Source organism: Macaca nemestrina, chromosome 16 (assembly GCF_043159975.1).
Source record: "Macaca nemestrina isolate mMacNem1 chromosome 16, mMacNem.hap1, whole genome shotgun sequence".
Taxonomy (NCBI): Eukaryota; Metazoa; Chordata; class Mammalia; order Primates; family Cercopithecidae; genus Macaca; species Macaca nemestrina.
In genome coordinates this window covers 80051820-80158619 of record NC_092140.1, presented here as the reverse complement: position 1 = coordinate 80158619, position 106800 = coordinate 80051820, and the positions used below count along the sequence as shown (strand labels likewise).

General features: G+C 39.4%; 1 protein-coding gene across 2 annotated transcripts; it reads right to left on the bottom strand.

Annotated features, from left to right (window-relative positions):
* Positions 1-10190: 10190 nt before the first annotated feature.
* LOC105490677 (5-hydroxytryptamine receptor 2A) lies at positions 10191-74693 on the bottom strand. Of its 2 annotated transcripts, none has more exons than XM_011756552.3 (3): positions 73867-74693; positions 69592-69792; positions 10191-13674 (listed from the first exon to the last, which is right to left on the bottom strand). In XM_011756552.3, exons 1-3 carry the CDS (start codon positions 74024-74026, stop codon positions 12872-12874), a joined length of 1164 nt encoding a protein of 387 aa, XP_011754854.2. In that variant the 5' UTR covers positions 74027-74693; the 3' UTR covers positions 10191-12871. The 2 variants fall into 2 exon arrangements, with proteins under 2 accessions (XP_011754854.2, XP_011754853.1); XM_011756551.3 differs by lacking the exon at positions 73867-74693 and adding an exon at positions 72685-73430.
* Between the last annotated feature and the right edge of the window lie 32107 nt (positions 74694-106800).

Below are 106800 nucleotides of genomic sequence, written 5' to 3'. Positions count from 1 at the left end.
CTCCATATCCTTTTGATATGCCACAACCCCAGCAAGACTGAAAGACCTGTTTACCTGGCCCCTTGTGGGAAGGAGCCCGTAGACCTTTAGAAATAGGTGCAGGCAGGGAAAGGAGACACCTCCCATTTTACACCCATACTTGCAAAAGGGCCCAAAACAGTGATTGATTTTTTTTTTAAGTTAAACTTGCTTCTTTATTGCAGGAATTCCCAGGAGTTTTGTCTTAAAATATATTGTGAATCTTCTAGAAAAATTATAAAGTACATTTCCTATTTTTTCCTAGTTTTATTGAGATATAATTGACAAATAAAAATTGTATGTATTCAAGATGAATGATGAGATGATTTGCTTTACATATGTATTGTGTAATGATCACCACAATCAAATTAGTTAACACACCAGTCACCACACATAATTACTGTGTATGTGTGTGGGGGGGATGGTGAGAACACTTAAGATCTACTCTCTAAGCAGTAGTGAGATCTGCATATAAGTGAGATCATACAGCATTTGTCTTTGTTGATTGTGTTTTCCTTTGATAACCCACCTTATTATAAGAACACTAAGGGAGAAACAAGATGGGGATAGATTCATTTGAGAACCTTGCCAGACCTCACATTGTAGTTTTGCTTCAGGCGCGTTAGCTCTAGAGGTCTCTTTGTCCTCATTTTGGCCCTCCTTTCTGTTGGTTATAGTCAGGAAGGCCCCACTGAGAAGCAGTTACTTCTTTTTCCTCTAGCTAGTCATGTTAATAACCATTACATATTAAGTTCTATTATAGGTCAGACTGTTCGAGAAGCTCTTCATAAACTACCTCTAATTTTTGCAACTCCACAAGGCATTATTACCCCATTTAGCAGATGTACCTCATAGAGTTTAAGTAATTTTCTTACATAGCCAGTAAATTAAATAGAGAATTTGAAGAAATGTCTATGTAACTCCTAAGGCTGTGCTCTTTCAAATATCCTTCTAAATCTTTTAGAATTAGATTGAAAATACAACCTCATGTAATATCCTTTCTGTGAACTTCGTCTTTGTAATATTCTCTAAAAGTACCTAAGCTCTATTGCATAATTTTTTCTTATTGTTTTGAACCTAAAGGATATGAAATAACTAATTATCATTGTACTACAAGGGAAAATATTTCATTCCTTTATTTTTATTAACGTCCAATTCCCTAATTTATTCTTAGAGTTTTGGTTTGTAGGGAATTAAATCCATGGTCTTCTCAGGCATAATCTGGCCACCCTCCACGGGGCGGCAGATACAGGGGTCATCCTATGTTTTTGTTCTCATGGTTATGAATTATAACCCTTGGTGGATCCAAGGGTTGTAGGACTCTGTTGCCCCAATGACATAAATGTTTCAGCTACTAAATGATTTTCTCCTCCACTGGGGCTTGGCAGATTTTTCTAGAGTGTTCAATTTTCATTACATTATAATGGCTGTTTTGATCATGGTGCACTGTGATTGCTTGTTGAGGTCATCAAATCACAATTCCCAGGGCAAGCCCTGAAAAAGCATCATTGAGATTGGTTCACCTCCCATTGTTTTCCCAGGATTTCAGATTCAAGCTTGTGTGTGTGTGTGTGTGTGTGTGTGTGTCTGTGTGTGTGTCTGTGTGTGTGGGTGTGTTTTGCAACAACTATTTTGCAGATAACCCCATAAAAGAAAATTGGCTGACTCACTTCTTGGTTATATTCTTTAAAGTGTCAACCTGTGGATAGGACATTGGAAATAACTATATTAGAAGGAAAAAATGTAAAGTAGGTAAAGGGAGTGCTAGTTGAAAGAGGTGGCTACCCTTGCCAGAAGAGTAAGTCAGTAGATTTTCTCTCTTTTCAGATGAAGTATTGATTAGCATTCAGACCCAGTGATGGATATAACCTAGCCCTCTGCGTGAAAACTCTTCTTCTGTCAAGAGATTCAGCTGGGGGAATATTCTGCATAGCCCACCACAGCTGATTGGATTGGGAAAGGCAACTGGCCATATCTGGTCAGTAGACTATAAGGGGAGCTTGGAACAAAGTCTCTGCCCATGTAGGGAGAACACGGACTGACCTAACCAGCTCTCTCTTAGAAATCTACACAAGTCAGTATAGAGAAGTTCATGTAATTAGTGGCAGCTGTAGAAGATGAAAGTCCATGAGGTAGAGAGGTCATGGTGGACCGTAAGTGAGCACAGGCTATATGTAAGAAGAAACCAAGTGGAAACCAGCTGGTAGAGGCAAGATGAGTGTATCGGGGGGAACCCCACCCCCAATGTTTATCGTGGGTTCTTTTCTGTTTCCTAGGCGTCTCGGCTGGCTTGAGAAATAAAGGGAAAGAATATAAGAGAAATTTTAAAGCTGGGTGTCCGGGGGAGACATCACATGTCGGCAGTTTCTGTGATGCACCCCAAGCCATAAAACCAGCAAGTTTTTATTAGCAATTTTCAAAAGGGGAGGGAGTGCACGAATAGGGTGTGGGTCACAGAGATCACATACTTCACAAGGTAATAAAATATTACAAAGCAAGTGGAGGCAGGGCGAGATCACAGGACCACAGGATGGGGCGGAATTAAAATTGCTAATGAAGTTTCGGGCACTCATTTTCACTGATAACGTCTTATCAGGAGACAGGGTTTGAGGGCAGACAACCTGTCTGACCAAAATTTATTAGGCGGGAATTTTCTCGTCCTAATAAGCCTGGGAGCGCTACAGGAGGCCGGGGCTTATTTCATCCGTTTGGCTTCGACCATAGAAAATGGACGCCTCCAAGGGGTCCGTTTATAGACCTACCCTCAGGGCGCATTCTCTTTCTCAGGGATGTTCCTTGCTGAGAAAAAGAATTCAGCGCTATTTCTCCTATTTGCTTTTGAAAGAAGAGAAATATGGCTGTGTTCCGCCTGGCTCACCAGAGCAGTCAGGCTCCAAGTCTTATCTCCCTTGTTCTCTGAAGATTGCTGTTATCCTGTTCTTTTTTCAAGGTGCCCAGATTTCATATTGTTCAAACACACATGCTCTACAAACAATTTGTGCAGTTAACGCAATCATCACAGAGTCCTGAGGCGACATTCATCCTCCTCAGCTTACGAAGAAGATGACAGGATTTAGAGATTAAAGACAGGCATAGGAAATCACAAGAGTATTGACTGGGGAAGTGATAAGTGTCCATGGAATCTTCACAATTTATGTTCAGAGATTACAGTAAAGACAGACTAAAGAAATTATAAAAGTATTAATTTGGGGAACTAATAAATATCCATGAAATCTTCACAATTTATGTTCTTCTGCCACAGCTTCAGCCGGTCCCTCCATTTGGGGTCCCTGACTTCCTGCAACATAAGTGAAAGAGACCGAGTGAAACAGGTTGAGAGAGAGTAGCTGAGTCCTGTGGATGATCGAGGCCTTTGATGAAAATGGAGGGACTTGTGCCTGCATCCCTCTGGTAGCCTTTGATTTAGTCTGTACTGGGTTATGTGTCTCTGAGCTTCTGTGAGGCCTATTTGACATTGATTCAAAACAATGATTCCTATTTTGTCATTTCCATGTGTGTTCTGACAAAAAGATCCATGTTCTCGGCCGGGCGCGGTGGCTCAAGCCTGTAATCCCAGCACTTTGGGAGGCCGAGACGGGTGGATCACGAGGTCAGGAGAATGAGACCATCCTGGCTAACACGGTGAAACCCCATCTCTACTAAAAAATACAAAAAACCAGCCGGGCGAGGTGGCGGGCGCCTGTAGTCCCAGCTGCTCAGGAGGCTGAGGCAGGAGAATGGCGTAAACCCGGGAGGTGGAGCTTGCAGTGAGCTGAGATCCGACCACTGCACCCCAGCCTGGGCGACAGAGCAAGACTCCGTCTCAAAAAAAAAAAAAAAGATCCATGTTCTCCCAAGGAACTTGGAGATTTTTCAATCTCCCTGATTTGTATTAATATCTATAACATTTATTTTAAATAGTATTTTTTCCAGTCAAAATTTATTATTTTATTGATTAGCATAGGAAGTAGAAAGGGCATGTAAGAAATTTATTTTTGAGCATTCTTCTACAAATATAAAGGACATAGAGTTTATACATTCTTCCTTTCATTTAGGAGGAAGTTAATATTAGATGCATTCTCTGTGCAAGGTGAGCTAAGAGAAAAGACAGCAATCTATATATTATGATTCTATCTTACCAAATCAAGAATTTCCTTTAGAGAATTAACCATGTTGCTGATCACCACTTCTCAACACTTATGGGTTGAAATTATGTTTATTCAGCAAAGTCTAATTTACCCTGCATTTTGTAAGTTGGAGGCTTTAGAAGGAACTATATCCTTCCCAAAGTTAAAGCTCTGCTAAGCTTCACTCTTTAGTCTAAGGCCAGGCAGTCACAGGCATAATGCAGCTACGAGAGAGATGTGCTTTCATTCTTTTGGGGTAGGGAGGAAATAGAGCAAGTGGCTGAGAATACAGATGTTGATTCAGAACCCAGCTCTGTTACTTACTATGTGTGAGCTTGGGTAGGTTAATCTCTAGTTTCCTTATGTAGAAAATGGAGGTGATGATAATATCCACTGTGTAGTGTTGGCATTGTAAGGATATACTAAAATATCTAACATAATACTTGACATTTACTAAGGGCTCAAATAAATAGATGTGATGGTAGTAGCAGTGTAGTAGTATGTGTTGTTGTGGTTGTTGTAGTTTGGTAATTATTGTTGCTGTTGTTGGATGGTAGTGTCCAGAGATTAGCTAACTATATAGTCCAGGCTCAAATCTGACCGAGAGTCTGTTTTTGTAAATAAAGTTTTATTGGAACATAGTTACATTCACTCATTTGCTTATTGTCTATGGCTGTTTTCATACTACACCAGAACCTAAAACATGTACTATTTGACTCCTTATAGAAAATATTTTCTGATCTTTAGCACAGTGGAAATAAGAAACAGTAAAAGTTTATCATTCACATAGTCATGCTTGAATTCTGACTCTTCTCCTTAGCTTCGTGGAATTGGTCAAATTTACCTTTGAGACTCAGTTTCCTCTGTGGTTACAATGATACATAAATAGACATGTTTTAGTGATTAAATGTGTGAAATTAGCACAAAATTGTTGCTCAATATGTATCAACTTCAGTATCTTCCTTTGACATTCCTTCTGGTTTCCTTGTTGTAGTAAAATAAATAAGTTGGATATTTCTGGATTTAATCTCGCTGTTTCAAAAAATATGAAAACATTGCTGGTTTATGCTTTATGTATACATAATTGCCCACTACAAGTGGCTAGCTGTACTTTGCTCAAATTCTTAGAACCAAGTAGGACCACTTAAAGCTATTAGCAAAAGAAGCTGGTATTTAAGTCAAATAAAAAAAATTCTCATCTAAGTCAGAAATAGTTATTTTGTCTTTCAAAGTTATTAAAGCAAATTTCTCAAACCTGAATGTTATATAAATGCACTAGTAGTTTCAATATTGTATTTATTATGCTTCATATAAATTGAAGTAATTTGAACATCATGACAGTGATAATAATTCTAAGTTTGACAAGAGTTTTTTCTTTTTGAGTGGTTCCAATATGTTTTCAGACTTAGTCAGGTCTATCTGGTGGAGAGGAGCCGGACCAAAAATGAGTCATAGCTTCCACATTCTATTTTAGAGAAGTGTAGGAATAATTAATCATAGTCAAGTCCTCTGGTGATTATATTAGAAGAATAAATGTAGTGTTACATTTCCATGCAAATCACTCTTCTTGTTCTTCAGTCTTGGAAATGTCTAGTTGCCTCAATTTTGTCATAATTGTAATCACTTGTGAATAACTAACATTTCCTATTTTTCTGCTAATTTGGAAAAAAAACCCCACCATCTTGTCTCTAGAAATTAAAGGCTAATAAATATATCCCCTTTTTAGAGTATCAGAGAGACACATCATTACATGTATACATGCTGAACACATTTGTTTTGATATTTACCATCGTTTATTTTTTCATTTCCTTTTTTCTTCTTTTTAAAAATTCTTCTTGGATTGCTTGTGTATGTTGACTAATTCCCATCTTTTAGATATTCTTCTTTATATACCCCATTGTGATCCTAGGTCTTAGAATGCAGAACTTTAACAATGGAGCCTGGAGATAGTGATATTGAACATTCTATCTAATTTTCATTTTTTCCTCATAAAACTAATTTTAAAATTCTATATTCTTAACACTTTTGCCGTTGACTCACACAATTTTGCTTTCACCAGCATCCAAAGTGGCTGAAACATCAGCATCAGGTGGTGGCAATGCTTTAAGGGACATCTTATCATATGCAGCGTGGCATCTCTGCGTAGGCGTGTTAAGTTATCCTACATTACTTAGGCTAATTTGTGACAAAGTTGGTAGACTCAATGAAATAAACATTTTGCAAAGAGGTAGAAAGATCTCCCCACCCAGTATCTTATTCAAGTTTTTTAAAAGAGTAATTCCATCCCCAGACTTCCCACACTTAATGGTCTTCCATATAACATACACATAGCAGACTCTCACTAGCAAACCTGTTAAGAGAATAAATAAGTTTGCAGCACTACTTGCTCAACCCAATTTGAGTATAGTGTTTGCTTATGTGACACACTGAACACACAGTTAAATGAACTTTTACTTCTTCCCTCTCTAATGCTGTTGGCTCCTTCAGGTCATCTCCTGCATAAATAACCTGCACCTGAGTCTCAACTCTGCTCTTAGGGTCACCCCGACTAAGACAAGATTATCTGAATAATGGCATATTACTTTTCAATATCTGAAATAAGTGTAAGACAGGAAGTACAAATTGTGTGCTGTTTTCTAGAAGACAGAATAAGTACTTTTTTTAAGATCTCATAATCTCAATTATAAATGAAAACTTAAGTGACCTTGGCATACTGTCAACATAAATCTAGCTTTTAAAAAGGAGATCTTCTCTGCACCATGACTTCTAAATATATTTGGGCTTTTAAATTTTAACCCTTCAGGGAAATTGAACTCAAATAGTAGAAACACTTGTTCTTCAGGAAGCCTGAGGGTTATTAAACAGGCCAATCCGAAATATTGCAGTCGTTATGAAACTGTGTGTGGAAGAGTGAGGAAAATGCCAATGTACAAACATTTATGTTGGTACTTGCCTCCTGGTCTCTTATCTTAGAAACTTAGACATTTCGAAATTTATCTCATAAGATTCCCATATAAAAGATAAAGTTGTCATTTATTTGAAATTCATCTAGAGAATTTAAGAAAATGTGAGGATTGTGCATTCCAGATTATCCTTCGCACCTGAAGCTGTGCCTTGGTTCAACAAGGCCTTGTCTGGACTCTCTAGTGTTCAGATAAGCATAGACATAGAAGAGACTCCTCACTGAGATCATTGACCCTAAGTCCTTTATTATATGCTTCAAGGAGGAAAAGCTCAGATTTGTCCAAGGTCAGACAACAGCAGCAGGCTGGAACTCGGTTTTCTGTCTGTCTTCTGCTGTGATTGGGCCACGTGAAAAAAGGTTCCAATTGGGTATGAAGACTTCCCATAAAACATTGGCTGAGATGGACATACTGGTGTTAATATCAAAAAAGAAGGTCAGAGTTGGGCCGGGCATGGTGGCTCATGCCTGTAATCCCAGCACTTTGGGAAGCTGAGGTGAGTGGATCACGAGGTCAGGAGTTCAAGACCAGCCTGACCAACACAATGAAACCCCATGTCTACTAAAAATATAAAAATTAGCCGGGCATGGTTGTGCGTGCCTGTAATCCCAGCTACTAACGAGGCTGAGGCAGGAGAATTGCTTGAACCCAGGAGGCGGAGGTTACAGTGAGGTGAGATCACGCCATTGCATCTAGCCTGGGTGACAGAGTGAGACTCCACCTCAAAAATAAATAAATAAATAAATAAATAAATAAATAAATAAATAAATAAAAATAAGGTCAGAGTTAAGATTGGTGTGTAAACTATTAAGGAAGAATTTTTTAAAAAAGTGAAACATTTGTTTTAGCAAGCCACATGCCAAAATAATCAGAAATTCACAAAGAAGTCTTGTCTCATTGCATATTTGCTGGAACAAATACATCATTAATGTTCTCAGTTTAGAATGAAATCTTCAAAGTCTTGAATGTTTCTTTCAAAATCATCATTACTATTGTGGATTAAATTCAATATTAAGTTATAACACTTTATATAAGTTATGAAGTGTTTGAAGGTACTTTGTTGTTGTTGTTGTTGGTCATTTGAGGGATACCAAGAAAATATTTCTCATCCCCAAATTTTCTTCTCACTTGTCTCCTTCATGCTTAACAGTTTTCCTTTGATTTCTGCCTTTTGGGTTTTCATCATGGTGGGCTGCTGAAGAGATGTCAATGACACACAGTAGCATATCAACTTCAGTTACTTAGTAGTAGTCTTCCAGAGAGTTGACACTCAAGGGAATGGCACATGGGATGGAAAAGTTTTTATGTCAGTCATAAGAAAGAGCACCAAAGAAGGGAGAGCTGCATTAAGGTGAGGACAAAGCAGCAGTAAACTTTTTGAAAAAGAGAAAGACCAAGAGAGTAGCAGAAGCTGCAGAATTATAATATTGCCTATCCCACAGTTTTGGCTAGAATTTGCTCTGGTGGCTAATGATTTACAGAGGCTTTGGAGTTTTTCCTTTCTAATAACACACTGATTACATTTACATGGTGTTTTACAAGTTACTGAGCACAGCCATAGGCATGATCTTGTCTAAGCTACTCTGTCAGTTAGCCAGGATGAGTACCAGCAGCTCCATTTTACAGACAGTGAAATGAAGGCCCAGAGTTGTTAAGAGACTGGTTCCAACTCACATAAGCAGCGAATGGAGAAGCCAACATGGGAACTCTCCTATTGTGGTTTTGACAGGTGATGTTTCCCCTGCACTGTGTGAGGTTGGGAAAATATTTTATGCTTTGGAGTCAGATGACCCAGGCTTAAACTTGCCAATTTTCTTGCCAGCAGTGTGACTTTGAATATGTTACTAACTGCTCTGAATCTCAGTTTCCTTCATTTGTAAAAAAAGAAAAATAATTCTACCTTGTGAGACTGTTGTGAAAATTCCATTTGGTAACGAAGCAAAGCAACCAGCTTAACGCCTGGCACACAATAGGCACTCAATATACTTTCCCTGCAGTTAAAGATGAAATGATGAATGAGGGTAACTGTTAAATGACACCATGCCTCCTTGGTTTACTTTAATTCCCAAAATGATCTCCTGTGAAAGAGAGAGAGTGTGTGTGTATGTCAATGCATCTGTGCATATGCACACCTGTGTGCATGTCTTGGTGTACACCACGAGCACCTGTGCACATCTCTTAGGGCACTGAAGTTGTTCTCTATGTTCCTAGGCTTTGTGGAACCAGACATAGTGATCAAACATGGAGCATATTTCTACTGCAGATAACTAGAAACTGGATAATGGCGATAAAGGTAATCCAACCGGATGGGTCCTAGCTCTGTGACATGGCTGACTTCCAGAAGCACAGGGTTTTTTTGTTCTCAAATATCAGGATGATACCTGGAGTTCTGAGTCTGATGACCTGGAAGATTTGGGGTAATTCCCTTTAGAAGACACAGCTATGGACTCACACCAAATTGCATTCATTTTTGAATATAGTTTATTTACAGTTATTTATTCTTTCTTGAAAAACTTTTAGCATCGCCTTGATTAAAATAGGTTCATAAAATAATCTTCACTGTATTTGTTACATATGGCACGGAATAATTTAGCACTTTGCAAATATGTCTCATTGATGTGTCTCATTGATGCACAAATGGGAGAAGCACCCTTTTCTAAAAGCAGTACAGTGACTTAGTTCAATTTGGCTATGGGAGCACTTTAAAAAATTACCATGAGATGGCGCTGTAGCCAAGTAGATGAAGTATGCTTTAAACTGAGTTTTCCCTAATTATGGCAGTTAATTGCTTTTTTTTTTTGAATATAGAGGAATCTATCATTCAACTTAAAGTGGAGCAAGGTTTGTTACTCCGTTTTGATAGTATTGATTAAAAGTGAGTCCTTTAATCACAGATCCATAAATCATTTGACAACTGTGTTTCACTTAGGTGTGAGTCTGTTTAAAAAGCCATAGTAGTCAGAAAATCGCCAAACTAAACAAAGGGCCCAAAGGTGCCATTTTATTTAGGATCAAGAAAATATATATGTGGACCATTGTGTTCACCATCCTCATAGACTTGTCTTAAAGTTCTTCCACAAAATTAGATTAACTTCCAGTTTATTTAAAGAGCTGATATTTTTGTTACACTTTAATCTGCTTTGCAGCAATGGAAGGTCATAGAAATATTAGAACATGAATTCACATTTAAATAAACATGATACAAACATGCACACGTGTGTATATACTGAGTGTTTTCACTGACTTGCTTTTCCTCCATATAAATATATAAATATTGAATAAAGTGCATGAGAACATGTCTGTACATATATACAGCTACACATTTGCCTATACAGTATACACTTGAATAGATACTTATGGAATAAAAAACACATATACATTTGTAATATATAGGTAGTCAAAAGACATCTATCAGGCAACATTAATGTTCATTCTGATCAAGATTGAGTATATGGGGGTAGAATCTGTAATATTTTCCCTAATATAAAATGAAATGTGCAGTGTTATAAGTGAAGGCAAAAATACATTAGAGCACAGACATTTTAACATTTATATTTTTATCAGTTAGTATGGTATAATCATGGAGTAGTTCAGTTCAAATGCAGCCTTGGTACTAGCAGCATCGTACACATTCTATCTTCGAAATAGTGAACTATCTTTCAACATATCTATGAGGACATAATTAGAATTTATGCATTTCCAAATCACACAGTGACACTTCCCACATTCTTTAGTTTTCAAATCTGTAGCTTTTTCCAAAGGTTTAGGGCAAAAACTATTTCTCATTCAATAGAAATGCTTCGGCATTGTAATCACGTATCTAACACTGATTCCAATAACAACATGTAATTTAACCTTGAGTGTTACAATATCAAAGTGGATTAACTGTTGTTAATCTCTTTTTCTCTTCAGTGACAACTTCAACGAAATATTATAATATCTGCTTTTCAATTAGGGAGCCCAGTGCCAATGAGTAATACTGAAATGAGTGAGTTTTTGGAGAAATAAAAGAAAAATTTTGCTCAAAACTATGGTAGTTATAAATTGGTTTGAGATTGAGGTGTATATTTCTAAATTAATTGCAATGTTAAGCCTCAAGTGATATTTCCCCCCTCCTTTGTTTGTTTGTTGTTTGTTGGTAACCAATCAAGAAAACTTATTTTGAAAACTACTCTCGCAGTTGAAACAAACTTGTTTCTGAACCAGGTAAGAAGGAAATAAGTTGAAAGGATTCTAAAAATAAGTCTGTTTATATTTTTTGACTAAGACCATTTCAGTTTAGTCTTTTTTTTTTTTTTTTTTTTTTTTTTTGTGGTAGTTGTCGCGCTCTGTTGCCCAGGAGGAAATGGCAGTGATGTGAACTTGGCTCACTGCAGCCTTGAGCGCCTGGGCTCAAGTGATCCTTGTGTCTCAGCCTCCCATGTAGCTGGGACCACAGTTGTGTGCCACCAGGATCAGCTAATTTTTTTTTTGTAAAGACAGGGAGGTCTCACTTTTTTACCCAGGTTGGTCTTGAACTCTTGGCCTCAAGTGATCCTCCCATCTCAGCCTCCTGAAGTGCTAGGATTACACGCATGAGCCACCGTGCCTGGCCGAACCATTTTGTTTAAAGGCAAGGATTTTTATTTTAATTATTTTTATATTTCTCATATCTAGAAATTTGCTTCACACATAAATGTACACTCAATAGATGATTGTGGAACCAAGCGGAATGGTTTTAATAAATAGTATAAACCAATGGATCTGAAAGCATCAATTTACCTGATGAGTGTCATAGGAAAGTCACCTGCTTTTTACGGAGATGTCCTGGGACTCTACCACTGTCAGTAGCCAGAAACCTGAGTTCATCCTCAATCCTGACACAGTTACATCAATAAACTGTTTACTGCTCAAAAGAGTGCATGCATGATGCAGTCATTTCACAGCAAGTTACCAAATACCTCTATAGTGCTGTTTTAGAGAAGCAATTGCTAGAAACGCATTTGGTAATGTTAAATCATCCTTTTGCTAGTTTACCTAGAAGAACAAATATCAAACAAGACCACATTGGAAATTCAGAGTAAAGCACAAGAAGTAGAAGAGAAAGCAGCAATAGTTATTGAATAATATTTGAAATATTTTTCACTTCTGAGAATTAACTTGAAATGCAGCAAATGCAGCAACCTCGTGAATATTTCAAAATGGTATCTATGAAAAAGCAGGAATGAAAAATGTTGTCAAGTATTTCATTTAATTATCTTAGCAATACAGATTTTGTAACACTGACCTTAGTGTCTTTTTTTTCTCCTTTCAAAATATATACAATAGTAAGTTTTAAAGAGATTTTTTTAAGAGGCCATTATGTTCAATAAAATTTTCACTATTTATAGCTATTTTTATTTACAGCATATAGGTAACCAACTCTATCCCATGCCATCAAGGAACAGCATAGCAGCGAGGTTTCCACTTGAAAATACAAGTTAATTTAGATTTACTTAGGGCTTCATAATTATACAATAAAAGTGAATCATTTTAAAGACATCATTTACAATGTTATAAATAAGTATCAGAAAGCTCACAGCTGAAATGCTGTCAGAACATTTTCCAAGCACACATTTTGTAGCATTGAACCCCACTTTTCATTGACAGAATAAAATGAGGCATACAGATATGATCGTTGGTTCCACTAGACTGGTCTAATTTTTTCCAGTCTCTTATTTTTTTTTCCAGATAGGTGAAAACTTGCTCAGTGTGCCCTCCACAGTTACCATGGCAACTGGCCTGTCACACACAGCTCACCTTTTCATTCACCCCGTCGCTATTGTCTTTAGAAGCATCTTCAGAATGCTGCTTTCCTAGAGCAACCATTGAGCAGTCATTATCTGTTGTCTTGGCATCTTGCTTTGAATTCTTTTTTTGTCCCATTTGAAGTTGGCTAGACTTGTAGGCCAAAGCCGGTATAGTGTTCACTAAAATTAACTGCAATGGTTTTTTGTTTTCCTTGTACTGACACTGAATATACCGTGAAAAGGCTGACCTATAAGTCTTGTTGAACAGTGTGTAGACCAGTGGGTTGACTGCTGAAGAGAGATAACCGATCCAAACAAACACATTGAGCAGGGCCCCAATGACATCCTCATTGCAAGACTCTTTGCAGATGACGGCCATGATGTTCGTGATGAAGAAAGGGCACCACATCACCACAAACAGGAAGAAGACGATACCCAGCACCTTGCATGCCTTTTGCTCATTGCTGATGGACTGCATAGTCCTTCTGCCTGTGTAGGACCCTGGGTCCCTGTGGATCGACCGCTGGAACAGCTTTTCTGAAGACAAAGAACTCTGAGGGAGGAAGCTGAAAGAAGCTAATTTGGCCCGTGTGCCGAGATCACTTACACACAAAGTAGCTTCTTTCTGGAGTGACTTGATAGTTAGAAAGTAGGTGATCACCATGATGGTCAAGGGAATGAAAAATGACACAAAAGAGCCGATCAAGACAAAGTTATCGTCGGCGAGTAGGCAACTCCCCTCCTTAAAGACCTTCGAATCGTCCTGTAGCCCAAAGACTGGTATTGGCATCGATATACCTGGAGTTGGACAGAAAATGAAACATGATTATTAAGGAGTTGAGTATATGAAGGCAAGAGCATCACCACTTAATGTTGGCTATTGAAAAGATTTTATATCAACATTGTTTAAAAGCTTAACATACTTTGAGAATTTAAAATTCCTTTGGACTTACTTATGTGTTTTGTAAGTATATATTATGTAGTTCCTTGTATGTTTTGTTGCCCCATATAGCTAATCCTTTACTTACAAAGAACTATAATCTAGTTTTAATTTTTTATGCCATATTTTTCTGATTATACTATTATACTTACTAATTGAAGAAACACACAGAGAGGTAAATAACTAAAAAATGTCCAATAACATCACCATCTAGAGATAGCCACAATTAACAACTGATGCTGTTCATTTTATTTATATATTTATTTATTTTTGTCTATGAAAATCTAGAATATAGATTTCTTTTTTTGATGCTGTTCGTTTTAGATACACACACACACACACTCTTACCATGTGCACACATTTTAGAACAGAATTGAGGTTCTTTTTCACAAACAGTTCTGTATCTTTTTAAAAAATCTAATAAAATGTCACAAGCATGGCTTATATATAAAAATAACTATAAAATTATAAATATAGTATCTTTTCTCTCTAGACAGTTTGGGAAGTACAAAAATGTAACAATGAATAAAGAAAAATAATATGTATTCTCACCAGCCAGGGGCAAACATAATTTACATATTTGTATCATTTCTTCTTCCACTTACACGTACCTACAAACGTGTATATGCAGTACTTTATATGCAGTACTTTGTATCTTATATGTTTTAGATCTTCCTATTCCGTTTAACATTATAAATCATGATAATTGCACATAAAATATTTTTGAGAAATACAATTTTCTAATATTAATTAAAGCTGGAGGCATCACGCTACCTGACTTCAAACTATACTACAAGGCTACAGTAACCAAAACAGCATGGTACTGGTACCAAAACAGAGATATAGACCAATGGAACAGAACAGAGTCCTCAGAAATAATACCACACATCTACAGCCATCTGATCTTTGACAAACCTGAGAGAAACAAGAAATGGGGAAAGGATTCCCTATTTAATAAATGGTGCTGGGAAAATTGGCTAGCCATAAGTAGAAAGCTGAAACTGGATCCTTTCCTTACTCCTTATATGAAAATTAATTCAAGATGGATTAGAGACTTAAATGTTAGACCTAATACCATAAAAACCCTAGAGGAAAACCTAGGTAGTACCATTCAGGACATAGGCATGGGCAAAGACTTCATGTCTAAAACACCAAAAGCAATGGCAGCAAAAGCCAAAATTGACAAATGGGATCTCATTAAACTAAAGAGCTTCTGCACAGCAAAAGAAACTACCATCAGAGTGAACAGGCAACCTACAGAATGGGAGAAAGTTTTTGCAATCTACTCATCTGACAAAGGGCTAATATCCAGAACCTACAAAGAACTCAAACAAATTTACAAGAAAAAACAAACAACCCTGTCAAAAAGTGGGCAAAGGATATGAACAGACATTTCTCAAAAGAAGACATTCCTCAAAAGAAGACATGCATACAGCCAACAGACACATGAAAAAATGCTCATCATCACTGGCCATCAGAGAAATGCAAATCAAAACCACAATGAGATACCATCTCACACCAGTTAGAATGGCGATCATTAAAAAGTCAGGAGACAACAGGTGCTGGAGAGGATGTGGAGAAATAGGAACACTTTTACACTGTTGGTGGGATTGTAAACTAGTTCAACCATTATGGAAAACAGTATGGCGATTCCTCAAGGATCTAGAACTAGATGTACCATATGACCCAGCCATCCCATTACTGGGGATATACCCAAAGGATTATAAATCATGCTGCTATAAAGACACATGCACACGTATGTTTATTGCGGCACTATTCACAATAGCAAAGACTTGGAATCAACCCAAATGTCCATCAGTGACAGACTGGATTAAGAAAATGTGGCACATATACACCATGGAATACTATGCAGCCATCAAAAAGGATGAGTTTGTGTCCTTTGTAGGGACATGGATGCAGCTGGAAACCATCATTCTCAGCAAACTATCACAAGAACAGAAAACCAAACACCGCATGTTCTCACTCATAGGTGGGAACTGAACAATGAGATCACTTGGACTCGGGAAGGGGAACATCACACACCGGGGCCTATCATGGGGAGGGGGGAGGGGGGAGGGATTGCATTGGGAGTTATACCTGAAGTAAATGACGAGTTGATGGGTGCTGACGAGTTGATGGGTGCAGCACAGCAACATGGCACAAGTATACATATGTAACAAACCTGCACGTTATGCACATGTACCCTAGAACTTAAAGTATAATAATAAAAATAAATAAATAAAATAAAATAACTTTAACCAATTTTAATTCTTTTTAAAAAAGCTTTTATTATGGAAAAATTTTTAACATACACACAACGAACAAACCAAAAACCAAACCCAGTACAGTGAACTCATCACCCAGCTTCAAAGATTATCAGCTCAAGCCCAACCTTGTTTCATCCATACATCTTCCAGCTGCCATCCTTCCCATGTTATTATGAACCAAATCCTAGACATCATGTCATTCAATCTGAAAATATTTATTACATAGATCTAAAAGCTGTGCACTCTTAGACAAACCTAATATTTTCACAATACCATTCTCACTCCTAAATAGAAGTTTAATATTTCCTTAATATTAAATGTAGAGTTAGTGTTCAAATTTCCAATTGTCCCATAAAAGTTGTATGTTTTTAGTAGTAGAGCATTTATAAGGGTGGACTACAAAAAGCAAGACAGCCATAGACTTTTTATTGACAAATATAAGAGGTAGGTACAGGATGAGGTAATACAGGGGAACATGGGCCTATATGGTCCATTGCTCCATCACCCAGAGTTGGGGGATCTGTAAAGCTCCCTCAGGTACAGAGATTAGGCAGAGGAGGAAGCAGAAGTGAATAAAGGCAACCCCCACTAGCCTTTCATCATGCTCCATGCCCCACATGATGATAGGACCTTTTTGAAGGAAGATTCAACTGGCCATGTTGTGCAGTTTCACCACCCAGCCCCCACCATGGACAACCTCTCTGCTCCTGGGGAAATAGGTGTATCTTTCTCTACTGGCCTGGGATGGTTGGTCCAAGGCAATCATGAGATGGCTTATTCTCTCTGCCATAAAGGTAGAATCAGGATGACAAAAAAGAGAGGAAACATGAATCAAGTACTCTGTATAACTTAGTTTAAGATTGTTTCTTTCATGAAATGGTAGATATTGCAGGGACAGCCTGGGATAAAAAGTCAGAAAAAAAGTTCCCTTCTAACTCCTGCCCATATTTTCAGCACTCTCAGAACTGTAGAATAACGAGTGTCCTGGTTACTGCTTCTGACCATCTTTAGGGTCTAATACGTGGTCTCACACCAGCCAAGAATACCGGTTTATTCCGGAGTTGAGGGCCACGGCCTCACTCTTGCCATCCATCTGGAAAAAGGTTTTTGGAGAATCTCTGATCTAACTTCTGCATTAGAATTCCGCTTCATCTAAGCACAGACATGACTGTCCTAACCTCATGTTACCTCACATTGGCCATTGCGACCAGGAGAGAACACTGAGTTGATGTAATATTCAACACAAATCTTTCTTAGTGACATTTGCCATTATCTTCAAAGACTTAATTGACAATATTTGTCACTTGCCTATGCAAGCCCATCCAGGATTCTTGGAAGGTGGAGATAAATGACATCAGAGCTGTTCATAAGGACACTTATTATGGCTAATGACTCTTCATTTCCTCCATCCCTCTCTGTTCCTGACCCATTGTTTGCAACATTCAAGAAGAGATTGATGAGCTGTGTCTCCAAGAGGGAACATCCTCTGAGACCTTGGATATTGACCAGTTTTGCTTATCCTTCAGAAAACTCTTGATTGTAAAAGTAAGGGCATGATTTCTAAGAAGAGTGTTTTTCTCCCAGTGTTTGAATCTAGATCTGTGAAATATATTTCCTGTACTCATGTACAAGACAGCATAGTTGCCCATTGATTAGAAAGGATGCTTTGTTCATCCATTTGAGACATCCCTGGATTTGAGTCTTGGCTGTGACTCTGGGCTCCCAAATTGCCTTCTTTATTCCTATTGTCCCCACTTCGTCTATCATGGGAGGCTGGCACCAACATATCTTCATGCATTTGGTGAGGATAAAATGGATCAAATTTGCAGAGCACCTAGCACAGCACCCAGTCCAGAGTAATGTTCTACCAGTGGTCAATAAACATGAGAGTAGCTTTCTCTGCAGAATTATTTATATTAAATATATCAACATTATTTTATTCTAATCCATTTTGCTTAGATTGTATATACTAGATTTTATATAGCAAATCTTTTTAAACCAAAAGAGGCTAAAAAGAGTTTTGGCTATTGGCCATAGAGTTAACACTGATGTAATTATTAGCTTCTGCCAGGGTGATGCAGGGTCTTAATCAATTTTAATTTTGTACAGCTAGAACTGTTGATTACTTTTCGAATGTGATGAATTACAGCATTACTATTAGCCATGATACACATAAACAAGATATCAACCATCCAAAAAAGGTGTGTGATTTTATTAAACTCTTGAGTGTTCCTTTTTCTAATTAATACAAAGGAAGTAACTACCTTGAGAGCCTTTTGCCCTATTTGCTTATAACCTGGTAATTTACATAAGTGGCAATTCTCAATTAACCAGAATGTGGGCCTACCTAAAATGCCAAATTCTTTAATTATTTGGAATAGCGTCTTGGGTTGGAAACACACACACACACACACACACACACACACACACACACCCCATTCCAGAATAGCCCACTTTCTGAGAGGGGTGATGGAGTCATCTGCACTGAAATAGAAAATCTCTTTCTTTTCTTTTTCTTTTTTTTTTTTTTTTGAGACGGAGTCTCGCTCTGTCGCCCAGGCTGGAGTGCAGTGGCCGGATCTCAGCTCACTGCAAGCTCCGTCTCCCGGGTTTACGCCATTCTCCTGCCTCAGCCTCCCGAGTAGCTGGGACTACAGGCGCCCGCCACCTTGCCCGGCTAGTTTTTTGTATTTTTTTAGTAGAGATGGGGTTTCACCGTGTTAGCCAGGATGGTCTCGATCTCCTGACCTCGTGATCTGCCCGTCTCGGCCTCCCAAAGTGCTGGGATTACAGGCTTGAGCCACCGCGCCCGGCCATTAATCCCTCTCTTAAATGCCTGGGATAAAAAGCCACTCTACAAGAGGATGTGGTAAGAGGTTACAGGCAGAGTTGTTCTGTCTGGAAGGGGGACATTAATTTGGAGGTGGAGAATCAAGCTGATCAGTTATTTAAATGGCCTATTCACCTTTACATATAACAAAAACATCCTGAATACTATTGTATACCATTCGTTTTCCATGCCTCACTCATAGTAACTGGTCAGCAAGGGTTGTAGAAAGAATAACCAGGAAGTGAAAGTAATACTCTATAAAGAGAAGAGGAAACTTTATGTCAAAACACTAGAACACACAGATAGGCTTTGTTGGTACAATAAGCAGCTCAAAAGCATGTGCCTCTACCAAGAGAGATGAAGACATGGGCTGATCTCCAATATTGTGGTCACAGCCATCTCCAGGGCATTAATTATCTGGCTGCTTTGTTTGATAATAGCTGCTTTTGGAGACCTGACATCTCCTCTCACTTGAAATTTCTGCATATAAAGCATTTTCCTTTATGAACAAAACAGTAACTTGAATTACGTGACTCTGCATTTTGTTTAATATATTTTTCTGAAGAGTGGAAAACAGCTGTCAAAATTCAATATCAGTATTGGATCCTCTGTGTAGCATTTTATTTATTTCCACTGAAACTCAGACAATAAAATGAATGGGAAACCTTGACACCCAAGAACACAAAAGCTTTGGTTGGTGTCTTTCTTGCAGCATAGCTCTGCTTACTTCCTGCACATAAACTTTGCACCTCTAGTTAACATCTCACCACAGGCTGCATAAATAACTCACTTTGAACTGCCGGCTGTGAAGGACTGGCTTTATTCTTAATCTTGGACTTTTTCTGAGACGGTGTATATTTCTTGGGAAATAAGAAGATTGCCTTCCTAGCTAACCATCCTCTTGTAGGGAACAGGACAGTGGCAGTCCCTAGGGCCCTCAGCTGGAAAGGAGGTGGAGGGCACAAGTTATTTTGGGGCTTTTGTGAAAAAGATTGAAATTTGGGTTCATAGGTTTCTGTTCCCCTAAACTGCTACCTTTTCTTTGAATTTTAATGCATGCTGTATTTTTCAAGTTATAAGAACGAATTTACTAGTAGTTTGACAGAAAACACCGCCTGTAAACACTGCAGGATAATCCTTACATTAGCGGGAAAGAAAAATTGACTATATAGGGCAACTGCCAATGGGACTCACTACCCTTCTGATACAGAGTTGCTAAATTCCTTCTAATCTGTGTATGGTGTGTTGACAAGGCAGATGTACATAAAAATGAGAGCTACACAAACATGTCAGTTACCCAAAAACTGTATGTTTCTTTTTCTCAGAGTAATTCTGAATAGCTCTGATAATAAATTGCAACTTTTCAAGGTATTTTCACACATATTCATTCACTCTAAATTGACTTTTACAAAATTGTTAAAACAGTACCCACACCTTCTTATGGGGCAGATGAAAATTTCACTTTACAAATATGAAAACTTGGGCCTACCAAGCTTAAGTAATTTAGTTAGAATCACACAGAAAGTTGGGGGCAAAATCAAGACCTCTACTTAGGGTTCTTAATTCTTATGGTGGATTTTTAAAAACTGCTTATTTGTTCCTTTGAAGGTAGTTTCAAAAGTCTATGACTACCTCCGAGGTTTTTAACATTAGCTTCAGGAAGTCTATAATAGTCCTAAAATCTGAAACATTTGTATATATGTATATTTCCTTGGAGATAGATAGATCTTTCCTTAGATGAAGTTCTAGCCCCTAATATGACTAATAAGCACTCAATTACACCAATTGATATGGTTTTGTTCTGTGTCCCCACCCAAATCTTATCTTGAATTATAATCCTCATAATCCTCACATGTCGGGACAGGGACCTGGTGGCAGGTGATTGGATCACAGGGAGGTTCCCCCATGCTGTTCTCGTGATAGTGAGAGTTCTCACCAGATGGATCTGATGATTTTATAAGTGTTTGACAGTTCCTCCTTCCCACGCTCTCTCTCACCTGCCACCATGTAAGACTCACCTGCTTCCCTTTCTGGCATGATTGTAAGTTTCCTGAGGCCTCCCCAGCCATGTGGAACTGTGAGTCAATTAAACCTCTTTCCTTTATAAATTACCCAGTCTTGGGCATTTGTTTATAGCAGTGTGAGAATAGACTAATACGCCGATGTTGCATGTACAGCAAAAACTCTCTCTCTCTCCACCCCCCACCAGTAATTGGTTGTACAACACTTAAGAACCCATCCACATCTCTCTTGTCTCAGAGAAGATTGATTTTCATCTACCATTTCCCCCCCAGACAATACGTTACAAAACCCAAAGAGAGTCTGAATCATATAATGTAATTTGAATAAATTACCAGAGCCTTGTTTTGTTGTTGGAATCACAAGTAATAAGGCAACTTCTCCTGATGACTATGTTAGTCAGCTTGATTTCATCATTCTACATTGTAGGCATTGATCAAAATATCACATTTGTACATCATCAATGATACAGTTATGATTTACAAATCAAAAATAGTATTAATAATAAAAATAAAACTTTTCAATGCCACAGAAAGTTGGGGGCAAAATCAAGACCTGCCTCTTTCTTTTTTAATGAGTGGATATTACACTATCTACCCACAGCAGTTGCTCTTTTCTAGGCTGCACATCTAGCAACATGCTCATGAGTAAAGATTTATTTAGGAAAAAACTCATCTCTGTCCTACATTATTAGGCCCCATCTTAAAAGTATTGTCTCCTTTCTCCCATTTGTATCAAGGGGGCAGATTTTGGAGTGATTCTCTCTGAAAGCTTGGAGAATGAGTCTTACATGTGACATGTCTCATTTCAGAGACTCTGGTCTAGAAGGTGTGGGGAAAAACAGTCATGGTGTCTGGAAAGTTAGGTTGCAGCAGGTGCACACACAATCCAGACCCACAGCAGTCAGTTCTCTTTCCTCCAGTTTCACTTGTATGCAGCATCCTAAAGCACCTTGTCCATCATGTTACACAAGAGCCTACAGCGTCCCTAATGCTCGAGCAATTACCAGCTACGCAGCCCACGCTACAGGGTCTTTGTAATCTGATTTTAACATACTTATTCGACTTTCTCAATAGTCATATGGTGTTCTCTCTCTGTCGCTCTCTTCTTTATGTTATGTCTTCAACTATTCGGGAGGATATTACCCATAGCAAGATTTTTCAACCAGTCACAGAGTGTGATTTGAGGAGCCCCAAGTCCTGCCTCCCCTCACATGTGTCTCAGTAGCTTGCTTGGTATACAGCAGTTCCCCCTTATCCTTGCTTTCCCTTTCCATGGCTTCGGTTTCCCAGTCAACCACAGTCTGAAAATATTAAATGGAAAATGCCAGAAATAAACAATTCATACGTTTTACATTGTGAACTGTTCTAGTAGCGTGATGAAATCTTGTGTTGTCCTACTCCACCCCACCTGGGACATAAGCCATCCCTTGGTCCCTTGGATCCATGCTGCAGATGCTCTGTGCCCATGAGTCACTTAGTAGCCATCTCAGCATATCAACTATTGTGGGATCACAATGCTTGTGTTCAAGAAACCCTTATTTTACCTAAGAATGGCCCCAAAGTGCAAGAGTAGTGAGATTGGCGTATTGTTATAATTGTTCTATTTTATTATTCATGATTGTTAGTCTCTTACTGTGTCTAATCTATAACTTACACTCTATCATACATATGTACACATAGAAAAAACATAGTATATACAGGGTTCAGTACAATCCACAGTGTTTGGCATCCACTAGGCGTCTTGGAATGTGAGCCCCATTCCAAGGATAAGGGGAAACTGTCATACTGCAGTGACTGTCTTAGAATGAGAGGTCCCATTCTGTGTACCTATAATTCCCTGGAGGGTTGACTATTAACCTAAGTTCATGGTGCAGCAGCACAGAGACGCATAGCAGGGAGGACCCCTGAGGGCACAGGCCTTGGAAAGGAAGGTCGCCGTAGGAGGGAAGACATACAAGATTGCTCAGGGATGCAGGTCTGAGGGAGGTATGGTGGCTGTGCCATACTGGGCTATTCCTAAGAGCCCAGAGCACCATCGGGAAGGGGCAATGTAAACAGCTACTGAGAGGTACGGAGACTCACTTTTCATTTTTGCCCTGGACCAATTTTGATACCTTTCCTTTCCCTGAAATGCTATACCAGTGAGTAGGCGCTCCAGGATTTCTACATAGCAGGGGCTTTAGGAGTGGAGGCTGGAGGGCATGGGCAAATGAGGCAACCTGTCTTGAGGCTACATTTGCATAGAAAACACATTATTGTACTTTAACTGTACCATTATTTGGGACTGCTTTGGGAATCTGAAGATGGAGATTGTGTTTGCAAACCACACCCTACAATTTTTTTTCAAAACATATCTCAAGGCACATCCCTTGTAGGAAAGCTTCCCCAGATTAATTCTTTCTACAATAAGAACTATTTCTCTTACTCCATATTCCTTCAACACCTCCATAAATAAATTATACTGTGCTAGTTCACACTTTCAATATCTTAGAATTTTTCTCTAGACATGTCATTATATTCATGAGATGACAATCTCATTAATAGCAGGGATATCTTTTCCTTTCTGTATTGTAAGACATTCTAGAATCGAATGTGCTTCTGCTTATACTGGGAGCTTAGTAAATGCTTGTGGGATTGAAGGGTAAACAAATGAGAGAGAGGAAAAAAAAGAGAGAGTTGGGAATTATAATACATTTTATAGACACAGCTTGAAATTACTAAATAATTTCATAATGCTTCCCTTCAGTTTTGTTGGGAAAACACAGTAATGAGGCTGTCAATTAGCCACGTAGGGTAGAAAAACGGAAAATGGGTATTTGTATGATACATAATCTGTATACTCTTTTGAAGGAGCCACATATAGGAATAACCAGCACATGAGCTGACCACCTTAACAGCTAAAATCACAAGGGAAAAGATCGCTGTAGAATATGGTGCCTAGTGAGAATCAGGAGACCTGGGTTTATTCCTGTCTGTTCTGACTCATATCCTGGATCTAGGCCCGTTATTTTTCACAAAGTGTCTTTCAGGTAAATTAAACAAGTATGTATCAGCAAACTGGAGCATGAATATAGTGGGAAAATCACAGAATTTGGAATCACAAGACACAGGTTTGCCTCCAGACTCTGTTAATCACTAGCTGGGTGACCTTAGGCTGCTTAACTTTCAAGCTTCCATCTGTAAGGTGGAGATAATATAAAGAGGGCTCCTCTGATTTGCATGCAAGGCTTTGGTGAAAAAGCAGTGAGGTAATGAGTCTGAATCATTTTTGTAAAGTTTTAAGATTTATTTAGACGAAAGTGATTATAATGTACTTAGCACTATGTGAGACTCTGGGTAATGCAAAAGACCTTTGAGACATTTCATGGTGTCTAAGATTTTTTTTTTTAAGCTTTTGATTATGGAAAATTTTAAACACATGAAACTAGAGAAAACGGTACTGTGAACCCTATGTACACATCACCCAAGTTCAATACAATCATAATGTCTAAGATCTCATAGGGAAAACAAAATATACACAATTGATTTAGGAAGGCAGCAGTGCAGGACAGAATGAGATCAAGAGGCAAAATAGATGACATCGATAAATTCCTATGTTATGTCAGAGTGCGAGGCTCGTTGTGGGTTGGCATCTCTGGGAAAGGCACAGGAGCTGAGCCGGGCCTGTGAATGAATAGAATCTGGATAGGGATCAGGCAAGGAGACAGGAGTGATCTCTGCATCCTGGGCCAAGGTGTGCCTGGACTTGCTGGGGCTGAGGCAGTCTGTTGTCTGGTATGCAACTGTGAACTCAGGAGCAAGTGCACACATTGCTTATCACTTACCAGAAGCATCGAGCAGCTCCTCTATCTGTGATAGCGATCAGTTTTGTTCCTTCATCCATCAATCAAGTAGAAATTGAGCCTACACTGAGCTAGGTACTTGAGGAATTAGAGAGGGAGAAGGTGGTTGAGTCTATAATCAGTTACTTTACAATCTAATACCTTCACTACCATTCATTAATTCATCACTCCAAAAAAAAAAAAAAAAAAAAAAAAGGCTAGGGAGGCAGAGGATTCAGAGCTATAAGCAGAAAACTAGGATCTTATAGGGAAATGTATCTGCTTCTGCTTCAGTCTGTTGTGAAGTTACATAGCATGTATCCTCTGGAAAACTCCCTACCCTCTTAAAAGGGTGACTGGGAGAAAGGAAAATAACATCATATCATAGTCATGCACCCATAAAAATGTTTCAATCAACATCAGATTGCACACATAGCAGTGGTCCCATAAGATCAGAATAAGATTATAACACTGTATTTTTACTATACCTTTTCTGATACATTTAGATACACAACTACTATTGTGTTGTAATTGTCTGTGGGGTTCAGTGCAGTAATACTCTGTACAGATTTGTAGCCTAGGAGCACTAGGCTGTCCCACACAGCCTACAGGGGGAGCAGGCTATACCACACAGCCTACGGGGGGAGCACGCTATACCATCTTGGTTTGTGCGCGTATACTCTGTGAGACTCACACAAGGATGAAACTGCCTAATGATCCATTTTTCAGAACATATCCCCTTCATTAAGCAATGCATGACTATATTTTGAAAACAGTATTGACCCCCTGGGCATCCTGAAAGGATCTTAGGGATCCCCGGGAACCTGCAGAATATGTTTGGAAAGTCACTGATATAGGAGAAAAAAGTTATTAGTTTGCAGTGGGAAAGCCCAAATTTAGATCCTCTCTGGTTTTAAGCAAGTCATTTAATCTGAGTTTTTTTTTTTCCCCCATAAAATGGGGATTAACAGTGTACCGTTCAAGAGATGATTATGAGAAATATAAATGAGAATTACTACCCTTATATAGTAAATATAAAATAAATACTACATAGTAAATATAGTATTGTCTAACAACTGGCAATTAGAGAGAACAATGTTCTACAGCCATCCTTAATGCCCAGAGTTCTTCATTCTGTCTAAAAATCTCTGCTGTAGCTGAAACCTCCAACCACTCTTGTTTGGGGCTAACAGAAATGAAAACCAGTTTAATATTGTCTTTATATTTAGTTTAAAAATCTGTGCATTGCTTGCCACTGCACATAGGTCTCTGTTAATATGGAACCAGTTCATCACCCAAGATAGGGGTCCTGCAGAGCAAGAATGTTTCCCAGAATGGCTGATAATGGTCTCCTCAGTGAAAATGGAATGACCTCCTCTGTGGATGGTGACAATGAAGTCAAGTGCCAAGGGTGCTGAGTAATGGGTGTGCAATGTCATATTGCCTTAAAAGTACACATTGGGATTCGCAGAACAAGGACTAAAGAGAGACATCCACTGTGTCCTTTCTCTGTGGGAACAAGGGTGGTCATAGGAAATCTGGGACTTTTTTTCCCACAGGTGTTGTGTTAATATGGAATCGGTTCTTTGCACAGAGGTCTGTGTTAATATGGAATCAATGCCTCACCCGAGACAACAGAAGGACCTGCCACAGTGTCACTAGCGTCACTTCTGTACTGGGAATTCAGTCATGCAAGCCCTGGAAACCTGATACCTCAGCTGTGCTGGCAAAAATGGCGGTGGCTGGGCTCCTCCTGTTTGTTCATTTTGCTCTTTTCCAAATTGCAGTTTTGGCAGCATGCTGCTCTTTGGTGGAACTGAGGCTATAAGCCAATGTCCTAGCTACAAAGAAGGGTGGGAATTTGAGTTTTGATTCTTGGGAATTTCCCAAAATATTGAAAAGCTAGTTGAAAGAAATGTGGCAGGCACCCACTTCGCTTGAACTACGACATGATTTGTAGCTGCTGTAATGGGGGCAGTGAGCGGGGGTGCCTCTTTCAAAGATGGTTCTGCTAGGATTCCTACCCTTTTTCGATTTCCCACTTTTCCCCTCTATGATCTTCCTCTCTTTTTCTGGCATCTCTGCAGTCAACATATGTTCAAGTGTTTAACAGTTAAAAATGAATCCACCTGAAAACATAAACTATGTACCGATAGTTATCATCTCAAATGCTTACAGGGCCAGTGTAGCAATGTAATTGAGCTACGTTTGGCAGAGAAGACGGTAGGAGGAGTGTTGCTTGGTAAACTGGATAATGCCTGAGGGCAATCAAGTTCAATACAATAAAAAACAAAACACATTGTGCAAGCCAAACAAAACAGATCTGTGGGCTAGACACATTTTTCATTATTCAATTAGCTTGGCACAGGTTTAGAGCTTTAACAACTTTCTTTTGGGTTCTTCTTTATTCCTATCTCTTATGGACTTCTCATCTTGGCCTTGCTCTTATGGTCACTGGTCATGTCCTGATCAACTGACACTATTTGTACCACAAGGCCCAAACAACTTTTTGTTTTGGTCCTAAATCCTGAGATTAGGCAGGATCTTTCTTAGTTTGGGTTTCAGATGCACGCCTCTGGGATTTAGATAAAAATTGTTATCATGCAGATAGATAAGTGCTCCTGGGCACTATTTGGGGCACAGAAAGCCCCTAACTAGCAACTTCTTCTTGTAACCCAAGCTAAACTTCCGTATCTCCCTTTTGTCTTACCCACCATTTACTTGAGCTTCTAGGATTCTAGAAGCTTCTTCACAGTTTCACTTTTTATCCCTCAACAGTCTGGTTGGCTGAGACCTCCAAACTTCCCATCCAGCTCAGGGAAGCCCAAGATGAAGAGCTTTTGGTTTTACTATCTTTCAGCGAGTGATATGAAAACCGCTACTCTATGAGATTTCATTTGCTCCATCTCCTAAAAAGTTGTACATACCCTGAAACGTTAGTGATTTGGAGGGAGAAGTTTTTGTTTGTTTTGCAACATCGGAGAGACATTTCTATGGTTTAATTTCTGCTTGTGAAGGGCCTGTCTTACCCAGTCCGAAGTATGCCTTTAGTTTGCAGAAAGATGCACTGAGTTCAGGTTAAAAGCAGCTTTAATCAAGAAGTTTATCTGGTTGTTTTCAAGGTCTTGTACAGATTTTTCTTGAAGAGATGAAATAGAGCTTAGCGATTATCTAAGGAAGCAGCTTTCTTTTACAGTTAATGAGTCAAGGTAGAGCTGTTAAGCTCTCTGTGTAAGTTTAATGGGTAAAAAGTGGGGGAAAACCCTACATTTACAGGTGTCCACAGTGTGACAGACACTGTGTAGGTCTTTACATACGTCAGCACATTTCATCCTCACAAGGAACTCACGAGGAAGGAATTATTATTCCCATTTTACAGATGAAGAAAATTGGGACTCCAAGATATTCTATAACTTGGTCTAGACCTTATACTTAATAAATGCACAAGCTAAGACTCGAATCTACATCTGATTTGTTTTCTTCTGTGCTTCAATTTTTTGTTAGAATCTGGACCTCATGAACCCTAATCTAGTGTTCTTTTCATGACATCAGAAGAGTTTAGTTAGCTTTTTCATTGCTTTCATTTTGTAGTTCATACTTTTTGGGTTTTAAGGATTAAGAGTGTTTACTTGTAAAGAACTTTGAGATGCATATGGAAATTACTGAGATCTGATATTACTTATACATGGGAAGCAGGAATAGAAATGGGAGATAGGAAATGGAAAACAAACAAAACCTCCACCCCAAGGGCTAAGCATTGTCATAGTAACTAATGAACAACTGAGCTATTCAGCTGCCTCCTTGGCCTCTCAACTTGGATGTCTCCAGTGGGCATCCCTAACCTTACGTGGTCACACTAGGACTCTGGGTTTGCACTTGCTCACCCCCACCTTTCCTTATCCCAGTAAAAGGTCCTACCATCTATCCAGATATACAACTTAAAAACTTAGGAGTCTCTTTCCATTATCCTGCCTTTACAAAAGACTCACCAGCATTCTAATAAGTCTACCTAATAATCTATCCTAATTTTACCTGCAAAATATACTTTTTGACCAAATCTGTCTACTTCTCTTTCTCCACTGCCATCTCTGTACTCTAAGCCACTAGGACTCCTGCCTGAATTACCACAAGACCCTCCCCACTGCCCTCAAGGGACTCCCATCTTTACCTGTGTACCTCTGAGCCAGAGACCCTGCAGTGCACTTAGAATACCATCCAAACTCCTTACTTTGGCTACAGGCCCTCAGAGATGTGGCCCTGCTGACATCTCCTTCCTCCCCTCCTCTCACTGCCTCCCTTTCTTACTATGCTTGAGCTGGACTGGCTGCTTTCTGCTCCTTCAACCCTCTAAGCTGGTTACTCCATCAGGGCCTTGGGACTTGCTATTCCCACTGCCAGGCACACACCACTCTTTATTGATATTCCCATGGCTGACTCCTTCTTATTTGGCATCTGTGTAAATGCCCTCTCCCCAGTCAGCCTTCCTCACCCTGCCTGAGTCACTCCATAGCGCATTTCTCTGATTTGTTTTTCTCCTTTAGCATTTGCCACTGTATGAGATTATTTTGTTGGTCTATTTATTTGCTTGTCATCTCTCTCTTTACATGAATGTGAGCTCCATAAAACCAGATACTTTCCTAAGACAGTGCATGGCACATCGTATTTAAATGTTAAACATGAAATAAAGATTTCTGGAATAAATGAATAAGTATATGCAGAGGCCTTTGGGAACACATGCAACATAAAAAGAAGAGGAGAGAACAATTATGACTACCTAGCAGACTTCCTCATTACCTTAGTTATCTGGGCAAGGGCAAGAAATTGCTCAAATCTCCCAAATTTGGGAGACTAACAATTCTGACAAATTAGGGCTTTATAGAAGTTGAAGGTAAAGCTGGTTAATTTGAGGACTCTCCATAGACAGAGCCCTTTCTCTAATATACTAGTTAATAATAATCCTCCATCTTTACATCCTAACAGTGCATCAGGGAAGACTATGTCTTGGTTGTGGTAGTGAATAATAATCATAAAAAATAGCACAATCAAATACTTATATGGTACTTACTGTGCTCCAGGCACTATCCTAAGTGCTTTATACAGATTAGCTTACTTACTCCTCACAGTCACCCTGTGAGTTTGTGCTATTATTATCACTGTTTGCTGATGAGAAACTGGAAGCACAGAGACGTTAGGTAAGTTGCCAAATGTCACACAGTAAGTGGTGAAACTAGAATTTTGAGCCACAGTCTGGCTCTGTATTCTGTATTTTTCTATGCCCTGTAGCCTCAGCACACTTTCACCATCAGGTATGCAGGCTTGGGGATCAAACTTCCTCACTTCAGAAAAGTTGCTGCTTGAAGAGTTGCTGCTTCATTGCTGCTCAAGGCTGGCTCTTAGATCTGGAGCCTGGAATTCACGCGGTGTCCTACCTATGAAATCTTTTTGTGGGGACAGGCCTCCTTTTATCTGTGCTTGTGTTGCAGGGGCTATAAGTTTCTCATTTAGAGCCATTTACATGCTATCCGTGGGAAGACTGGCCATGGCTTCCCCTAGGAGAGATATAAAAATGAAGAAGCTATAGAAACCATCTTTTAAGAACTTAATGCTAATGAGCAGTTATCTTTTACTGCAAATCTTTAACGCAAAACGCCAAGATCAACATTTTTTAAAATTACAATTTCCTATGCTATTTCTTGCAATGCTTACTTTCTTTCCATGGTTTCCACCTAACTGGTGTCCCATACCTGTGCTGATGTTGAATGTTTTTCCTCCAACTTAACCTATAGATGACTTCTGGGGTGGGGGTGAGGATGGGGCAGAAACCCTTTGAAAAGGAGTGCAAAAGTTTATGTTCATGTGACTACATACATTTTTCAGGAAAGAGGTAATTCTCCCAATACTCCGCAACACAAAAAAGATTCTGAATCGCTATGTCTTGGGTGTATGTGTCTGTGTATGTGTGTGTTTCCTAGTAAAACCACAGTTTCATATCTTCATAGTTCAATTTCTTCTGCATAGTACTTTTCTAAGAATATGGCAGGAATTTCTAATTTTAAAAGATGTTCGTTAAGAAACAAAAGTCATAGTAAAAATCTAATGTGCCAAATAGTTTATAAGAAAATGCAGGAAAAGGATAAAGAATGAGTTCCTTGATACATTGTATATTCTGGTTCAAACATAATACAAGCACAGATGCATACAGCACAAAACACACTAACTTTAATATCCTGCGGAGAAGGTAATTTGCTGGGTTACATACATGCGTGTTAAATGGGAGCTTTATTAGAATAAGTCAGACTGAAAGAACACTTTCGCACAGAATATCTGTATAATGGAAACAGGGATTTCTGAAAAATAGCTGCAGTTTTCCAGGTGACTTTACAAGGGCAGGATGGGTGTAGAGTAACTGGGAGAGACTCTCCTTTTAGAAACATTCTGGGCATGAAAGGCAGTTGTGGATCCAGCCAAATAAGCTGCAAACCTCCGGATGATTTATTTACTGCTTTTCTACATTTTGTGATAGTAATAAGCAAGGTGTTAACTCTAGCCTGCTAAATGTTTGAACCTGATGCATTTTGTAATCAGCAGAATAATGGTCCCCAAAGATGCTTACGTCTAACTCCTGGAAGCTGTGAATATGTTGTGTTATATGGCAAGGATAAACTAAAGTTGGGGATGGGAATTAAAGACGCCAATCAGCTGAGCTGGAAATAATGCGAGTGCCCTGGATTCTCCAGGTGAGCCCAATGTCTGGATTCTCCAGGTGAGCCTGATAGCTGGATTATCCAGGTGAGCCCAATGTAATCACAGGTTTCCTTAAAAGTGAAAGAGGGAGGAAGGTGTGTTGGGTCAAAGTGATTCAATAAGAGCAGGATTCGGTTTGTACTGGCTGCCTTGGAAGATACAGGAACAGGACCACGGGCGAAGGAGTGTAGGCGGCTTCTAGAAGCTGGAGGGGCCAGTGACATTTTATTCCCCTAGTGCCTCCAGAAAGAACACAGCCCTACTGACACCTTGGTTTTGGCCTGGTGAGACCAACTTCGGACTTTTCACCTCCAAAACCGTAAGTAATAAATTTGTGTTGTTTTAAGCCAACAGCAGAGGTGTCGTTTCAGTTTGTAGTCGTTGCTACAGCAGGACTAGGGAGCTGGTACGCGCTGCCGGGACTCGCTCCTGCTCTGGCACTTGGGCGGCACTGTAGGTGCCCATGTTCGTGGAGGTAGTCAGCAAACGGGGGCTCTCTCGGCTGGACTGGCCATGTCTGCTTACACAGAGTGCTCCCCTCTTCCACTGTGGTAATAGCGTTGCCTTAGTCCCTGTGCGCTTGGAGTGGTATTCTGTACAAAAATTATTTGTCAAAGGGACAAACTTAATGAGCTATGATGCCATTCAGACTGATGTGCTAACTTTTAAGCTTTCCTGTGAGGAAGATAATTGTTCTGTGATATGAGGAGAGTGGCATTGCATGTAGTGTATTTCTTTGTGTGCTATTAAAATGCAGTTCACAGCTGTAGACAGGTGGGGTGAAATTAGCCCCAGACTGGGAGACAGAAGCCTTGATTTATTTCGTTGGCCTGTTCACATACAAGCTATGGTTGTAATGAACTTTTTTTTCCCCCATAAACATTTTGAAATCACTTAGTCATGCTCCTCAAAAAATTTTAACGTTTGGATTAGAACTGTTGAAATTGTAGATAATCTGGTGGAAAACGAACACCTTAGTTCTACAGTTAACAATGGTAAGTTATCTCAATAATTTGGACACGTTATATCTTTTTTTAAAATCTACTTAGGTCTTGTCTGTCCTATAATAGTTCCAGGGTTCTTTTTTTTTTCTTCCTATAAAGTTCCTGGTAATTCTTATTTGATTTTTCTTTTTCTCCTTAATATAGTGCATTACTTCTGAATTGTTAGGTAAAAGTTGGTCTGCTTGTTGTCTTTATCTCAAAGAGATTGTGCTTCTCATATGCCTAGAAGGTTTTTCTTGTGACTTTATATCCCCCCCAGGGGATATAAGATGCCATGATTAATATCGTACACCAGGAGAAGGAGTTACAGCCTGTGCGTCTCCTGGTGATCTTGATTAGGAAGAAGGGGAAGGTGGACCTTAGGGCAGATGGCCTCCAGCATTGAAATGTGGGCTCCCAGATCCTCCATCTGCCCACATCTTGCTGGACACAACCATACTCATCTGCCTGGGCCCCTTCTCTGACTCCCAATCCCCTAACCATTGGGCTGGGAGGAGAAAGAGCTCCGAAACAGCAGGTCGCTCCCTTCCCTTGCTGTGTGCTCTCACGTGCCTAGGGTTGTTGGCAGCACACTGGAATCACCTGGCAGCCTTAAATACTGATGGTGGGTTGAATCTATAGAGATTCTGATTTTGTGCGTTCCAGGTGAGGCCAAGGGCATCAGGCGGTTTTAGAGCTCCCCAGCTGATTCTAATGTGCTGCTAAGGTTGAGATCCCCAGTCCCAGCCCTCTCCTGAAGCCACCCCACTGGCTGGAGAAGATACTAGGCTGACATTGCTTTTTCTCTGCATTGCCATGGTCACTGGGTGGGCAGATCCATGTCCAGGGTAGCGTGGACACTCTTCCAAGGCAGAATCTACACTGCCTGTGACTCTCAGCTCTCCTCCATCTAAAACATCTTAGTTTTACAGTTGTGCTTTTCATACGCCTAGAAATTTCTGGACTACATTTCTCTCCCGTATATGGACTTCATGACCATCTATTTCCCAGAGGCTTTTTGCAGTTTTTATGCTAGTTTTCGATTCACCAATCTTTTCCTTCTGTTAGGTTTAAAGAAAAAAGTCTACAGTTCCAGTTAGTCTACTTTTGTAACAGGACCTGACAACTCCACTCCACTTCCCATCCTAAAGACTACAGGAAAAACTAGCCCAAGTGACTGAGCTGGGGGGTCCCAGTCATCAGTAGCATGAGTATTTTGCTTTGGAATATTATCAAATAGTGGGGGGGGGGGACCAGCACAGTGGACTTAGTGTCAAGTCCAGGATTTGATTCTTAGCTAAGAAAGCAAGTTTCCTCTCTGAGTTGTGAGGATTAAATGTGATAAAATGGAAAAAAGGCCAGGAGTGATGGGCTTTCAGGAGATGCCCATAGACATTAGCTGAATTTGAACATTTTCAACTTGAATGGGACAGAAACATTAACTGGAGTTGGCAGGAGGATCAGTGATGTATCTAATAGGCAGCATTACAAACAGCACAAGCTTAGGTGTTCCTCAGCTACCACACCTTAGTGCTTGCTCCTCTGTTAGGATTATCTATTAGACTTTGCTATTTGCTTTTATTAGAGTTTTATATTACAAGAGGGGCACATGATAGAGCTCATGCAGTTTAGTTCATTTCAGACCTGGGCCAGCTTTAGGTGAAAGCTGCTGGAACTAATTTTTATGCCAGGACTTCAAATAGTGACTTTGGGCCTCTATCAGAACAAAATATCATTATCCCCAGCTCTGGCTCTGACACCAGTTCTTTTGAGGCTGAAAGTTGCCCTGGGGTTGTAAGATCTTCCATGACCAATAACAGAAGTCAGTAGAGACTTTTAGGCACAGAGATGTGATAACATATTTAACATTTTGATAGCATTCCAGGCAGCAATAGAATAATGCCTTTGGCCAGGAAATCACAGATCCCTACCCACCCTGTTATGGTAGAACTGTGTCCCCTCAAATGATCCCCAGTAGCTGTGAATGTGATCTTGTTTGGAAATAGATTCTTTAGTAGATGATCGGGTTAAGGTTAAGTAAGGTCATTAGGGTGGGCCCTAATCCACTATGACTGAGCTTATTAAAAAAAATGTCTGGACACAGACATGTGTACAACACTGGGATAACATGTGAAGATGAAGGCAGAGATTGGGAGATGGAACTACAGGAACACCAAAGATGACTAATGTCCCACCAAAACTGAGAAGAGGGCATGGAACAGCCTCTCCCTCACAGCTGTCAGAAGGAACCAATCCTGCCAATATCTTGATTCCCAGAATTCTGACCTCCAGAACTGTGACACAAGAAATCTGTCAGTTTAAGCCAATAACTTTGAGGTACTTTGTTGCAGTAGCCCTAGGAAACCAGTACACCCCCCTTTCTCTCACTCTACCTTTCAGGAGAAGTGATACTATAGATTGCTCAAACTCAAGGGAACTCCGTAAGTTTTTCGGTGGAAACATGTGAAAAGGCTGATATGTAACCACTATGACCTTCAGAAGCGGCAGTTTCACAGGATGTAGTCAAATACATTTTCTGGTGGGTGGAGCTTTGTGTGAGACATAAATCAATCTCATTGGGTAGCTGTCTCAATTTCCACTTTCCCAGTTCAGTGTGGGTGGATGGGGAAGGTGTTTCCAACTGGGAGATATACAGGCTGCTTTTCTCATTGACTTTCCCTTATGCTTCTGGGACATTCTTCATTCTGTGTGGCCAGGGAACATGTAAACTGGAGACAGAACCCAAAAGCCTTCCCTCCCTAAAAAGACCCGAGGTGGGATGGCCAGTAGGAAAGGTGAGGACCTTGCTACAAAAATTTCAGAACCGAGAAAAGGAAGTATTTCTCCCCCAAAAATTCAATCTAAAAATTAATATTTAACTTCAATATCTAAAATATAACGTGTCCACTAGCCAGATCAGCTGATAGTAGAGTATATTAAGTTTATTTAATATTGTATATTATGTATAATATAAGATGTGGGTGGGGTCTCCAAAAGTAAGGGTGCCAAAGGTCTGAAACAGCTTTGGGCATTGAAGCAAATGGTCTTTCCTCTGGCTACCATTGTCTTGTACTTAAACCTTCTTCCTGACTGGTGTGCTCTTTGACATTCCAAAATAGTAAGATTAGAGACCTAGTGTGAGGTTTGGGACAGAACAGGTAGTAAAGCAATCCCTTACCCTGCTTCATCCCTGGTTATATGTCGATCTTAGAAAAACAAGAGTGCTCTAGACAGTGGGTGAGAAGATTCAAGTACCTCTTCGTCCCTGACAATATGCTCTCGTATCTTTTGTAAGAGTACACAGTTTAAATTTCTAAAAATTCGTTGCAATAAAAAGCAAAACAATCCCTCATAGATTTATAATCAAAGTAATGTACCACTTAGAAAAGACTTGAAATAAATGCAAATACCTAGTACAATGTTTTATCTTTTTAATGACACTTCAATAAAACTAATTACTTAACTTTTATTTTTCCAAGCAAAGCAAGTGGGAAGAAAAATGTAAAGTGTTTCTTCATACACTGCAAGTTTATGAAATTCAAGAGGTAGATAATGCAGCAGGGTTTTGAAGAAGGGCCTTTTAAATGAATGTGAGGCTTGGCTATCCCCACACTTGGGATGTGGGTCTTCTAAATGGATGTGAGTCTTGGTTATACCTTAAAGTTTGTGAAAGTCAGCAAATCCTTCCCCAGTAGGCTTTAACTCTCTTAGTTAAAAACAAAAACAAAAAAAAAAAACAAAAAAACACTAGGCTGAATGGGCCATTTATATCATCTAGTACGATGGCTCGTATGTATGTACTTCCATCCTGGGATGAAAATCCTTAATGAAGGATTTGCAGATTAGGTTAAGAGGGTTATCATTATCTAATTACACAAGAAATCCATTCATCTGGCAAATACTTAGTGAATGTCTACTAAGTGCCAGGCACAATGCTAAACAAACTGGTCCAAAACAGCCACATGATAGCAGGGGCACGATAACAGTCCCTGTTATCATGGAGCTCAGTTGAGTAGGAGGTATCTATAATTTCATGTGAGGATGAGGGCAGTGCAAGGTGCTGAGGGGAGCACTAGCATCTTCATCCATTCAGGTTGCTAGAACGAACTGCCACAGTCTGGGTGGCTTGTAAACAATAGAAATTCATTGCTGGCTGGGCACAGTGGCTCACGACTGTAATCCCAGCACTTTGGGAGGCTGAGGTGGGTGGATCACGAGGTCAAGAGTTCAAGACTATCCCCACCAACTTGGTGAAACCCTGTCTCTACTAAAAACACAAAAATTAGCTGGGGATGGTGGCGCACCCCTGTAGTCCCAGCTACTCAGGAGACTGAGGCAGAAGAATCACTTGAACCTGGGAGGCAGAGGTTGCAGCGAGCTGAGATCACACCACTGCACTCCAGCCTGGTGACAGAGGGAGACTCCATCTTAAAAAAAAAAAAAAATTGATTGCCCACAGTTCTCGAGGCTGGGATGTCCAAGATGAAAGCACCAGCAGATTCAGTGTCTAATGAGGGTCGGTTTGCCCATTTCATAAATGGCACCTCCTCGCTGCATCCTCACAAGGGGGAAGGGCCAAGGCAGCTCTCTAGGGCCGCTTTGATAAAGGCTCTAATCTCATTCCTGAGAGCTCTGCCTTCATAATTTAACCACCTCTCAAAGCACTCACCTCCAAATAATCACATTGATGATTACATTTCTACCTGTGAATTTTGGGGAGACGCATTCAGACCGTAGTAAGTAGGGAGGGGCATTTGACTTGAATTTGAGAACTGATCAAAAAGGCTTTCTGTAGAAAGTGATAGCTGAGGCCTCAAAAACAGGAAGGGCTTATCCAGACAAATGAAATAAACGCCCTGGAGGCAAGAAAGCACAGCAAGTAAGAGCTGAAAGTAATTTGACAGGAGGTAAGGATCCTGCAGAGAGGAGCCTGGAGAGGGAGGCAGCAGCCACATCTTGAAGGGCCTTGCAAGACACATGGAGAAGATTTACCTCTTCCCTGAGGGCAATAAGAAGCTACTAAATGACTTTGAGCAGAGAATGGAAATCTTCAGATGACGGCCTGACTGTGTGGTGGAAGGATTAGAGGGAAACTGGACCAGTAAAGAGGCTGCTGCAGTAAGCAAGGTGAGAAATGAGAAACAGTGCCACTGGGGACAAAAGTGGGGGACTCCTAAGATAGTGGCAGGGAGCATCAGCAGGATTTAGTGATTGTTTGGGTGGAGGTGCAAGTAAGCAAATGAAGGTTAAGAGTTTAGCTTTGTAGAGTGGTACCTCCCAGTGGAGCTTGAGAACTCAGAGAAGCAAGTTTTGCCGAGAAAGTGACGACTGAGTTTTAGACATACTGATTTGGATATACATACAGTATATCCAAGCAGAGCTGCTTGGAAAACAGGTACCTGAATCTGACGACCCCTCACTCAGACAGCTCTCGGGTAGGGGATTCCAGGAAGGAGTACTGAGCTGCCTTGAAGGCTGAAGAGTAGTGGGAGGGGATGTGGTAGGAAATGCTTAGAAGCTGGGGAATGATGGTGAGACTAAAATGCCATGAGGAACTGCAGGTAGCACAGAGGGGTGTGGATGGAAGGCCGGGAATAATTCTTGATGGGTTCTGCCTGTCATGTTTTGTGCCTAAGGAATGAGACAGAGCTAATACAATATTTCAGACAGGCGAGAAACCTGATCATATTTGGGTTTTAGAAATTAGACTGGCACTGGCATGAGTGTGAACTGGAAATGGGAATAAATCAGACCAGTTAAAATAATCTAGTTTTATGCCTCTCAAAAGATCAGGTCCTAATCTAAGGCTGAACAGAGAGGGTGAGGAAGAAGGAATGAATTTCAGGGATATTGAGGTGGCAGAAATGACAGCTATAGCCATGGACTAAATGTAGGAGGTGAGGAAGACGGCAAGGATGATATTCGGGGTTCTGGCTTGGTTGATGGTGGACCATTTGGTGAGATGGGCACTACCCATCTCAGAGGTGGAATGGCAAGGTACAGGTCTGAGAAAAGCAGGGCAGATGCGCCATAAACCCTGATCTTACAATTGACTGAAAAATCATGAGTCACTAAGACATTCGAATTCTTGATTCCTGCAAGAAACAGCAATTTTAATTACTTTCACCTGCAGTGAAGACTTTGGCATCACTTTACACTTTTTTTCAATATCAAGGCTTGGGAATTAGTTCTGTTTGCAAAACTACTTTAATGTTTGAAAGAAACATATTCAACGTGTTAAAAATTGACAAAATATAACTGGTATTTGCAGGGATCTCTCTTTCCCAAATAATGAGATACTTAAAATCTGCTGCTGACAGGAAGTATCTATAATTTGCCCAAGCCCTCAAGATGCTATCACATGGCTGATTCTGCTCATTCTTCAAGTTTCAGCTGAGATAAAAATGGTCAGAAAAGCATTCCCTGAATACCTTCTCCAAACAGGTCCTGTTATTACTATCATGGGCACTATGTCCTGTCATCCATACCACTTCATCAGCTTAAAAGTATATTTTTATTTACATATTTATTCTTCTCCTCCCACTATGATTATAAGGTCCTTGAGGGTTGATATGGTCTGGATCTGTGTCCCTGCTCAATCTCCTCTCGAATTATAATCCCCAGTGTGGAGGTGGGGCTGGTGGGAGGTGATTGGATCATGGGGGTGATTTCTGATGGTTTAGCACCATCCCCCTAGTGCTGTTTCTTGAGGGAGTTATCAGGAGATCAGGTTGTTTACCAGTGTGTAGCACCTCCCTCGCCTTCCTCCTGCTCTGGGTCATGTAATTCATGCCTACTTCCCCTTCTGCCATGAGTGAAAGTTTCCTGAGGCTTCCCCAGAAGCCGCTATGCTTCCTGTACAGCCTGCAGAACCATGAGCCAATTAAACTTCTTTTCTTCATAAATTACTTAGCCGCAGGTATTTCTTTATGGCAATGCAAGAATGGACCGATACAAGGTGAAGATTGTGCTTGCTTCTACCCAGGTATAGCCAGTGGCAGCTTTATGCCCTGGCATATCATCACCATCCTATAAATACTAATTAAGTTCATAGCTAGAGAACAGTCGAGATTCCTGTTCTCAAGGCTCTTTTTAGCCAGTATCATATTTATGGCTATGTTGGTTGGTAAAATTCAAACTCCTTCTATACTTAAATCAATAACCTCTGCTCAGAGCCCTGGAAGTCCCCCAGCCCTTACTTATTCTTCTATTTGCCCTTTTCAGGGAATTCTCAGTTTTCCTCAACCCACAACTTAAGGCCTAACACCTGGCCGAGTGTGCACTAGCTCTGGTACTGAGGCCTGTGTTTGTTCACCTTGGTTGGTGTCTGTGCTGTACAGGTTGGTAAATATTTTGAAGGTCATACCTGCCTAGACTTCTAAATCAAACCCAGAGTCTACTTTCTGTTGCTATAGAATACATGGAAACATTCATAATAATGACATAGAGTAACACAGGAAAAGATCCCTATGGCTAATTATGAACAAGTTCAGTTCATATTAAAGTAAAACCATAGCCTCAGGTAGGGTAAACAGATGGGGAGGTCTGTGTGAATATGTTTGTGTCAGGGTTAGGAGTTAGGGAGGTCTGTGGCAAGAGGATTGCAGAACAATCACCTTTATGTTCTTTTGGATTGAAGACAAAGTTTTATCTCTTCCAAGGCGAGAGAAGAGCTTTATTGAAAAAAGTCAAACTTCAACTGCGAATATATTTCTTAAGTGGAGAGATCCTGGGTGAGCCTCCATCCAGAAGCTGGCTTAATTGGACTCCAACTGGGCAGAATGAATTCTTAATCAGAACATTTTATTTGCTTAAAATGAATATTATAGCAGTTACCCCCGATTTATCAACAAAGTGGCCATTAACAGCCATCAGTGGCTGACCTTGACAGATTCCATTGCTGAAATAATGAAATTTGATGGGTTACTATTAAGATTTGCTAATGGTTTTACACTGCAGAGCTTGAGACCAGCGAAACAGAGCTGTTTACTCAGCCAGGTTGACCACAGGGAAAAGGTGAGGGAGAGAGTAATGAAAAGCACAGGGAGCTTGATGAAAAATGAATGGCTCCCAGGCAGAATTTTCACAAATGAAATGCAAATTCAGATATATATCTCTTAATCACCATACTGAAAAGGTTGATTACTTAAAATTAGACTCACCAGATGTTTTTGTTGTAGGCAGGAATGGAAAGCTGACTAAGTGGGAAAATATAAATTTATTCTTTGAAGGTCCTAGTTATCTCATAATAGGTGGTAGGAAATTGAACTGAAATCATAAATGGAAAGCAGGTAGGTTCAGAGGGGAATGAGGAGAAAAGCTCAGAGGCAAGAACAGGAGAAGAAATAAGACAATTCTATTGTTAGCTTTCCTGATATTTGTAAACTTGGACTGAAGTGCAAAAGAAGTGATTTACTTTTTTCCTCCTAAAAATTCATTGGTTAGCAGCTTTCTTCTCACATAATTTTAGATTGTAAGCATTCTACTTCCCTTATCCTGAAAGCCATTATGAATGTCCATTACCTTCAGACATGACCCAGCAACAAGAAACACCAACCCAATTTCATTTGAGTGGAACCAGCTGTGGGCAAAGGAGTACAGTTGCTTGTGGGATACCGTTTGGGAGACATTGGAAAGGCCTGTTCTTAGATTGTTTCCCTCACCTTCCTGGTTTTCCCATCAAATATTTGTTTCTTTGGATCTGTCAAGCATTTTGAACTTACTGGCTTCTGTTTAAAATGCAAACACTTCCGAACAGGCAATAACTGAGAACCCATTAGGCTGATCAACTAATACCTTTGCCTAAATAGAGATTCTGTCAGGACAGAAGTTTTGAGGAGTGGATTATTTCAGAGCAGTTAGTGTTTGGGAGAGGGAAAATGGCACTCCCATTTTGGAAGAGATCATTTTTGCCTATCTTAGTTTCCAAGAGGACGGCCCTTCTGTGGCTTAACTAACCTTTACTGCCAAAACTTTTTGGATCAATAACTCCCAAACTAAAGTCAGTTTTGGTTTCCTCACGCCTCTCTCTATTGCAAAAGAACCCTAGATAATGAGGAATATTGGAGGCACATGGAGATAACCACCTTGTTTATAAAACAGAAACAGATTCTGTCTTGCTATTGCCTGTCCTTCAGTTTCTGGGCCAGTGGTCCAGGATCCCGTTAATTTCTTACATAAGAAATTAGCTGTGGACCTCAATAACCTCTGTCCAACTTTGTAAAATAGAGAACCAGATATGAGTAAGTTCCTTGGCAGATCTATTGTAATTAAGTTACTGTAACTTCTGTAAGTGTACTTAACCCCAACAGTCAGTACACAGCATATAGGAAACGCGTATGTGATTTTGAATCAATCAGCTTAAGTGTATTATACGTTAAAGGAGATAGTTCAAAGCATGTAATTCCTTTTAAAATGTTTTTTATATACATCACATTCATCACTGAGAGCTTACTGTGTGGTAGGTATCACAGTCCAGGCGTGCAAAGGTAAGAACTGTGTAACATAAGGGTCTATTCTATGGAAATGAATGTATTAGGGAATCTGTTATATTTTGCTATCAAGTTTAATAAAACAAAAACAAGAGTTAGCCAGGGGGGACGGGTATTATATAATCCATTTTGGGATAGATAAAAGGTGACGTTGGGGAACATAGAGCCCCTCCTGCCCCATAAGAAACTCTAGAAACAGAAAAGAGAAACAGGAAAACCAAAACTGGCTGACCACTCACTTGGGAGATCGCATTTGTTAGTGGCTTCTGCTAAACGAGCTCTGTGAGACAACTTATAACTTACATTGGGTCAGGTAGCTCTAGAAGTGCCCTCTAGTTGGTAATAAATAGCTTGTAATATGTCTGGTTCATATAATAAAACTTTATTTGAATGCCACTATTGTCAGAACGTGTAGAAAGATACTATATTTGCACTACCTTTAAAATGCGATTTGTTCTACAATGGCATACAATTATAGGGAGATAATTAAAATGTGTAGACTTTTCAGGCACTTGCCAGTCATTTCTGTGTAAATGACTTAAATCACTAATTGTAAAACAATTTAATCCTCAAGATACCTCAAGGACCTCCACCTGCTGATATTCTTTCTGGTATAACGCTAGTTACCATGTGCATTGGAGAATCAAAATTGATCTGAAATAAACTGCAATTTTGACTCTTTAATTCAGACTTATTTTCTCAACAATTAGTCAAAATTAGTTAAATAAGGTGAAAGTATAAATGGTTATATAAAACTCATTTCTTATGAAGACTATAAGGGCCTGAAAAATAAAAGGCTAACTCTGTCTTTTAAAAATAAGAGAACCCAGTGTGATAGCTCTGATGCTCAAAAAATACAAAGAGAATAAGAAGAAAAGTTATCTTAGAGCATTTTTCTTTGTGAACTTGTAATTGGCTTGGTGTGGTGGCTCACACCTATAAATTTCAGCACTTTAGGAGGCTGAGGTGGAAGGATTGCTTGAGCCCAGGAGTTCAAGACCACTCTGGGCAACAGAGTAGCACCTCATCTCTACAAAAAATACAAAAATTAGCAGGAGTTCAAGGCTGCCGTGAGCTATGCAGTAAGCTGCCACTGTACTCCAGCCTGGGCAACAGAGTGAGACTCCCTCAAGATGGAAAAAAAAGACAATCATATGAAAAAACTCAACATCACTGATCATTTGAAAATCAAAACCACAATGAGATACCATCTCATGCCAATCAGAATGGTGATTATTAAGAAGTAAATAACACGCTGGCAAGGTTGTGGAGAAAAAGGAACACTTACACACTGTTGGGTGGGAGTGTAAATTAGTTCAACCATTGTGGAAGTCAGTGTGGTGGTTCCTCAAAGATCTAGAGGCAGAAATATCATTTGACCCAGCAATCACATTACTGGATCTATACCCAAAGGAATATAAATTTTTCTGTTATAAAGACACATGCACACCTATGTTCACTGCAGCACTATTTACAATAGTAAAGACATGGAATCCACATAAATGCCCATCACTGATGGACTGGATAAAGAAAATGTCGTACATATGTACCATAGTACTATGCAGTCATAAAAATGAGATCATGTCCTTTGCGGGGACATGGATGGGGCCTGGAGGCCATTATCCTTAGCAAACTAAACCATATACATGTTGTCCCATGTAAGTGGGAGCTAAATGATGAGAACACATGGACACATAGGGGAACAACACACACCTAGGGCCTGTCGGAGGGTGGGGCCTGGGAGGAAGTTAGATGATCAGGAAAAATAAGGAATGGGTACTAGACTTAATACTTGGGTGAGGAAATAATCTGTACAATAAACTTGTGCCATGACACAAGTTTACCTACGTTGACAAACCTGCACAGGTACCCCTGAACTTAAAAGTTCATAAAACCCTTCTAATTAGAAATTCTTTCTTTGGCTCTTTGAGATGAAAAATATTTTAAATATTTTAAAAGGCCCTTGCAGGTCTTACAAGCCAGGAGTGTCGTTTTCTAGGACCAAGGAGCCATCTCTCTGACACAAAGGAGACAACACTCCTATCTTGAGGCTTCGTTAAGTAGGTAGGAGCCTAAATTTCCAAGGAGCCACTTCCTCCAAGTTGCAAAACTACTTCTTGTCATTAAGATACGAGAAGTTTGTTTTTCCTTTATATGACACTAATTAGCTAACACAGATGGTCACCCCAATTACCAGGTATAGTTAGGATGAACTATGTGAAGCACATGATGCTGTCAAATTCTTATTTGAGGACCGGCTAGTTGTTTATCTAGAGAATGCCTGTGTAATAGGATGCATCTGTTTGGCTGTATAAACGAGTGAGATTTGTCTTGCAATCCCTCAGTGGATTCCCTGTATGTGTATCACATTCTGTTTTGTATTTATTCAATAATAAAGCTACTTTCTTTCTCTACTATATAGAGGGTTTTTTTTAGGTTGGAAGATGATTTTGTCTTTAAATTTACCCAACCTAACCTCATATTGATTTTAGCTATATTTCACACGCTCTTAAAATACGTCCCTAAAACCCCAGCAGATGTTGACATTAGCTTTACTGCCTAAGGCTTAGCCATTCATGTCAAAACTGATTCTCCTCCCTCCAGATCTTGCTGAGTCACGCTAGAACATGTTTTGCCACCCCTCCTCACTCACTTCCTGGGATTATCACTGATAATGCTCTGCAGTTTTAATTTAAATTACAGGATTTTTGGTATCTCAAATAATGAGATAACAGCAAGTAGACTATCTTAAACTTCACGTGTCAGCTAGCTGAGAAAGACTGCAAATGATAGGAAAGAGGCTGAGCTGTTGAGGATTTAAGGTCAGTGAGTATATAACAAAAAATGAAATATTACATGCCTAGAAAGGCAGGATGAAATGAAGCGATGGCTCAAAGTTCATCAACAGAAAAGAAGCAATATAAGAGATTTCAGCCTTAAGTTCTAGCAACAGACTGCAATACAAAACAATTCTGGCTCTTCTAAGTAAAGATGCTGACCTAAACCAGTCCTGTGTCACCTGGACTGTACCTGGAGCAGCAATGTCTGCTGGAACTTTCTGTGGTGGAAGGGTTCTGTATCTACTGCCCAATGCACTAGCCACCAGCCATGTGTGTACTGACCACTGAAAATGTGGCTGGTGTGACAGAGGAGTTGAATGTTAAATTTAAGGTGATAAAACAAAAATGAAATGGCAATGTATATGGCTAGTGGCTACTCTATTGCACAGCATAGAACTATATGATTCAAGGCAAGATGATTTTTGGGGTCATTTACTTAAATATTACAAGGCCTGTGCTATTTGGAGAGAAATCTCATGTGTCAGATACTGATCAGCATTTATCACTGATTGGAAGATGTACAGATACTACAGTTGAAGTGGTCCTAGATGTTGTTGGCAGTGATGGAAACATTTGGGTGCTTGAGACGAGGTACCCTTTTCTGGGTTCTCTCCAGCCATCTCCTGAGACTTCTTGCTGTATTTTTCACATATTTCATTATTTTCAAGTTCTGCTATCTTTATCTTGCTCACATCCTGGGAATCATAAGAGGATTAATTCTTGAGTTTCATAAATTGTTTTATAGATTAAAATTCCCTATTAAAGTGTCCACTACTATCTGCAGTCCTGACTTGGAGAGATTAGACTTCTGACAATTCCCATTTATAGGATTTGGAGCAATGCATCTGTGCTATTAGCCCAGGAGGCAGGCCCACACAGATTCAGTTAGATTAAACAATAAGCTTCCCGATAGGCTTACCGAGAAAGCTGACTCGCCCTTCAGACTAAGCCTGGCCTCATGGTTCCTCCCTTCTCTACCTGCTTCCTGTCCTAGGGTCTATCAGCCCCTTTGCAGAGCTAGCCTGTACTGCCTGAGGGGCTGTGCAATCAACTCAGGCCTGAGGGGAGAGAAAGCAGCTGAGGAATGTAAGTGGTACACAGTGTAAGTAGTAATTCACTTGAAGTCACAAGACCTGGCTTTGAGTCCCAGACTTGCCTTGTTAATTATGAAATTCTGACTAAGTACTTAGTCTCTCTGAAACTTAGTTTTCTCATTCCCATTCATTTAACAAATATTGAGCTAGATACTGTGTTAGGAACTGGAGAGTCATCAGTGAACTAGACTAAAAATCTCTACCCTCATGGAATTTACATTTTCAGCAAGAGGAACTGAAAATAAAACATAAATGCATTATATAACACATCAGAAGGTAATAAGTAGGCTGGGCGTGGTGGCTCATGCCAGTAATCCCAGAACTTTGGGAGGCCAAGGTGGGTGGATCACCTGAGATCAGGAGTTCAAGACCAGCCTGGCCAACATGGTGAAACATGGTGAAACATGGTCTCTACTAAAAATATAAAAATTAGCTGGGTGTGGTGGTATGCGCCTGTAATCCCAGCTACTTGGGCAGCTGAGGCAGGAGAATCACTTGACCTGGGAGGCAGAGGTTGCAGTGAGTCGAGATTGCACCACTGCACTCCAGCCTGGATGACAAGAGCGAAACTCTGTCTCAAAAAGTGGTAAGTGAGGGAGATAAATAAAGCTTGGTAAACTGGATGGGGAATAGATGGGAGAGAACATGGTTTCTGTGGGGGAATCGGGATAAGCCTCACTGAGAAATAGACATTTGGGCAAAGGCTTGAAGGAAATAAGGCATGCACCTATCTGTGAAGAAGCCTGCAAGTTTAAGTCCAGAAATAAGACAGAGAAACCTGAAAATAAAAATTGGTTGTTGACCCTTACCTAGAGATAAGTTACCCATAAAATGCCTACTGTATGCTAGGTGCCAAATACTTATTTACATTTAAAGGCTGATGCTGACTGACTTCCTTCATCATGGAAAATGAAGGTTATCCCAAATATCTTGACAAGTTAAAAGCATCTCAGGAAAGGGATCATTTTCAATTTGAATCTGTCTTGTTCCACCATTTACTATGAATTTGTAGCAATATTATGAGATAGGTTGGTGCATACGTGTATGTAATATACAAAACTATTAGCCAATTCTACATGGAAATCTGAGGTGCTAATTTCTCCAGAATCTCACTTCAAGGATTTTCGAACAGTGAATAATCTTTCAAGATGGAGATAGTGTCTCCATCTGGAGCGAAGTTCAGGTTTGCTTCCTGCTCATTATGAAGATTTGGGTTTGTTCAGCTCAGTTTTCTTTCCTGTAATACAATCCACTGTGTCTGTGGTTGCCATGTGGCCCTTTTTACATAACCCTGTGAAAATTGGGACTTGGACAACCAGTGCAAGAAAGTGGCGATACTCTGGCTATTGTACTGTGGTGAATCTCTGATCCAAGAGTCTCATGTCTTCTGCCAGCAGCCATGAAACTGCAGCAAGATAATGTGTTAGCCTGCAACGAGAATAAAATCCGAAACCTGCCTTTAAGTCTTGACATCTATGATTTGAGATAGAGATTTTTTAAAGAGAATATTTAATCTAAGAACTGATAATAAACCATATAGACATCCGTTATGGTAGGATTTCCTGAAATCTAGAACTTTTTGTCCTGAGTGAAGTACAGAATACCCAGATTATAAAGCAGAAAATAGAATGGTTCATCAATTGTCCCAGCACCACTGCAAAGAGATAGTTAGTTCTTAAGTAGCTGGTTTCCTTAGGCAACTGGAAATCTAGATAATATTGTGAATTTAATTGACCACTAATGGACGTTCTCTATTTTTAAACATTTTTCTTTCCATCTTTCTGAAGTGATGGGAATACCTTCTCCCTAGAAAGGTCAGCCTTCAGGAAGCACATAATATTTAAATAATCTGAAAGCTCAGCATCCCTGGATGTGCAAAACTGCCAGAGCTGGGTCAGAGGGTCAAGCTGAATGGAATTACTGAAGGCAGCTATATGGCTGGAAATGCAGTCTGAAGATGAAGTGGAAAGCTAAGCTCTAACAGCTTGGTATTGAGATTTAACATTTGTACAAGGTTGTTGAGGATAAAGGCAATTGCCAAGAACAAGTAAAACTATTCAGAAGTTCATAGATTTGAGGGGGTCATTCATAGGACCAAAGGAAATCTCCACCTGAAGGAACTGTGTATTACCTGTGTCTAATATTTCCCCAAAATACCGCTAACTTTTTTTCTCCAAAATTAGGGAATTAGCACTCTTACAGATGTATCATTTTTACTATTAAACGGAGTTCTTTGAAAGAACCTACTCACAGGGGGTATATATGAAATTCCCTATGTTCAGCTGAGTTCCTATTTTATCCTGTATGCAGCATTTCCATTATTTGTCCTTGGGTAATTCCCGAAGGAAGTCTAGGGCAGTCTTTCATCCTTGAAGCATCTAAACGTGCTCTATAAACTCTATTCTATATTCACCAGTTACTTATACAGTGTCATTTCTAAATGTGGAGCAAGAAAGTTATTTACTGCCACTATTGGCACACAAATTCAATATGTATTAAAATATTCTTAAGAAGTGTTAGAAAAATAAAACTTCATGAACATCTTTTAAAATTTCCAGATACATTATTAAATAATAAGCAATCAATGACTAGACTCATAGTGATAAAGTAGCTTAAGGAATCTGAAGAGACTAAAAAGGGAAATTAGATTAAAGGAATACAAAGTGATTGAAGTAGATACGTCACCAAAAGCCCAAGCAAAAAAACAAATAAATAAACTGGACTTCATCATTATTAAACACCTTTGTGCATCAAAGGATATTACCAAGACAGTGAAAAGACAACCTACAGAATGAGAAAAAATATTTGCAAGTCATATGTTTGATAAGGGTTTAACATTCAGAACATAAAGAATTTCTGAAACTCAACAAAAAGATAAAACAGCCCAATTAAAAATTGGGCAAAGAATTTGAACAGAGATTTCTTCAAAGAAGATATACAAATGACCAACAAGCACATGAAATGATCAACCTTGGTAGTCATTAGGGAAATGCAAATCAAAATCACAATGAGATAACCACTTCTCACATGCTATGATGGCTATAATAAACCAAAGGAAAATATTGTTGAGGACTTGGAGAAATCAGAACCCTTGTATGTTGATGGTGGGAGTGTAAAATCGTACAGATGCTGTAGAAAAGTTTGATAGTTCATTAAAAAGTTAAAGGTAGAACTATCATATGACCCAGTAATTCTACTCCTAGGTGTATATCCCAAAGAATTAAAAACAAGGACTCAGTTATTAATATGCCAAAGCTCTGAATGGTAACATTATTCAGAATAGTCAAAAGCAGAAACAATCCATATATCCAACAGATGAATCAATAAAATGAGGTACATATATATAATGAAATATTATTCAGCCATTAAAAAAGTTCTGATATGTACTATACTACAGACCCTGAAAACAGTATGGTAAGTTAAATAAGCCAGATAGAAAGAACACATGTTGTATAATCGCACTTGTATAAAATATTTAGAACAGATGAATTAAGAGACAGCAGATTAGAGGTTACCAGGGAGTTGAGTTGGAAGGAGTGGGGAGTTATTGCTTAATGGTTACAGAATTTGTGAAGGTGAAAAAATTTGGAAATAGATAGTGGTGATGGTAGCACAATATTGTGAATGTAATTTATGCCACTAAACCATTATACTTAGAAATGGTTAAAATGGCAAATTCTCTATTATATATTTTACTGCACAAAGTATATGCCTTTATTTGTGACTTTTAAAAATATGAAGTCTAAATTGGGCAAATGTATATAAAGGATTTTTTAAAACAAAAAAGTGAAGAAATTATTGGGGTCTAGGTAAACATACCTGAGATAATTACAGGCAAGTGAAACTAAAAGGACAGATATAGACTACTGTAGGGGTAGAAGAAATCAGATCAAATGCTTAACTACTGTCTTGAAAGTGCTACTTTATTTTTAATGGTCAAGACTAGAAACAGAATTGGAAGAGTAGTTAGCAGATTGTGGTATGCCAATATGCGAGAATAACTTGCAGGCATTAAAGTCACTACAAAGCCCATGTAGAAAAGCAAATACGTTGACAATACAATGTTATGTGAAAGGATTAGAATATAAAACAGTATATGACATTATTGCAACTTTGCTAAGATACGTTGTATGTGGTAGACAAAATATGAGAACAGTTGTGCTAGGATTAAAACATTTCTACTACTGTTGCTTTATTGTTAATTCAGGTTTTTAGAAAAAAGGATACGTGAAAACATTGGTTTAATACCTTGCATCTCTATTAGTAATTATCTATTGTGCAAAATAACTTTGGAGATTCAGGCTAGCTTCTCTTTATTCTAGAGTTGTATCCATTATATACTGTTTTGCCATGCAGATTTGTTATGTCTAAATTGGGCTATGATTAGTGATATTACAGCTAAGCCAGGGATTTAAAGAAGTTAAAAGCTAAAGAAATTCCACAATGAGTTTTGCTTGGGATCTCACTAAATATTCTTATTTAACTCCAATATTTCAAGGTTCAACATATATAACTAAGATTATATAGTTTGAAATTAGCTTAGGAATTCAGTAGTCCAAGTTCTTTTAACAAAGGAAAAAACTGAGATATACAGCCCATGTGCTGACAAAAGCCAGACAGTAGCCAAGGTTGCCTAAGTCTTAATACTCTGCTCATACTATTATGCCAGAGCAATTTCTTATCTATCCTCAAACTCTACATTACCATGTAGTATAGACACGTGCCTGCATGAGCTTGGTGCTGGAAGTCATAACTTCAAAAGGATGCTAACTTATTGCTGTTTACTTGTACTAAATTAACTGAACCCATTATCCCTTCTGACATTGAGAATTACTTCAACTTAGCAGTCGTTGGACTTCAGCACATGCTAGAAGCTTAATGTGGAAGTGCAAACGCAACCTGATTCAGATTTCTTATTCCATCCTTGTGAAAAAGCTATTCCAAATCCATAAATTCAGTGGGTCAATTTTGACCTGAAAAAGTGAAATCAGTAATGAAAACATTGCCCCCTTTTATGATTATTCAATTCTACTTGAAGCAAGAGACTGGATGGAAAAACCACCTCTTTTGGTCCATCAGTTCTCTTTTGGTCTTATTTTATTGCCTAACTATTATAGGCTGCTGAGCCACTGATCAGGCTGCTAACTAAACAATTTTCTATCCTATACTTATCCTTAATGGAAAAAGAAAATAAGCAATTTGGAAAATACATTATTTAGCATTACTCTTTCAATAGGGTCTAGGATTTAGTTTATTACACAAACAGCCAACCCAATTTCAAAATAATTACAAAGTGTTAGTAAGTAAACTCTCCAGGTAGGCACACAGAGACATGAGTTGCAGATAACACTGCGTATATTGGTCAGGCCAGGAAGAGGTTTCAGTATTTTTCCCTGCATTTTTGACACCCAATTGGCTCGGAGTATGGCTCTGTGGGTCATGTGGAAACTTAGAAGTAGAATCTTTGGCCAACAGAACAAAAGCATCTTTGTTCAGAGGCTTGCTGACAATTTTAGGTGTTGAAATGCAACAGTAGAAAATGGAATTATAGAGCTGGAAAGGATTATCAAAATGTAATTTAATTCTAGACAAATCCCGCATAAGACATGATTTTCTGAACTGTTTCAGAAGACCGCCATGGAAATTACTTTAGTCATATCTTTTATTTTTCCTCTTTAAATTCGGATAAATATCTTATTAATGGACAGTGATATCTTTAAAATACCATGGTGTTCTTTCGAATCTGAGAAGGTACTTTTTTACTCTGACCAATTTGGAATGAAAACTACACTTAAGTGTAGACTTTAAATCAAAGATAATGTGAGAGAAAATTATCAAAGTGATGTGCACCTGCTTAAGGAAATCAGAATTGGTTATCAATGGCCAGTTTTAACACTTATTAAGCACCTGTTTTGCTAGTGGTGAGGAACTCAAAGACAAATAAGACATAGCCCCTATCCTTGAGAAGTTAAAAATCTAGCATGCTGTATTGCATGGTTTATTTGACCACTCTATACTACTAATGGAAGTGCTAACATTAACAAGTGTACATACAAAATACACATGAAAACATTGGTCTAATACCTTGCATCTCTATTAGTTTAATACCTTGCATCTCTATATAAAAAAGCCCTGAAATTTAAAAAAGTGTACACGCAGTATAATTCATGAGTAGATGTTAAAAGTCTGCTCCAATCCTAAACTGATAGTTTAGGCAGTGCTTCTCAGAGTGTCCCAATTTTTGGGCTTCCCATTAGTTCCTACTCAGATTCTCTGGGAATGGGCCCTGAGAATATGTATTTCCCAGTAATTATTATTATTGTTATTATTATTTTGAGATGGAGTTTTGCTCTCGTTGCCCAGGCTGGAGTGCAATGGCGTGATCTCAGCTCATTGAAACCTCTACCTCCCAGGTTCCAGTGATTCTCCTGCCTCAGTAGCTGGAATTACAGGTGGCTGCCACCATGCCCAGCTAATTTTTTATATTTTTAGAAGAGACAGCGTTTCCTTATGTTGGCCAGGCTGGTTGCGAACTCCTGACCTCAGGTGATCCACCTGCCTCTGGCTCCCAAAGTGCTGGGATTACAGGCATGAGCCACTGCACCCGGCCGCTGCCATTGTTTCCTGACTTTGCCTAGAAAAGTTAGCCTTCAGAGACAAATTCTCATTCAAAGGTGAAATGATCTTCAGTTATGAGTGATTATTTTTGCATCTATTTTACTTTCAAACTTGTCTGAGAACGGTCAGTCTGGATGTTCAGAAACACTTCACTTTCACAATTCAGTCATATTCTTGTCTTTCATTCAAATGTCCCCAAACATAGGCAGGTGAGCAAGTGCTGGCTAAGGCAGTTCACTGAGGAAAGGGCTAGGGGGAGAGTTCTGAAGGCCATAACCAGAATCTAAAAGAAGTTCATTCCCCTGAGGAAAATTCCCTATTAACACTGTTCCCATAATTGCTTTCACTTTTATGAGAAATGTAAACAGTCAAAAATGAAACTCCATTAATATAATGAAAATATTTCTTGCTGGAATTAATAAAACTCTCTCCTGCTGAGTTTAAAGCACCAAGTTATTGAAAAGACAAAAGTGCGACTTTCAGCTTTTGCCTGACAATTGGAACGTGGAATTCTCGTGGTATGTCTCTTATTCTTAGCTTCTGTCTACAACCAGCCTTGCCAAAACTATTTCCATGGAAACAGACATCAAATCTGAAAATATTGAAAAAGCTACCACGGGGATGATCATCTAGACTCATTTGCTATACTTTGCCAAGTGAGGTCGCGGGTGTAAAAAGGCGAACACAGGCTGGCATCCTAGTATAAAAATGACTTTGCTATCAGGGAGAAACCACAAGGGCCTCTCAGGGAACCATGTTTCTTCCTTCTATTTCCCTATCCCTCTTTTGTTTCTTTTTCCCTGCCTTCTCATTTATTCATTCGTTCCTTCACCCAATATAATCGAGTTCCTATTTATGGTTAAATATATGTACACATACTTGTTTTCTCCCATGTAGGTCAGGAACTCTGATGCATGGTTTTCAGAGAGAAACCAATAGATACTCTCTGACATTCTATCTAGGAAGCATCTCTGTTTAAACCGATACAAACAATGGAAGGGTAAGGTTGGTGCCTTGTCATCCCTGGCATCTAACACAAAATGGCTCCATAAACATTAGGAATCCTGATGCCTGAACAGAATGGTTGGAGCTACAGTAGAACTCTTGAGGACTGGTATAGGAAATGTGTTGGAGAGTTAGAGTAGCTGAGAAACACAAAAGGAACCTCTTTTCCTTTGAGTGAAGAAGTCACAGGTGTGTAGTTGGGGAATTCAGAAGCCTGCGCCTAAGGTGGAAATAGTAGACATAAAACCACAGTGCTTGAAGCACAGCCAATAAATGAGGATCAACTCTCTTGATACCAGACAGGATTGAATATCTTTTCTCAGATGAAACAACTTTAATACATAACTGCCCTTATCAAAGACAGATGGATTAATTGGTCTATTAGAAAAAGAAAGAACACCCCTGAGTAGACAGACCTTTGATTTCTGTAACAACTGGGTTATCTCCAAAAGTTATTAAATGTATAATCTGAGTGGTTTCCTTGAATCATATGTACAGTGGGAATTAATTGCACAATGTATAAATTATGGGAATGTAGCCTGCAAATGTCACTCAAATAAACAACTGTTCATTTGGGATTTTAAAAAGTTTGAAATATGGAAAGGAATCATGAATCCACCCCCACAGAAAATAAGGAAAGGTAGGAGAAAAATCAATTCCCATTTTTAAAGACCTTTTAAAAAGCAGAGAATGGCAAGCATTCATGATTGTTACCCTAAAGGTTCTTATTGACGCATGCTAATATAAATTGAGCAAAAGGTTTTGTTCATCTTTACATGTCACCATAGCTAATGGTCCTAACTCATGAAATCAGTTATTAATAATTAAAGTTAATTTTAAAAGACAGCAGATAACTGGCTTTGAAGACATCACTTTTTAAAGTGCCACTATACTTCATGTTTCTCAGCTCCTCCTGGTTAAAACAAAAGCTATTATAGACCCTTAAACAGGGCCCTAGAATTCAAGGAAAGGTCAGAAAAATGCTGCGTTCTGAAATGAGAGCCAAGGAGGATCATCATAAAATGGATGAAAATGTTCACCTACAGAAATCTTGCTAGAAGTGACTCTTCAGAAGAAAGGTTTTGAAAATGTTTCTGATTAAAAACGTAGCTCCCTGTTCATCCAGGACTCCAAAATGGCTCTCCAAAAGTAATCAAAAACAAATACCCACAGCACAACTAGAGAAAGCAGGTGCTAATTTTGGAACTGTAATAGTAATGTATGTTATAACAATTTTGATGATTGACAAGACATACTGAAAAAGATGAGTATAACAGCTAAAAAGTCTTCAGCATTCTTTCCAGGGGAGAAGACATTCTGATTTTAGAAAACCGATCTTGCTTATCTAATCACAAATATCCCTAGAGTGGAAAATGGTGATTCATCAATGTTATAGAGTTACAAAAATATCCTTTAAAGAACATCTAAGTTCATATATCTCAGTCTGTTGTTTATCAAGCCATATCATAATGTCTTTTTCCCATATTCTATCTTCAGAAGTTCTGGCCTATTCTCCATTTTCACTGTTGAAATTCTGCCCATCCTTCAAGGTTCAACTCAAGCATCTCCCTCTTGACACACCATCTCGGATCCCCAATTTTTGCGAGTTCTCTGCATTTTTATTATAATGGCAGATTCTGCTTTCTCTTACAGTTAGCAGTTTCTCCATTCAATTGCTAGCCATTTGCTGTGTGCTTGTATTTTGATTCATATTTTTAACAAAAGTTCATGAGAATGTATCTGTCAAACCCTTCTGCTAGATGCTTTTTGTTCACTGAATCCTCACTGTGTCCCCCATATGCTTGTATAGTCCGTTATCCACTGTGGACCCTTACTAATTTTGCATTGCCATTTAATATGACCAGCTGAGAAGATTCTTTTATCAGGAAGGTGTGTCCCTGCAAGTGAATGGATCCAGGAAAATGGGTTCCTATTACATTCATTTTAAATAAGTGAGTTTATTGTAATTTGAGTCATATAAGCCAACTTCCCAGAGTGCAGTCATCTCTGGATGAAGGGGAAAACATAGTAATCTAAACTTAAGTTGATGCCTAAACTGTGAAATGTGGGGACTCCACTAATGAGTAGCCATTATGGTGAGACCCATGAGGCCCCTAGAAGCTATATTATACCCCTTCTTGTATATATTTTCCAAAAGCATCAAATTTAAAGAACAAAAAAACTGCCCTGAGATATGTGTATTCCTCTATGGCAGAACTCAGATGAGAACGATTCTTGCAAGCTTCCCAAAGAAATCTCAATCTGAAACTAAAGCTCACCAGCTTGGTGGAGCAGGCGGAGTTGGGGAGAAATTCAAACTAAATCAACAGCTCAACAGCTTTTTTTTTTTTTTTTTTAAACAGACCTTACTAACTAGGCTTTTCTAATTACAACTTGATGGTATTAAGTAGACAAACAAAAGTAGTTTATTCTTATATAAAGGTTAGGCTTTTATTTAAAGTACCGTATGGGGAAAGTAATCTAAAACTTTTGAAACCAAGGGCATAAGGAAACAAAAAAAATTTTTTTTAAAGTGCTTGCAGAGTCAGACTCCAGAAACTAATTTTTGTATGCAGGCGAACCTGGATAGGCATTTTCTATTATATAGTTTGTACTCAAGATGAAGTACATTTTCCGCTTTGCTTTCCATTCCTTGCTCTGAAAATTTGTGACCTAGTATGGGAATAAACTAATGATTATAATCGAACATGTGAAGAGAGAGAGAGATGGAGGCGTTTTGGAAGAATCAAAGCAGGCCAAGTACCTCCTTTACAGAGGGAAGGGGAAATGTGAAGGCTTCCTGGAAGGGGTGATACCAAAATCACAGGAAAGGAGAAAAGTAGAAGGCAGCTCGGCAAGAGGATGAGAAGACTTTTCAAGTAGAAGATTAAAAAATGAAAGTGTAGGAGTGAAATGACATGAGAATGATGGGAAATTTATTGTAGCTGGAGAATAAAAGGTGAGGCAATACATGGTAAGAGATGAAATAGAGGTATGGACCAGGACCTGATTTATGGGGACTTCATGCCTTTCATTTAAGGATCCGTACTTTATGGGGCAAGAGAGACACTGAAGAGTTTCAATCAGGAGAGTGATTTAGTTAAACCTGTTTCATATGGCTCACTTCACTGGCAAGATAGAGAATGAGAGCAACCATCCCATGGACAGGGAAATGTTTGCAGTAGCACCAGAGAGAGATGATGAGGGCTGACTGGGAGGAGAAAACTGATCTAGGGAACAGTGAATAAGTTAAAAACAAAAGAACCACTCAACTGCTTGCATGTGGAGGTGAGGAAGAGGAGAGGAATTCTGTGAGTCTAATGGGCTGAGTAGATGTTGATGGCCGATGCTAAGACAGACTTCAGGAGAAGAAACAGGTAGACAATGAGTAGAGATTTTCACCTGAGAAGTCTGGGGGAGTTCTGGCTACAAGTGTCCATCAAGTAGTTGGATGCAGGGGGTTGAAGCCCTAGGAAGCACTTCATGCTAGGATGCGGATTAAGCAGTTTGTCAGTGTTCTAATAGCTGAACCCATGAAAAGAAAAGGACCCAGCAGAAGCAAGAATAAAAAATGAGAAGGTAGAGAATGGGTCCCTGGAGGATATTACCATTTAAGGAAGAGAAGAAAAGGAGTCTGCAAAAGCCACAGAGGAGGAAGATCTAGGGAGTGGGAAGGAGCTGAGGAAGTAGCTAGATGTGAAGACATCAATCCACAGAATCAAAAAATTGTATTAAACAGTAACAGTAGATGATTGTGTGCATATATGTGTATGTATACACATACGATTCTGTTTTTGTAGACCAAGATAGTATCTGAGCACAGGTTTATACTACCTCACCCCTAAAATTCTGTTTAATGATACAAAAGAATAAAAACAGAATTCCCAAAAAGAAAATGTCATTTTATTAGTATTTTTTAAATGATGGAAGAATTTCTGGAAGAGAGCAGATGGGATCTGGTTTAGAGGGAAACAGAACTTGAAGAAAGGACAAAAATAAATATAAGAAACTGCAGTAAATGTCAGCAGGGTTTTGAGGAATTGGCATGAAATGCAGGATCAAAGGATATACAGAGGGATGGGAATTAAGGGGCATTCTCCAAGGGCTGAAATCTGAGGGAGCTTTGCTTGGCAGTGCTCCTCTCCTGCCTATGCTCTGTGCTGGGGAGGAACAGCATAGTTCAAGGTTAATGCAAGAGCTGTGGGTGCTGATCCAGAGAGGCAGAGAGGGATGAAGGATAACTTCATTTTTATTCTCTATAGTCCTGAGCTGTTTGATTCTGTCATGTTGAGAATGTATTTGTGTATTACCTGAATAAATTATTAACATAGAAATAGTCTTTTGGATTGAATTGGAAATGGACAAGGCCTTGGTGATCTTGACAAGAACAATAAAAGGGAAGGAGGCTGCAGACAATGTTGCTTTAAGACAGGAATGAGAGGTGACAAAATGAAAAAGCAAGGGTAAAATCTTGAGGAAATTAACATAAATTGAAGAGAAATGGAGAATCAAATTCTTGGGAAGGACAGGAGGTAGAGACAGGAAGTACAGAAGATCAGGGGTACAATTGGATGATGGGAGTAGAAAAAAACAATTGTGCATGATGGTCTTTTCTTGGGGAAGAATGGGAAATGGTTATCTGCCTTAGACAGTGGCAATCAAAGGCTGTAAAAAGGATCTAAGTAGAAAAATCTTAAAAAATCCACTACCTGGCACAGTGGCTCATGCCTGTAATCCCAGCACTTTGAGAGACTGAGGTGGGAAGATTGCTTGAGCCTAGGAGTTCAAGATCAGCCTGGGCAACACATTGAAAGCCCATTTCTACAAAAAATACAAAAATTAGCCAGGTGTGGTGATGTGCACCTATATTCCCAGCTACTGGGAAGGCTGAGATGGGAGTATCACTTGAGCATGGGAGACTGAGGCTGCAGGAAACCATACTCACACCCCTGCACTCCAGCCTAGGTGACAGGTAAGACCCTGTATCAAAAAGAAAAAAAATCCAAGAACAAATTCAGGACTGACAGCAATGAAGAAGAGGTTCTAGCTGAGATTGAAAACCACAGATAGGTGTGTGCCCAATTCATGAAGTGGAATTTTCTCCAGCAGGTCTGAGTTACTCAAGTATAGCAACAGTAAAGGCTGGTTTGTCAGAGCCATCCAGGTTGGGATTTGGTTAGGCCAATGAAGGAGTAGGATACTAGGACACAGAGGATGCTGGTGATAATAAACTGATCGGAGGATCCACCTTAGCTCCTCGCATGGTGACGATTCCTATCTTTTAGCCCAGAAAAGACTTATCTGGAGAGAGTGGAAGCCTCCAGAGCATACAGGCTCCTGACGCAGCCCAAGGGCAGTGAGTGGGCATGAAGGGGCAGCATGCAGATGTTGTTCCTCTGCTTTAAATAGCCAGAAGCAACACAAATCCCCTGTCCCTTCTCTTCTTCTTAGAAAGAATATTTAGCAAATGAATAAATAAATTCATAGTCCATAAGCCAGGCCAAATCAACAGACTAACAAAGAATAAAGCACTTCTGGCCGGGCATGGTGGCTCATGCCTATAATCCTTGCACTTTTTGAGGTCAAAAGATTGAGACTAGCCTGACCAACATGGTGAAATCCCGTCTCCAATAAAAATACAAAAATTAGCTGGGTGTGGTGGCGGGTGCCTGTAATCCCAGCTACTCAGGAGGCTGAGGCAGGAGAATCACTTGATCCTGGGAGGCGGAGGTTACAGTGAGCCAAGATGGCACCACTGCTCTCCAGCCTGGGTGACAGAGTGAGACTTCATCTCAAAAAAAAAAAAAAAAAAAAAGGCTCTTCTTTCTTTCTTATGATCTGATCGTTTCTTAATTATTCGCACCAGTTTCCAGTGGCTATGGAGTGTCTACGCTGTGCTAAGTGCTGTTTTATTGAGCGTGTTTTCCCAAAGCTGTAGTTGAAGTCTGCCGTGCAGAGAGAAGTCAGCTGCCACTCTGGCAGGCTTTGAGCTGCCTGGGTCATTAAATGACTTCTTACCCATGGGCTAATGTCCTGAAGGACAGCCAAGGACATGTCTTTCAAGAGCAGAGGTTTTTGTGATATTTTACCATATTGTACTTCTAAGTATGAGACAACTGGCCAGGCAAGGAGATGTCCCTAAATTCTCCTGCATATGTGGGCAGAGGAGAGGAAGGGTCACTGCACTCAGGGACAAGAGAACGGGTGGGCCAAGTGGTGGCCCTGCGGATCCTTTGTTTCAGGGTGGTGACAGGCATGGATGGCCACTTGACACTTGACAGCTCTCCAGCACTGCCATACTCTAGAGACAGCAGCACTTTCTCTCAACATGGCTGTGAACATCTCTGTTCCTGAATGCCAAGCCACTCAGCTGCAGGCTGGGGCACTGCCTGGATCTCTTCCTGGACCTCTGGGGAGGGTAACGAAGCATGGCAGGGGCAAAAATAAAGGTACAACAAATGGAGGCAATTTCACTTCTTCCCCCCAGGAGAGAAAGTGAGAAGACAGAGAAACCAAAGGAGACTTGGACGAATTCAAGTTTCCGTTTGTATTCTGGTAGATGCTAACTTACAACATGATCTCCCAGCAGTGGAAGCGAGGACAGGTAACCCAAAGCCCTTTCTGTCCTGGTTGCCTGAATAGTCTCTGACGAATCTCTGTGTAAAGGAGTTGGGCATAAACCTGGAGGGTCCCAGGAGAGACAATCTCAAGTGGATTCTTCAGATCGTTTGTTTCAGGCTGTGGGGCTGGGAATGTCCTCCAGTGTAAAGGCTGACAGAACACCATCTGGTTTTGAGTCTGGTTTCCTCAGTTGATTAATTTTTTCAAGAATTTTTTTTCCCAGAAGATATGGCATCATGGGAAAATATATTTCACTGTCATTCCTCTTGGACCTAAATGAGCATGCTATTTTTTCAACCTAAGTGCTTAGATTTTATGTTGTTACATTTGCTTATATACATTCACTTCATTCCATATAGAACTTGAGGTTGCTCATAAAAAAGAAATAAAAAATAAGACCAAAAAAGTGCAAAAAGTACGCCAGCCAAAAGGTCTAGAAAGTAGATATATAAAGTTACATGCAATTCCAAGTATAGTAGTTTATGGGAAATTAGAGGCTGAGTTTTGAAACCCATAAGCAAATGAAAATGATCAGGGAAGTTTAAAAATGAGAAACTAATAAATCAGACAATAAAAAAAAATCCTTAATTAAAAGTATGCTCTGGTGAATGAGTAGACAGATCAGTAGAAACAGTCAATAAACATACCTAAATACACATGGAATGCAGTAGATGACAAAGGTGGTATATGAAATCAATGGGGAAACAAATGATGCGGGGACAGTAGGTGGCCATGCAGAAAAAGATAAAATTAGATCACAGGTTAATTTCTAAATGGTTTAAAGACTTAAATTTATAAAACAAAACCATAAAAGTAATGGGAGAAAACATTTAACTTTGTAGTGGAAAAGGCTTTTGTAGTAATGATTCAAAATTCAGAAGCTATAAGAGAAAGGAACATTTATAAATGAGACTCCTAAATCCATGTAGGAAAAAAACAAGTAATGTCAAGTGACAAGTGACAAACTGGGAATATACAAGAAAGCTGTGATAACACAAAGCGCTTAATCCCCTAATTTACCAATTAGGAAAAGGCCAAGAACTTTATAGACAAGAGTTCAAATTATACTGAAAACTTAACACTTATATGACAAGCATTACATTTACTCAATCTTTAAAATAACCTCATAAAGCCAAAATAAATCGGCATCTATTATCTTTTCTCACATGGCATTAGCATATGAAATAGAATCCAAGAGAGATCCATCTTGCAAACAGACCATAATATAGGTACTGTTACCATCACCATTTTATCACCAGGAACCCGAGACACAAGTGAAGTAACTTGCCCAAGGCCACACAGCTTAGGAGGAACAGAGCCAGAATTCACATCCAGATAGTGTGGCTCCAGACATTTTGCTTATATTCTCTAAGTCCTACAGTAAAAACCATGGACAGCCAATCATAGAAAACAAAACATAAACATAACATGAAACGATGTTAAACATGAATAAACTGGAAACGATGCTAAAACCCCCATATACTAAATCAACACAAAACTACAATGAGAGCTTATTTTCACTGTCCTTCAAAGATTCCTGAAACATCTGCACTGTCTAGGAAGGTAGGATTTGAGCTGCATGAAGGCAAGAGGTTAGGTCCGGTGACCTCAGTCTTCAGGTTAAGATTCTATGTAAGGTGTCACGGCTTGAGGGGAATGGCCTCAAATAAATGTAACACAGCTTGCCTTTCCTCCCATTACAAAAGTAATAATGCAGAAAATACATGGTCATGTTTATCCTTGAGGGAAAAAAAATCTATTTAGACCGACGGTACTTCAAAATTACCCCATAAACTGCAAATATATTTCTGAAATGAAATAATGTCTGGAAAAGGAATTTAAAGTGGTATCTTTGGTTGCCTGTCAGAATATGACAATGTGAAAATAGTCATTTTCACCTTTTCTGAGATACATCTTTGCTAAAGACAGGAAATAAAGTAGCTTCTATTTTCTCTTCTCATGGCATTGGCATATGGAAAAAGGATACATCATGAAGCGTCCATTATGAGAAAGGAAACCATCCTGAGGAAAGGGTTTGCTCGTTTTATAGGTTGCGGTGAAGTCACAGTTACTGCTGATCATGGGAGGTAGGTTTATGAAGGGAAAATGAAACCCATAGAGAACACCAGGATCCCTCCCTCCCCACCCCCTAGGATTATTCTTAATCCAATGCTTCAATCTCCTGTCATTGCTGCTTTAGTCAGAAGCTCCCACACAGAAAACACAATTGATTTGCGATGATGTTCCTTTTCCTCAGAATTAGATGGAATCCTTGGCAGGCAGTGAAGTGACCACACTGATAATGGTGAGCAAGGGAAAAGCAGCAGTACATTTCAGGAGTACTGAGTGCAGGAAAACCTGACTAATCTATGATGTGGTTACCACGGTGAAAATGTGTCAGATCCTTGCTAACTTTGAAAGTAGGCCGCCTCATCCAAGAAGCTGTCTTTGACCCGTGATGCAGGTATAACAGCTGCATTCTGGATCATCTGAAACACTTTGGAATAAAAATATTTGTGACAGGCTGGGTGCAGTGCCTCAGGCCTGTAATCCCAGCACTTTGGGAGGCCGAGGCAGGTGGATCACAAAGTCAGGAGATTTGAGACCATCCTGGCTAACACGGTGAAACCTCGTCTCTACTAAAAACGAAAAAAAAATTAGCTGGGCATGGTGGCGGGCGCCTGTAGTCCCAGCTACTCAGGAGGCTGAGCCAGGAGAATGGAGTGAACCCAGAAGGCAGAGCTTGCAGTGAGCCGAGGTCGCACCACTGTACTCCAGCCTGGGCGACAGACCAAGACTCTGTCTTAAGAAAAAACACAAAACTATATAGAAATGCATAAGGAAAAAGATAACAATCCTACCATTCTTTCTAATTTAATCATCTTGATAAGTGTGAAATCTTTTGACAGATTCTCAGCACTTGTGTGTGTATTTGTGTGTGTCTATATACATATATCTATATCCCCACATATTATCCTATATTATTAGTTTACCAGAATGAGCTCACACCATGCATACCACCCCAAAACTTGCTGCTTGCATTTAATATCATGAACATTCCTTCACTTAAATATCAAATACAGTGGTCCCCCTTATCTGAGGGCCATACATTCCAAGACCCCCAGTAGATGCCCAAAACCAAGGATACTAAACTTTATATAGACTTTTCTCCTGTACATGCATACCTATGATAAAGGTTAATTTATAAATAAGGCACAGTAAGAGCTTAGCAGTAAGAATTAAAGTATTAGTAAATGATTGAGTAAAATAAAGATGACTTCAAGCACTATGATGTCATGGCGGTTGGTCTGATAACTGAGATGGCTACCAAGTGACTCACAGGTGGATAGCATCTGCAGTGCGGATATGCTGGACAAAGGGAACATTCACATTCTGGGTAATATGAGGCAGGATGGTGGGAGAGTTTATCCCTCTACTTGGTATGGAGGGCAATTTAAAACTTTCAAATTGTCTATTTCTTGAAATTTCCACTTAACAGTTTCAGAGTGTGGTTAACTGGGTAAATAAAACCATGGAAAGGGAAACTGTGGATAAATGGAAACAACTGTAGTCTCAGTATTTTAAAGATGATCTAAATATTCTGCAATTTAGAGAAAAGTGATGTATCTCAACATAATCCAGCCTTTCCATTTCTTCCATTCTGAAGAAATTGCTGCATTAAAGATCATTACATGTACTCTTGTTTTTCTATAGAATAGATTCTCTCAAGTAGAACTGGTAGGTCAAGTTTGAATAGCTTTTGCTAGATAGTCCAAGAATAAATAATTCACATTTCCACAAGCAGGGTTTTGAGAGAGCGCATGTGGTACCATATTCAGGGCAGCGCTGGCTGTTTTCACTAACTTCATTTTGCCAGTTGGATAAGTGAAACATGTTACTGCATTGTTTCAGATTATATTGCCATGATTGTTAAAGAGGCTCAACATGTTTAATAAGTTTTATTGTCCATTTCATGTTATGTTTCTGTGAATTGCCTGAAATTTTAGTTTGCTTATTCTCTTGTTGTTAGATTGTTTCCTTTTCCTCCTTTTCAATCTGTTGCTATTTGTATCTTAAGGTTATTAATCCTTGGTCTGCCGATCATATACATTGAAATACTTTGCTTACACTGATTTTTGCCACATCAAACTTATATAACTGTTTATATATTTTTCTTTATGGCTTCTGCATTTTTTGACTTGCTTTAAAAGATCTGCTCTGCCACTAGGTTATTTAGAAATTATTGGAAAACCTGGGACTTGGGACTCAGGGTAATGAGGAAATAACTTAATGAGATTATTTACTTTAGATATATTAATAGAAATAACGTGATGATTTGCAATGGAACTGTAATCATGAGAGCAATGGAAGAGGCCCACAACAATTCAAACTAACTGGGATGGAGAAGGAAATGGAGACATTGTACAAGTCAGTGAATGAAATAGTTCATTTAAAAAATGAGCTATTAAAATATGAATATAAGATGGAAGGGCTAAAACTGGTGTTGATGGTCACAAATGTGGGCAGGTCAAATTTCAGTATTAAAAAGGCAAAGACTCACAGATTTTGTTAAAAATAAATCTGTCCCTATGTTACTTGTGAAAATGCACATAAAGCAAAGCTACAAAAAACATATTAAAAATGAAAAGATGAGAAAATAGCTTGGGGAGAGTCAAACAAAAAAGGTGGAGTAATATTAGTACCACATAAAGCAGAATTCGAGGTCCCAAACCTGTCCTTGGGATCAGGGAGATAAAAAGCAGTTGGTGAGAGGGTACCAAGGTAGCCAGGATGTTAAGAAGTTAAGATTGTGGAGTGAAGGGAAGAGCAAGAAAGCAAGATAACACTATGAGCTACCTTTCTACTCAGGCACTTGCCAGTTTGTTAATCGAACAGATTGAGAGACCGAATAGCTAAAGAGAGTTAGCCGTAGTCTTACGATGTTGAGGATATAAAACTTGAAGTTCAGGACTCCTCAAAATGGAGAACACGTCAGGCTTTCATCTGGGATCATGAAAAAATACATCCTAGGTGTAAAGGCAAACTGGAAATAGACTGGTTTTTATAAGAACCTTGCCTTAAATAAACTCAATCCCTTATTGGATTAAGGGGACCTATGCTTACTTTAACTGCTGCTAATGCTAAAGACAGTATCAACAAAGCATCCAAACATTTTATTCCAGTGTCCAGTATTCAATTAAAAAGAATTACCAGGCATACACAGTACTCAATTTTAAAAAATTACCAGACATACCAACAGACAGAATGAAGAAAAAAAAACCACAACTCAGAAAAGAGAAGTCCCTAGGTCATCCCACAACCCAGAAAATAGATATCCAGATATTTGTGATTAATATTTAAGAAAATAGATGAAGACATGAAGAATTATTCTAAAAACCTGGAATCTATAAAGGATTAAATGAAAAAATCTAGAACTAAAAGTGTAGGAATTAAAATTAAGAAAACAAGAGATGGGTCTTAAGCAGATTAGAAGTAGCTGATGAGAGGACTAGAAACAGAAGAAGAAAAGTCAGTAAAACTAAAGAAATAAGAGAAGAAAAATGTAGAAAATGTGGAAGTGTTTAACACTGTATGTTTTTACTAATATGTGGGAGCTGAATGATGAGAACACATGGACACATGGTGGGGATCAACACACACTGGGGCCAGTTGGGGTGGCGGGGAGGTGGGAAGGTTAGCATCAGGAAGAATAGCTAATGGAGGCTGGGCTTAACACCTGGGTAATGGGATGATCTGTGCAGCAAACCACCATGGCACATGTTTGCCTATGTAACAAAATCCTGCACATGTACCCCTGAACTTAAAAGTTGGAGAAAAAAGAAAAAAAAAAAGTAGAAGTGTTTGAGTTATAAAGAACTTGGGTAAAAGGTTTAGCATACATGAAATTGGAGTCCCATACCTGAGGAAGAGAGAGAATGCAGCAGAAGCAATATTTGAAAAGATGATGGCCAGTGTTTTCTCAAAGTGGCCAAAGTCACAAGTTTAAGAATCAATATATACACTATACAGGATAAAAACAGAAACTAATTCACAATTAAGTACATCATGGTAAAGCTGCTAAAATAGAGACTGAATATTCTGAAGCAGCAGGGTGTGGCACAAGGCAATGCTTCTGAAGGAATAACAATAAGACTGATAGCTGGGTTCTTATAAACAAAAAATATAAGCCTGAAATGTTGGATTTGCCACCTATGAAGTGCTGAAAAAAAGATGACTGTCAACCTAGAATTCTATACTGAGCGAAAATGTGTTTGAAATGAAAGCAAAATAAAGGTGCCTAGGATAAGAAAAACAGAAAAAACTACATGATATTCTAGAGGAAATTCTTCAGGAATGAGGAACCCAGGCAAAATCACGAAAATGAAGAAAACAATAAACAGCAACAGGGGTTAATATGTGAGAAACACTGAATAGAATGGCTATAATGATGTCTTACGGGTTTAAAAAAAAGACATTTAGTAAACAGGGAAAAACCTAAAAGACAACAGGGATAGATGGAGTTAAAAGGTTCTAAAGTTTTTGCACTAACCAAGAAGTGTTACAAGTAATAATTTGTTTTAGACTCGAAGGTCAATAAGGAATGTTGTAATCATTAACGTAATTTAAAACAATGGATGAAAGCTCATAAAGGGGAATGATGGATTGACAATTCGTGATTAGTCCAAAAGAAGGTAAGAATGAAAAGAAACTAGAATATAGAACAAAAAAGAAAATAGAAAGCAAATTGTAAGATAACAGATTTAAACCCAAATATGAGTTAACATTATATGTAAAAGGACTAAATACTCCAACTAAAAGACAAAGATTGGGTTAAAAACAAAACTTTATATGCTGTTTATAGGCTAACACTTTAAAGTCACAAAAGGTTTGAAAGTAATAGGATGAAATAAGATATATCCAAAAATGATAATCAAAAGAAAATTAACTATACTAAGATCAAATAGATAATAAGTCAAGAAGCATCACTAGATATAAAGTGGGACATTTAATGATAAAAGAATCAATTGTCTTCTACATTACTGTGAGAGATCTTTGAATGCATATCTTCTTCATCTTGGTCTATGCATTGCCAAGCACATAATAGATGTACATTACAAGAGGCCAAATGTGGGCGCAGTAATCCCAGCACTTTGGGAGGCCAAGGTGGGTGGATCACCTGAGGTCAGGAGTTTGAGACTAGCCTGACCAACATGGAGAAACTTTCTCTCTACTAAAAATGCAAAATTAGCTGAGTGTGGTGGCACATGCCTGTAATCCCAGCTACTCAGGAGGCTGAGGCAGGAGAATCGCTTGAACCTCAGAGGCGGAGGTTGTGGTGAGCCGAGATAGTGCCATTGCACTCCAGCCTGGGCAACAAGAGTGAAACTCCGTCTCAAAAAGACTGGCCAAATGAATGGATGAATGATCCTTGCCCAGCACCACCACAGCCATTCCAGCCTGCCTGCCTCCTGTGGTGATAGTCTGCCTCTGGCTCTTTCTGGCTATCTTTTGGGCAGTGGAAAGAGCATGGGCTTTGGACTCCAATTGACCCATATTGACTCCTGATTATAAGCAATATCATCCTGTGCAACTGAGTTCTCTGCAGCTGATTTTCTTTAAGGGGTTTTGTATACTACTGGGTCTGTACTCAGTGCTCAGAAACTGTTACCTTAATATTGTTATCATGAAGCTTGAATGAGATGGGGGAGTCAGTGTGGCTGAGAAAAAGATGGTTGACCTTCTCAGCATTTGTCTCACCAGTGGCACAGTATATTAGGGTAAGACTACGGACAGTGTATCAGGGTAAAAATAAATAGCTTCATTTGCTCCCTTTGCATTATATTCTTGATTCTCCTACTTATCACACTGACCACCCTGAAAACCTGTCTCAGTGGTCTTCAACTCTGACTGCTCCTTAGAATCACCTGGCCTCACCCTAGGCCATTAAATCGGAATGTTCCCCAGGAGTATTTTATGTGTAACTGGGAATGAGTGGTTACTGGCCCTTCACTGTCTTGCTCCTAGTAGAATGAGTCCAACTTGCACAGTCCCAGAAACTACAAGCATTTTCTAGGAGCAAAAACTGTTTCCTAAGGACGGTGCAGAAAGAACAGGGCTTGGTGCTGGAAGTTTAGGGTCCTAGTCTTGCTGCATGTTGGAGATATGACCCAATAAACCACAATACCTCTGTACTCTGGTTCCCTCATTTATCAAATAAGCACCATAGAATCTTCTGTCTCAAACTGTAATGGGAAATTTAAAACAGAATGTAGGTAAGACTTCTTAAACATTTGAAAGCGACACAAGTGTGATTTGTTAGTGTTTCCATCAGATGTTCCCATCAGAATTCAACAGAATCCTCATTGTGCTGCTTACTGGCTGTGGGGCTTTGGACGGCTCATTTTGCTTTTTGAATCCCAGTTTTTCCTCTTCTATAAGATGGAGCTACCTGCTCTTCAAATTGCATAATAGTTCCCATTGCTAGCAGCAAAGTAAACAATGGGAACTAAAAAACACAAGATATTGTATCATTGTGTTGGTTCTTATTATTGGTACTATTATCCAATGCTGTGGATAAGCTCACTCAAGCCCTTGATTTCTAGCGCCGGAATCCCATAGTCTCTCATATTAGCAGATGCTGGCACCAGCGTGGCCATAAGCAGGTGCAGCACTCCTGCCTGACAGGCTTTTGGATTTTAAAATGAATGTCAGAGAATCTTTGGTTACCAACCAAGCCGCTGAGGTTGACAGATACAATGCACTTCACTGCCTGAGACCTGCCCCCTTAGCTTCCCTTCCCTTGGCTTTTCTCACTGTTAGGTGTGTGACAGAAGATCAATACTGGCAACAGATGAATGTATGTGATCAACTTAACAGAAGCGGGTTGAAATCCTTTGGTGTGTGGTATCATAAAAGGAGGAAGGTCATTAAGGACACCAGGGCAGACTGAGAAGCAGCCTTGCCCCAAAGCAAATCCTGGCACTTTCCTCTGGCCCACCTTTCCCCTCCAAGCTTCAGCACATGGTACCTTTCTCTAGAGCCCAGAGGCTTTATGTTCTCTAACACAGTGGTCTGCATCTTTACGTTGACCGTAAGTCCAGTGATTATAAAAGTTGAGGTCTTTGGGAAACCCAATAATTAGAGTCGTGGATTGGAAAGTAAGAAATAGGGAAAACACAGTTATTTCTGATTTTTTTTTGGCTCTACTGTTTATAGTCTTGCCTGTGCAAAGCAATACAAATTGATGTTGTCAGCCAGTGACATAAACAGATTTTTCTTTCCTGAAGCGAATCTGATAATTACGATGTTGTAACGTATCTTGTACCACCCAAAACAGTAGATTGAGGATGTCAGGTTTCAGTACAACAAAATGGAACAAGTCTTTTCAGAAAGCACGAACTGTCATTTCAAATGAGACTCTGAAATATGTTCCCACTTACCTACTGATATGGTCCAAACAGCAATGATTTTCAGAAATGCCTTAGTTCTGGAGTTGAAGCGGCTGTGGTGGATGGGATTCTGGATGGCGACGTAGCGGTCCAGCGAGATGGCGCAGAGGTGCATGATGGAGGCCGTGGAGAAGAGCACGTCTAGGTAAATCCAGACCGCGCAAAGCTTGCTGGGCAGAGGCCACCGGTACCCTACAAGGCAGAAGGTTGGTGTCAGTGAGCAACCTTGTGCCTCCTAGAGCATGCGGATCCCTACCCTATGACAATTTCCAGCTCTGGGACAGGCACAGGTGATGGCAAAGGACAGCACAATATATTTTTAGTATTTGAAAAAAAGCCCACTGGCGACTGTACTTAAATATGATAAGCTAGCACTGGCTGATGAATGCAGGGTTTGAAAATTTCTAGCGTCTGGAGTTATGTGAGTGTGGCATGGAAACTCAGATTGTCTCTATTTGGGGGTTCTCTTTCTTCCCCCTTACACCTGGCAAAACTTTTCTTAATGGCTTATGTCAAAAGTTGTGTTTTGGCTCCTCTTCTGGAGCACCTCTCACCCTGTACTGTCAGGATTTAGTCACAGATTCTCTGGATTGTATTTCCCTGAGGTTAATCTCACCTCTTAGTCATTATTATAACCATCCAGTCCCATACAGTGATGGCAATAAATTGCATTGGTGCAAATGACTAAATGATTAAAAATTCAGATTGTGAATATGTCTATTTGTAAAAATGAAAAATAATGATCTAATAATGCTTTGGGTGCCAAACTCAAATTTAGGGTATGTGTAGGGAGAGGTGAAGACAAGGGTGAAGAAAAATAAAGGAAGGTGTCCTTGCTCTGAGCTTTGTTTTAGGGAAGCATTTCTCAAACTTTAGTGAGCATCAGACTCTGCCACGCCTCTTACTGCTGGATCTCCCTCCAGAGGTGCTGATGCAGTTAGTCTGGAGCAGGCTGTAGAATTTGCATTTGAATTAGCAAGCTCCAGGGTGATGGCGGATGCTGCTGGTCCAGGGACCACGCTATGTGAACAGCTGCTTTAGGGTGGTGGCTCTCAATCCTGGCTGCACATCAGAATCAGCTGGAGAGCTTTAGAGAAGGTCCTGATGCCTGTGCCAAATCCAGCCCAATTAAATCATCTTTGGAGGGTGGGCTGAGGTGGACATCAAATGTCAAAGCGTTTGCAAAGCCTTTTCCCAGCTCCCCAGACAATTCCAATGTAAGAGACACTGCAGGTCACCTGCTGTATGAGGAAGGTTAGAGTGTGCCTTATGGACATAAACAAAGTGTCCTGGTTTTGTGTTTTGGAGGTAGATCAAGCAGTTATATAAACTTTAATTAGTTTTGATCACAGCATAAGCAGTGGAGTTAGATCTGCCTGCATGTGAGAAGGAAAATATGAAAGTCCACTTTTCTTATTACAGACCCACAAAGCTGAACAAACTCCAACGCAAACGTACACTCTCTACCAAAATGCCACAGGAGATACTTAGATAAGTAAAGAGCGTACGTACAAGCCTAATTTACATCCATTCACTTAGATTATTTGCAAAGAGCTTGAGCTGAAATGAAAGCCTTTTCCTTTGCAGCGCCTGATGGGGGAAACCACACTCTCTCTGTTCGAAACAGATGGCCCTCGGAGGGGTTTTCTCCGCAAGCAGGCAGCCCAGGCCTCAGTCCGTGTTTCCGATGCGGGATAAGGAGGGGGCATTTCCTTGTGGGAGAAGCCTCATGCCCCACGCCCCGTGGACTGGGCGAGGCGGGAGGAGCAGCTCAGGGAGGGGCGGGGCTCCGGAGGGAACAGGCTGCGCTCAGAGCGGCGGCCGCCAGGGGGCGCCCTTGCTCCCCAAGCGGGTGACGCCTGGGGTCACCCCACCCTCCAGCTGCTGTTTTGGTTCCTGCTCTGTCACTCCTCCTACCCCCACTGGAGTTTGCCCCCTAGGGGAGGGGGTTTGGGAAGGGGAGAATCTTCCCCAGGATGCCGGGGAAAGGACAGGCAAATTTAATGAAATCATTCTGGTGTGGCATTTAAATGGTCAAGCGAAGGCTGGACTTGCAATGAGAATTACCAGCTTTGTGCAAACTGGCGCCTGCTCGCCCTTGCCTACCGCCTGCCTTCTTCACACTCTCCAGGGCTGGGTTGATTTTTTTTTAAATCTTAGCCCCTAAGACTTGGCCAGAAAATTTCCCCTTAAAGATAGCTATCATAACCTGTCTCTAAGCTCTGGGGTGACTGCTGCTCGTGCCTGTGTCAGCAGTCACAATAGTCTCTCTCTCCTTTAAGGAGGTATCTGGCTGTATTACTCATAATTTGGAAAGAATATCACATTCTGGTCCCTTGCTGAGAGGTTTGACTGTTTCAAACTCTGTTGAGAAGAAAGCAAGATTAATCCCTTCCCATTTGTTTCCCACCCTCCTCCAAACCAGACGGGAGGAGTGTATGCATACGCATTTTTAAAGAGTTGATATAATTCAAAGGCACATTTCCAAATTAGCTTCTCTGGGCAGGGAACAATTAAAACTGGAGTAATTCATTTATTCTAATGGAGACTCTGCATATTTTAACATAAAACCTACTGCACCACTAATGTCCTCCCTGCAAATATTCAAGGTAATTGGGAAGGCTTTATCACTCCATTAGAAGTGCCGAAAACTGTGTGACAAAGATGAAACTATTCTGTCCTGAAGGCTGGAATATTGGTTGGGAATATAAAGGAGCAAAAATCAAGTAGATTCAGAATGACGGGTAAGTTACTGGTTTATGACTGCATCGGGGTAATTTATAAAAATGTCTACATTAAATGTACAGGGTTTAAAGCACAAAACTTTCCAATGATCATTTTTACACAGGATGTACATGTTTTAAAGCACGAAACTCTCCAATGATCACAGGTCATAGACTGTCTGATTTTTATGTGAAATCCCATTTTAAGAGTAAAATATAAGTAACATAGTAGACCCTAGTCTATAAATAAAGCCTTCTATTTATCATTTGTTTGCCTCCTGAGCCCCATCTCATCTGCTGATGGCATGCACATGCTCTTTATTACCAGTGCGAGTACAGCTGGGAAACTAATGCCACTCACCATACAGGATGGTTAACATGGACACGGGCATGACAAGGAAACCCAGCAGCATATCAGCTATGGCAAGTGACATCAGGAAATAGTTGGTGGCATTCTGCAGCTTTTTCTCTAGGGACACTGCCATGATGACGAGTATGTTTCCAGCAATGGTTAGAATAATCACTACAGCTGTCAATAAAGCAGACCAGTTTTTTTCCTGGAGATGAAGTAAGGAGAGACACGATGGTGAGAGGCACCCTTCACAGGAAAGGTTGGTTCGATTTTCAGAGTCGACTGTCCAGTTAAATGCATCAGAAGTGTTAGCTTCTCCGGAGTTAAAGTCATTACCGTAGAGCCTGGTGTCTTCATTTAATTGCATTAAGGAGTTCGTAGTTGAGCTCAAAGAAGTATTTTCTTCACAAAGAATATCCATGTCTAAGCCAGAACTTGTAGCAGATGAGGTGTGGAAGGACTAACACGTTATAGCCTCTGCTCACCATTCACCTTGATGTCCCCATGCTCTGTAACACTGAGACTGGTGTACATGCTGGTCTCCCGGGGCTGGATTTTTGTCTTCCATTATTACAATTATTACAATGATAAAGAACCGAACTGTGGTGGCTCTAAGTTTTCTTCATTCACAATTTTAGGAGAGTCCACGGTTTGATGATTTTATTATTTTCTCGGCAAAGCGAGGACAAAAAAGCAGAATGAACTTTTAGCATAGAGGTTGCAGGTTTTTTTGAGCATTCGGGGAGATAAATGTCCTGGACAAAGAAGAAAAGTTTTATAACTACTGGGACTCTTGTTTATATCTCATTTTGTTGGTTATGCCGATAGTACTAGTTTAGCCACAGTATTATTAAAATAGCATGCAATCAGAAACAGCGGGGATGTACACATTCTACATTAAGAAAGTCAATTAAAAATACATCCAGTGTTAATCTCATAGTAATTGGATGTACTTTGGGTTACAGTTCTCAGCCATTCTTAGGCTGAATTGCCACAGCTGCCGTCAGGAATTTCAGCTCCCACAATGTTGCTTAGCTGATAAAAGGAAAACAAAAAAAGTCTTAAGTAAAGATTAGCAGACAACTTTGCTCACTAGAAATTCTCATTGAAATGATTACATGTTGGCCAAGCATGATTTCAAACCGGAAAGAAAATTACATAGCAATAAAATATAGCGGCACGAGAACTTACATTTGTCTTCAGGGTCCACACAGGAGATGCAGCGAGTCACAGAATAACAAGTGTATCTCTCACAGTAATTAAACTGGTGTAGAGTCCCCTCTTCTTGAGCTTCCACCAGCATAATATGATAGTAATTTGGTTTCTGTTTTGCTGACTTCAAAAACTGCATGCAAGAGCCGAGCCAGCTCCCGCACTGCTAGGATCCTGTTGGCTTCCTCTGGCACGGCTCGGCTGGGTTCCTCCCTCCCTGTGCGGCTCGCCTCAGCAGGCACACATTTAGAAATCATTCACGAGCCCCTCAAAGTCACACAAAAGAACTGCACGGGAAAGTAGGAAGAGCTGTCTGCACCAAGGGACTCCTGGTTTCCACGGGAATGGAGTAGCTCTCTGGCTGCCTCGTTCACTTCATCAGACCTCCCTCTATGTGTATGTCATAAGCTGCAAGGTAGCAACAGCCAGGAGGGCGGACCAAATAGGCTTTTTCTTCTCCCTCTTTTTGCTACATATTAATATTGGGGAGTTTTCCTTTGCTTTTGAGAGAGAGAAACTGGAGAAATGGCCTTTCGTGCAGATTCCCATTAAGGTGGGTAAGTGGCACTGTGGTCATTTTTTAGGCTGAAGGGTGAAGAGAGAACATAAATAAGGCTGAAAAACAGTACGTCCTGGGAGTGCTGTGAGCGTCCGGCACTTCCATCCAAAGCCAACAGTGTTTGTGTCCAGAGTGGAATTACTGACGTTGGCCACATGGGCTCAGGGTGGCCAGGCACATCTATGGTGATAACTCTGATACACTATTAGCACTATTTTTGTTTAAGAGAGATGCCATTGAACTGGCTTATTTTCTTCAGCAGAAGTATGCCACCCAGATGTTATTCAAAACCTCACATGTGGTAGGAAATAAGTTGGTTTTGCAGTACCAACTTTTTCCCCCACCGGTAATGACAACTTGCCTTACTTGTAAAGAAAGCCCTTTCCCAAGTAGGTTTCTCAAGGAAGCAGTTCGATCTCTCTATTTTTGCAGGCATGAAAATATTTTCCTCAGTAGTTGGGTTTTTCTAGAGTTCCATCACCTTCTGTTCTTCACGTTCTCCCTAGACAAATTCAGTGACTCTCATGGCTTCAATGTGTTTGTGGCCAAGTCTGTACCTTCATAGCTGATTATTTCCCTCAGTTCCAGACTTAAATCTCCAGCTGCCCATTGGCTCCTTCCATGGTAGCCGATGAGACCTCAACCTCAGCATCTTCCCTCACTCTCCATCCCCCTGCCCTGCTCTCAGTGCTTGTTCCTACCCATTCACTTGCGTGATGGAATCACCACCTCTTCAGACAGCTGCTGTTATCTATAACTCTTCATTCTGGCTGCCAGATCCCAGCGTAGTCTCCAGCGCTACCTCTGTATGCATATTTCTCACATGTCCTCTCCTGCAGCCTGCAGCTCGCACCCTGTGGTTGAGACCTGGGCCATCCATTTCCTGGGTGGGTGCCTTAGTGTCCCCCTCACTGCCCTGCCTGCCACCCTCCTACCCCTCCATGTCAAATGTGCACACTGGCGAGCAGGCAGCGGAGAACACAGACCTTAGAGTTCCTTGGTTTTGAATCCTAGCTCTGTAACTCATAAACAGTAGAACCTGTCATCATCTAGTTGCTCCCTTTAAAGCTCAGTCTTCTCACTTGTAAAATGGGATAATGGTGGTACTTTCCTCATAAGATTGTAGTGAAGCTAAAATGAGATAATGTGTGTGAGTATTTGGCTCATGTCTGGCTTACAGGGAGTTCTCAAGGAATGTCAGTCACTTTCATTCTTACTGATATTCTTACTGATACTATTTAATGACAGAATTGGCATCACTCCCATGCCTGCACTCCTGCAGTCCCTTCCATGTGGGGCACATGACACTTCTCTTCATCTACCTGTACCCTGCTTGCCCCACTTTGTGGGCCTGGACTCTGGTTACTCTCCCAGTCAGCCTATATGCAGACTGAACTTACATGTTTCTGACCATTTTTATGTCTCTGTACTTGTACTTCCCTGTGCCTGGAGTGCTCTTATCATTCCGTGTGTGTGTGTGTGTGTTTGTGTGTGTGTGTGTGTCCAGCTGACAAATTCCTGCTCAGTTCCAGAGCAGCTCTGGATCCCAGGCCTATCACTCATCACCTGCGTGACCTTGATTAAGCTACTTAATCTCTGTGTTTAAGTCTCCTCATCTGCAAGTAGGGAATATTAATAATTAAAAGACCTCAGAGGATTGATGTGAAAGCCAAATAAATTTACATATGTGCCTGGCACATTTTAAGCACTCAGTAAAGGCTAGTTGCTATTATTCTTACTAAGTTTACTGTTCCTAAGCTTTCCTTAGCCCTCTTTCCCAGTGGAGGCAAAGACTATAGCATCTTCTGCAGCCTTCTATTTTAACACATCACATCTCATGTAAGCCTCATAAAGGCAAGAACTGTGTCTATCTTGTTCACAGCTGGGCACATAGTGCTTAAGTATGTTTGTTGAATGAATGCATGACAGACATCTGTGTAAATGTCTTCTCTATTAGATGTTGAACTTCATTTCTATGCCCTTAATATAGATGTAATGTCTATTACAACTATATTATACTATTATCCACCCAGATGCAATTCATAAACCTCACATGTGGTATCTAAGCATGGTATCTCATAATGGAAGGTCCTCAATAGATGTGTTCTGATTGAATTGTTATTAGCATAAATTAAGATGAATGGATTGTTAAAAAGGAGAACCAGGGAGAAACCTAGAACCTCTCATTCTTTCTTGTTACTTTATTGGGATACCAATTTAATTTTATTAAAGAGAACAAAGGGAAATGTGATACAAGAAGTACTCCAGTGTGCGGAAGTTATTCAAAAGTTTTCTGAGGTTAAATTTTACAGATTTTCTTGTTAATTCTGACGATCTCAGTCCATTATGTCTCATGAAGAACAGCTAGGCTTCTAGTCATGTCAAAACTAATCAGTGTTTCTTATGTGGTTTACACTGGGAAATACTTTTTTGGCAACCATGTAAGATTATTTGTAGTTTTTGTTGCAATTTTATGAATACTTGTTATGGACAAAGTAGTAGGGGCACAATCTAGGCTTCTGATTCTTTTACAGAGCTTCTTGGTTAATAGCATGAGAGTTAGATTAGGTAGGAATGGTTTCTTGCTGGGCAGATGCCCCTTGTGAGTTTGGTGAAACGAGTGTGTGTTGGCTGCTGTAGTGTGCGCTGTGATGTATCGCCCAGCTTCTGCTTCAGACCTGGGACACTCAGGCTCCCTGCTGCTGAAGGATTGGCAGCTGGCTCTCCATTCTTTCTGTGAAGACTCCCCTCAGCCAAGGAGGCCAACTTGCCAGTGGTCATGCCCCTTCTCTGTGATGGCCAGCATGCAGACAATGGTCTGCTGTGAGGAGAGGATATAAAGGGCTGGCCCTCTTGCCTGATGGCTGAATAACTTTGGTTCCAGTGCTCTATGGGATCCACTGAGGCCTTTGTTGTGCCAAATCCAGGTTAAATTTCCCCCCTTGTCCAGTCTGGCTTCTCTTGCTCCCTTGTCGGTGTTGATCTGAGAGCTCTCCCCACACAAACCTCTTGCACACACATCAGTCACAGAGTCAGCTTCCTGGGGAGCTCAACCTGTGACCTATCATCTTTAGCTGTGTTTTAATGCCTTGGATAACATCTCTGGCTGAGTTGGATGTCTTACACAAAATAGGTAAGTGTTGTCTATATAATGATGAATGATGCTTCCTTGCCATAAGCTTAGAGTTCTTCAATATACATCTGGCTTTGTTATCTAATTACTGCCAGAAGGAATTTAAGGTCAACAATTTCAGAACTATAGTTATTATCTTGGGCAGAATTTCTCTAGTCCTTAATTGGACCTTATATGGGAATACATTTTATAACTAGTTCATTCTGGAAGGTTCACCACAAAGTCATTGCTTAAAATTAGATGTTAATTTTTTTCTTAATGACTTCAGTGGTATTTGTAGCCCTTGTTTGAATTTTTTCCAGGCTAAAGTTATTGGGTTTCTGAAACTGTAGTGCCTTATAGATGTCAATGTATATGAGGAAAAAAAGTTCTTTGACCAAGTAAGTCTGGAACATTACTGTATCGTATAGTCTCCTCTTAGAAATATACAGTGCATAATTGCATATTAAAAGCTGTGAAAGATCCTGCAGTAAGGAAATTTGTTTATATTTATCTATTTCATTCCTCCTCTTCCAGAACACACACTGAAGGACACTTGTTTTGTCTAAATTGAGTTATATTTTAAATTTATTATAATGCTCTTAAGTATACAATTCACTGAGTTTTGACAAATACATACACCCATGTAACCATCACTCAAATTAAGATATCCATCATTTTCATCATTTTTGAAAGTACCCTCCTATTTTTTGACTTTAACTTAAATGGAAACATGTGACCCTCCTTCCTAATGGAGGCAAAGACTAGCATCTTCTGCAGTCTTCTATGTCTGGCTTCTTTCACTTAACAGTGTATCTGTGAGTTCATCCATGTCGCTGTGATTAAATTATTATTTAATGGATAGTAGTCTGAGAAACTGAAATGGCGTGGACATTTGGGATATCAACATTTATTTTTTTTTCTTGTTCAAAGGAACTTAGACTCGGTCCCTTTTCTTTGTTACATCTGTCCTTTTTAAGCTGCTTAATTTTTCAAGACAGTGCTAACCTTAACCTTCACTCAATTGATTATACCTGATTTTGTTATGAATTTGCAGCATAGAATTATTTTACTCTATGATATTTAAGAATGTCTCTAAGATTCCTGCTGCTCAAACATTACTAATGGCCTGAGAATGAGGGAAAAAAATATTAACAGAGGTTTTACTGACTGACATTTAATCTATCACTTCCTTTCGGTGCTCTGATTCTCAGGTTTGGAACAAGCCAGACCATCTGACCAACGTATACTTGGAAAACAATATCATGAACTGCCTTCTGTTATGGCACTGGCTTGTATTTAAAAAAAAAAAACTAATTGAAATTAGCTAATGACTGTCATCTATCTTTTTAATTTTCTCTCAGTGGCATTGAGTTGCACAATTTTCATTAATAGTTGATAATTGACTGCTGTGTCAAGCAGTATTTTAGGTGCTGAGTATAACCATGAAGATGAGCATAGTTCCTGCCTTCATTTGTTCAAGAAATAGTTGGCAGTAGCATGGAAGAGTACAGAGTTTAGAGAAGAGACATCAAGTAGCCAATGGCATATTGGTATTTAAGGTATGATACTAGGTGAAATCATCTAAAGAGCGAGTGGAGATAAAGAAGGGAAGAGGTCTGAGAACTGAGCCATGGATCACTCCAATATTTTAGGTCAGAGAGTATGGAGGAACCTGTCAAGTAGACTGAAAAGGGGCACCCAGCAAGTTAGGAGAGACACAAAGAGAAACTGTAATCCTTAAGTAAAAGAAAGACCGTCAAGGAGAATGAGTGTGCAACTGGGTGAAATGCCTCCTGATCGGCTGAGTATAATAAGGACTGAGAAATCACCTTAAAATTTGTCAAAATGGTAGTCTTTGGCGGCCTTGATAAGAGCTGTTCCAGTGGAGTAGTTGGAATAACAGCCCAACTGAATGGGTTCAAGAGGGGAGGGGGAGGATAGAAGCAAGAACATCAGTTTCAGGTGAGAGATGGTGTGACTTGCACTAGGGTAGTACTAGTGGGTTTGTGAGAAATGGTCAGATTCTGCGTAAGTTTTAAAGGTAGAGCCAACAGAACTTGATGACAGGTAATGATAGGATATGGGACGTGAGAGAAAGAAGAGAACTGCGTCACTTTGAAGGTTTTAGATCTGAGCAACTAGAAGGATGGGGCATTGTCCTTAACAGAAATAGGCAAGGCTTCAGTGGGAGCTTATTTGGGGTGATTATCAGACCAGTCTTGGATATGCTAACTTGAGGTCTGTATAAGACAAATAACTATGTCTATAAGACATTGAACATAAGAGTCTGAAATAGAGCACAGAGGTCCAGGATGCAGATATAAATTTGGAAATTGTCAGTATATACATGATTTTGAAAGCTGTGAGGTAGAATGTGATTCCCTAAATATCCGAGTAGAGGAAGAAGCAGTTTAAAGACTGAATCTGGAGCTTCTTCAACACCTAAGGTAAGGGAGATAAGAAAGATGTGGCAGAGGAGATTGGGGGTTGGTGAGGAAGGAGGAAAAGTGAAGAATGTGGTGTTCTAGGAGCCAAGATAAGAAAATATCTCGAGGAGAGAGACCGAATGAAATATGGTGAAGCTGCTAAGAGTCATAATACTTGAAGAGCATTTCATTATGTGGGAAATCATGCACAAGCTAATGTTAAATAAGAATGAGCTCTATAGTCCATATTCTCAGCTTTAAAAAACCATGGATACATGGTTCTAAACTAGAAGGAAGTACATTCAAATGTTGACAGTGATATCTTCTGGGTCAAGGAGTTGTGATTTTTTTTTTATTTCAATGCTGATTTTGAATTTTGTAAATATTCTGAAGCATGCATGTGTTTATAAACATAATTATTTCAAAAATATTTAAAATAAGTTCAGGTAAAAGGGTTAGAGATGACCTTATACTTTAATCATGACTGAGACAGACTGGCTTTAAGTTAAAATTTTTAAACCGCTTGTTTTTGTTAGGTGTGGCAGTTGTTTTATTCAGGATTATTATAGACAAATGGCAGACATCCAAGTCGAAAAGGATCAAGGGAGATGTGCAAGTAATTGACAAGTCCCAGGTGGGACTAACTTAAGGCATGGCTGGATCTAGTGGCTGAAAGGACCTTATTAGGACTACGTTGCTACCTCTAGAATCTGCTTCCCTTTCACTGACCTGATTCTCTTCTATAGATGGCTTCTTTCATGTAACTGGAAAAGGTGGTGGTTGGCAGTTCTGATTTTACATAATTGCAGCCTGTGAAACAGGATTTAACTCTGCAAGAGAGTATTTTTCACTTGCAGACAAGACGCTGGTTAGACCCACATGCCCATCCCTGAAATGATCATGATAGCTAGGGGAATAGAGTACTCAAGTTAGCCAATCTGGGTCACCCTGCTGTCCCTGTGGGCAGGGAGTCAGAGCAACACGACTTACCAGCTTCACTGACACTATAGGAAATGGACCCTTTCCCAAATAAACGTGTTTTGCCCAGGCCCGTAAAATAATGACTACCTATTAGCGGAAGGTACTCTTCACCTTGTCTATTTTTTGTTGTGTTTTTACTCAGCCACATTGGCTCTGGTGTCTGAGTCATACTTGGTTGTTTCACGAGGCATCACATTTTTTTTGAGGTCACAGGGAGGTCATTTTTTACATTTTTACTCTGGAGGTAAATAGCACTTCAGCCAGTCAGTGATCTAAAAGTGTGTTTCCCAAAATATCTAATTTACTACCAGGCATCACCTAGGTTTTGGGAGAAATGAATATATTATCACTTAGATCATCATAGAGCAAGATGATTACTTTTCTTATAAGAAAAGCGTAGAACTATTTGAGGCAAAAGATTTTTGCTAGTCCCAAAGAATTACCCTCACTGATTTTTGCAGATGCCTGTTGGTTGAAACTTAAGCTATTTGGCCAGGATCCCAAATTTTGTTGCGGCACCAACTGTCAGGTGTTTGTGATTGAATGGATATTCGAGGTACATTTACCTCTTACTCTTAAAGAGGGCATGTAGTGAACCAGACAGGACCATTTGGGTTGTAAGGGTTCTGTTTTCCTGGTCAGGGTCTGGCTAGCAGCCTGTTAGATCTGTCCTCTGAGCCCATGCCTGTTCCCACTTGATGCTGAGAGGGATGGGGAGAGACTGATGGTTCAGGTACTTCCCATGGAAAAGAGGAGCCTTTTGGACCAATGTTATCAAACCAGCTATATGAGAAAAGCAGCCTATGGGAGGAAGAAGACACACCTAAAATGAAAATAACGAGAGTTCTCTACTCAGAGGATAGATTTTTAACCTCTTTGCTGCTTTCAATGATCCGTTAACAATATGGCCTAATGGTGTCCCTGGTCTTGACTCACGCTGGTGCTCTCCTTCCTTTGTGGTGAGTGGCAGTTTGGGAGAATGGAAGTCTTGAATTTTGACTTCCGGGTAGAATGGGTCAAGCAGATTCTTGCTTTCTCTGTATTCCAATGGCTTCAGCAGCCACAGGTCAGTCAGTATGAATATGAAATGCTGCCTTCTTTGGGAACTTCCCAGTATATCAGAAAAGTCAAGTTCTCGCCTTCATGAAGATACTTTTAAAAACCAAATTATTGTTCCTTCTGTCCACCCGATAGTGATGATTTAGGCACTTAATCCCCTCAGAGCGTTTTACCAATATCTCAGATGGGGTCCTAGAAACCACTGAAATGGATCAGAACATTATCTCAATTTAGTTGAAATTACTCTTCCTGTTCTATTTTCTATCTCAAATTATGCTTGATGGTGTTGTCCAGGATAAGGCTGTACATTCTATTTCAATATGTCTGGTAAGACATGCTCCATAATTTTGGAGTAAAAAAGATGGTTACATACTTTATTTGTAAAAATTAATCATTTGAGCTCCTCTCTGCCCTTAAAACAAGATGTCTAGTATCTCCCTTTTGAAGCCCGTTACTATCCCCACTTTCCCCCAAATTGATGAAGGACTCTGGAGTCTCTGACGAAAGAGGTCAGTCCTACACCAAACCTCATGTGGGGAGGGGAGGTAACTGATCAGTCCTCTACTGCCATTGCTTCTTGCTGCCACATAGTGTCTCTGTTGCAGCCTTTTCTGCCCTTTTCAAGAAAAGCTGATTTGTCATGGAAGCACCCTTGCTCCTTGGCATTCTGCAGTGGTTAGGTGGCCAGTACAATTCTTCATTCCTACTCACATGGTGGCCATTGGCCCTGGAGTACAAGACTATAATAGGGTGACTTGGTTGTGGGATATTCCTGCCAGAACCACAAATACTTAGGCACCAGGAGGTTGTGAATTCTCAGAACAGAAAGGTTGAAGAAGACTGGACAACTATATTTTTAGAATCTCTGGAGAAGAAATATACATAGAGTGAGTTGGCTTTGATGTCCTTGTAGGTCCTTTCCAACCCTAATGTTTGATTCTGTGATCTAAAAAAAAATTTAAACATTGGTACTGTATCATAAATTTGATCTTTATTTCATTTTTAACTATAAAAATGCATAGTGTAAAAAAGTCAAACCATGTTGAAAGAACTCTTTCATACTCATATTTTATATCCTTTCAGATATTTTCTTTGCATATACAAGTGTTTACATATATGATTATATGTATTATATATAAAATACATATGACTTAAAAATGTATAGATTGGTAATAGAATTCTCATGAATATACCATAATTTAACTGGTCTTTCTTTGAACACGTTAAATAAATTATTAGGATTGCAAGTGCTAAATTTCAAAGATCTCACCAAATAGCTGTCTAAAATAATATGCTAATTTATATACCCACCAACAATGTATTAGTGTTTTCTTCACATCTAACATGGAGTTTTAAACTGCCAACTCTAACACCTTTATATCTTATGAAATGCCAGTCACTCTATTAGAACTTCTCGTTGTAAAACAAAATTCTTAGTTTTTCTAATAAAGATATTTATGAAAAATTTCACAAATATATAAATGTTCAAGGCCTAAAAATATAGCAATATTTTTGGAAGTCACAATCTTCATAAGTCAAAAAAGTGACCATATCCTCATATAATATCTTCTTCCCACAGTTTGAGATTCCCTGCTTTTACCATTTCCATCAGTGTTTATTTTATCTGCATTTCAGTAACTTGTTTCTAGAACATTTCTCTACAAAGCTTAAGTACTTCTCTTTACATCATTTGCCATAAAGAAAATCCAAAGGCTATAATGTGTTTGGAGAAAATATTTCACCTATTAATGCACTGTGGAAATTCATCATAGCCTTGTGCAGAGCTGTGACTCATCAAGGTCTTTACGAATCGTCTGACTCTTAAGCATATGTATGCCTTGACTGCTTGATTTGCCAGCTTTAGCTAATATCTATAAAAGAAGGAAAAACCATCATACATATTTTCTTTCTTGTCTTTCCAGTTTTGTTCATTATATAATTTCTAAACATTTCTAGGGCTTATAATGTTAAATCCTGTTTTAGGAACACAATTCCCACATCTGCCCTGGTCTTAGTCCTATAGTTTAATGGGATGAATATTCCCCACCCTCCATTTTGCTATAGTTGTCCAGTTAGCTCATGGTTGGTTAAAGATTGTTTGCTAGTAGTTTCCTCAAAAATGAGTCATGGAAAAGTATTTCCTGAGTGATGTAAAGTTCAACACCAGTTCTACATTGTCTTTATCCTTGAATAACATTTGATCGGTGTAAAATTCTTGTCACATTTTCATTCCTTGAACATTGTAAGTATTAACTGTTTTCTGTGGTTGAATATGGCTGCAGAGAGGTGTGAGTTCAGTGACTTTCTTCCCCCATTTAGGTGCCTTAAGCTTTTTGTCTGGATGCTCAAATAACTCTTTTATTCGTTTTGAGCTTTTGATGTCTAGTAAGTTTTCTAGAATACCTATTACTGTTGGTGGTTTTGTGTCAGGTTTTCCTGGAACATTGTACGCCCTTTTCATCTGCAGATAAAATTCTTGAATGTCTCTGAAATTTTCTTTGTCTCCCCTTCCTCTTCCCCTTTACCTTCCCTCCCCTCTCCTTCCCTCCTCCTCTTTTTGACAGAGTCTCCCTCTAGTACCCAGGCTGGAGTGCCGTGGCATGATCTTGGCGCACTGCAACCTCTGCCTCCTGGGTTCAAATGGTTCTCCTGTCTCACCCTCCCAAGTAGCTTGGATTACAGGCATGTACCACCACACCTGGCTAATTTTTGTACTTTTTAGTAGAGGCAGGGTTTTGTCATGTTGTCCAGGCTGGTGTTGAACTCCTGGCCTCAAGTGATTCACCTGCCTTGGCCTCCCAAAGTGCTGGGATTTCAGGCGTGAGGCACTGTGCCTGGCCGAATGTCTCTAAAATGTTCTTGACTGCATTTTTATATATCTTTTTGCTATCTTGATTAAACTGTCTTCCTTAGGGGCACCAATAGTGAGTATATGTTGCCTTTATTCACTTTTATTTATCTTAGTCACTTTTCACAATCCTGTCCCCTTTGTCTCTTACTGTGTTTTAGCAGTGTCTATTCTTCTTGCTGCTTTCAACATGGTCTACGTTCCTGTGACTGCTTTTTGTTTTCCTTCATGAGCCAGCTCCTGTTATGTTTCCTTCCGATGGTCACTTTTTAGGAGGGGAGAATATTCTTGGTCTGCCATTTTTTTTTTTTTTTTTCCTGCTCTCTTCTGTTCTGTTCTGTTCTTTTTCTTAGGGAATTTCTCCATAGGTCCTATAGAACTAGAGCCTAGTCTTAGTGGATTTATGGCTGGTTTGGTCAAGCTTCTTATCCCACTGTGTGTGTGTGTGTGTGTTTCTATTTTTATAGACTTAGAGAAGGTACAAGCGCTGACTTGTTATGTGGATATATTGTGTAGTGGTGATGTCTGGGCTTTCCATGCAGCTATCACACAGATAGTTGTACATTGTACGCAATAGGTAAATTTCTCATCCCTCATTCTTCCACTTCTCAGATGAGTGGGAGAGGGATTCTAATCTTTTCCCTAGCCAGCAGAGATTGATGCTGCAGGACAGCAGTCAACGCAAACCATCTCCTGTAGTCAGCCTGTCCCACTCACTGATGACTGCTTCCTGACTTCTCATCCCTCCTGCCTTTTCTGTACCAGATGGGATTAGGGAAGCTCCTGCCATCAGTGCACCTACCCTAGTCTGTTACCAAAGAAGGAATTGTTGGTGTTCTCTCTCATAATTCGCCACCTCTTGGAAAAATGGATGTGGCTTGCTTTGTCTGATGTCTGTAGCCACAGGCATGCTCTCCTGACATCTTCCCACACGAATTCTTTTGACTTCCCCTGAATTTGGCAGCCCTTTCTCATATATGGTGGTTCAAGGCCACAGTAGGTTACCAATTTTGTTGAAGATAGAGCCTGCATTTGTTTCTAACTCTTACGTTTTTTTATAGTGTCACTGAAAGGAGAAAGCCAAATTGTCTTGCCTGCATACATCTTTATTTGTTAATTGTAATTATTTTATTTCAATAGCTTTAGGGATACAAGTGGTTTTTGGTTACATGGATGAATTGGATAGTGGTTAAGTACGGGATTTTAATGACCTGTTGCCTGAGTAGTGTACCTTGTACCCTATAGATAGTTTTTCATCCCTCACCCTCCTCCCACCCTCCTCACTTCTGACTCTCCAATATCTATTGTACCACTCTGTATGCCTTTGCGTGCCCATAGCTTGGCTCCCATTTATAAGTGAGAATGTGCAATGTTTGGTTCTTCATTCCTGAGTTACTTCACTTTTGATAATGACCTCCAGTTCCATCCAAGTTGCCGCAAAAGACATTTTTTTCATTCTTTTTTATTTGCCTGCATATTTTAGATTATAAGCCCTTGTTGCATCGGAATGAATCATGTTTGAATCACTCACATAGACTGGATTTTCTTCCCCTAAGAATTCTATTTTGTGTCAGGCATTTATCTTTTATTCATTTTAAGGTTTTGATATTATGCTTTCTAAGCTTATGAAAACAGGTGAAATATGTGCTTAAATATCAAGAAAGAAGGTCTTCTATTTTTTCTAAGTGTAAGAAGACTTAAAGAGGAAGCTAGTATCTTATGAGAATAAGTGCCCAAGCTTTTAATATGGCATTGAGGACTGATATCTTCTCATGGCTAGATTTATTAAAATGGGTGTTGGATATATTCCACTGAACAGAAAGGTGGTTTTAATAGTACTCTCTAGAGTAGGAGTGGGCAAATGATGATCCTAAGGCTAAATATTTGCTACCTGTTTTGAAAATAAACTTTTATGAGAATACAGCCATACTCCTTCACTTATATATTGTCTATGGCTTCTTTCATGCTGTTATGGCAGAACTTTGAGTAGTTGTGCCAGAAATCACGTGGCCTACAAATTGTAAGGTATTTATCTTTCCCTTTACGGAAACAAATTGCTGACCCCTGCTATAGAAGAGCAAATTCTCTGTCACCTTACAATTAATTCTTCGCTTCTATGGTTTTCCATTATAATCACTCTAAAAATAAATCAGAAACCTCCATCTCCCATTTCTGTCCTCTTAGTAGTTAGTATGTGAAAGTTTGGCATGTAAACAGACCTTTTAAATTGTTAGCCACAGACCTGACCCAATGTTTGTCTGCAATCAATTTACTTTTTGGAAGATGCCCGAAAATTAAGTTTTTAAAGATTTCAAGGTAAAGAGCAAAGTTATGATATTTTACTATTGTCTTTATCATCCTTTTTGATATTTAGAAGACCGTCATGTAATATATTGATCTTTCATGGCCGTATAACTGCCTCCAAATTTTCTTAGTATCTATTTTGGGGATGATCATGATCCATGACATTTAGAATCATTTGCAATAGACCCTAGTAGCCAAGACCATATTAGAAGATTGCGGAATATAAAACAACTTTATTCATTCAAACACTTCTTTTTCATCTACTTTTTCTTTTATTTCCAGGCATTTTTTTATTGCCACCAGAAATGATAGTTATTATTCCCTCACTGTATTTGTTGTTCTAAAAGCAAAATAGTCAAGAAGGCATCATTCTTGCCTGGGAAAGCAGTAATTGAACCAATATGCAGGGCATTAAAACCACACCATAAGGTTTATCACTTTTGGTTTTGTTGCCTATTTATTTCTGTTATTTTTCTTCATAAATCATTGATGTTTTGATTCAAACACAGTTAACGGTTGTTGAAGTGTCCCCAACTTTTCTCCCTGTGTGAAGAATGCTAGTTAATTTAACATTTTGCTTACTTGTCTTAGACTTCAACCTTTGCTACTCTCAGTCTTCTCCAAGTCTCATCTGCTCTGGAGCCCAGATGAGAACTGGGGGCGAGGGCAGATGTTCCATATACTATCAGAGCGCCGTGACAGACCATGCCAGCTCCCCTTGCAGCATCAGGTAACGGGCTGTCTTTTAAATGAGAACATACTAGTGCTTACTCCCATTCAGCTTGAAATCCTTCAGTACCCAGATGTTTTTTCTGTTGCATCTGGATTTGGCTGCTTGAGTTTTATCATCCTTTCCTCAATGACACAACAGATCCAGGTTGTTGAATGGTGTATCACTGCCTGTGTTTTCTTAGACATTACATTGTCCACCTCATGGATATGGATGCTGGAGAAGGTGTGTGTCTGGTAGCTCAGTCACTACCACCATTTGTGTTCTCACCGCAGAAAAGTATGCAAATTGGAAATGCCTAAAACATCCTCAGGGATTATGTAATTCTGAACTGATGTCAACGTTTTGTTGTATTCTGTACGCTCACACTGATATTGAGTTATACATTGGTTATATACCCTTACTTACTACATTTAAGAATATAGCAGTTGGCTTTCTATGAAACTTATTTTCATATTTTGCTTTAGAGTCAAGGAAGGAATGGAGATGAATGAGTGCTTATTGAACCAAGTGCCAAGTGTTATGCTTTACATACATATGTGACATAATCCTGGCAATGACTCTGCAAGAGAAGCAAAATAGAATCTATGACACAGATGGCCCTCGGGTCAAAAGATGCGCCTGAGTTTATCTCATGCTCTAGTGCCAGGATCTCAATGCCTACATCTGTTACTCCTTGCCTCCCTATTACGTCACCCTTTCCTTTACTATATATTTTAAATTTTATTATGTCTTGATTTTAAAATGTTCAACTGCCTGATAACTCCTGTTGATTTTGTTATGGACATTTTAGATATATTTTACTTTTTATTATATTGCTGTATAACATATTACAGTAAAATGCACATAGTGTTAAGTGTACAGCTCGATTTTTCTCCAGTGAACATACCCATGTTATTAGCACCCAGGTTGAGAAACAGAAAAATACCAGCATCCCAGAAGTGGTCTTTATTCTCCATTTTATTCCCCAAACTCCTCACTCCAAGAGTAACTGCTATCCTGACTTCTAGCTGCAAAAATTAGTTTTGTTAGTTCTTGAATTTTATGTTAATGGAATCATACACTATGTGCTCTTTTATATCTGGATACTTTTTCTCAATATTTCATTTATGAGATTCATCCTTACTGTTGCTTGTAGCTGTAGATTGCTTTATAACCTAATATTGTGTGAAGATTCTCATTTATCCATTCTTCTGTCTCTAGGCTTTTGGCTAGTTTCTAGTTTGGGGATATTATGAATAGTGCTGTTATCAGACTAGTATATGTCTTTTGATAAACATATATATGTTGGGTATATACCTAGGAGTGGAATTGCTGTCTTTTTTTTTTTTAAAGAACAATTTTAGTAGGGATACTAAGTCATTGGTTTATTCAACAAATATCTGTGGAGATTTTTAAACATTCCTATGTCTAATTCTACCTTAGCAACTTAAATTCAGGTCATCCGTCTGGAGTAATGATGCAGGACACAGGAGCCCTAAACTGGGGCTTAGCCTGGGAGGGTTCTTGGCTTTGCCTAGGAAAGAATTGCTCTGAAGTGCTATGGCTCTATGACTGCTTCTGCAGAGCAGAGCTACCCCACAGGCAATATGCTGGGCATAGCAGCTCAGAAGGAGTTCTGTAGTCATATTTCTACCTATTTCTAATTACATGCAGAATAAGGGGTAGTCTATGCAGAAATTTCTAGAAAAGGGGTGATAAATTTCAGGTCATTGGGTCTTTGCCATGAAAAGGTATGATAACTCTTGGGCATTGCCATGGCAATGGTAAACATGGTACATTGGTGGGCATGTCTAATTAGGGGATACTTCCAGACCTGGTTTTTAACTAGTCCTCAATTTGGTCCTGTGACAGAGCTCTGCCTCCAGATGTCCCACTTCCTACCTGATTAAGACTGTTATCTTCATTAAAAACAAAATTTCATGGAAATTCAGTTATGCAGCAGAAGTTGAGAATAACTGATCTTTTAAATGGCAAACCATGTTAAATATTCCTTAGATATATTTTTTACACTTCATATAAGGGTATGTGTATATGCATATATGTGTATATTATCTAATGATATTTTATAAGTGTAAACAAACACATTTCTATTTAGCTACTTTCAATCATTATCTTTCCTTTTTAAAATGAACAAGATATTCTAACCTGTTTCAGTTCTATCTAGTGTTTACTTAGTGCCTGTTGTGTGTTTAGCTTTCAAGGATTTGATATTTTCATATAGCAGGTGTTTTTCAGACCAAAGAATTACATTTTTTATTATAAAAGTAATTCATACTCTTTGTAAAAAAAAAAAAGAGACAGTAGAGAGAGATATAAAAATGAAAGTTCTGCTTGTTCACCCACCACCCCTCAGTCTCAAGTTTCCAGAGGCAACCACCATCTCCCTCCTCCATTTTCTAAGCATATGTGAGGTGTTTGACTTTTGTTTGGTGATATGGTACTCTCGTTTGTGACCTTAGGCTAGCCAGGTCATTCTGAGACTGTTTCCTCTTCTATAAAGGGGGGTGGCAATACCTCATAGGATTATTGTGAGGATGAATGTGACAACATCCAGAAAGTAGCAAATATAGTACCTGGCATGTGATAGGCACTTCATAAATGGAACAATTAGGGTTATAATTATGATACTGATAGTCTGCCTTCAGAACAAAGCACTTTAATGAGGTAAGAGGAAAGTGTTTTGTATTATACATTTAGGCAGTATTGCTTACCTTACAAAAATGTCTATTCCATTTTAATCCAATTTCCACATACACAGAAGCAGGTTGGAAGCTTGTGCCATTCACAGAAAATGTCAGAGACAATGTTCTTATAATTTGCTGAGTTACAAATATGCCAAGCTTCCTGAAGGTAAATTTTCTCGGATCCAGACATCTCTCACTGTCAGAAATATGACAAAGTTTCATGCTTATATTCACAGCTTGTGTGGCATAATGCATTTTTGTTACAATGCCTCTATTCAAATGCACTTTTATCATGGTACAAATACAAGATTCCTAATTGCTAAAATATTGTATTGCATTTTGGTTTCTTTCATTTTCCATGAAACTTGTTCCTGACACTTCACTAAAGGCTTACCTTTAGTTGGCACACCACAAGCTACAAGATGGTCCTCTTGGGCTCCTTGTTCAATTTCATGATGATGTTATTGGACTTACACACAACCCATAAATACAACCCCACTAGTTCTACTTTATTAATTGATTGACAGGGTTTGGCTGTGTTGCTCAGGCTAAAGTGTGGTGATGTGGTCAGAGCTCACTGCAACCCTGAACTCCTGAGCTCAAGTGATCCCTCTGCCTCAGCATCCCGAGTTGCTAGGATTATGGACATGTGCCACCATGCCCAGCTAATTTTATTTGTGTGTGTGTGTGTGTGTGTGTGTGTGTGTGTGAAGATGAGGTCTTGCTATGTTGCCCAGTCTGGTCATAGTTTTTCTTTAAATAGAATTATTTCTGCTGATTTCCTCTACATGTTGTAACACATGCTTGCTCATTTACAACTGTGAGATAGCATGCAATTAACAGGCCCACTACAGTTCTCACTGCTTGTGAGGATCTTAAGATATGCTGTTCTACTTTATAGATGTAGTCCAATGTGTAACAGTTTGAGTACCATAACTACTGAATAGAATAAGTATGTGGCTAAGTGCTCTTCACAATATGTAAGGAGGTATGTATATATGTAATAGATGTGTTCTGAAAGAATTGTTGCTAATTTTTGTAAACTTGAATTTTATTCACTTACTTATTTTTTAAACTTGAATTTTATTCAAGATGGAAAGATAATGGCTATTTCAAACAAACCTGAGATAAATGCTTTTGAGAAGATTTTTCTAAATGAACATTCCTCTGCTTTATAAGAAGGGATCAGAATTATCTTTTGCATTTAATTGGGGGCCATATGAAAAGCTAAGGATGATCATAAGCAGAAGAGCAAAAGAATTAGGTTTTACTGGAGGTTCATATAGCTCAGTAACATAAATTGATTCCCCCTCAAAGTATCCAGCTTGAAAAATAGATGTCCTCTAAGCAATCACATTGTTCTTAAACATTCTCTTTTTGTTTTTCTAAGTATTGAACATGATGACCTAATTTAAGGAAAGTAAGAGAAGCTTAAAATGGTTTGGTTCAACTACTAGAAAAACAATTTGAGATTCTCCCACTGAAAATAAGGCCTTTTAATCCAAAAGGTTAAATACAAGTCAATTGATCTGAGCAGGTGCTCTGGTTACAACTATAATCAATACTGGTAATATTATGCATATTTCCACAAATTAGCCATTTCATATTACCCTTAAAAAATGAGTGCCCTGGTGGAACCCAAAACAAAAGGAAATGTACCTCTGATGTATTCTATGCATCCTTTTTAAAAGGACTTTTAGAGCAGTCTTAGGTTCACAGCAAAATTGAGAGGAAGGTACAGGTTCCCATATATCCCCCTAACTCCCCATTAGCAACATCCCCACCAGAGTGGTACATTATTATAATCTATGAACCTACATTGATACATCATCCTCCCAAGTTCATAGCCTTACATTAGGGTCGTCTTCTGGTGTTGTATATTCTATGAGTTTGGACAAATGTATAATGACAGGTATCCATCATTGTAGTGTTAGTATATTTTTCACTGCCCTAAAAATCCCCTGTGCTCTGCCTGTTCATCCCTTCCTCCAGTCCCTGGCATCCATTGATCATTTCATTGTGTCTGTAGTATTGCCTTTTCCAGAATGTCATGTAGTTGAAATCATACTATAAATAGTCTTTCAGACAGTCATTTTTCACTTAGTAACATGATCTAAGGTTCCTCCATGCCTTTTAATGGCTTGACAGCCATTTCTTTTAGCACTGAATAACATTCCATTGTCTCGGTGTACCACAGTTTGTGTTAAACTTATGTGCTTTTGTCTTGGAGTATTTTGTGAAGATTTATTGGGAGTTTCTGCATAGTCATGTGATTTGCAAACAGGGCTACTTTTCTTTCCAATCTATGCCTTTTATGTCTTTTTATTATTGCGCTGGCTAGAACTTCTAGCACTGTGTTGAATTAGCATGGCAAGAGTGGACATCTTTGCCTTATTCCGGTCTTTCATCGTTAAGTATAATGTCAGCTGCAGGGTTTCAAGTATAACATTAAGTATAAAGTAAGCTATAAACTCTTTATTTTGTCAAGGAAGTTCTCCTCTATTCCTGTGTTTTGAGAGTTTTTATAATAGTTATTGAAGTGTGTCAAATGCTTTCTCTGTGTCCATTGATATGATCTTGATTCATTCTTTTTTAGCTTGTTAATAAGGTCGGTTACTTTTTTTTTTTTATATTAAACCAGCTTTGCATCCCTGGAGTAATCCCAACTTGGTCATGCTGTATACTTCGTTTTGTATTGCTGAGTTCTGTTTGTCAACATTTGGTTGAGAATTTTGTGTTGATGCTCATGAGGGATATTGGTCTGTAGTGGCTTTTATGATACTTTTTGGATTGGTATTGGTAATGCCAGTTTTATAAAATGAATTGGGAAGTGTTTTCCACCTCTTCTGTTTTCTGGAGGAGACTGTGTAATATTGATGTTAATTCTTCTTTAAACATTTGGCATAATCTACAGTGAAACCATCTGGGGCTAAAGATTTATTTTTTGGAAGTGTTGAAATTAAGAATTCAAATAACTTAATAGTTACAGGGCTATAAAACTAGTTATTTCACACTGAGCAAACTGTGGTAGTTTGTGTTTTTTTTTTTTTTTTTTTTTTTTTTTTTTTTTTTTTTTGAGACGGAGTCTCGCTCTGCCGCCCAGGCTGGAGTGCAGTGGCCGGATCTCAGCTCACTGCAAGCTCCGCCTCCCGGGTTCACGCCATTCTCCTGCCTCAGCCTCCCGAGTAGCTGGGACTACAGGCGCCCGCCACCTCGCCCGGCTAGTTTTTTGTACTTTTTAGTAGAGACGGGGTTTCACCGTGTTAGCCAGGATGGTCTCGATCTCCCGACCTCGTGATCCGCCCGTCTCGGCCTCCCAAAGTGCTGGGATTACAGGCTTGAGCCACCACGCCCGGCCGGTAGTTTGTGTTTTTTAAGGAAATGGTCCTTTTCATCTAAATTGTCAAATTTATACATGTAGAATTGTTCATAGTAATCTCTTATTCTTTTGATGTCTACAATGTTTTAGTGATAACCCGGGTTTAGTTCATGATGATGATTTGTGTCTTTTCTCTCTTTTTTGTCAGTCTTGACAAACCTCTAGATTTTTAATTTTTAAAAGTCTTTTCAAAGAACTAGATTTGTTTCATTCTTATTTCTTTTTAAAATCTCAAGTTTTATTTTTGATCCTGGGGGTACATGGGGGCAGGTTTCTTATTTTGGACTATTATGTGATGCTGAGGTTTGAGGTACAAAGCCCATCACCTAGGTAGTGAGCATAGTTCCCAATAGGTAGTTTTCTGACCAACCCCTCCCTCCTTTTTCTTCCGCCACCCTAGTAGCCTGTAGTGTCTATTGTTCCCATATTTATCTCCATATATGCTTAATGTTTAGCTCCCACTTATAAGTAAGAACATGCAGTATTTTTTTTTTTTTCCTGTTCATGCATTAATTTGCTTAGGATTATGGCCTCCAACTGCATTCAGGTTGCTGCAGAAGACATTCCATTCTTTTAATGGCCGAATAGTATTCCATGCTGTCTATGTACCACATTTTCTTTATTCACCATTAATGGGCACCTGACTTGATTCCATGTCTTTGCTATTGTGAATAGCACAGTGATGAACATACGAGTGCATGTCTTTTTGGTAGAATGATTCCTTTTCCTTTGAGTATATTCCAAGCAATGCGATTGCTGGGTCAAAAGGTAGCTCTGTTTTTAGTTATTGGAGAAGTCGCCAAACCGCTTTCCAAAATGGCTGGACAATTTACATTCCCACTAGCAGTGTATAAGCGTTCCCTTTTCTCCACAGCCTTGCCAGCATCTGTTGTTTGGCCTTTTAGTAGCCATTCTGATTGGAGGGAGATGGTATCTCATTGTGGTTTTGATTTGCATTTCTCCAATTAGTGATGCTGAGCAGTTTTTCATGTTTGTTGGTCACTTGTATGTCATCTCTTGAGATGCGTCTGTTTATGTTATGTGCCCATTTTTTAATGAAGTTGTTTTTTGCTTGTTGACTTAAGTTTCCCATAGATTCTGGATATTAGGCCTTTGTCAGATGCATAGGTTGTGAATCTTCTCCTATTCTGTAGGTTGTCTGCTTACTTTGTTGATAGTTTCTTTCACTGTGAAGAACCTCTTTAGTTTAATTAGGTCCTGCTTGTCTATCTCTGTTTTTGTTGCAATTGCTTTTGGGGACTTAGTCAAAAATTCTTTGCCATGACCGATGTTCAGAAATGTATTTCCTAGATTATCTTCTAGGATTTTATAGTTTGAGTTCTTATTTTTAAACTTTTGATCCATGTTGAGTTAATTTTTGTGCATGGTGAAAGGTAGGGATCCAGCTTCAATATTCTCCATTTAGCTAGCCAGTTATCTCAGCACCACGTACTGAATAAGTCCGTTCTCCATTGCTTTTTTTTGTTAGTTTGTCAAAGATCAGATGATTGTAGGCATGTGGCTTTATTTCTGAGTTTTCTATACTGTTTCATTGATGTATGTTTTTATTTTTGTGCCAGTATTATGATGTTTTGTTTTTTGTTTGTATTTTTTTTTTTGAGATGGAGTCTCACTCTGTCACCCAGGCTGGAGTGAAGTGGCATGATCTCAGTTCACTGCAAGCTCCACCTCTCAGATTCAGGCCATTCTCCCACCTCAGCCTCCCGAGTAGCTGGGACTACAGGCGCCCACTACCACGCCAGCTAATTTTTTGTATTTTTAGTAGAGATGGGGTTTCACCATATTAGCCAGGATGGTCTCAATCTCCCAACCTTGTGATCTGCCTGCCTCGGCCTCTCAAAGTGCTGGGATTACAGGCATGAGCTACTGCGCCAAACCTACCATGCCGTTTTGTTTATTGTAGCTTAGAGTTTGAATTTGGGTAATGTGATGCTTCTGGCTTTGTTCTTTATGCTTAGGATTGCTTTGGTTATTTGTGTTATTTTTGGTTCCATATACATTTTAGAATAGTTTTTCCTAATTCTGTGAAGAACGACATTGATAGTTTGATAAGAATAGCATTGAATCTGTAAATTACTTTGGGTATATGACCATTTTTATATTGATTCTTGTAATCTATGAGCATGGAATGTTTTTCCATTTGGTTTGCTAATATTTTATTGAGGATTTTTGTGTCTATGTTCATCAGGGATATTGGCCTGAAGTTTTAATTTTTGTGTGTGTGTCCCTGCTAGATCTGGGTATCAGGCTAATGCTAACTTCATAGAATTAGTTAGCAAGGAGACCCTCCTCCTCGATTTTTTTGAATAGTTTTAGTAAGATTGGCATAAGCTCTTCTTTATACATGTGGTAGGAGTCAGCTGTGAATCATCTGGTCCTCGGCTTTTTTGTGTGTGGTAGGTTCTTTATTACTAATTGAATTTCAGAAGTTGGTATTGGTCTGTTAAAGGTTCCAAAGTCTTCCTGATTCAATCTGGGGAGATTCTGTGCTTCTAGGAATGTATTCTTTTCCTCTAGATTTTCTAACTTATCTGCATGGAGTTGTTTATAGTAGTCTCTGAGAATCTTTTATATCTCTGTGGAATCAGTTGCAATAATATTTGCCTTTGTCATTTCTGATTGTGTTTATTTGGATCTTTGTTAATCTAGCTAGTGTTCTACTTATCTTAGTTTTTCAAAGAACCAACTGTTTATTTCCTCTTTTGTATGGATTTTTGCATCTCAAGTTCGTTACGTTCTTCTCTAATTTTAGTTATTTCTTTTCTGCTAGGTTTGACGTTGGTTGGTTCTTTTTTTTTCCCAGTTCCTTTAGGTGCAAATTTATATTGTTAATTTGACATCTTTCTAACTTCTTGATTATAAGTGATTTGATTAGAACTATAAACTTTCCTCAATACTGCTTTGGCTGCTTCTCAGAGATTTTGGTAAATTGTATCTCTCTTTTAATTTCAAAGAATTCTGTGATTTCTGCCTTAATTTTGATGTTTACTCAGAAGTTGTTCAAGAGTAAGTTGCTTAATTTCCATGTATTTGTGTAGTTCTTAGACATCTTCTTGATATTCATTTATATTTTTATTACATTGCAGTCCCAGAATGTGCTTGGTATAATTTCAGTTTTTTTCAATTTATTGAGACTTGCTTTATGATTGAGCATGTGATTGATTTTAGAATATATTCCATGTGCAGATGAGAAGAATGTATATTCTGTGGTTGTTGGGTGTTCTGTAGATATCTATTAGGTCCAATTGGTGAAGAGTCAAGTTTAAGTCCAGAGTTTGTTACCTTTTGATAATCTATCTGTCTAATGTTGTCAGTGGGAGTGTTGAAGTTTCCTATATTATTGTGTGGTTGTCTAAGTCTTTTAATTGGCCAAGAAGAACTTGTTTTCTGAATCTGGGTGCTCTAGTGTTGAATGCATATATATTAGGATATTTAAGCCTTCTTGTTGCATTGTACCCTTTATCATTATGTAATTCCCTTTATTATGTATTGATGCATGTCCTTCTTAAGTTTTATTGGTTTAAAGTATATATTAATGTCCTTCTTAATTTTTATTGATTTAAAGTCTGTTTTATCTGATACAAAGACAGTGATTCCTCCTCTTTGTTTTCCATTTGCATGGTAGATTTTTCTCCATTCTTTTACCTTGAGCCTGTGGGTGTTACATGTGAGATGGGTCTCTTGAAAACAACAGATAGTTGGGTTTTATCTTTTTATCTAGCCTGCCACTATGTGTCTTTTAAGTCAGGGGTCCCCCAACCCCTGGCCTGTACTGATCTGTGGCCTGTTGGGAATCGGGCTGCACAGCAAGAGATGAGTGGCGGGCAAGTGAGCAAAGAAGCTTCATCAGTATTTACAGCCACTCCTCCTTCTGCCAATAGCTATATTTTAATTGATATATTTAGATAATTTCTATTTAATGTATTTCTTAATTTGGAAGACTTAAGCCTTTCGTTTTATTTTTTTCTTTCTTTGTATTTTCTTATTCTTAGTTTTGTTTCTACCTTCCTGTGGGTTCCTGGAACTTTTTATTCTTTTTTGTGGACAGAATCTTGCTCTGTCATCCAGACTGGAGTGCAGTGGCCATGCCCAACTAATTTTTGTATTTTTTTTTAATAGACACAGAGTTTCTCCATGCTGCCCAGGTTGGTTAGTTGAACATTTTTTACAACTCTATTTTGATTTATTTATATTACTTGAAAAATATATCCATTTGAGCAGCTCTTTTAGTAGTTACTGTAGCTAATATATTATGTATATATAACTTGATACAGTCCATTGGTGTCATCATTTTACCAGTTCTAGTGAAGTATGAAAACCTTATTTCCCCTTGTCAATTTTCCCAACTTATAAATATTTTAAATAATTCCTCTACAGACATTTAGAACGTCATCAGTGTTGTTTTTGTTTTCACTATCAAACATAAGACAACTGAAAAGAAGAAAAGTCCATTGTATTTATCCATATTTTTTTGTCCTGTTGTTTCAGGGTTCCTTCTACTAGTATCATTGCCATTGGTTTGCCTTTAATGTTATAAGCTGCCCTCTCAGCATTGCTTTTGCTGCATCTCACAAATTTTGATATAGTTTATTTTCATTTTAATTCAGTTCAGGGTATCTTTTTTTGTAGTCCCTGAGACTTGCTCCTTAACCCATGAGTTACTTAGAAGTATGTGGCTTAGTTTGGAGAATTTCCTGTTGTCTTTTTCTTATTGATTTCTAGTTTGATTTCATTGTGGTTGCAATAATGTACTTTGTATGATTTCAGTTTTTAAAAATTTGTTGAGGTTTATTTTAGGGGCCAGGATATGGTCTTTCTTGCCATATGTTCGAGAGTGCTTGAACATAATTTGTGTTTTCAAATTATTATATGTTCAGTGGTGTGTTCTATAAGTGTCTGTTAGATCCTGTTGGATAATGGTGTTGAATTCTTTTATATCCTTGTTGATGTTCTAATTGTAGAGAATTTTGTTTAGCCATTTTTAAAATGGGTCTGCTGGCAACACTAGCTTTCTTTCACCTGAGAATGTCTTGTTTCTGCTTCATATTTGAAAAATATTCACATTTGAAAAATGTGCCATTTCCTTCTGGCACCCATGATTTTTGATGATAAATCCATTGTCATTTGAATTGTTTTTCCCTACAGATAAGATAGTATTTCTCTCTATGTTTTTAAGAACTTTGACTATGATGTATCTTGGTGTAGGCATGTTTGGGTTTATCCTGTTTGGGGCGTACTCAGCTTGCAGGTTTATGTCTTCTGTCAGATTTGGAAAATTTCTAACCATTATTTCTTTGAATACCTTTTCAGCATTTTTCTTTTTATCCTTTACTTCCCACCCTCCAATGGCTGAATATTAGATCTTTTGGTTCCACATGTCCCAGAGGCCCTGTTAATATATTTTTAGTATGTTTTCTCTCTGTTCAGGTTGGGTGATTTCTGTTGTTCTATCTTCCAGCTCACTGATCTCACTGATTGTTTTCTTCTGTCCTCAAATGGGCTCAATTCTGTTATTGAGCCCATTCACTGAGTTTTACATTTTTATTATTCTAGTTTTCAGTTGTTAATTCTATTGAGCCCATTCACTGAGTTTTAAATTTTGGTTATTGCGGTTTGTAGTTTTAAAATTTTCATTTCGTTCATTCTTATATCTTCTTTGATGAGACTCTATTTTTTTGTTTGAAGTATGTTTGCATTTGCTCCTTGGAGCATTTTTATAATGGCTGCTTTAAAGTAATTGTCAGAGTAATTCTAACATATCTGTCATCTGACTGTTGTTGCCTGTTGATTATTTTCATTCAGTTTGAGATGTTTCTGGAATTTTTTCATATGATCTTCACTTGAAAGCTGACATTTGTGTATTTTGTTATAAGATTCTGCATCTTATTTACACCTTCTGTTTTAGTTGGCTTTCTCTACAACTGCTTATTCAGGGGAAGGGATAATGCTGCTTGTTACTGCCGTGTGGGGATAGAAGTCCAGGTTTCTCACTTGGCCACTAATATGGTTTGGCTGTGTCCCCACACAAATCTCAACTTGAATTCCCACATGTTGTGGGAGGAACCCAGTGGGCGGTGGTTGAATTATGGGGGCAGGTCTTTCCTGTGCTGTTCTCGTGAGAGTAAATGAGTCTTAGGAGATCTGATGGTTTTAAAAATGGGAGTTTCCCGGCACAGCTCCCTTTTTTCCCCCTGCTGTATCCATGTAATATGTGACTTGTTCCTCCCTGCCTTCTGCCCTGATTGTGAGGCTTCCCCAGCCACGTGGAACTGTAAGTCCAGTAAACTTCTTTCTTTTGTAAATTGCCCAGTCTTAGACATGTCTTTATCAGGACCATGAAAATGGACTAATACAGCCATCATTGACAGCTGAGGGTAGGGCTCATTTTTACTGCTGAGTAGGATTTCTAGCTCCTCTCTAGGCCTCTACTGATTCCTCCTAGGCTGAAGTGACACCAGCACCTCATTACTTTCCCCCCCAGGGCCTCCAGTGACACCATGGGAAGGGGGTGGCCTCATTACACGCAGCAGTGAACATCCTGACTATCCACTGGACCACCTCTGACACTACCACACTGTGGGAGAGGAAAGGTACCTTGTTTCTGTTCCATGGGAGTAGAAGTCCAGGTTCCCCACGTGGCTTCCACTGACACTGAGTTGGGGTGACTTGTTATCACCCAGCAGGGGCAAACGTCCTGGCTACCTACTCAGCCTTCTCTGACACCATCTTGGTGTGGGGGCTTTCAGGGCCTCAGGACAGCCTCGCAAGTGTGGCAGTCAGGACTCTCCATTTAGCCTTCACTAGCTGGGGCCACATCTAATGTATTCTGTGGTATTTGACTTTAGTAGAGTAGTTATTATCTAAAAGTTTTCCATCTTTCTAGGCTGCCCCTTTCCTGGTTCTTTGGTTAGAAAGAGTCTTTTGTTGGGACTTTTCTTGTTTGTTCCTCTTGGTGTTTCCTAGTTGCCATTTTCTAAAGCACCCAGTTTAGGATATCTGAGATAAGACCCCACCTACCTTCCCCCCAAAAAACAAAGAAATTACTAATGTGTTGGTCCTTGGATTGTAAGGACCCAGTTGGCCTTCTATACCTTTTAGGGTTATCTTATTATTATTTTTTAAAATATGTACAGCATCCAAGGTTTTAGTTGTAGTTAGAGGGATAAGTAGGATAAAGTATGTCTACTCTGTATTCGTGGAAGTAGAGGTTCCTTTGCTGGAGCTTTTGAAGATTATCTCAGAATTATGGGCAGAGACCATCTCAATAGTCCATTTGGGGTTAATTGTCCATTCCTGTTCTATTTGTCTACAGGAAGGGCAATAATGCCATGGCTTGCTACCAACTCAGCTTGCAGAGTGGAAGCAGAGGCTTTGAAAAGAGAGTTTGAGCTGATATTCTAGGAAATGGTTACTATATACTCTTAAGGTTTTTAAGAACTGTGATGGTTAATATTGAGTGTCAACTTGAATGGATTGAAGGATGCAAAGTATTGTTACTGGGTGTGTCTGTGAGGGTGTTGCCAAAAGAGATGAACGTTTGAGTCAGTGGACTGGGAAAGGCAGACCCACCTTCAATCTGGGTGGGCACAATTTAATCAGCTGCCAACCTGGCCTGAATAAAAGCAGGCAGAAGAATATGGAAAGACTAGACTGACTGAGTCTTCTGGCCTCTATCTTTCTCCTGTGCTGGATACTTCCTGCCCTTGAACATCATACTCCACGATCTTCGGTTTTTGGACTCTTGGACTTATTTGCCAGGGGCTCTTGGGTCTTTGGCCACAGACTGAAGGCTGCACTATCGGCTTCCCTACTCTTGGCTCCTCAGCTTGCAGATAGCCTACGGAGGGACTTCATCTTGTGAATATATGAGTCAATTCTCCTAATAAACTGCCCTTCATATATACCTCTATCCTATTAGTTCTCTTCCTCTAGAGAACCATGACTAATACAAGAACTATTACCTTCTTCCTAAGTTGGGTTCCATTTGTGAGAAAAGATACTAATTATCTAGGTTAGCAATACCTGGACAGTTTGAAGATTGTGTATAAATGAACAAATTAAATACAAAAGGAGATGAGAACATAGAATGACTATTTCTCAAAAAATTGAGTCAAATTTTAAATTGTAAATAAATAATAAATATAAATAACTTTTAATAATAAATGAGAAATAGCACATAACATGAATTTACAAAGATAACTGGAAATGATCAAATTCCATATGCGATACTTAAGCATATTCCAAGATGCAACCTCTTAATCATAGCCTACTCAGTCATAAGACGTTCATTACATATTCTTGATGAATTTTAACTGTCATTTTCCTGTCAGAAGTTTGACATTCTCTGCAGTGTTTGCTGTGCTTTTTTAACAGTATTTAAAAATCAGTTAGATTCCTGCAAACATAATTAGGTTAGAGATGTTCTGTCTCTGATAAAAACTCTTTAATTGAACAGAGGGATGTTTTCTGTAACTTCTTTCAAATTCCAGTTACCCTGACAGTTCCTCATTTTTTTTCCAGTTTCTCTGAAACATCTTCTAGCATTTTCCTCACTCATTACTATTTATTAGGGGCCTGCTGTTACCCAGGTATTACTCTAGAGGCTGAGCATATGTAGATGTGAGTAGAGTGGAACTGTGCTTCTCCCTTACAGAGGTTCCTTTCTATCTGGGAAGACAGACTACAAAAAAAATACACAAAATGACACATAACATTTGGCCAAGTGGTGTGCATAGAAGAACAATGGTGCAGTGTAAGAGGATGGGGGTGATGAATGGTGAGGGGTGAGGAGTATTTTAAATAGAGTGGCTAGAAAAAATCTTTCTTAAGAGATAATATTGGAGCAGATATCTGAATAACAAGGAGATGAGACTTGGAGCAAGAACTTTCCAGGGGAGGAAAAAGCAAATGCAGAGACCTTTGATGTGTGATTAGCTTAGGATATTTACAGAACAATAAAGTACACGGTAGCTAGAGTAGAGGAAGTGAGGGGAAGAGTGAATGGTGGGACATGATGTTGGAGAAATAGGCAACCACCAGATTATGGAGAGCTGTGCAGGTCATAAAATTGGGACTTCAGAAGAGAAGAGTGCTTTAGCTGTTGGGTAGAAATTTGATTGTGGGAAGCAAGAGAAGTAGAAGGAATTCCAGTTGGAGGTTGTGGCAGTGGTCTACGCTTGGACTAGCTGGTATTGGTGAAAGTGATCTCTTCAGTTGGGGAATATATGAAGTAGGCAGACCTCAACAGGACTTGCTGATGCCCAGAATGTGGGGTGTGAGAGAGGGAGGGAAGTCAAGAGCAACTCTGGAGTTTTTGGCTTGAGCAATTAAGATGGAGTTGCCATTTAATGAGATATGAAAAATTATAGGAAAAATGTATTTCTGGTGGAGGGCAAAGATTAAACTCTATGTTAGACATGTTAAATTTGAGGTGTTTCTTAGACACTCAAATGGAGATGTTAAGTAAGTCATTGGATATATGGGTCTGGAATTGAGAGATTAGGGATAGAGTATAAAATTTGAGAGTATTTGGTACTTCGAAGCCATGTGATTGGAAAAAGTTGCTTAAGGAGTTTGTAGAGATGAAGAGAAGAAGATGACTGAGGAGTCCCTGGAATGTTCTAAAGTGTAAAAGAAGGAAGGTTAGCTTGGAAAAAAAAAAATACCAGAGATGCAGTCATTGAGGTAGGAGGAGACCTAGGAAAGCAAAATTCTGTGAAATCCAAGAGACCAGAGTTTTTCAAGTTGACCAGAGGGTGTCAAATGTTGCTAAACGATGAACAAGGAGAAGATGGAGAATTGACCATAAAAGTTACAAATTGATCTTGTTTTATGACCTTGTTGACAGAAATTTCAGGGAAGTGTAGGGACTGAAAGTTGTCTGATTAGGATAGATTTAAATAGAATGAGAGGTGAAAAAGAAGAAAGAAGATAGTGAATAGAGACCATTCTTGGGTTTTGCAGTAAAGAGCAGGAGAGAAGTCATGCGGTACTGGAGCTTGTTTCTGATGGAAAATGTTGCAAAATGTTTGTGTTGCTGGGAATGATTCCATAGTGAGGGGGATGGAAGTACTGAGACAGAAGAGATTGCTAGTTGTGTTAAATGTGAAATGGAATAAGATGAGGATTAAAATAGGATAGAAGAAAAATAAAGTACAACAAAATAAAAGCAGATTAGAATAACATACAACAAAATATTTTCATTTTAAATTGTTATTTTCTTTAAATTTTTTTTTAACCATCTTTTTTAACACATGCTTTTCAGGACTGGTCATGTGAAATGGACATGTATTACTTTTGTCTGTCTGGTTCCCTTCTCTAAGTGGGGGATCTGCTGTCTCCTGAGTTCAGAAGTTCTAATGGACCTGCTCTTGTTTCCTACTGACCTCTAGGGTGAGCACAGGACCTAGCCAGGCTGATTGGGAGACCTTATTCCTTTCACCACTGTGTTGGTCTAGGTGTGCACATAGGATATAAGAAGACTGAATTAGGGCCGGGCACAGCGGCTCACTCCTGTAATCCCAGCAGTTTGGGAGGCCCAGGCAGGCGGATCACGAGGTCAGGAATTCGAGACCAGCCTGGCCAACATAGTGAAACCCTGTCTCTACTGAAAACACAAAAAATTAGCTGAGTGGGATGGCTGGCGCCTGTAATCCCAGCTACTCGGGAGGCTGGGGCAGGAGAATGGCTTGAACCCGGGAGGCGGAGCTTGTAGTGAGACTCCATGTCAAAAAAAAAAAAGAAGACTGAATTGGAGTCCTGTGAGATTTTAAATACAGATGTGACAGGTAAGATTTTAAATACAGATGTTGAGAGGTAGGATGACTCTTTTTGTTTTGGAGAATAACCTGTAAACTTAAGGCAGGAAAGAATGAGGTAAATACACAGAGAAGCAAAGACAAGTGGAGCCCATTGGTGGAGAGACAGTGGGAGCAGCCTCATTCAGCTCTCCAGATTTATGCCCAAGTTGCATTCTCCCTTAAAATTTCCAGTTACCTGAGCCAGTAGTTTCCTCTTCTTGCTTGAGCTAGTTTGATTTAAGTTTCTATCAGTTGTATCTGAAAGAGTCCTAATGAAACCTTGCGTTATAGCACACAGTTAAAATTATATATTTAAAGGGCAAGGTTATTGGATGACAAGAATGCTAATCAAGAAAGAAAAATGGGATGGGCACGGTGGCTCACTCCTGTCATCCCAGCAATCTGGGAAGTGGGTGGATCACCTAAGGTCAGGAGTTGGAGACCAACCTGGCCAACATGGTGAAACCCTGTCTCTACTAAAAATACAAAAATTAGCCAGGTGTGGTGATGCATGTCTGTAATACTGGCTACTCAGGAGGCTGAGACATGAGAATTGCTTGAACCCAGGAGGCAGAGGTTGCAGTGAGCTGAGATTATACCACTGCACTCCAGCCTGGGTGACAGAGAGACTCTGCCTCAGGGAAAGAAAGAAAGAAAAATGTTTTGTCTGTTGGAAACAGTTTTTGTTTTTGTTTGGTACATGGTAGATATTCTATGAAGGGAAATTAGTGGAGAAGTGTGTTGACTACATCTTCCCCTGAGTTTCTTCCCTCAGATTGTTATGTCTGCCCACTTCCTAATAACGAAACTATGTTGTTATGCTGGCTTGCCAGCATGTGCTCAGATCGTAGTCACACTGCTGAGATGTACATAGAGTAATTGAGTCTGCGGGTCTGTGGAAGCAGGCCACGTCTGCTTAGTGAGTTTACCCACATTCATCTTAGGAGCCCACCATGGCGTTCTCATAAAGGAAGTCGCCTGCTGATAGGAAAAAAAAACCTCTTTATCACTAATATTCGGATGTAGTGTTTGAATACACACACTGACAATGTTGAAATATGGAGGAAAGTCACTAGGATTGCTTATTTCTGGTCATGATTTGTAGAAGTCCACATAGGGCCAGTTCTCCTGCCTTCTCAGCAAGAGAAGATTACCAAGGTAACTTGGATCTAAGCAATGACACCTGCACTTCCCCAGGAGGAAAAGGGGATCACAGACTAGGAGGAGAATTTATTCTCTAACTCATTCTCCACTTTCAAAGCTGTGAGGACTCCAGCCTTCTCTCTCTGAAACCCTGAGGTTGAGGGGTCCTTACATGTGTGAAGGGCTGTGGTGACCATGTGAGGTGACCATCCCCTACCTCTTCCAGGCTGTGATAGGGATTTTCTCTGCTGCTGTGAAGCAGAAGGGGAGGCCCAGGGTTCAGGTTACTTCTAGCCTCTTCTACATCTGACATTGGCAAGATGCTCCACGTTAGCTTGTGTTATGTTTTGCCTTAAAGCAGAGCTATTGGTCTCTTCGGTTTCCTAATGATATTCTATTATGTTCATTCTGCACTGTGGTCTCCTCTTCATAAAAAAATCAATCTGTGTGCCTGGGTAGTAGGGTAGTTTGAGTAGCATGTACTATATATATCTGGAGTTATCCTCCTCTGAAACACAAATAGCCTAGTGAGGATAAAACAAGTAGACAACCATCTGCAAACCAGGAAGTGGGGCTTCATGAGAGACCAGAGCAGGCCAGCACCCTGGTCTCGGACTTCCTAGTCTTCACAACCACAAGAAATAAATGTTTGTTGTTTAAGCCACCCAATCTCTGGTAATTTGTTATGGCTACCCAACTGACCGAGACAATACTTCTAAGTTATAAAATTTCCATTTGTTCTTCTTTGTGTCTTTTATTTATTTGTTCTTTTAAGAGTGTTTACAATTGCTTGCTGGAGCATTTTTATAACAGCAGCTTTAAAGTCTTTGTCAGATAATCCTAACAAATGTTTAATCTTTGA

What these genes read in the sequence shown, in the direction of transcription:
- LOC105490677 (XM_011756551.3), bottom strand. Translation starts at nt 73,096, where the DNA reads ATGGATATTCTTTGTGAAGAAAATACTTCTTTGAGCTCAACTACGAAC. An exon ending in CATGTTAACCATCCTGTATG is followed by an intron (nt 69,793 to 72,684) that starts GTGAGTGGCATT and finishes TCTGCCTTGTAG; the next exon opens with GGTACCGGTGGCCTCTGCCC. An exon ending in TGTTTGGACCATATCAGTAG is followed by an intron (nt 13,675 to 69,591) that starts GTAAGTGGGAAC and finishes GTCCAACTCCAG; the next exon opens with GTATATCGATGCCAATACCA.